Source organism: Tamandua tetradactyla, chromosome 4 (genome assembly GCF_023851605.1).
Source record: "Tamandua tetradactyla isolate mTamTet1 chromosome 4, mTamTet1.pri, whole genome shotgun sequence".
Taxonomy (NCBI): domain Eukaryota; kingdom Metazoa; phylum Chordata; class Mammalia; order Pilosa; family Myrmecophagidae; genus Tamandua; species Tamandua tetradactyla.
Window position 1 is genome coordinate 116,390,814 of NC_135330.1, and position 132,772 is coordinate 116,523,585.

The 132,772-nt window shown below is 39.7% G+C and overlaps 1 pseudogene; it reads right to left on the minus strand.

Annotated features, from left to right (window-relative positions):
• Window positions 1-15,289: 15,289 nt before the first annotated feature.
• Window positions 15,290-87,036, minus strand: LOC143680478 (cAMP-dependent protein kinase catalytic subunit PRKX pseudogene; annotated as a pseudogene).
• Window positions 87,037-132,772: the final 45,736 nt, after the last annotated feature.

The window sequence follows — 132,772 nt, forward strand, 5'->3', positions numbered from 1 at the left end:
AGCATCTCCAAATATCCATGTCTCTATTCTCTGCCTGTCAGCTCTCCTCTAAAGTTTCTGTTGGCTCTGAAGTTTCTCTCCAAAATGTTTCCTCTTTTAAAAGATTCCAGTAAGCTAATCAAAACCCACCTGGAATGGGTGGAATCACATCTCCCTCTAATCAAAATTCGCACCCACAGTTGGGCATGTCATATCTCTGAGATATAATCTGATGAAAAGTTTCCAACCTATAGTGTTGAATCAAGGTTAAAAGAAATGGCTGTCCCCATAAGGTTGAATCAGGAATAAAACATGGCTTTTCTGGGATACACAATATCTTCAAAGTAGTACAGGTGGGAAATAAAATCCAATATAAAGCTACTTCTTTAACCAGAGGATTTAATAGCCTTTATTAACTCATAGAGCCAGAAGCCCTTTCTGAGTGGGCTTCTGCCCTTTGGGATGATTGCCATGCTGGGTTGGCTCTTTGATATTCCTTTGCAAGCTAAACAGTGCCATTGATTCCCTAAATACCATTAAATGATTGCAAAAAACCAAGAAAACCAAAACATTCCATTTACCTTTCTTTTCCATCTTTCTTTTTTTTTTTCATTTCCATACTTGCTATTCATCCATCCGTAGGGCGTTTGATGCATAACTCACTCATGCCTCTGGTACAACCTGTGTGATCAACTTCTGCACATTTAACATTGATAAATACAGGGTCATGTGGCTCTTGTACCATTACTTATATGTTATCTAATTGGTAGATTTAAGATACCTATAAGTTAAAGTTGCATTGATGCCAGTAGGATTAAATGACTTTTCAAAAGTCGTAGTTCATAAAAAATCAGATTCTGATTATTGTAATTATTTCTTTCAAAATGTAAGATATGTGAATAATTCACATAAATGAGCAAAAAAAAAAACAGGAAGCAGGAGGAAATGAATCTTATTTGTCATCTTGTCTTTGTCTTCAACTCTTAGGCTAAATCGCTATTATTCCATTTGGTTAAATTCAGATCATTTCTATCAATATGTTAGAGATGGGGATGGAATGAAGAAAGCAGCACTGTTCCCAAATTCAATTTGAGACTTCTTTTTTTTTTTTTGCATGGGCAGGCACGGGGAATCAAACCCAGGTCTCCAGCATGACAGGCAAGGAATTTGCCTGCTGAGCCACTGTGGCCCACCAATTTGAAACTTCTTAAAGAGACATGTGGAGTTCTAAAAGAGCTAGTACCTGTCATTTTGTGTTTGGGCATCTTGAATGCTTTATTCTGAACACTTCTCATTGTGTACATTGTCCTTCACTCCTGAATAATCATTAAAAGGAACAAAAAAACAGAGAAGCCTGCCTTATCATCACAGCATCCACCATCCTACTGCATTTGCAGAGGGATTTTTATTTGCATAACACTTTCCACAAGTTTTTCTCCATTGAGTTTCACAGCTACACTGCCAAGGTGAGGAGGCAGGTTATTGCTAAGTCTCCACAGATAAAGAAACTGAGCTCTTTGAGGACTCTAACGAGGTGGATTTCTAGGAAATCAGAGAGCTGAGAGGTCAGCCCATGTCTTCACACTTCGAGCCAATTGCTCTTTTTATCTGACAGTCTCTATTGTCCTTAAAAAAAGATTAAATTAGAATAAATATTTGTGATGGCCAACAGCATTCTCTAGCCTTGGGCTTAAGAGCATTCTCTAGCCTTGAGCTTTATGATAGCTTCAGGAATCAGTACTTCCTTGCCCTCTTCTCACCTTGGCAAACAGTAGAGTTGTTGTATCCCCAAAACTTAATGAAGCATACCAAAAATGGAATTATTCCTAATGAAGGAGACATCCTGCCCCACTTGGGATAGATAAGCAATTAATTTCCATAGAAGAATGGAATTTGTTCCAAATTTAGTTAAATAAATGCAAATAGAAGTCCTTTAAATGCGAAAGGGAACTCAACTAAGCAAGACAATGTAGCAATGTTTTTTGTCTGTGAAGAAATGAGCCTGATTCAAAGATGACAAAGACATAAAGTGGAACGCAAAATGTGTGCTTACATTCTTCAAATAATAGAACTATTATATGCTGGATTCAAAAGAGATGAAACCTTAGCATATTAGGAAGGCAGACATAACTATTTTCTCTTCCCTGTCACATCCGAGGTAATAGGAAATGCTGATCATAAGCATCAAACTGACAATCAGGCACAAATTGCTCTTGACTACCCAGCAGGGACAAAGCGATATAAATTTTATAATGCAAGATGGAAAGATTTCCATTAGGACACAAAGTAAGGTTGCTGGGGCAACCCTCTCCTGTTGCTTTCACTTTTAAAGATGATGCTCCTGTTTATCTTAAAGGTCCCTGCGGTAGCTTGGAGCGATGTACTCCAGGGGGAAAAAATGCTTTTAAATTTAATCCATTCCCATGGTTATGACCCATTGTAAATAGAACCTTCTGATGGGATTACTTCAGTTAATGTGGCCCAGCTGAATCAGAATAAATTTAATCCTGTAACCAGAGGCCTTATAGGGGAAGTCAGAGAGAGAGAGAGAGAGAGTGAGAGAGGAACAGAGGGAGCAGTTACAAGTTGAACATCAATAGAACTTGGAAGTGAAGGGAGAAGCCGGGAGAACCACCATGTGTATCGGCATGTGACAAATGAGTCAAGGACCAAGGCAGCTGGCAGCCAGCCCTAGAACGCCATAATCTTCTGGGAGAAAGCATCACCTTGATGGCATCTTGAGTTTGGACTTCTCCTAGCCTCAAAACCACAAGCCAGTAAATTTCTGTTACTTACGCCAACCCATTGCATGGTATTTGTTTTGGCAGCCAGGAAACAAAAACAGTCCCTGGACAAACAACCTAATTACCTTCCAGGTAGTGCAGCTCCAAGAGGAACCATGTGTGAATCAAACTCAGATCAAAACAGAGGCATTCTGGCTTTCAGACCTGCCTTTTCCAGAGTATGCCCTTTGCCAATATACTGAACACTAAGCATCTTGCCTGGCCTATGATGCTTGAATGAAAAGAATGTTAAATGAATATGTTTCAATGTCAAAATTAAGCCTTCATATTTTAATTTTAGCTTTGCTCTATTCTTTGCTTCATCCTAAGAATATTGTGTTTCGTAGGCTCTTTAAGGTGCCAAGAACAGAGACATCTTCAGGTTACCTTAAGTAGTGGGAATTGTAGTAAGGATACATGGAGCATATGAAAATCTGATGCTGTATCAAAAGCACACAGCTGGGGTCATACAGATTGGGACACCATTCATAGCATGCAGTAGACAACTGTAGCTCTAATGGTATGACAATAGCTTAAAGGCAGGAACAGAAATTTCATTTCTGGGTCAAGTTTATGTTTCATTTCCTCCATCTGTCTCTCCCTTCAAATACTTTTTTTGGCTGCTCTGATCTCAACTAACTTCTTCCCTCCCCTTCCTCTTCTTCATGCTTTCTACTTACTTGTGCCTTTTTCTTGCTTCTGGCTTCTCTGTTCATAGCTTCTGCTCACTGCTTTCACACATTGTCTCTCTTTGCCTGTATCATTCTACTCCACGCTGATTTGGTGAATCTTTCACTCTAGGAGGACCTACCTACGTGCTAAACTTTTTGAATATGGTGGACCCTTTGGGCACTTAGAGGGCCCCCAACCCACTCACAGATGGCAGAGAATTCCTGGTTCAGTCCACTGTGGCCAAAATGGCAGGAACATATAATACAAACATGGCAGCTGACATGAAAGGATACACGGAATAGAAAGGCCACTTGGTTGTCTCATCACTCAGACATCTGAGAAGAGACCAGTGAGAGCTGCAGTCATGAAATAACAAGTCCTCTTGAAAATCTTCAAGGCAAAATTCTTCTGCTTCATGAATTTAAAGAAGACAGAGATGAACTCAAATCCATGATATGCTACCACTTTGCCTAAACATGAACTAGACACTGGAGGAGGAACAAGTCTGTGGACTGTTGGTGAAGCAGGATTCCCTGCAATAAAGAGATGATGCACTAGGAAAAAGCAAAGTGGGATGTTGACTATTTCCTTTTGTGCTGCAAGATGAAGTCAGCATTCAAATATTTAATTCAACTAGCAAATAATTAGATTGCCCACAATCTGTAGCACCCCTTGATGTCAGCATGATATACCACAGAATATGGCTTGACTTTTAAAAACAGACCACAGTAGCCAAGGCAAGAATTCATCACATGCCCTGAAAAATCCCACAGTGATTTGAACAGTGAATAAAGAAGTATTTTGCTAAGTCCCCTTGGGAAAAATTCAACTACCCCATTTGGAGAATTCCCGATATTCTTGCAAGCAGTAGGAACAACCAAATCAATAGGCCAAGCCCTCCATCTTGGGGTTTGTTCATATGAAACTTATTCCTGCAAAGGATAGGCTAAGCCTACTTAAAATTAGGCCTAAGAGTCACCCCCAAAGAACCTCTTTTGTTGCTCAGATATGGCCTCTCAGCCAACATGCAACTCAGCCAACATCCAACTCACTACCTTTCCCCTCTCTGTGTGGGACATGACTCCCAAGGGTGTGGACCTTCCTCACAGAGTGGGACAGAAATCCTAGATTGAGCTAAGACTCAGCATCAAGGGATTAGAAAACCTTCTTGACTAAAAAGATATTCCTTTTTTAGTTTAAGGTATATTAAAGAGGCTAGACAGAAGTGCCTGAAACTGTGTTCCAGTAGCCGTGTTTATTGAAGACGAATGTATAATGACATAGCTTTTGCAATGTGACTGTGTGAATGTGAAAACCTTGTGCCTGATGCTCCCTTTATCTATGGTATGGACAGATGAGTAAAAAATATTGATTAAAAATAAATAGATAATGGAGGAACAAATGTTAAAATAGAGTAGATTGAAATACTAGTGGTTGATGAAAGGGAGTTGTAAGGGGTATAGAAAAAAAATAGGGGGACCGAAGGTTAAAATATAGTGGGCAGATGGAAATACTAGTGGTCAATGACAGGAAAAGTAAGGGGTATGGTATGTATGAGTTTTTTCTGTTTTTTTTTTTTATTTCTTTTTCTGGAGTGACACAAATGTTCTAAAAAATGATCACGGTGATAAATACAGTACTATGTGATGATATTGTGAGCCATTGATTGCACACCATGTATGGCATGTTTGTATGTTAAGAAAGTTCATGTTTGTATGTTGATTTGTTTTGTCAATAAAAATTTTTTTGAATTCTTGAAAAAAAAAGAATTCATCACAGCTACAGACTTCCAAGCATTTATTTGAGCCTTCTCTCATATTCACTATGGTTACTAGACAGTTTCAACAAACATGGATCTATTAATAAAATGTGGATGACCAATAATGTACATAGATGATATGGAACATTTACCAATCACCACAGTCAAATCTCATCTTAGATGTTACATAAGCTACAGCACATCATATCCCTTAACATTTTTTCTCCAAAACTGTATTTTGCTTCTAAACAAGAAAACTACATATATATATATATTTTTTTTTAACGAAAGTCACATATTGTAGAATCCACACAGTTCATTGTATTCATTACTCATGGTACTAACTTTGTTTTCCCCATACAGACTTTTAACATTGGAGTTGCAACAAAACATTGCACTGGCTTTTTTTTTTTAGGCAAATGGTTATTATTTCAAGCTACTTAGTTTAGAGGTAGCCTGTTACACAGCAAACTCTGATACTTATTCCTGGAACTCTTCCTGGATTCTTTCATAAATTCCTCTGTTTATTTTCCTTGGGCTACCTAAGGGATTTTTCTTTGGCTTGCAGCCCATGTGTTTTAAGGAACACAGATTGCTGTGTCCCCTAAAGCACCTCCTGAGAATTGGTGAATTGGGCAGACTGGGTGTTGGAACCTAGCAAGAGGAGAGGAAGCAGTCTCTTGGCTTTCAACAAGATGAGGGCATCCCAAAGACAAATGCTGAGGAAACTGGGATGGGGAGAAATTCTCCTGTGGAGTCCCCAGCCAGGCTTCCTTTCCCACTCCTTGTGGCATCTCCTCTTGGGCTTGGAGGACAAGGGGCTACACTTCAGCTGCATATCCGTATTCTCTGACTGTCAGTCCTCTGGCTCTGGACGATGGCAAAGCCTATGCCTCCGATCAGCATCACGGCCCCTGTCATGCCAGCAATGAGGAGGCCAATGGCAGCTCCTCCTGACAGGATGAGGACGGGGTCCAGCTCGATGGGCTCAGCGACTGTGGGTTCCACGTTGGCTTCTCCAGATCTTTGTCCCTTTATGCCAATTTTCTCTCCAGTGGCCTGGATAATTCCTATGGATCCTAGTTCCAGCTCAGATGTCACCTCCTCCAGGAAGCACTCCCTGCGGACTAGATACAAAAACTCAAAAATGGACAGCACAATAATACCTAATTGTAAAGTAATCATGTTAAAACATTGCACTGGTTTTTAAAGTTTTGATGTAGAAGATTCGGTTTTGAAAAATATATATTTCTACCCCACAAGAGGTATTGTTCCCTCCTGGGGAGTAAAACATGTACAAGGCCCTGATTTCTTTACAAAAAACAAATGGAAGGAATTTCACATTCTGGTAATAGTTTTCAGAAATGAATTATTTCAATCCAAACAGGGTGCTTTCTCCATGCACTCAGAGCTCATTATGTAGACGTGTAAAAGGAAATGACTTCACCATATATTTATGCATGCAATAGCATTGCATGTCCCATGCAATGCTATTAGAAGTAATTATGTTGAATATCAGACATTTTTTAAAACATTTCAAAATTTAAATCTAACACACATTAAAAAAAAAAACTCATCATCAGTCTTCCCCAAGAATTTGGAACCAAATTATATTCTAAATTCTTAACCAAAAAATAGATTTTTAAAGTGCACTGGAAGATACTAGGAAGATGAGAATTAGACAAAATGCTGCTTTGAATAGGGAGCCCATGAAACGATGGCCAGCTCTACTGAGTACTTCCACCTGGCCGGACTGGAAGCATGGCACTGGGAAACCAGACCTAACCTTGCCAATCGTAGTGGGCTGAACATTGGCTTCCATAAGATCTGTCCATGTCCTAATCCTGTGAATATTACTATATTTGCAAAAAGGATCTTTGCTGATGTAATTGTCAAGGATCTTAAAATTAGGAGGTCAACCTAGATTTTCAGGGTAGATCTTAAATCCAATGATAAATGTCCTTATAAGAGTGAGGCAGAAGGAGATTTCACAGAAAGAAGAGAAGCCAATGTGTTTTAGTTTGCAAGCTGCCAGAATGCAATATACCTGAATTGGAGTGGCTTTTATAAAGGGAATTTAACAAGTTACAAGTTTACAGTTCTAAGCCTATGAAAATGTCCAAACTAAGGCATCTATGGAAATGTACCTTAATTCATGAAAGGTTGATGGGTCTGGAACAGCTCTGTCAGCTGGGAAGTCACATGGCTGGCATCTGTTTATCCCTTGCTCCTGTGTTCTATTGCTTTCAGCCTCTATTCCTGTGGGGGTTCCTCACTTTGCTTCTCCAGGGCTGGCTTTTATCTCTTGATTTCTCTTGGTTTTCTCCAGGTTCTGGCTTGCTTAAAATCTTGTGGTGACGTCTGCTGAGCTCCAAGCATCTCCAAACATCCATGTCTCTGTTCTCTGACTGTCAGCTGTGCTCTGAAGTTTCCATTGGCTCTGTCATTTCTACCATTTCTCCAAACTGCTTTCTCTTGTAAAGGATTCCAGTAAACTAATCAAAACCCACATGGAATGGGTGGAACCACATCTCCATCTAATCAAAGATCCCACCCACAATTGGGCATGTCACATCTCCATGGAAACAATTTAATCAAAAGATCCCAACCTACATTACTGAATCAAGATTAAAAGAAACAGTTGCTCCCACAAGATTGGATCAGGATTAAAACATAGATTTTCTGCGGTACATAACACTTTTAAACCAGTACACCATGTGATCATGGAGACAGATTGGAATGATGCAGGCACAAGCTATGGAATGCCGGCAGCTTCCAGAAGCTGGAAAAGGCAAAGAACAGAGTTTCCTATAAAACCTCTGGAGGGAGGATGTGCCTGCCAACACCTTGATTTTAAGCTTCTGATATCCAGAACTGTGTGAGAATGAATTTCTCCTGTTTTAAGCCCCCAGTTTGTCATGATTTATTACAGCAGCCACAGGAAATGAATGCACTAACCCTACTTCACCCTACTGAGATAGCTGCTTGAGTCACTGGCAACACTAGAATGTAGTATCCAGGAAGTAAATTTTTGGACTAATCCAGTGCAAAGGACTGGAGTGAATGAAAACATCCATGCACAACTTTATCACAGCAGCAAATAAAATCTACATGATCAGAAATAATTCTTGCTGGGGTCAGAGGCCTAGCCAGTGGACAGAAAGAAGTCATGCAAGGGAAACTCTGAGAGACAAAGAAGGGGCACTTTTAATTAGCGGCTATACAGGATTCCTTGTAATAAAAAAAGTTGATACTCCAGGGAAAAAAAAGGCAAACTTGGACTTGCAGCTAGACCACGTGTTTTTCAAATCTGGCTCCACCTCTCTTATCTGTGTGATTTTGAGTGATTTGCTTAGCTTCTCTGTGCCTCCTTTTCTTCAACAGAAGTAATGGAAATAATAGAACATTGCATTTTTGGGTGACTATTAAGTGAGTTAATATATGTAAAGTGCTGGGAATAGTGCCTCTGGCATAGGCTCCCTGAAAGCTCCATGTAAAGGTTGGCAGAGCTCATTCACCTGATTTTTCTTCTCTCCATGCCCCAGCAACTGACATGTGGGTCTCTGCCTTCACCCCACTCTCAGTACAACTTTATCTATCTATCTATCTACCTACCTACCTATCTATTTACTTATTAATTTTTATTTATTTAAACATTTTTGGGTGTGAAATATAACATCTGTAGAAGGTGACAAATTTCAAAGTACATTTTAAAAAGTAGTTATGGAACAAATTTCAAAGTATGATATGGGTTTCACAGTTTCAGGTATTTCCTTCTAGTTGCTCTAAGATACTGGAGACCAAAAATGCATCAATATAATGGTTCCGCAGTCATACTCATTTAGTTCAATCTTATCTTCTCTGTTACAACTCCTCCTTCTCCTAGATCCTTCTCCCAATCTTCAGGGATATTTGGGCAATGACCATTCTAATTTCTTCATATTGAAAAGAGATGTCGACATTATGGGGCATGGGATGCAACTGGTTGATGCTCTTGGAGAGACAGGTAACTCTGGGTTTCAGGACTTATCTGGCCTAGGAACCATCTGGAGATTTTCAGTTTCTGAAAAATGAACTTAGTGAGTGAGACTTTATTGTGGCATTTCAGATACAGCCCGAATATTCTTTAGGGTTTACAGGTATACTGTTTGTTGGGGTTTGGCATACTACAGCAATTAGCAATATCTAGCTGAAGCTTGCATAAGATTAGCCTCCAGAATAGCTTCTCGACCCTGTCTGAACTTTCTTGGCCACTGACACCTTATTTGTTACAATTTCCCTCCCCCTTTTGGTCATGAAGGCATTGCTGATCCCACAATGCCAGGGCCAGGCTTATCCGTGGGAATCATGTCCCACTTTGCCAAGTCTTGGTATGACTTTTTGTCAGCAACAGCCCTTTCAACATCCATCTGGATCTTTGTCTCTGTTCATTCTTGCCCCAAAGTAACTGCTAGGTGGATTCTGCTCCTGGAATCCAGTCACACTGCTATTCTGGAGCATATCAAGAGAATGGTTGGAAAAGTGTTTGCCAGGCACAGGGAGTAGAGACAGCATGGATGAGGATGTGTAGCATCAAAGAATTCACAGTCTAAAGAGGAACATTAGAACACACACAGCTGGAAACAGTCCCATGTAGTGTTTGAGAAGAATGAGCTAATTTTTATAATATGCTTTTTTATAATTAAAACTATAAATGTTCATTATGAAAAACTGTGAGCGTACCAAGCATCCCTGCCAATCCCATCATACTGAAATAACTATCATCAATATTAAATAAACTTAGTTCCTGTCATCATTCTTTCTATAAATAGATAGACAGATAGATAGATTGATTGATTGATAGATGATAACAGATACAGATAGGTATATAATAAGGTAGGCAGGTAGATAGAAATAATTTTATTAAATTGGGGTTATCCTATACATATGACTAGTTTTATTTGATTTTAATAGGAGAAAAATAAACCTAGGTGAAGCTAAAATGTTTCAAACAAAGGTTTTGTTCATAAAGAGCTGTTTGTTCTCCCAGTGAGCCTTCTAAAACACTGAAATTAAAATAATCACTTTAGCTTCACATTTCAGTTTTGGACATTTTTATTGACTCTTCTCGTATGAATGAGGAAATAGGCATTCCCAGCTTTCTACCTCTTCTCACCTTTTGATAGTCTTAAATTTATATTTTACTTCTGTAGGTTTATGGTGTCATATTCCATTCTAGAACCATACCTCCACTGTTTTTTTAGTTTTATTTCCACATCTAAATTAATTTAAGTCTCACATTTAAATTTCCATATCCGATGCTTGCCATCAGTCCTTTCACCAAATTTTCTCTCTCTTTCCTATTTTGATTCATTTCGGGCTACTAATTTTTACTGTCAACTATTTGGCTTTTTTTAAATCACTTTTTTTCCCTTAAGGAGAACTTTTAGGTGATGTATTCTCTGAGATCTTTTGTGTTGGCAACGTGCTTTTTTTTCCTTTAAACTTGAACTTGGCTAATGATCCTTTGCCTCATTTTTTAAATCTCAATGCATGGTTAGTGTTATTCCATTGTCTCTTGGCAGTGATTATTGGGGTGAAGGAGTATGACGCCAGCTCGATTTTTTTTCTCTTTGTGGGAAACTTTTTTGACATCTCCCTACACTCCTAAAAAAAGTCTCCCTTTACTCTTTAAATTCAGTAACTTTAACAGGAAAACCTTAGTGAAGTCATTTTGTAACAAATTTTCATAGAATGTACTACATTACTTTCATAAATTCGTCTTTTATTTCAGGGACATTTTCTTATACCTTTGAAGGAATTTTCTATTTGACTTAATGTTTTCTTTATCTTTTTTTCTCTGTCCTCCATATCTATTTAATTTTCTTTCTAATTCCTTTGATTTCTTTTCTCACTGCTTACATCCGTTGTCATTACCTTAAGTCTTTTGTCTTCTTTAGCTTAATAATAATTTCATTTTAAGCAATTTTCATCCATTGCTATTTTAAACTTATTACTCAGTTTTTTTATGGCATTTTCTATTTGTTTTCTTGCCCCTATCATTTCCCTTTTAATCTCCATCTGCCAATTTATCTCAGTTCTTGAGCTATTTTTCTATTTTATTAATTTTCTTATTAAATTCTACTCTAACATACCTTATTTATAGGCTTTTTCTTTTCCTTGGATTATGTTGTTTTCATCTGAATCAGTTTATTCAGATGTTTCTGCTTGCTCCCTTGCTTTTTTTCTTCCTTTTCAGTTTCACACAACATAATTCCTATGATGTTTCTTTGCTCATTGCTTTTGCTAAACGTGAACTGCTCCCTCTCGAACTTTGTGAGAGCTTTCCTCCTGTCCTTCTTCTCCCAGAGTTGCTGCTTTTCTTTCCCTCCCAGCTGTAGATTGAGACCGACCTATCCTACCAGCTTCTCTGCAGCCTTGGTATGAATCAAGAGAGTTTGGTTAAGGCTGTGCCAACTTGCACTAAAAACCTGGCTTCTGCTTTCTGTACTATGCTTTCTACAAACCATTTTGTGGGAGATGCATGCTATTCTGGAGACAGGATTCCTTTGGGCTTCAGAGTTTTCCCATTTTGGTGGGAAATTATGAGCTTTTGAAAATTTTCCAAACTTTGCTGAAATGCTGACATCCAGGTAATGGTAAACAAGAATTTCTTTGCTTTAGGGTGTTTTTTTGTTTTGTTTTGTTTCTGTAGGTCGATATATTTTAATGCAGTTTTATTGAGATATATTCACACACCATACGAGCCATCTGAACTATACAATAACTGGCTCACAGTATCATCACACAGTTGTGCATACATTCCCATGATCAATTTTAGAACATTTTCATTACTCCAGAAAAGAAAGAAAAAGAAAAAAGAAAACCCAAATGTTCCCATACTCCTTATCCCTCTCCCTCTATTATTGAACCTTAGCATTGGTGTGGTACATTTTTTACTTTGATGAAAGAGTAGTAAAATATTACTATTAAGTATAGTCCATAGTTTGCAATAGGTATATTTTTCCCACATACCCCTCTATTAATGACTTCTTGTAATAGTGTCATACATTTGCTCTAGTTCATTAAAGAACTTTTTAATATTTGTACAATTAATCATGAACATTGTCCATGAACCAAAAGATTCACTGTGTTTGACATTCCCGTGTTTTAACCTCCAGCTTTCGTTCTGGTGACACACATAACTCTAAACCCCCCCTTTCCACCACATTCACATGCCATTCAGCACTGTTAATTATTCTCACGTTAATGTTCTACTCTCACCTCTGTCCATTTCCAAACTTTTAACTTCAACCTAGTTAAGCATTCTGTACATATTAAGCAATCACTCCCCATTCTTTAGCCTCATTCTATGTCTTGGTAACCTATATGCTATATTTTATGTCTATGAGTTCACATTTGCTTTGGGATTTTACCTTGGCTTTTCTCCGACAGCTTTTGTTGTTGAACAGTTTTCCTGGTAATTCCAGAGAATTTTCTTGATTTACCTTTATTTTCCAGCAGGCATCCAGGAGCTGGAGATAGGATTAGGAATTTACAAGGACCGCAGTAGAACATTCTCTTTCTTTCTTTGGCTGCCTCTTTTTGAAATATATACCACAGGGCTTGCTAGTGAATTTTTCAGGAAATTTTCCTAAATTTCTTTTGTTCATTTTATTAGGTTTTGAAGGGAGAATCTTTATTCCATTAACTTTACCTTAACATTCTATGCGATTTTTTTTGAGATATCAAAAGTTTCAAAGGCTCTGTTGTAAATTACAAAACAATAAATTTAAATGTAAAGTTATAAACAGAGGTTAAAAACTACCAACAACCAAAGAGCTCTTGTCTTCACAATACTTCACATGAATAAAGATAGGAATCTTAATTGGCAAAGTTGAATTTGCATCAGTAGTGTCATATGATTATTCTAAGCCTCATCGTAAAGGTATAGTGCTGCAGAAATGGAAGTAGTCCTTATATCAGATTCACTTATCATTTCACAGTTAAGGTATTGTGTCCATATCTGAGTTTCATATACCAAAAAGGACATAGATGAAAGTAAGAGATGTCCAAATGGTACAAGTCTTGATGGTGAAGAATCCGGAAAGTAAGTTATATGATAAATGGCTTAAGGAATACATCATGCTGATCTTGGAAACAGAAGGAAACAAAATAGCTTCTGCAAGCACTCAGACCTCTCTGAAGTCTCTCCTTGGACTGTTTTCCTCTCACTTCTTTATTTGGCTACCTCCTACCTTTCCTGCAAGACTCAACTCAAGTGTCACTTTCTTTGTGCAACCTCGCACACTCAAGGCTGAGTTAGATGTCCTGCCTTGTACTTCTATAACAAACTGTAACAGCTGCTTACCATGTTGTTTTGTAATTACATTGTACTGTAATTTACTTTCCTGTCTATGCCACTGGACTATATGTTCTTAGGGGAACTGCACTCTTTGTGTCATTAGCTTTGTATTTCTAGCATCCTGCATTGTACATGGGACAAAGGAGCCACGCAATAAATGTTCCTTGAATTATAGTATAACCGCATTTGGAAATTTGTTGTTCTGAAAAGTTCTGGATTCATTCTTCTTGGTAGTGTAGTTTCAGAAAGCAGCATTATGACAAAAGGATTGATTACGTCATCCCAACACAAATAAATCTACAGATAGACTGTGTATAAAATTTAGACCAAGCATAAAATGTGTCCTCTGAGATATTAGGAACCCATCATTGGAAGTAGCTATAAACATCCTCGACATCAGAGATAACGTAGACATGATTCTCTACAATGTACAGATAATAGAATAAAGTATCCTCTAGGGACTGTTCCTATTCTAAGATTGTGTGACTTCCAACCGCCCAGGATTCCTGTAAGAGTCAGGGTTTCATTTTAGTCATTTAATTCCAATGAAATCATTGATGACTTATCAACTAAAGTTTTAACCATTATTGACTCTAGATTGATAGGCGCCTGTCCGTCTCCTCAAGGAGCTTATGATGTCATCAGCATGAAAATGAGAATGTTGCATACAACTGATACGGTAATCATAAAACGCTCTGGGTATTAGGAGGAGAAGGTCATAACTACCAGAACAAAAAGAGAATAAAGTAAGTGACGTTTGAGAAGGACCTAAAACACTGGTAGGATTTCGAAAGACCTTAAAAGTATAGTCTTTTTAGGGCATGATGTTTCACATTTAGTTGCTTTATGTTTGCTGATTCTTTATTAAGATAAGATTCACCTTGACTTCGTAAGCTTTTTTTTTTGGAGAGTTAACTCTACATACTTCTAAGTTTGAGTGATTTTAATCTAATGACATGTGTCTTACAAATAGGTACTCATTCAAAGTTCAGAAAGTGGGGCATGGAGCAAGAACTTCTAGCCAGACAGAAATCTTCACCCTGTGTGTAAAGATTCAAGCCAATTAAAGACCCACTTTGTGGCTTAAATTAGTAGAGTATGTCTCCGTTTCTATTCCCATTGGTTATACTATTTGTGATGGCTCTGATTTTTTCCTTCATTAATCTTACCAGAAATTATCTATTACATTAATCTTTTTATTTCAGAGAACTTATTTTGCTTTGTTGATCTTTTCTGTTGGTTTTCTCTTTTATTCATTTCGGCTCTTATTTTAAAATAATTTTTCTTTCTTTTTTTTCTTTATTCTTTTTTTTCCCAGAGGCCCTGAAAAGTATATTTTATATCACTGCACAAATTCAGTGCATCAGAGTGTAGACATTATATTCCAGACACACATGTACACACACAATCTGTGGTTATAACTGAACAAGTTTAGTTCAAATTTATAAAGTTAAGTCTATGAGAAAAATTGAGCTATCACATTAAGAATTCAACACTAAAGCATAACATAAAATTGAAAACCAAATCGAGTTTTCAAAACTTCCTAGTGTGTAGATTTTCAGTTGCTTAAGAATGCAAAGTCCATTGCATGCCAATTGCTCTCCAATCTCATTATACACAAACGGATTTACATAAATGAGGAAATGTGCTTATCCACACCAAGAAGACATTTTCTTCATGTCCCATATGTGCTTTCCCACCCAGGCAGGCTGAAGTCAACCTGTTTTTGTTTCCAGATGTGGATTACTGTTCTCAGAAGTTCTTGAAGATTTCCAAACCTTTTGGAGGCATAGGAGAAGTCTCATTCCACTCATCCTCGGGGTAAGATTCAAAATTTGAGGTATCATAACCGTTGGAGATTTGGGGCACGATGAGTGGCTTCCATTTTCTCAGTGGGACGGCACCCTAGTCCATGGATCGGTGCCACGAATGGCGTTTCAGGTCATCTGCTCCATCCTTCATATTTCCTAATTGCCTTGTTCTGTTGACAGCCAGCAGTTTCTTAAGGAGGTCTTTCACATGGAAATCCAAGTGTTTGGGGAAATCTATGTTGGCTGCAAGAATTTTTTGATAGATACCAAAAATTTGATAGATTCAAATTAAAAAAAAAAAATGGAGGGAATCCCGAGAGCATCTCGAAAGTGAGGATGCCCAGGGCCCACTCGTCCACAGCTCTCCCGTGACCCTTACTTCGCATAACTTTGGAGCGAGGTATTCCGGCGTTGCGCAGAGAAGTCCAAGTCCTGCCTACCAGCTTCTTCGCAAATCCAAAGTTGGTGAGCTAGACGTGGCCTTTTTTATGCAGCAATGTGTTTTCGGGCTCCAAGTCCCTGTGACTGATGTCCTTAGTGGGCAGGTTCTAATCGCACAGATGATCTCCACAGAGTGGAAGGGACCGGTGTTGCTGCGGGAGCGGCCGCAGTTGCGCAGGCAAGTGGAAAGCTCGCTCTGGGGCACGGCTCGTCAACATGCACAGGATGCGCTGGTCAGGACACGTGGAGAACAGCCCGGCCAGGAGCGGGAGGTTGACTTCCTTCGGCACTGACTTCTCATTGTATTTGTGCTGCTTCTGCTTCAGCCGGATCACTTCCGGGATACTCATCACCGACACCGCGAACAACTGCTGGCCACCTTCTCCTTGACCAGGTGCACGGGCCTGAACGTCCCTGGGTCCACGACGTGCAGGATTTTGACGTCCTCCGGCCGGTATGCGGGAGGCTCCGGCTCCGCGCCTTTGGACTGAGGTGCGGCGCGGGTTCCCCATCGCGGGTCCCCTCTGGGCTGTCTTCACCGCGCTCCACTCGCGCTGCCCGGCCGGGGCGCCTCGGTGGGGATGCGGCTTTCCGAGAAGCAACACTGGAGGGCGGCACGGTGGTGGCATCCGCGGTGGCCGCCCGACACTCGCTTTATTCTTTTTTTGTGTGTACCTTCTTCTTTTGAGCACTTAGCTCATGTTTTCTGTTTATCTTTTCTGATATAAGCATCGGCTACATGTAATTCCTTTTAAAATTACTTTCGCTTTATTCCAAAATACCTTATTATTTAATTGTATTTTCGAATTGCCTTACCTAAAATGCATGCTATTTATAAGCACGTGTGAAGAACTATGAGGGCGCTGAGATTTTATCCAACTTGCAAGCTGATGAGTCAGCCTCCCACACTTTCCTGGATGCTGGCAGAAATCATGAGACTTCTGGGACAGAAACAAAGGACAATTTATTGCTCACAGCAGTCATCTCAGCCAGAGTATCAGTATTTGCACCAGTTCCCTGAGCTCCAGTTCACAAAGGCCAATGTGAAAAGGGCCAGGTGATGCCTGTATATATAGTAAGTTGCATTACAGAAAAGGAACTCTGAACTTAAAGACCGTGAATACTTTATAACACACAGTAATCCTGCCCAAACTTTGCCCCAGACAGAGACATTATCTTTATTATATTGGCTATTAAAAAACCTGCCTTTGCCTTGGAGGGAGAAACTCTCTCTTCCAATGCTCTTAGCTATACAAACATCTGTAAAAGAAAAAGATATTCCAGAAGGAAATCAGTCTAAAAAAAAACATATTCTGGAAAGAAGGCAGTCTGTGCCTGAGTTTACATGATGTAAAGCAGCACAAGAGACCCATGGAGAATTGTTTTCCAAGGTCATGTTTTAAAGTTTCCAAGTTATACACTTAAATTTTTGTTATTTTTCTTTAATTTTTAAACCTAATCTAAAGTTTTTGCAATTGTTCATAATGTCACCATGACATTGATGTGAAAGTATCTGAGTCCCTGTTTTCAATTATTTGGGATATATACCTAGAAGTGGGATTGTGGGGTCATATGGTAATTCTATATTTAATTTTTTGAGGAGCTGCCAAACTGTTTCCTAGAGTAGCTGCACTATTTTGCATTCCCAGGCATCAGGGTTCCTATTCCTTTGCATCCTTATCAACTATTACTTTCCTTCTAAAAAAATATATATATGTGTATATATATATATATATATATATATATGAAATAAACTAGCCACAAAAGGACAAATACTTTATGATCTACTTACATGAAATATATATAAATATATATATATATATATATATATATATATATATATTTGTCCATTGAGTGGACATATCTATTGGCCATAGATATGTGGGTTTATTTCTGAACTTTCTGTTTTATTCCATTGTTCTATTTGACTATCCTTATGCTAAAACACGCTGTTTTGGTTACTATAGCTTTGTAATGTCTTGAAATCCAGAACTGTGAGTCCTCCAGTTTTGTTCTTTTTGCAAGATGGTGTTGGCTATTTGGGGATCCCGTTGCCAAAACTTTTCCCAAATAAAAACTCCATACCAATTAAGTGTTAAATCCTCTTTCCTTAACCCCACCCAGCCTCTGGTACCCTGTATTCTAGTATCTGACTTTATAAATTTGCATATTCTGCTCATTTCATGTAAGTAGATCATAAAGTATTTGTCCTTTTGTGGCTAGTTTATTTCATGCAGCCTGATGTCTTCCGAATTCATCCATGTTGTTGCATGTCTCAGAGCGTCCTTTATTGGCTGAATAATATTCTATCGTATGTAAACACCACATTTTGTTTATCCATTCATACATCAATGGATGCTTGGGTTGCTTCTTTAGTTTTAACAATAATAATGGAAACAGTAGAGCAGCAAAATCTTTTTCCCAGTTTGAAAACAGACACTACTAAGTGATATAAAGAATATATAGATGTAGGTCGAATAGCGACTTTGCAATCTTGTTTAGTTTCCCTTCACTTAGGAAATTGAACTAATCCTTGAAATTTCAAGGACTTTTCAAAGCCTTTATTCACATTTGAAAAACAATAATTTTAATTGCTTAACCCAATGTGATGAAATTTTATTACTTATGAAATTTTCTGCTTCCTTGTGTATGTGTGACTTTTTTCCTATTTTTTCTCCTTCCATATCCATTCCCCCACCCAATTCCTTCTTGCCACCTCCTCAGATTAAGAGGAGCCACTTCTTCAATTCTAATGGCAACATTTCCTGTTAAATAACTACACACTCTGACACTGCCTCTCACATGTCTGGGTGATTAGCAGCGACACATTTAGAAGATTGGAAACAGCTAAAAGTGACATTCAAGGATTCAAAAGAAAGTTGTTTCGGAAATAAATTTTTGATGCTGGAAAATGCGTCTCTCTCTCTCTCCTCTAGGCAATAGCCTTATAATTTATCATTTACTGGAAAAGAAGAATGCATTTTGTGAATCACATCAGACTAAAACTGATTACAGATATTAAGCAATGTCTCGATGAGCCATTACTCATTGTGCATGTGAAAGCTGAAGCCTCTGGAAGGCGGGAGCTGATGAGTCATTGAGTATGCTACTGCACTGTCGTAATTGTTAGTATAATAAACGATGGTATATGATGGGGGATAGAGCAGATTAAAGAGAATGAAGTATTTGGTGCTGTCTCCTCTAGAAAGAAGAAACAAGGCGTTATTCCACTGTGACATTTACTATTGATTTGGGTTTTTGTTTGCTTATAGTTCCTAATGGTCATGATAGCTCGGGAGAAGGTTGTATATCTTATTTACGTAAAAGATACCATAAGTGATAGCTTCAGCTGCTCCACTTTGTGCTATTGCTTCTGAAATAAACTAAAGGTCCTCCCCACTTTGTCTTCATGCCTCCCACCCAGGGACAGTGATAAGAAAAAGAAGAAATTCAAGAGAGTCAAACTAAGTGCTATGTACTAAGGCCCCAAAGACTTTAGCCACTGGATAAAAATTATAATAAAAATAAAATGCGTTGGAATCACAGGGACAGGTCAACTCAGCAGTGACCTCACAGAGGACTTATCCTTATTCCTCTTTCCAATTGTTACTTTTTATCTACATTATATTTATTTTAGACCATTACTCTTCTGAACTATAAATATATCAAAACAGAGATAGTATCTTATAAATTGTGCTATGTCTGTAGGACCTAGCTAGGTAATGTGCTACATTCTGAATAAAAACATTCATTTATTGATAAAAGAATGACATGAGTCACTATATTTAATACAGCTCATCTCCATATTCTCAAATCTGTGAAAACACAAAAGCTAGATTAAGCAATTCTACATGATAGTAAACTGGAATGATCAATCACACAAAATTGGTTCTATGAAAAAATCAATACAATGACAAACCTTTTAAAAAAGAAAGAGAGAATAGTCATATAACTAAAATTAGGAATGACAGGGGGTACATTACTATCGACATAGCAGAAATAGAAAGGATGTGAAGAGAATGCTATGAACAGTTGTATGCCAACAGATTGGATAACCTAGATGAAATGAACAAATTTCTTGAAATACCCAAACGACTTACACTGACTCAGAAGAAATAAAAGATATCGACAGACCAATAACAAGTAAAGAGATTGAATCAGCAACCAAAATCCTTTCAACAAAGAAAAGCCCAAGACAAGATGTCTTCACTGGTAAATTTTACCAAGCATTCCAAGATGAATTAACATCAAGTCTGCTCAAACTCATGCAAAAAACTGAAGAATAGGGAACACTTCCTAACACATTCCATAAGGCACACACCACTGTAATACTAAAACCAGATAAAGATAACACCAGAAAATAAAATTAAAGACCAATATCCTTCATGAATATAGAAGCAAAAATAAAAACATTAACTTTCTAGCTCACTGAATGCAACAGCGCTTTAAAATAATTATATATCATGATCAAGTGGGATTTATCCCAGGAATTTAAGGGTGGTTCAACATAAAAAATCAATTAATGTAATATACCACATTAATAGAATGAAGGACAAAACCCACATGATTATTTCAATTGATGATCTGATAAATACACTTAGGAAACTAGGAATAGGAGGAAACATCCTTAACATGATAAAGGGCATCTATGAAAAATCCATACCTAATATCATATTCTATGGTATATGGCTAGAAGCTTTCCCCTTCAGCTCACTGTTATTCAATATTATTCAATTCAATGGATGTTCTAACCAAAGCAATTAGGCAAAAAAACAAACAAACAAACAAACAAAACTGCAGTAATTAAAACAGTGTGGTCATGGTGAAAGGACAGGCATGTCCTTTAGAGCAGTGGAATGAAATTCAGAGTTCAGAAACAAACCATCACTCCTTTGGCCAGCTGAATTTCTTTTAAATTTAAATTTCTGGCACTTTAGTAATCACACTATCATGAGACAACACCCAAGCCATCCTCTACCTAAGCATTTTGCTATGCTATACATAGTTGCTAGTTGGTTTTTTTTCCTTAATTTTATTGAGAGATATTCAGACAGCACACAAACCATCCAAAGTATACATTCATGGCTCACAGTATCATCACATAGTTGTGCATAAATTCCCATGATTTATTTTAGAACATTTTCATTACTTCAAAACAGAAAGAAGAATAAAAAAGAAAACCCAAATCCTCCCATACCCCTTATCTCTTCCTATTGTTGATCCACAGTATTAGTGTAGTAAATTTGTTGCTATTGATGAAAAACTATAAAAATATTACTGCTAATTATAGTCCGTACTTTGCAATATCTATGTTCTTTCCCATATACCCTTCTATCATTGTTTACATTTGTATGGTCACCTGATTTTTGACAAGGGTTCCAAGACCACTCCATGAAAAAAGGATAGTCTCTTCAACAAATGGTATTAGGAGGACCAGACAATCAAATGCAAAAGAATAGATTTTAATATACAAAAATTGAATTAAAATGGATTCAAAGGCCTAAGTATAAGAACTAAGACTGTAAAACTGCTAGAAGAAAACATAGGGAAGCATCTTCAGGACCTTGTGTTAGGCAATGGTTTCTTAGACTGCACACCAAGCAACAAAAGAAAAAATTGATAATTGAGACCATTAAAATTACAAACTTCTTTGTAATGTAAAGTGCATCAAAAGACTTTATCAAGAAAGTAAAAGACAAACTATAAAATGGGAGAGAATATTTAGAAACCACATATCTAATAAGGGTTTAATATCCAAAATATGTGAAGAACTCCAACAACTCAGTAACAAAAAGACAACCCAATAAAAAAGGGCAAGACTTGAAAAAACATTTCCCCAAAGAAGACATACAAATGGTAAGTCAATACAGGAAAAAATGCTCAACATCATGAGCCATTAGGTAAAAGGAAATCAAACCACAATAAGATAGCATCTCACACCCACTAGAAGGCTACTATATACTTTTTTAAGACAGTATCAGGAATTGGAGAGGTAATGGAGAAACAGGAACACTCATACATTGTTAGTGGGAGTGTAAAATAGTATCAACACTGTGGGAAACAATTTGGTGATTGCTCAGAAAAGTAAGGTATAAAATTACCAAATGACCTAGAATCCCACTTCTAAGTGTATACCCAAAAGAACTGAAAGCAGACAGATATCTGCACACTTATATTCATAGTGGTATTATTTACAATAGCCAAAATATGGAAGCAACCCAAATGCCCATCATCAGATGAATGGATAAAAAAAGGTGGCATCTTATTATAATTAATATGATAATGAACTATTATTCCACCATAAAATGGAATGAAGTTCAGATACATACTACAATATGGATGAACCTTGAAGACATCATGTTGAGTAAAATAAGCCAGACACAAAGCGGCAAATATCTTATCATCTCATTTATATGAAATACCTAGAATGAATCATTTCATAAAGACAGAAAGTAGATTACAGGTCACCAGGGGCCAAGGGGGGTTGGGCAAAGGGGAATTGTTCCTTAGTGGATGCAGAGTTTCTGTCTGAGGTGACGAACGAGTTTGAATGATGGATGGTGTGATGTCAGCACAATATTGTGAATGTGGTTAATACCACTGAATTAATAATAATTAATAATCACACTTGAAGTTTGTTAAATGGGAACTTCTGAGTTGTATATGTATTACTACAATAAAAGGATTTTTTAAAAACCCAAATCATTGAGAATGTAACAAAATAGACAAATTTATGTATTTACCAAAATGCCTCTCAGGGAGAGTTACCAGTGTGTGTTCAGGTAAAACAGTGGTGGTTACAGAGACTAGGATAGGGGAATGAGAGGCATGGCCCCCTAAATCACACCTTTGCTTAACAATAGGTGTTTGCTACATCATCTCCTAGGACGTGTATGTCAGATTATTTGTAAAACCATGCAAACTGTGCCCAAAGTCAAACTGCTTCAGACTAGTGGGTGCAAACTTCAGTATGCATTAGAATCTCCGGAGGGCTTGTCAGAACAGATTGCTAGAGCCCACTCCCAGGGTTTCTGACTCAGTAGATATGGAATAAGGCCTGAGAATCTGAATTTCTAATAGGTTCTCAGGTAAGGCTGATGCTGGTGATCTGGGAATCACTCTTTGAAAGTCACTGCTCAAAGCAGAGAACAGATGCTCATTGCAGTAATCAGGGTCCTATTTATCTACTCCTTCTCCGTCCTAAAAATAAACAGTGAAGATATTTTTAAAGACAATAGTTTGAAGGAGTCCAGGTAATTAGTATTCTTGTTTTACCTAGTTATAAATTTGCTCTGAGCACCTGCATCCCAAAGTAATAAATAATCAATCTATTCCTTCCCTTCCTTCTCCCTCTCTCTTGTATTTTTCCTATGATATTAATTATTGGATTCCTTCACATCAGACCCAGGAAAAGAGGCAGAGATATAAGCACAAACTTGAGAATATTTGATAAAGATAAAATTACTTTTTAATATCACAATGTAGCAACATATAAAAACAGTTTATCTGTTTCAATGACCAAATTTTATCAACATCTGGAATATGCTTCATTATACTGGTTAGTAATGTCTATTGCAAACCAGATTCCCAAATGCCATGCTGGCTTGCATAATGCTGAGAAAAAGTTCCAAAGATATCCTATTGCACTTCCCAATAAAATACCTTTGATTTAGAGTGAATCTTTAAGGATGATGGACAGTCCTTACTATTTTGTAAGGACTATACTATAGTCCTTACAAAATCAATTTCATACTATTTCAGTGATGATTTCATTCTGATATTCTTCAGGTTTCTCATTTTCAATAAACATGGAGTTGCTTGACTGCTTCAACTGTATTTTACTTAAACTTTGATGTTCAGATTCCAACAAGGGCAGGTATATAGTAGGTGCTCAATTCATTTTTGACAGATGAATGAAATATGCATAAAATGATTGCATTTGAATTATAAACAACTGCAGGAACTCTACACATGTGTTCACTGTTTCCTGGCCAGCTGTTTAACTACCAGACCCCAAACCTCCAATAAGAAGTCTCCTGGGAACAAGCCACCCAACCAGGGCATGAAACCAAAACAAAACAAAAAAAACCTGCGGGCAGTATTGTGATTAGGGTGAGTGGTCAGGTAGATAGGATTCTTTTCTCACAATAAGGGAAAGAGATTTAACAATTCTCATGATGTTCCATATTTTATTGATTATATTCACAGCCATGTTTTCATAGGCTAGGAACATGGGCCATTTAGAATGAACATTTCCCTTAGGAAAAAAAACCCAAATACTATCTTTCCACATGATAATCTTCTTTGTTCTTCCAGATTTTAAGGTATATATTTAAAAGTAGGCAAAACCCATGTGTTTGATACCTCCTTTACATTAAATAATGAGTTGATTTTTTTGATATTGAAAACAGATTTCTCATATCAGATAAAGGTCTTGCATAATAAAGAATCTGACTGCACTTTTCATGTCTGACTATTGACAGTTTTCAATCCCCTTGACTTCCCCTTCTTCTGTCCACTCTGTGCAACATGATAATAAGCTCAGGTGCTCTCTTTTGGTGTTGGTATGAAGTTCAAACCATGCAAATCCCAGTGTGGGCACTGGACCCCTCACGCCACTGCAAACAACATAGACTCCAAGCCAGTGTCCTCTTGGGCTCTCTTAAGCCATTTTTGGACCCACTTGGGGGTCTGCCCTGCCCTTCCCCAAAAGCCTTATCATGTGAGTAGCTCACATTTCCATAACTGATATGTGGCAACATCGGTTGTAATGTCTGAACCAAATTTTGAGAAGGTGTCTATCATTTTTCATGGTGATCATGACTGTATGCAGATACATAAAGATCTCTCAGCACCCAATAATAAGAAACCAACAGCTCAATGAAAAATGGACAATTTCAACAATTACTTCTCAAAGTAAGATATACGGAGTTGCATAAAATCACACAAAAAATGTGCTCAATATCATTAACCATTAGGGAAATACAAATTAAAACCACAGTACAGTGGCTGCACCATATTATAGGTCTCAATTTTTTTTTTTAATAACACCAAGTGCTAGCAAGAATGCAGAGAAACTGGCACTTTCATGGATTGTTGGTAGGGTGCATATTGGTACATCTACACTGGGAGACAGTTTAGCAGTTTCTTACAAAGTTAAACATTTACCATATAGGTCCAGCCATCTCCTTGCTAGGTAAGAGAAATGAAAACATTGGTGCAGAAAGTCTTGGACACACACGTTTATAGTGGCTTTATTCATAATTTGTAAAAACTGGAAATAAACCAAATGCCATCAAATGGTGAATGAACAAAGTCTGATATACTTGAAGTGAAATACTCCTCAGCAATAAATTGGGATGAACTATTGATAAATGCAACAGCATAGATAAATCTTAAATGAATATGGTGGCTGAAAGAAGCCACATTTAAAGCTACCTTGAATATGATTCCATTTCCATGATATTCTAGAAAATGTGCAGCCGCAGAAAAAGAAAACACATCAGTGGTTGTCAGGGTCTAGGGGTAAAGGAAGGGCATTGACTACAAAGAGACAACTTTGGGGGGTGATAGAACTATTCTATCTTTATTGTGGTGGTGGTGACATGACTTTGGCATTGTTACTGTATGTAAATTATACCTGACAAATTATAGCTTGTTGGTCTAAAAAAAATGTGATTCAATAACTAATAGTTAATGTCTTCAATACCATTTTAACCAAATTGTATGGAATATATAGCACTGCTATTTCCATATGTATTGGGATGATTCCCTTCACCTCAACTAGGAAACACAGGAACCAAATAAAGTCATAGCATTTTGTGCAGTGAAGACATCAAAGACCAAAAAGGGTTTACCCTGTTTGTTTGCCACCTCTTCTTCAATCTGTTTCCCTCTGCTCTTTCAGACTAGTCATAGTAAAGATTAAATCCTGCTTTAAGACTACTCACTGGAGATTAAGTTAACCAAGGGTCAGCATGAAAACACTCTAAATGGTTTGGATTCATTTAACATTTTGCCTGATAGAATTTTTGCTCATATATCTTATCAATTAAGGAGTAATTTTAGGTAAGTGAATACCATTAGAAGGAGAAGAAATAAGTATGGATATTTAAGCATTTATATTGGCCAGAGCAAGAATAATTTGATTAAATAATTTGGATGAAGTCCCTCTCTATATAATTCTATGAGGAATAAAGGGGAAGAGCATCAGCTCCCTGGGGGATAGAATGGAATAGATAATCCTGTGGTCAGACAAGCAAACAGAAACACTTCACTAAAGATGGGGCTTTCTGTCTTCATTAGAAAAGCTGAAGATGCTTTAAAGAACACCATTAAGGATAATGGTGTCTCGTAGAAGAACTGTGTGTTTCATGCCTTAGGTACTTGATTAAATGGCTAATTGACCCTCTGCTTATCTAATTGATCTTGTTTTCTCCTCCTTCCATCCTGCCCTTGAAATAACCAGAAGTAAATTACAGGTAATCATTAGCAACTTCTTTCCTCTTACTCATCAGAGAATGTCAAATGGTGTCTCATCTCTATATCTGAAAACGACAAACTGTATTCTGAGGGTGACTGGACTTTCTTTGGGAATACTGCTCCAACCTACCCTGTGGGTGGGAATCCCCTCTTAAGATGCATTTGGCTTGGTGCACGGGTGGTTCAATGATAGAATGCTCACCTACCATGCGGGAGACCCGGGTTCGATTCTCGGACCCTGTACCTAAAGGAAAAAAAATGTGTAAAATGCAATTGGCTATCACGGAAGAAAGAAAGAATTCCTCTGACATGCTCACTTCCTTTCTTTTCAAAGAAAAACCTTTACTGCTGTGTAATTCAAAACATGAATCGCTGCTTAGCCCACTTCCACAGGCTCCCCACAGACCCAACAGGGAAATCTTATCTCAGGAGAGGAGTCAAGTAGTAACCAGTTTTAAAGTAAATCAGTGGCCATTCCTCCTGTATGAAATGTGATGCAGGAGTGGTTTTCGACAACTCTTGTATTGCTGCACATGTGATTGATGATATTTACATGTGTGGCATTACTGTTCATTCACTCCTCACAAGGCCTCTGAACACCTACTATGTGCAGGCTCTCTTCCAGGCACTAATGATGCCACAGTGGAGAAACACACAGTGACTTCTGCCCTGTGGGAGTCTGCATCTGAGTGAGACAGACAGGTAATAAACAAGACAAATAAGTACAGATGTTGACCTTAGACAGTAACGAGTGCTATGAATATAAATTAAGCAGGACAGAATGATTTGAACTGTCAGAGAGGGAATGAAAAGAGTCATCGTTTTGCATGGTGACCAAGAAAGTCGCATAGACCAATGCTGCTTCAGATAAAGATCTGAAGGAAGTAAGGGAGTGAAAACGGCAAGGGGTAAAGTCAGAGAGGTAGCTGGAAGCCGAATCATGTACAGCCTTGCGTGTTTAAAGCATAGTAAAAACTTTCGCCTTTACTCTGGGAGAGGTGGAAAGCCATTGGAGGGTTTTCTCAAAGTGAGGTTTGGTGTATCTTTTCATTTCACTGCACTGAGGGTACATTGGCCGGGAGCATGGAGCTTGATTAGGGGGCTCTTCATGGGGGTAGCAGTGAGGATGGTAGGAAGAGTGTAAATTCTGAATATCTTATGAACCCAGAGTCAGCAGAGCTGTTTAGGGATCACTGAGGAGAGAGAGGAAAAGAGGAGTAAAAAATGCACCAAAATTTTAGCGTGCAGCAAGAAGAAGAATGGAGTTTAGGAACAATATCTGGAGTTCCGTTTTGGACATTGCACAGTTTGAAGCTGTTAATGACCCCAGAATAAAAAGCATCTTCCTTTAATCTATTCCTGAGGGTGCAGACTTATTGTGGCGGGACCTCTTGATTAGGTTATTTCAACTGAGATATGATCCTCCCCATTCAAGGTGGGCCTTAATCTGCTTATTGGAGTCCTTTAAAAGAGGATAAAACACATGCAGAAGCTAAGAGGTAGAATTAAGAGAAGCTGAGAGACAAAGACACACAGAAGCTGAGAAAGGAAGCCACTGAAGCCAGAAACTGGAGGCAGTGACACGTGGAAAAAAAGGATCAGCAGACATTGCCATGTGCCTCTTGTCTGAAAGATGAGCCCAAGCTTGCGGTGACCAGCCTTCAGAGCAGGTAGCCTCCTGTTGATGCCTTAATGTGGGCATTTTCACAATCCTAGAATTGTAAATTTATAAGCTAATAAATCCCCTGGTCTATTGCATCCTGGCAGCTTTAGCAAACTGAGACATGTTTCCTTGAGACGTCCCTGTATCTAGCCCAGCTGTACAATACTTAAGCTATTTACTAAATCCCAAAAGGAAGTAAGTGAATGGCAAACTATAGGTTTTCCCAGTTGGAAATAAGGACCATATATTTAACAAAGTACAGGCTTTAATAGATTACTTATTGTATTAGTTAGGGTTCTCTAGAGAAACAGAATCAACAGGGAACACTTGCAGATATAAAATTTATGAAAGTGTCTCACATGACCGTAGGAGCGCAGAGTCCAAAATCCACAGGGCAGGCTCCAAAGCCGATGACTCCAATGGATGGCTTGGACGAACTCCACAGGAGAGGCTCACCAGCCAAAGCAGGAATGCAACCTGTCTCCTCTGAGTCCTCCTTAAAAGGCTTCCCATGATTGGATTTAGCATCACTAATTGCAGAAGACACTCCCCTTTGGCTGATTACAAATGGAATCAGCTGTGGATGTAGCTGACGTGATCATGACCTAATCCTATGAAATGTCCTCATTGCAACAGACAGGCCAGCGCTTGCCCAATCAGATGAACAGGTACCACAACTTGGCCAAGTTGACACCTGTCCCTAACCATGACAGTCCACCCCTTGTCAACTTGGCACATATATATATATATATATCACCTTAGACCATACTTAATTTCCAAATGAAAACAAGCACACATTTTTTCTTTTACCTGACAATACTCAACTGTCCTGCATATAACTGGAAACACATTAAATCTCTCCAGAATAGTGTGCAAATCCTTGGGCAACATTCATTCTTAAACTTGATATCTTACAACTTAAATAGTATAACACAAACAAAACAGCATTACAGTCCTCGTTTCTGTAACTGATCACGTGGTCGAAGTTCATATTTATCACTACCTTCTTCCACTACCCATTCCATGTTCCCTTTTCCCTCAGCAAGCACTTCAGCTGGACGTGGTTCTTTGCCTGGTGGGGTGACCCAAACCTTCATTCCTGAAGTCTCAGAACCATTAGTGGTCCTGCCTGGATTGTGTTGTTGCAGTTTTCCATTGATTTTAATCACAGGGCATGGTAGTACTAATAGACGCCCCAGGGGATCTCCTATATTCCAAGAAAACTCTTCTTTACCTCCATTATGTAGTTGCAGTCCTACTTCCTTCTGATAGTCAGGGTCAATTACCCCAGACAATAATGTAACCCCCTTCTTGGTGTGTTGATCCAGAGGCATAAGTAGCCCAAAGTGGCCAGGTGGCAATCTTAACTTCCAGTTCAGTGGTATCACTGTTGTTTCTCCTGGAGAAAGCACACCCCATTTTGGAACTAAAACCTGTAGACCAGCAGAACTCAGGGTAGCAGGGACAGGAAGCAAAAATTTTCCCAGTGAATCACTAGGAGTAATAGTGAGTGGCACCACACCCATTTCCACCCCTTGGTTCCTGGACCCATGGATCCTGGCTATGGGAGAAACAGCACCATACAGTGGACGCTGATTCAGAGCATACACAGCTTCCTGGAGAACATTACCCCAGCCTTTCAAGTTTTTGCCACCTAGTTGGCACCGTAATTGAGTTTTCAAAAGGCCATTCCACCGTTCTATCAATCCAGCAGCTTCTGGATGATGGGGAACATGGTAAGACCAGAGAATTCCATGAGCATGTGCCCATTCCCGCACTTCATTTGCTGTGAAGTGTGTTCCTTGATCCAAAGCAATGCTATGTGGAATACCATGACAATGGATAAGGCATTCTGTAAGCCCACGGATAGTAGTTTTGGCAGAAGCGTTGTGTGCAGGGAAAGCAAACCCATATCCAGAGTATGTGTCTATTCCAGTTAGAACAAATCGCTGCCCCTTCCATGAAGGGAGTGGTCCAATGTAATCAACCTGCCACCGTGTAGCTGGCTGGTCACCTCGGGGAATGGTGCCATATCAGGGGCTGAGTGTGGGTCTCTGCTGCTGGCAGATTGGGCACTCAGCAGTGGCTGTAGCCAGGTCAGCCTTGGTGAGTGGAAGTCCATGTTGCTGAGCCCATGCATAACCTCCATCCCTACCACCATGACCACTTTGTTCATGAGCCCATTGGGCAATAACAGGAGTTGCTGGGGAAAGAGGCTGACTGGTATCCATAGAACGGGTCATCTTATCCACTTGATTATTAAAATCTTCCTCTGCTGAAGTCACCTTTTGGTGTGCATTCACATGGGACACAAATATCTTCATGTTTTTAGCCCACTCAGAAAGGTCTATCCACATACTTCTTCCCCAGACCTCTTTGTCACCAATTTTCCAATTATGGTCTTTCCAAGTCCCTGACCATCCAGCCAAACCATTAGCAACAGCCCATGAGTCAGTATACAAACGCACCTCTGGCCAGTTTTCCTTCCAAGCAAAATGAACAACCAGATGCACTGCTCGAAGTTCTGCCCACTGGGAGGATTTCCCCTCACCATTGTCCTTCAAGGACACCCCAGAAAGGGGTTGTAATGCTGCAGCTGTCCACTTTCGGGTGGTACCTGAATATCGTGCTGAACCATCTGTAAACCAGGCCCGAGTTTTCTCTTCCTCAGTCAGTTCACTGTAAGGAACACCCCAAGAGGCCATAGCTCTGGTCTGGGAAAGAGAAGGTAATGTGGCAGCAGGAGTGGAAACCATGGGCATTTGGGCCACTTCTTCATGTAACTTACTTGTGCCTTCAGGACCTGCTCTGGCTCTATCTCGTATATACCATTTCCACTTTACAATAGAGTGCTGCTGTGCACGCCCAACTTTATGGCTTGGTGGATCAGACAACACCCAACTCATGATAGGCAACTCAGGTCTCATGGTAACTTGGTGGCCCATGGTTAAGCGTTCAGTCTCTACTAAGGCCCAGTAGCAGGCCAAAAGCTGTTTCTCAAAAGGAGAGTAGTTATCTGCAGCAGATGGTAAGGCTTTGCTCCAAAATCCTAAGGGTCTGCGTTGCGATTCTCCTATAGGGGCCTGCCAAAGGCTCCAGACAGCATCTCTATTTGCCACTGACACTTCCAGCACCATTGGATCTGCTGGATCATATGGCCCAAGTGGCAGAGCAGCTTGCACAGCAGCCTGGACCTGTCGCAGAGCCTCCTCTTGTTCAGGTCCCCACTCAAAATTAGCAGCTTTTCTGGTCACTCGATAAATGGGCCGGAGTAGCACACCCAAATGAGGAATATGTTGTCGCCAAAATCCAAAAAGACCAACTAGGCGTTGTGCCTCTTTTTTGGTTGTGGGAGGGGCCAGATGCAGCAATTTATCCTTCACCTTAGAAGGGATATCTCGACATGCCCCACACCACTGGACACCTAGAAATTTTACTGAGGTGGAAGGCCCCTGTATTTTTGTTGGATTTATCTCCCATCCTCTGACACGCAAATGCCTTACCAGTAAATCTAGAGTAGTTGCTACTTCTTGCTCACTAGGTCCAATCAACATGATATCATCAATATAATGGACCAGTGTGATGTCTTGTGGGAGGGAGAAACGATCAAGGTCTCTGCGAACAAGATTATGACATAGGGCTGGAGAGTTGATATACCCCTGAGGTAGGACAGTGAAAGGATATTGCTGACCTTGCCAGCTGAAAGCAAACTGTTTCTGGTGGTCCTTACTAATAGCTATTGAGAAAAAAGCATTTGCCAGATCAATAGCTGCATACCAGGTACCAGGGGATGTACTGATTTGCTCAAGCAATGATACTACATCTGGAACAGCAGCTGCAATTGGAGTTACCACCTGGTTGAGTTTACGATAATCCACTGTCATTCTCCAAGACCCATCTGTTTTCTGCACAGGCCAAGTATGAGAGTTGAATGGGGATGTGGTGGGAATCACCACCCCTGCATCTTTCAAGTCCTTAAGAGTGGCAGTAATCTCTGCAATCCCTCCAGGAATACGGTATTGCTTTTGATTTACTATTTTGCTTGGTAGGAGCAGTTCTAGTGGCTTCCACTTGGCCTTTCCCACCATAATAGCCCTCACTGCACGAGTTAGAGAACCAACGTGGGGATTCTGCCAGTTGCTCAGTATGTCTATGCCAATTATACATTCCGGAACTGGGGAAATAACTACAGGATGGGTCCGGGGGCCCACTGGACCCACTGTGAGACGGACCTGAGCTAAAACTCCATTGATCACCTGGCCTCCATAAGCCCCCACTCTGACTGGTGGTCCAGAGTGACGTTTTGGGTCCCCTGGAATTAATGTCACTTCTGAACCAGTGTCTAATAATCCCCGAAATATCTGATCATTTCCTTTTCCCCAATGCACAGTTACCCTGGTAAAAGGCCCTCGGTCTCCTTGGGGAAGACTTAGAGGAAGATTAACAGTATAAATTTGTGGCAGTGTAACAGGTTTCTCCCCCATAGGGACCTGGCCTCCCCTTCATTCAAGGGGCTCAGGGTCTGTAAACTGTTTCAAGTCTGGAAATTGGTTAAGGGGCCGTGACTCTGTGTTTTTGTAATTCAGGTTAGACTTCTGTTCCCTTGACCTAGAACTCTTTTGTTTATACAGCTCCAACAAGAATTTAGTAGACTGCCCTTCTATTGTATTTCTAGGCACCCCATGATTTACTAGCCAATGCCACAAATCTCTGCGTGTCATATAATTTTGATGCCTCCTTTGAGTTTGTTGTCTATTATAATAGCCGCGTCTACCCTGTCTTTGGTGATTAAGTGCTGCCACCTGGCTTCTGCCAACTCGGGATCCTGTCATCCCCATTGTGTTTAAGGATTCCAGCTCAGTGACAGCAGTTCCTACAGTAATATCTGACCTACAGAGAAGTGCAACCACAGAGCTCTTGAGGGATGATGGTGCTAGTCTCACAAATTTATTTCTCACTGTTCTGGTAAAAGGTGCATCCTCTGGACATTCCTGGGGTGTAAGAGCAGGCTTTGCATGATAAATCCACTCTAACATCCCAATCTCTCTAAGCCTCTGGATCCCCTCATCTACATTATACCAGGGCAGTTCTGGCATTTCAACCTCAGGTAATGTTGGCCACCTTTTGATCCATGTTTCAACCAACCACCCAAACAAGCTGTTAACACCTTTTCTAACTGCTCTAGCTATAACATTGAATGCAGAATCTCTGCTTAGTGGGCCCATATCAATAAATTCAGCCTGATCCAGCCTTATATTCCTCCCACCATTATCCCACACTCTTAAAATCCATTGCCACACATATTCCCCTGATTTCTGTCTATATAAATTGGAAAACTCACACAGTTCTTTTGGAGTATAACGTACCTCCTCATGTGTGATACTTTGTACCTCACCTTTAGGGGCCTGTTGGGACTTTAGTCTAGTTATAGGTCTAGAAGAAATGAGGGGTGGTGGGGGTGGGTCATGAAAAGAATTAGAAATATCTTCCAAGCCATTTGCTTCAGGGCTTTCATTTGCAGTTTCATCTGGTGAAACAGGATTAATAACTCTAGGGCTAATCCCTTCAGGAGGAGGTTGGGTGGCCAATTCCTCAAGGCAGGCTGGAGGTGGGGCAGCTATGTCCTCAGGGCAGACTATTACAGGGTTATCTAAAGAAGGCTCAGCATGGTCTAGGGTTTCAACCTCACCCCCAACATCATTATCAATCCATATGTCACCATCCCATTTTTCAGGGTCCCACTCCTTTCCAATCAATGCCCTCACTTTAACGGCAGACACCATGCAAGACTGAGATTTCAGTTTACATTGTAAAGTTGCTACTCTAACAATAAGATTCTGAGTCTGATTTTCAGAGATCTCAAGTCTACGGCTACAGGAAATAAAATTTTCCTTCAGGATACTCATAGAAACCTCTACATCTTTCAGATGGTGCTTAAGCTTCTTGTTTGAAGCCTTAAGCCCATCCCTTTCACCCTTTAATGTAGACAGTGTATCTAACAACAACCAACCAACATCTCTATAACTCTTATTTCTACAAAACTCTGTAAAGGTGTCAAAAACACTATCCCCCAGAGTCTGGCTTCGTACAAGCGAAGCATTAGGAGAATCGAATGATGATATTTTGACTATCTCCTTTGCCAACTCAGTCCATGGATTGGGAGTGTCATTCTGATTACGGGAATCAGAGTCCTTAGTGTCTCTGAGCCCAGTCAGAGTAGAAAACCATTCATAAAAACCCATTTTTAAGATTCTGTTCCTTAAGAACCACTCCTGGTACCAAGATGTATTAGTTAGGGTTCTCTAGAGAAACAGAATCAACAGGGAACACTTGCAAATATAAAATTTATGAGTGTCTCATGTGACCGTAGGAACGCAGAGTCCAAAATCCACAGGGCAGGCTCCAAAGCCGATGACTCCAATGGATGGCCTGGATGAACTCCACAGGAGAGGCTCACCAGCCAAAGCAGGAATGCAACCTGTCTCCTCTGAGTCCTCCTTAAAAGGCTTCCCATGATTGGATTTAGCATCACTAATTGCAGAAGACACTCCCCTTTGGCTGATTACAAATGGAATCAGCTGTGGATGTAGCTGACGTGATCATGACCTAATCCTATGAAATGTCCTCATTGCAACAGACAGGCCAGCGCTTGCCCAATCAGATGAACAGGTACCACAACTTGGCCAAGTTGACACCTGTCCCTAACCATGACACTTATATAAGCATTTAAATAATTATCAAGAAAACAACTTGCATTTAAATAATTATCAAGAAAACAACTTGAGTGATGAAGCAATTACAGTAGATATCATTCTGCATTTATTTAGTGTGTGGATCTCTTTCCCATAATGGCAACCAATGGAAGTCACATGGAGTAAGGGACACATAGAGTACTGGGGTTAAGTATTAAGTAAGTCACCCATAGTGTTATGGCCTGAAACAAGAGGAACTTCATTTACTAAACAGAAACATTGGTCATATTTTAATTCAGCATTAGGATAGTCTTCCAAGAGACACCTCAGGGGATTTATGCAATGAGACTACCCCATGAAATACATTTGCAGATTTCCAGTTGGAAATGATGGAACATTTTCACTTCTTCTTCTCCATGAAAAAAAGCACAGTCAAATCACCATTTCCGTGAAACTTAAAAAAAAAAATGGCTATGACAACAAACCACAAACCATAATTAATATTTGTCAAATGCAATGAAATTTGGACCAAGATTAGGAAGGGTATAGAAAATTGACATAAACTTCAGACTTCTGGCATGGCAAAGATTTTTCCAAAAGTAAGTGTAACCTAATATCAAAATAGAAACTCTGCGACTCAGTTTTGGCAGAGGCTTCAAACAGCCAAGGACCCCACTTATCTCAAAATGGTAAAACAGAATTTGCAGAGGATATGGATGATAATTGGATTTGCCTTCACTCATCCAACACCCTCCTCAAAGTGACAAGCGAGTTGAAATTAAAGTGAGAGGAGTAGAAAGCTGAGGGGCCTATATGGTGTTTCCCTCCTTCCTCCCCAACCTAACCCAATCTCATCTTCACTCTACCATGGTGGAGAAGGGAAGTCAGCTTTTCTCATATCAAGGATGCTTCAAGGTGATCATTGAGACAACTTGTCTTGTGCCCCCAGCAGTTTTGGGGGTACAAATGGATGTGCCCCACCACTATTTATGGTAAGGCCTAAAGGTGAGAGATTGTGCAGCAAGGAGAGGTGGCTGCCCTGGGAACATTCTGCTATTTGCCAAGGGAGGGAATGCATGAGTGAAGGACAGCAGGAACGGCGAAGCAAGGGCCTCCCCAGTTATCTGCTTCATAAAAACAATGAGAATGCTGGCAAAAAATTGTCCACACCAATTTTTTCCTGATCTCTTGAAATTAACCAAGATATGCAACAATCTCAGAAGCACTTATTTAAGAGAATGGCCTTGGTAGTAAGAGTGAGCTTCATATGTTTTTTCAATTTTTTATTCCATCAACATATATATACAACCTAAAACTTCCCTCTTTAACCCATTCGAATACAGAATTCAGGGCTGTTAATTACATTCACTGTGTTTTGCTACCATCATCACCATATATTAGCAAAATTTTCCTTCACCCAGAACAGAAATTCTGTACCAATTAAGAATTAACTCCCCATTTCCTGCCCAGGCCCCTGGTAACCCTTTATTCCATTTTTTTCACTCCATGAATTTGCCTATTCTAATTATTTCATATCAGTGAATTCAGATAATATTTGCCCATTTGTGTCTTGTTTATTTCACTCAATGTGATGTTGTCAAGGTTCAGTCATGATGTCACATGTATCAGAATTTCATTCCTTGTCACTGCTGAATAATATTCCATTGTATGTCTATATGACTTTTGTTTAGCCATTTATCTGCTGATGGACACTTGGTGCTTCCATCCTTTGGCAAATATGAACAATACCTCTATGAACATGAATGTGAAAATATCTGTTACAGTACCTGCTTTCAATTTTTGGGGGTGTAGACCTAGAAGTGGGAATGCTGGGTCACATAGTAAGTCTATTCTTAACTTTCTGAGAAACTGCCAAACTGTCTTCCACAGCAGCTGCACCATGACACATTCCCACCAACAATGAATGAATATTCTTATTTCTCCACATCCTCTCCAACATTTGTAATTTTCCATCAAAAAAAATAGTAGCTGCTGTAGTGGGTGTGAAATAGTTTCTCACTGTGCTTTTGACTTGCATTTCCCTAATGCTTAAGGATGTTGAGCATCTTTTCATGTACTTTTTGACCATTTGTATTTCTTCTTCAGAGGTGTTCTCTTCTCTTCAGTTATCTAGAAGAGTTTGAGAAGAATTGCTGTTAATTCTTCTTGGAATGTTTGGTAAAATTCACCAGGAAGTCATCTCATCCTGGCCTTTTCTTTGTTGGGAGGTTCTGATTACTGATTCAATCTCTTTACTGGATACTGGTTTGCTGAGTTCCTCTATCTCTTCATGAGTCAGTGTAGATAGTATGTGTGTTTCTAGGAATTTGGCCATTTCATCTGGGTTATCTAATTTGTTGGTGTACAGTTGCTCATCGTATCATCTTATAATCCTTTTTATTTCTGTGGAATTAGTGGTAATGTACCTCTACCCTTTTTTGTATTTTACAAATAATGTCTTTGTACATTGAGATGTATCATTATTTTTTATGCATTTTTGCACCTGTAAGAAGTAAGAACAGACAGTTACCTTTACTGAAAGTCTTTATTTCTTTATGCTGCTTCAATCCACTGTCTATGTCCTTTCCTTACAGTCTGAAAAACTCTCTTTAGCATCGCTTAGATAGGCCTAGTGGTGATAAACTCCCTCTGCTTTTGTTTATCTGGGAATATCTCAAAATCTTTCCCTCATTTTTGAAAGACAGTCTTTCCTGATATAAAATTTTGTTTGGTAATTGCTTCTTTCTGTACATTAAATATTTTGTACCACTGCCTTCTTACCTCCATGGTTTCTAATGAGAAATTGGCGCTTAGTCTTACTGAGATTCCCTTGTACATAATTCGTTGGTGTTCGCTGAGCTTCTCGAACGTTCATGTTCATGTCTTCCATTAAATTCTGGAATTTTTCTGCTATTACTACTTTGAATTTTCCTTCTGTCCCTTTCCTTCTTTTTCCTCTTCTGAGACTCCCATAGTGTGCATATTGGTATACTTCATGTTACCATACAGGTCTCTTAGGCTCTGTTTGTTCTTTTTTATTCTTTGTTCTTTCTGTCCCTTTACCAGAATCATTTCAGTTGTCTTGTCTTTTAAGAACACGGATTCTTTCTTCTCTCACCTCCAATCTGCTGTTGAAACCCTCTAGGGAATTTTTCATTACAGTTATTGTAATCTTCATCTCCAGTATTTCTGTTTGGTTCTTACTGATAATGTCAAAGAGATGTCCATATTATAATTTCATTGTTTTCCTCATATCCTTTAGTTCTTTTTCCATGTTTTCCTTTACCTCTTTGAGCATATTCAGGATAAATTTGAAAGTCTATCTACTGAGTCCAAAGTCTGGTTCTCTCTGTTTATGGATTCTGGATGTTTATCTGATTACTTTGCATGAGCCATTATTTCCTGTTGCTTTATTTGTCTTTTAGTGTTTTGTTCACACTGTATATTTTAATATTTTATAGCGTTAACTCTGGGATTTAGTCTCTGAACTACCTGTTCCTTAAGTTTGTATTCAGCTAGTCATTTTTTTAATTCATTTATTTATTTACTTATGAAACATAACCACATACAAACACAAGCTTTCTGACCATAGGATCATTCCATTCTTGTTATATAATCAATAACTCACAATATCATCACATAGTTGCATATTCATCATCATGATCATTTCTTAGAACATTTGCATCAATTCAGAAAAAGAAAACAGAAAAAAAATCATACTTACCATATCCCTTGCCCCTCCCTCTCATTGATCACTAGCATTTCAATGTACTAAAATTATTTTAACATTTGTTCCCCCATTATTTATTTATTTTTAATCCATACGCTTTACTCATCTGTCAATAAAGTAGATAAAAGGAGCATCAGACACAAGGTTTTCACAATCACACAGTCACATTTCAGCTAGTCATTTGACAAAGATTTTCTTGAATACCGGAATTGGTATTTATTGCAATTTACTAGTCTCTTTCTTCTATTCCTCCCTGGAATTTGCACAGTGTTGTAGTTGGCTCTGTAATTTCAAAATAGTTGTTTCACAGTATCTGCCAGTTCAATAGTTGTTTTGATGGAGGGATTGATTCTTAGACCTTCTACTCTACCATCTTTCCATATTCCTCTCTCTTTTCAAATGATTTTGTTGCAAACCAGCATGACTTTTTCTCTTTTCAGACATCATTGGATTTTTGATTTGTGGACTAGTAAGTTTAATCTTAACATCCACAAAATGTAAGCAATTTAAATGTTTGCCATCAAAATTATCCTTATGTGTTTTGTTTACATATCCTGCATAGTTTTTATAATTCTTGATCCTCCACGTTTTCCAAGCTTCACTTGATGACTACAACTTACACGGAAATTGCCCAAGTAATACCTCTTGTGCCATTCAAACTTTTCCCCGCTGTTATCACTCACTTTCCTGAGTTTCATCAGTACAGCAAGGCATCATGGTAGGGTGAGAAAAACACCACACTGAGAATGGAGAGACTTTATTTTACTCTGCCATCAGACAAGACAGTTTAAGACTCTTTCAACCCAACCCCAGACATTTATTGCACATTTTAAATCTAATTATATGAACTCAACATGCAGTCTTTAATGGGAAAAGAAAGGAGGGTCTTATTAAACATCAACAGCAATGAGTGCAATAGAAAGTAGTAACCAGGCAGCCAGGCTCAGTAGTTAATTGTGTCTGGGTCTCAGATCCATTTTTGCGTCGACAGGCAGACGTTTTAGCAACCCAATCAAAGTGACATCTCTCTTCTTTAAAAATATCAGGTCTTTCTATTCATCCAATTGCTTTGATGTAAAGATGCTCTAGTCTGTCCTAGCAACACACTCCTTTTCTCCACGTTAGGTAACTGGATTCTTGTGTCAAACTAAATCAGCATTTAACCTGATGTTTTATTAGATACAGTCTATTTCTAAAACCAAATCCTGCAGATCTATAAATGTACATATCACCTAGTGTAGAAAAACAAGTACTGCAGAAATCTTTAGTCTTTAATTTCTATGAATCATTCAATCAAATTTAGAAATAATGAAAACATCACTTGCCCAGCTAAAATGCCTATATAATGGGCATGTAATATATATTCATCAGACTGGGTTTGGGTAAAATGTCTTCACTCCAAACAGCTTTGGGCTATGAAAACAATGAAGCTGTGCTTAAAAGATCACTTAAAGTCATAAAAGACAATTGGATTGCTAAAGTTCTATCAGCAGAAGCTTTGGAAAGACTAAAGGGAGAAAATTTCCAATTTAACAAGATTTTGGCCTGCTAATAAGTTGCAACGGAAACTCAGTCACTTCCGTTGCTGACCCACAGGGAAAAACCTTTCAAACCACATGTCCTGTGGGTGTTTACTTTTCACAAAGCGCAAATCTGCCATGGATAATTGGTGGCATTGCCTCCAACAACTGGGGTTGACTATGTAAGGGATATAGGACCCCATGTGGCACCATAGTTTTCATGCATCAAGGGAAAAAATGAAATAAGAAGAAGCCACTAGCTGTTTTCTCTGACTGGTGTCCAAATTACTGAGAGAGGTTCTATCCTTGAAATGTCTTAAGTACTGTGAGTACTGGCTTAGTACCAACAGGGTGTGTTGCTGGGCTTGTGATCAAACCAGTAGACCCCCCTATTTCTCAGGCTACTAAGCATATGTTGAGGGGCCCTGACAGTACAGGTCTGGGAATTGGACTGGGGAACTCTGACTTGCTGACCGCATTCAGGCATCGAGTCCAACCATCTCCCTCTTTTTGAAATCTCAGCTGGAATTAATTATAACCATACTCAGAAAAAAGGCTCACACACACACGCATGCACATAGAGTCTCAACAGACTGCGATTTCCTTTTTGAGCAAAATCAAATCTGTATTTCTTATGAACACTACGCCACGTCAGCACCTCTCTCAGTCTGTAGAGTAGTTATCTGGATCCCAATAACATGAAAGCTTTTTCTGTTTTTTTTTTTTTTACTTAACTACTTGAAGAATCACTTTCCTCTTCTGTAAAATTAGATTCTTATCCTTAAATACATCTCAGATAAACTGTGATAGTTAGATGGGAGTCTAGAGGAGAGTGCTTTTTTACCTTTAAACCCTACAGCAGCTTTCCAGATGAGACCCATAGGAGATAAGTCCTCTGAGAAGTTAATAGGTTTTTTTTTTCAAAAATGGGTAAAATTAAGTTGGGGGATCCTAAGGTAAGCCAAGTGTGTTTACTTCAGGATTTTCCAGAGCCTGTGAGTCTCTAATGTGCACTAAGAATATCTAAAAGGAGGGTATGCTATGCAGTGCTGCCCAACATACTTCACCATGGGATTATTTCTCAGTAGGCATCTCAGGGGATAGTTCCTAGGGCATGTGGTACCTTAAAAATACAAGTCATGTGACAGTGGGTGTAAATGAGCTGAGCAGCCAGTACAGACCACTAATAGAATTAACCAGAAAGAATAATGATATTCGTGTTTCCACTCAAAGGGAAACTTATTTTCAGTTTGGAGCCAAAGTCATAAGAATATTTCTCATGCTAGAAAGGAGGTAAAAGCACTCACCACTTCATTACAGTTTAGAAAGGACCCAAAGGGGCCAAAGGCTGATCACACAGAGCCACTCAGGGAGGAACACAGGGCTGAGACATTCGCGGGCTGATTGACAAGTGACTAGTGGGATCCATTTGCAGGCATGTTGGAAAATGCAGCCCTTCTTAGTTGTAACATCGAAAACAAGTTCTTAATGAAGAATTTGACTATTTTAGCCTTGAAAAAGCCCAACACATTTACCAGAAAAGAGTCACTGAACATGATCGACTCAAGAAAAAAAGAAATCCAACAAATTTAGAGAAGTTAAAAATCTCTTAAATGCAGGGCAATGGTAGCTCAGTGGCAGACTTCTTGCCTGCCAAGTTGGAGACCTGGGTTCGATTCCCGGTGCCTGCCCATGTTAAAAAAGAAAAAAAAAATCTCTTGAATATATATGGATTCCAAATTCTAGAAATGGGAAATTGAAAATTAATGCCAGGTTTTACAATAAAAATATTAAAAAAAAAATTAATGTCAGAACTTTATTATATTCTGGTTCATTGTATAAATTATTCTTATGTTAACTACATTTTAGAATGCATTTGTGGTATTTAGGTTCAAGTGTCAACTTGACCAGGTGAAGGCATCTAGTTCTGTTGCTATGGACATGAGCCAATGGTATGTGAACCTCATCTGCTGCTGCTCATTACATCTGCAGTCAGCTAGGAGGCGTGCCTACTGCAGATGTAATGAGCAGTTAGATTTAGTTGGCTGGTGCTTAAATGAGAGAGATCAACATAGCACAGCCCAAGCAGCTCAGCATACCTCATCTCAGCACTCACAGCACAGCTCAGGCCTTTGGAGATGCAGAAAGGAATCACCCTGGGGAAAGTTGTTGGAACCCAGAGGTTTCTGGAACCTGGAGAGAAGGCCAGCAGAGATCGCCCTGGGCCTTCCCACATACAAAAGAACCTCAGTTGAAAGTAAGCTGCCTTTCCTCTGAAGAACTGTACATTAACTAAATAAATCCCCCTTTATTGAAAGTCAATCTGTCTCTGGTGTGTTGCATTCTGGCAGCTAGCAAACTAGAACAGCATTTTATAGGGTGAATTCTTTCTTTAATGAGTCTATTTTACATTATTTTCATAATGCTCCAATCTTTCCAGATGGTATGGAATGCACATTTCTGTGTAAGATGGATTCCCCTGCCCAGGCATATAGATTCCAGGTGGGCAGCCTCCCTTACAGCGTTTAGCTCTAACTAGGTGGGCTGTCTCTAGGGATGGTGTTATCATTATTAGTTATTTGTACAAGCCCATGGGCTTCAGAATAGGCCTGGAATCATAAAAAAAGCACTAATAGGCTAAACCCTAAGGATGACAAGTATAGTACTGACTTTCTGATGAATATTAGAACGAGAAAAGTTGAAATTCCTAAGCCAAATTATCATTATTATACAGACTATTCTAGACTTTATATATATATTTAGGGTAGAAAAATAAAAATGATAATGGCTACCATGATGAAGTACCTAAAATACGATTTGCATGCGGTGAAGCAAATCTGTTCACCCCAAAATCGTTCCATTTACCATGTTGACTCAGCAAATTTTGAGTCAAGTTAATAACAAATTGTGCAATTATTGACCGAAACTTACAGCCGTCACTACAAATGGTCTCAATGCCAATGATTGTGGCTTGTCAGTGAAAGAAACATGCTCATGTAACAAATTACAGATGGGACACTGGGATTTATTGAGTCCAAAGTAATGTTCTATTTCTATACTGACAAACTGGTAGACTAGTAGTACAGTGTAGGACTACTGAGAGTAGTGTTCTACATGGTTTCTAGAAGGGGAATATAAATGTGACTAATTCTTTGGTTTTATAAAAGGATATACAAGGAAAGACATTGATATAACCAGTGGTAAAACTACTTAGCAGTTTTGTTTTGAAAACAAAAGTTGAGAAGTTTCTACCACAAAAGCAATTCAGAAACAACCATCATTGATTAGAAGAAATGTTTTGTCTGGGATAAGGATTGACTTTGAGAAAAGGCCAGAGAGTAGAAAAAACTGGATGTGATAATGTAAGGAAAGAACTTTCTAAGGCACAGGAATTAGTACTCATTTAACATATATGGGCTGCTATTTCCATAGCCCATACCTCCAAAATGGTAGACATCATCAGAAAGATCAATGGAAAGAAAACAGAAAATGTTTCTTTAGCCTTTAACTCTAATCTGCCTTCCCCCAACCAGGCCCAAACTTGAAGAGTAGAGGAATGTCCTCTAGCCAACTGGAAAGAGGTGAAATAAAGAAATGAGAAGAAAATCCCCATACCTGCTTTCCATGGTGAGTTTCCAAGCCTAAATCAGCTGGAGAAGGGGAAAAGCCTTCCTGTATGAGAAATTAAAGCTGTGATACTAAGCTGCTCTGAGATTTTAATATCTTAAACTGACTAGAAATCTCCAGAATCTGCCCCAAATTGTATCCATTGAATATGAAATGTAATCAAGTCTTAAACCATGGATCTGTGAGTGTGAACTCATGTGTAAATAGGACCTTTGAAGTCATGTGTAAATAGGACCTTGGACTCATGTAAATAGGACCTTTGAACTCATGTGTAAATAGGACCTATGAAGATGTTATTATTAGTTAAGGTATGGACTCATTTGTGAATAAGATCTTTGGAAATCCTGTTTAGATGAGGCTAGATTGAGTCAAGGACAGCCTCAATGTTGAGATGCGGTTGATCAGAAGAAGCCAGAAGTCAGCAGAAATCAGAGAAGCAGAGATATAACCATGTGACAGAGGATTGAGGAGCACTGCAGACCCCAGGGCGAAAAGCAAGCCCTGCTAATACCTTGAGGTTGGACTTCTAGCCTCCAAAACCTTGAGACAACAAATTCCTGTTATTAAAGCCAACCCATTGTATGACATTTGCCATAGCAGTTATGGCAATCTAAGACTCAGGGGCAAAGAACTATCCAACAAAGCAAGTTTAAAGGGATATTGATGAGAAAGGGAAATAGTTAACCTCTGCTTTCACTCTATTGCGTTCAGTCTGTTGGATACATTTGTAAGAAGGACAAAACTCCAGCTATTCTATTGTCTCATAGCAGTCTGCACTTTTCCTTCACAGCTTTTATTACAATTTTAAATTAAGTACTTATGTTATCTAACTCATGCATTTTTCCCAACTAGATTATCAACTTCATGAGGCCAGAGAGCATGTCAAACAGAGTTTGACTGTTCATACAGTGTATTCCTAACACTGGCATATAGCTGTCAATCAATAAATATGTTAAAGAATTGAATGAGGCTAGACCCTAAAAAATTCTAGTCATCAGACCTTAAGAAAAACCTGAAAGAGGTAGAAGGGTTCAGATTGGATGCCTAATTTAATGAGAAGGGTTATACAACAACCGTTTGTGGACAGATTAACTGATTAGGTCTTTAGAAATGGGAGATACAAGTAGGCAGGGCCATAGATGGTCAGCCACAAGACCTATGTAGAACTGGTGAACCAAATCCCAAAGCGTTATAACCAGTGAGTGAGTGCATAAAGCACAAATTTGTCCTTTTGGAAGTTATTACTCTAAGAAGTGATTCAGGCTGAAAGTATAATTCATTTTTAAAGAGTATATGATGCATTCTCCGATAAGAAGTTGACAGCAAAACTAAAATGTTTTTAGTTTCAAGTTGCTTGAAAAAAAATCTTGTCCTTTCTGAACAAATGATCTGCTTATCAATGTTAGAAACGAAATCCTGAGCTGCATAATCTTTTGATGCTGATCCCATACAGCAATCCCTATTTTCTTATGAATTCTAATGGGAGGTGGGGAAGTACCAAATGCTAAATACTTGGCTTCCTTTGTGTTTAGAAGAAAAGTGATTTGGCCTTCATGCAATTAACTTGAAGAAGCTTCCTGGGGCATACAACACTATTGTAACAGTTGTTATGGTTGTGTAACAAAACCACACCAAAATGTACTGGCTTAGGAAAATCCTAACATTGATTTTGCTTGTGGAGCTGCAGTCTGGCAAGGCTCAATGAGGACAGTTCATTTCGAAAACTTCTCCACCGCCCACTCTTCAAAGGCTGCTGGAATCATAAAAAGGCTTGCCTACTTGACTCTCTGGTAGTTGATGGTCTGAGGGCCTCAGTTCCTTCTTTTTGTTGTTTGTGTCTGCTGTATGGTGGGAGTTCTAGTTTGCTAGCTGCCAGAATGCAATATACCAGAAACAAAGAATGGCTTTTAACAGGGGAAATTTATTAGGTTGCAAGTTTACAGTTCTAAGGCTGTGAAATGTCCCAATTAAAGCAAATCTATAAAAATGTCCAAGTTAAGGCACCAACAAGAGGTTACCTGAAAGGGCGATGATATTCAAGGTTCCTCTCCCAACTTGAAAGGCACATGGTGAACGTGGTGGTGTCTGCTAGATTTCTCTCCAGGCTCCTTGTTTCATGAAGCTCCCCCAGGGGCACATTCCTTCTTCATCTCCAAAGGTCTCAGGCTGCGTGGGCTGTCGTGGTTCTCATGACTCTCTCCCTCTTTTAAAGGATTCCAGTAAACTAATTGAGACCTACTTGGAACGGATGGAGCCATACATCCCTCTAATCAAAGGCTAATATCCACAAATGGGTGTGTCACATCTCCATGCGGATAATCTAACCAAGTTTCCAACCTAAAGTACTGAATAAAGATTGGAAGAAGTGGCTACCTCCACAAGATGTATCAGGATTAAAATATGGCTTTTCTAGGGTACATAATCCTTTCAAACTGGCACAGCAAAGGTCATGTTTCATTCTTTTTCCATTTGAGTATTCCCCTATTGCAGCACCATTCGCTAAATTTTTGTTGGCTGATTGGTTGGTTTGCTTGTTAGTTTGTCTGTCTAACGGTATGAAGTGCATGGCCCGGGAATCGAACCTGGGTCCTCCACATGGCAAGCAAGAATTCTACCACTGAACTACACTTGCACCCCCCTTTCAGCTCCTCTTTATGTGGGCCTCTTCCTATGACCTCTTCGGATGGGCTAGTCTGGGTTTGATCCCAACAAAGTGGCTGGGTTTCAAGGGTAACCTCCTCTGAATGACCAGTGCAGAAGCTGTGCCCTTCTAACAACCTAGACTCAGAAGGCAAATAGTATCAGTTTTGATACCTAGACTCAGAAGGCAAATAGTATCAGTTTTGAAGTATTGATCAGAGCTGTCATAAACCTCTGTCCACATTCAAGTCAAGGAGACATAGTCCCCACTCCCCAAGAGAGGAAAAAAGGGTGTTTATTATTGGTGCAACTATCTTCAGAAAAACATAATCTGCTACAGCAGATTCTGCAGAATCTTTTCTTAAGATGCCCTACTTTTCTGTATGGAGAAGTATAAACCAAATGAAATGGTAAGTAGCAATGAAGAGAGCTGAAATGCATTATCTGAAATGGTACAACACTTGCTACTCAGACAACCTTATTTCAAATGTTTGGTTACCTAGAAATCATTAAGTGACTTGCTAGTTAAAGATTATGTGAGAATTATTTTAAGTCAGTAAAGGCAGACTTTTTTTTTTTTTTTTTTTTAAGACAGAGAGAAGGAAGGAAGGAAGGAAGGAAGGAAGGGAAACATAGACAGATAGAAGGAAGGAAGGATAGAAGGAAGGAAGGAAGGAAGAAAGGGAAACATCTTTTAAACATTTTCTTGTTTTATTGTATTTTGTTTTTCCGTTTTTTTGTTACATGGGCTGGGGCCGGGAATCGAACCGAGGTCCTCCGGCATAGCAGGCAAGCACTTTGCCCGCTGAGCCACCGCGGCCCGCCAGGCAGACTTTTTTTTTGAAACTCACTCTCTCACTAGCATCAGCTAATAAATCAAATAAATAAAGTATTCTCAAATCTTGGTACTTACACTATGTGTGATTTCAGGGCAAGACACTAGGCCAACATTTACTCTTAAGTTTTGAAAATAATAAGTTATTTTATGCTTACAATACAAGAGAATAATGATGTTGAGAAAATTCTCTGATGTCCGCATTAGACGGTCGTATCAGACATTTCAAAAGAGAGGAAAATAGAGCGATAACGTTATTAATAATTAATGTTCTATAATGGGGATGATTTAGATTGGAATGGAAAGGATAATAAGGAAATCCTAATGACCCAGCATCTTTTTTTCTTCTGAATTCATATTAGTATGCTAACTATGCAAGGTATTAGCTCTAATCATTCCAGGCATACATGCCATATGCATCTTAATTTGCATTTTTTCATCTACCACATATTAGATGTATGTTCGCTCCTAGCTCCAGGCATGTCTGATACATGTTGAAAAAAAAGGTAATGACAGTGAGATAAGGTAACTACTTTGTATATTGTTTATGTTATTACATAAAATTTAAGAACTTTGGATAGTTGATTGATGTGAAGGGATCTCTTTTTGGACAGAGCAAAGAGCTTTTCATTGTGGGGTTTTTGCTCCTCTAGCAATTGCAAGAAAGAAGATGTGGTATGTGTGCAGTTCCTGAGGACAGAGACGAGTATTCACCTCATTTATGGCTCACAAATTCTCACAAGGCATCCACCTCAATTAACAGCCAATCTTTTATTCATCTACTTGAAAAAAAACTATTAATAATTCTGTTAGAAAAATAGCTTTACACAAATATCATGCATAAAATCTATGCAATATACAAAATAACACCACCCTATTACTAGCACCTTGCATAAATAAAGTACATTTGTTTTCATCCATGAAAGCACATTTTTATAATTGTACTAGTAACTATACTATAGTCCATCATTTACAATAGGGTTCATGTGTTGTACAGACCTATATTCTTTCTTTTCCTTTTTATTCAGGTAATAAATATACAATCTGAAATTCCCCTGGTAAAGCATGTTCACATATATAATTCACGGCTGTTAATTATATTCACAGTGCTGACCACCGTCACCACCACCCATCAACAAAATATTACAATCAACCCCAATAGGAATTCTGTACAGTTTAAGCATGGACTCCCCCATTCTCTACCCCCAGCCTAGCCCTGGTGACCTATATTCTACATTCTGACTCGGTCTACTTTTGCTTTCAAGGATGAGCATCTTTTAAGCATGCTTGTTATTTTTCTTCCATAAACAAAGCATTTTGCTAAATTACCATTCACAAAAGCCACTTTAAAGATAGATAGATAGATAGATATAGATAGATAGATAGATAGATAGATAGATAGATAGATAGATAGATAGATATAGGATATTATACTTTAGGATAAAGGACAGTCTAAACTGGAAGGAGGTACATAGTACCCTGCATGTTTTCCACACAATGCTCAGGGCACTCCAGAGTTAATGAGAGGAGCTCAAGTTTTCAATTCATGCCAACTGGATTTAAATACTGTTCATGACCTAACCTATATTGATGAGCCACTTAATATCTCTGAAACTCCATTAATTACATAAAAAATGGGAATAATACTACCTGCCTTGCAGAACTGTTCAATGGATGAAGTGAAATAACATGCAAGGGTGCACGGTACTAAGTAAATGATCAGTAAATATTATTTATCATCTCCCCCTAACTTGGTTACAGTATTTTTATGCTTTTTAACTTTTTGAAACCATTTATGTTTTGGCTTTAGCGTGAGAGGTGACATGTTTGAAAACACACACTCAGACGCACATCTTTTTCTTTTTAAAAAGAACTTTCTTTCTCCTTCCTTTCTTCCCTCCTCCCTTCCTTCCTTCCTTCCTTTTTTCCTTCCTTCCCCTCCCTCCTTCCTCTTCCTCCTTCCACAGATATCTCAGTGCCTGCCATGTGCCAGGCACCTGAATCAGGCAACAATCATCCAGTAATGAAGAATGCAGACGGGTCCCTAAAATGCTTACCATTGATTAGGGGGGAGGAGCATTTGAACAAATAAATAGTCTGATGAATCTGTAGGTACAGCTGAGAAAGAAAAGAGGTGAAAGTTCTAGAAGGAACTGCTATAGACAGAATGGTCAAGGAAGATCTCTGGGAGGAGGTGCTAATTGAAGAGAGAACTGAAGGACAGTGCGCCGGTTAATCACCATCTCCCTCCCACCCCTGCACTCTCCCAAACGTTTTCTGCCATTCTCAACCACACCCAAGGCCCAGGGAGGCCGGGCTTGAGGATGGTAAAACCTGAGCTCCTTTGTCTTCTGGCTTCCCGCTGGGGTATGCCAAAGTGAGACACCAGCTGAGATACATGAAGCTCAGGATGATAGAGAGGTCAAGGAACCCCTCTATCACCCTCCATCCTTTGATGCCATGTCTCTGGCCCTAGCTGCATCCTTCCACAACTACAGCTCCCAACTAAAACCTCCTTCCCCACGCTTCTAGCTCACTTACAGCTCACCCATGCTTCCAGCTCACATATGCTTCTAGCTCAGAGAATGCTACTTCTTCCCCTTGCTTCTTCAGCTCGGGATGTGGAAATAGCTTCCTGATGGTGCTAGGGTCTGAGTGCCTCTCCCTTTCTGTTTGCCCCTAACTCACTCCTCACCTCTAGAGTTATCTTTACTTAGAGCACCTGGTGTGAATTCTGTTTCTAGCCAGGAACTTGACCCTTACAAAAAGGAGTTGGAGGAAGAGTTATCAGCGTGTGTGAAGGCTCCAACATGGACAAGAGCTTGGCGTGTTAGAGGAATGAGGAGGAGGGCTATGTGGAATAAAGACCTGTGAAGGAGGGGGAATTGGGGTGAGATGACATCGGAGAGGTGAGAGGGGACAGGAGAGACGCCAGGCGGACCTTTGGGACATCTTAAAGTTTGGAATTTATGAGTGAACTCACAAGTTCTCACATTTGCAACATCAGTAAGACAAAGTCACTTGCTATTTCAAAGTGTTCTCTCTTTAACCAGCAGGACAGAGAGCCAGAAATGGATTAGGAACGTTTATATTTCCCTTGAGAAGCATTTGCTTTATTTTTTACATTTTTTGTGTTCTTTTGTTATCGACATTGTTATTCTTTTCATAAAAGGGTTAGTTTAGAATGCATACATAGAATAAAATGTGGTTTGCACTATAAAAATACACTTCAGTGCTTTCAAATCTTCCAACACAGTTTTATTTCTACCAGGTAGCACTTAACGTGGGAAAGGAATTATCTTTATCACTGCTCTGATAAGGTCAAAGCATATAATCTTTATCAGTAGATCTGCTAAATTTATGTCTTTATTGCTCAGCTTAGCCCATTTATTTCATGCTTACTCTATTATAAAACAGTGAATCTGTGTATCCTTCTGTTCCTCTACTTGCTATTGGAACATTATCCAAATTAAAGCAGCATGAAGCCAAAGAGGAGAGTGAAGCTCTACAGTGGTTCTACATGTTGTTTTTTTTTATCTCACTTCCAAGAGATCTTTTGCATCATCTGCTTGTAGAAAGAGCAAAGTTGACCCCTCCTGGTCCCGTCAAGAGGACTGTGCTGATGCTTTTCATCACTGCAAAGCAAACTTTAACTCCAACAGGATGTACCCCGCTTTGCCACATACCAGCCTGGGCACTGGAAATAGAGCAGTGAATCAAGCCCCGTATCATCGAGAATTTACATTATAGAATGCAAAGAATTCTTAGTTGATGAAGAATGAAGGCTTACGGTTGGTTTTTATAAAAAATGAAATATGATGCTGTATAACTGCAAAAGCTTTGCAGAAGAGAGCATTCAAAGCATCGAGATCATTTTATTTATGCTATATTTTAGTTTCTTCATGGAGAGATTGTGCAGCATTTTCCCTGGAATTTTTGTCTCTTTTCCATATTAACAAAAGAGACATATGCTTCCCCTGATTATTTCAGACATCTGTTTTTGTGCAAGAGATTCTATTTTCTTCTTATTTTAACTTGGACTTATTTCTTTCTGTGGCTTCTTCTCAACTTTCTCATTGGAATTTCTTTTTCATTTACTTCTTGGTTAGCTCCACTGTTTCTATGAGCCACATCTCTTGTTTCTTGCTTCTCTTTCTTGTTTGGCTGGACTATATCCTCAAGTAATTTTTTCATATCCTTGCAAAGCCCTTTACTGTTCCTCAGGCACTATATCAAACAGATAATAAAGTTCCCTTTTGCATTGTACCTTCCTTAAATGCAACAAAGTTTCTGATTTTTGCTGATGGAACCATTTTCTTCTGTTTAGCACCATTACGGTTTGAGGAAGGGGGAGATAAAACGTGCTTACTCTCCATCGTTCAATCAGAGATTAATTTCCTAAATTGCTTTGAAAATCACACATTTAAACTGTCTGTCTACTGTTCTCCATTCCATTTTTACAATTTGATATCAGTTTAATAAATGTAAATGAAGAATTAGTGAAGACTGTAGATAGTTCTGGACTTATTCGTAAACTCTTGGGCTTAAATGGATTTTGGGAAGTCATGTGATAATATTGTTTTTAAAACACACAGTATAAAATAAAGCCTGCTAAAAAGTGCCTCATGTCATTTCTTTGACATTAGGGAATCATATAGTCCAAAAATCCTGTCTCTATCTAGGAATTAAAGAATTTTATTCTCTAGCTTTGTCTATATGTGTGTGACTGTGGTTGTACTATATATATTTATATATATGTAAATATATATATATATATGTAAATGCTCATTTTGCAGCAATCCTCATTTGAATGCATTCTGACATTTCTGCATTAACTTCAAACTTACTAGACATATTAAACCATAAAACTGCACTTTAACTTTTAGAAAAGAATAGTTTGGTTTGGTTTTTTTTGATGAAACTGAGGGCTAGACCATTTTCTATCAGATGATAAAGGGTGGATTTTCTATCTTATATCACATGCTTGGGCAGTTCAAATTTCCAACTGAACTCTACTTTCTCAACAGTGCATCACTGAAACTTTGGCCTCTGGTATTAAATTTCCTTTAGATATCAGAGAACATTCCACAGAGGCAGCATTAATCTCCTCCACTGAGACAAGATGTTCCCATTATTCTTCAAGATAACTAGCTCCCAGATTCTGCTGACAAGGTCCTTTTTCTTTCAAATGTTCAGACCAAAGATGTTGGCAAGAACCTACTTAGGGCAAGATGACAGAAGGTTTGAAGCTTAGTCTTCCTAATATCTAGAATATGAGTTACTTCAATCTCTACCCTGAGAGGTGTGGGAATAACTCCAAGGTGTATGATCAAGGGTTAAGGAGGAAAATAGTATGGTTTTCCCACATAAATGGAATCGTATCTTATAAATATAAATTTTTTAATAGGTGAAAAAATTAATTTTGACATCACATTTTTGCTTTGGTTTCACATTTGAAATATGAATTTTTGAGACTCTATGTATTATCCAGACTCTTTGGTCATTTGCAAATGACTAAGTCCCAAGAACAGTGACCATATTACATAAATTTGGATGACCGATCATACTTATTGAAGTTAAAATATTGATATGAATGGACATTTATAAGAGAAGGGGGAATAACTTACGTCAAAAGCTGTTTCTTATAAAGTTATGTCTTTCAAATAAATGTGAGTTCTCTTCTCCATTAGTCCTTTGTATTTCTAACACATTTCAGAAGTGGGGTTTTTTGTAAAAGGAATTTCTCTTTTATTAGAAGAATTAATCACCAAAAGAGCAGGAATCCCAGGTTTGAACTCTACTAACAAGATGTACAAGTTCAATTTGCTGGACTGTTTCTTCCTCTGCAAAAATTTTCTTTAAAAAGCTTGGGCTTTGATCATGTAAATAATCCACTCCAGCTCACAAAGCATCTGATTTTAGATTATTGTTTTCCTATAAAATTTCCAAGCAGTTGGATAAATAGTAAGCTAAGATCAGTGGGTGTATTCACTGCTTCTTCATCCAAATATATTCTATAGTTCTAAACTAGAAATTGGGCATTATGGAATGGAAATAAGATTATGAGCTCATATGACTGGTTAGATGAAGTTTCCCATGTCAGAGAAACTGTACTAGGCAACCGTTGATAAACTGGAGTCATCATACACACATGACAGTGTGTGTGTGTGTGTGTGTGTGTGTGTGTGTGTGTGCACGTACAAATGCCCATGTGTGTGAGTGTAGACATTTGCGGGTAATTGTGCTTGTGATTTTCGAAGCAGGTGATAATATTGGTGAAGGCATGATAAGAAAAGGTAGAGCTTTCCTGAAAGGCACCCTGCTTTCAGGTTCTTTGGCAAGGTTGATAGAATGTGACAGTTTCATAAAAGGTCATGATTTGGTTCAAACCTACCAATTTTAGATTACTCTCCTCCCTCTTTCAGGGCAAAGACGGAAGCAAGGTGCCTATTGACCTGTCACATATTCCTGTGAAAATGTCTGAATTAATGAACTGTTCAGACTCAAAGAGATTTAGAAGTTGCATGGCTTGGCATTTTAAGAATTTCTTTTCATTTTTAAAGAAGACAATACATGGAGTAGATCATTCCCACCGTCAAATGAAATTGATACCAGTGATATTTTCAAGTGAAGGTTCACAGAAAAAAAACAATTTCAGTGGGAAGCACTTATCAAGGATAACGTTATACATTTTTCAGGGTTAGAGAATGTTAGCATTGAAAGTACTTCAAGGATCATTATCTAGGCGACGGACCAGTAAAGTATATCCCATGGGCCAAATCCGTCCTACTATCTATTTTTGTAAATAATTTTTTATTGGAACACAGTCACGTTCATTCATTTATGCATTAGCTCAGTCTGCTTATCTGCTAGAGAAGCATTAAGTGAGTAGTTGTGACAAAGACCACATAGCCTATAAAGTTTTAAATATATACTATATAGCTCTTTACAGAAATGGTTTGCTGGCTTCTGATCTAGACCACTGACTCTCAATATTTATTAGTAGTAACAGTAGTAGTTGTAGGAATAGTAATGGCCCTTTTTTCTAGCCAATTCTTCTCCCCAACCCTCTTTCCTATCCAAGCACTGACTTCGCACCTAGAGTTCTCAGTGCAAATGAGTTTTTTCCAGGTAGGTGTACTCATGCAAGCTTTTGAAGGTGTGGGAAATGTGGGAAGCTTCTGCTGTAAGAGTCCAATGTTCATTTTCTGGCTGGAAATTGAGGACATGAAGACAGCGGCTTCCTGATGGCTGTGCATTCTGGAACTCAGTATTCCAGTAGTGGCCTCATGATTCCCTTTCTGATTGAGACTGAGAGAGTAGAGCTCCTGGCAGTTCAAGCCAGTACATTCTGGAAGTCGTTCCAGGACCCCGACCTTGAGCTTCCTCCTTTAGCTTTTTCAAGGACTTTGTAAGCACATGCTTGAGTTATGTCCTTTTACATTTAAAATATCTCAAATGACTTTAATTTTCTCTACAAAACCTGATTGTTCTATCTTGATCCCAGGCTAAATTTTCAGTCTGGTTTTGGGTCCTTTCTCCTCTTCCATTCGTCCAAAGCCTCTTTCAGGTGCAGTTTCACACATTGTGGGATTCCTGTAACGTTTTCCTTAGTTTTGCTATTTGGAAGGACAGGAATCCTCCTACTATAATTTGGGTGATTGGGTGTATTTGAACATTAACTCTTGCAAATAAATGTTAGAAACATTTTGTCAAGTCTCCTGGTATCTGCCCATCACCAAAATTGTCAAGGTTTTTACTGGAACTGCACTCAATTTAGAAATTGCTTTGGAGGAAAAAAAACTGGCATCTTTGTGATATTAAATCTTCCTATGGAAAAATATGGTTTACTTCTCTGTGTCTTCAAAAATTATTCTATGAAAGAACACATTTGTAAGAAAAACAAAGAGAGAGAGTGAAGGGAAGAAAAGAAGAACAGAAGGAAGGAGAGAGGGAGAGGGGTGGGGAGAGGTGGGAGAGAGGGAGGGAGGGAAATAAACAAAACGAAGTAAATGAAAGAAAGACAAAGCAGATAACATGCAGGATTTTATTTGTGCTTTTTTTTTTTTTTTTTGCATGGGCAGGCACCGGGAATTGTACCCGGGTCTCCAGCGTGGCAGGTGAGAACTCTGCCACTGAGCCCCACCCTATATTTGTGTTTTTAAGGTTAGTGTTCTAGTTTGCTAGCTGCCAGAATGCAACACACCAGAGACAGATTGGCTTTTAATAAAAGGGGGTTTATTTTGTTAGTTCTTCAGAGAAAAGGCAGGTTACTTTCATCTGAGGTTCTTTCTTAGGTGGGAAGGCTCAGGGTGATCTCTGCTGGCCTTCTCTCCAGGCCTCTGGGTTCCAACAACTTTCCCCAGGGTGATTTCTTTCTGCATCTCCAAAGGCCTGGGCTGAGCTGTGAGTGCTGAGATGAGGTATGCTGAGCTGCTTGGGCTGTGCTATGTTGTGCTCTCTCGTTTAAGCACCAGCCAAATTAAGTCAAACGTCTTTCGTTGCAGCAGGCACACCTCCTAGCCAACTGCAGATGTAATTAACAACAGATGAGGTTCACATACCATTGGCTCATGTCCACAGCAACAGAACGAGGTGCCTTCACCTGGCCAAGTTGACAACCGAATCTAACTACCACAGTTAGTACTGAAACAATATGTAGCAGCAGAAGGGTACTATAAAATCAGAAAGGGTTTTAGATGGAATTGTTTATTTATTAATCAAATAACATCTATATATATTTGGATTAAAGACATTTTATTGAATCTAGAGATTATATTTGGAGTACATGTGAATTTGAGCATCCTTTGAAATCATCTGAAGAATTTCCAAGGTTATTTAGCCAGCAGACTGGGCATTACCAATTTAGACTAACTATTCCTCCCGTAGTGGGCATTCTTTGGACAACATTTTCCTGATCAATTATTGTAGAGACTAACCTTTCAGTAAGAACTCACTACTTTGTAAGGTAGCCCTTTCTTTCACAGAAAAAAATCTAATAAAAAAAGATTACTTCTTCATTTGAAACCAAATCTACCTATGGTCATGCCGCCTAGAGCTAAAGCGAATAATACATCTAATTCTCTGGAACATTCCAATCTTTCATTGATCTCATAATAGTTGACAGCTCTACTACCCCCACTTCAGCTTTTTTTTGCCAGTTCCCTCAATTTCCTTTTACAATTTCTTCACAAACCCTTTGATGGTTCAGTCACTCTTGTATGAACTTCAGTTTATTAGAATCTCATTTAACCAACAAAACTCAGCAGGAAGGGGTGCAAGGGTAGTTCAGTTGTAGAATTCTCACCTGCCATGAGGGAGACCTGAGTTCAATTCCTGGCCCATGTGCTTCCCAAAGCAAGCAAGCAAGCAAACAAATAAAAGTTTAACAAATGGTGCTGTAGTAATGGGATACTCACATGGAAAAAGATTGAAATGTGACCCCCACCGCATAGCATACAAAAAAAAAAAACCCAACTCAGCAGGAGTGAACTTCAACACTCTAGATGTATACCAATATTTGAATAGAATATTTTAACTTATATTGCATATTTTCTCACCTAGGTTTACGCTTTTTCCTACCTGAACACTTAAGCTAGATGGCTCTGAATCCATATATAAACATTAAAAAAAAACACACACATTTTTTCTTGGGAAATAATTTCAAATGTACAAAATCAAGATAGGGGGTGGCCACAATGGCTCAGCAGGCAGAGCTCCCACCTGCCAAGCCGGAGACCCTGGTTCGATTCCCGATGCCTGCACGGGTAAAAAAAAGAAAAAAAATCAGGATAGCATTAGCCCAAAGAACATCTATATATCCTATACCCAGATTCACTCCTGTTAACATTTTACCCCATTTTTCTTATTTGTGCCTTCTTTCTCTTAAACTCTCTCTTTCTCCCTCTCTCATTATTTATTGCCAAATTTAGGTATTTTGGTGTTCAGTCATCTCAGATGTAACCAGAGAGAGCACTTTCAGCCAGCTCTTGCATCCTTGTGTCAAGTCCCCCAGCATTTTTTTGAGCTCTTCCTTACTTTCTGGCCTGGTGAAATGTTCCAGGTTCATTTATGCTACACAGACCTGGAATCAGCCACTTCTCCAAAGAATGCTAGTTCCTTTTATTGGTGAATTACATCTAAACCCTACACCCACTTGATACTTTAAGCACCTGAAGGTATCTTAGAGCTCATATACCAGATCTTTCTTTTGTTGAGTGAGGTAACTGAAATTCAGAGAGCTCAGGTCGATGGCTCAAAGTCAAGCAGCTATTTAAAAACAGAGCCAAGGCTAAAGTCAGGTCTTCTCACTGCCAAATATTTGTTCATTCTGTTTTATAGCCTTTCAACTTTCATATAAAACTCAACAATAATCTATGTTAAGTTTCATTCTGTTGATTTGGGCCCACCACTTCAACAGCCTGAGACATTTATTAACCAAGATCCCATTAGATACTCAATCCCAGCTGAATGCTTTAAAAGTAAGTTTCTAAACTGAGATTGGATTTCTTTTCAACTTCAGAGGAGATTTCTTGGACCGAGTCATAAATCTTGGAATAATGAGGTTTTTAATGAAACCACGGCTAACACATCGTTAACTGCGGCGAGAGAATGGTGCTCCTACGGTTATTTTTTTGGAGCTTAATGGAAAAATACAGAATATTGAAAATGTTTTCTTATCATTACTTAATTTGTCAAAACCCCATCATTTATGCCACGCTTTAAATGAGGTGGAATGGTTTTTAAAGATGGTACAAAAATCATTACAAAAAGCACTGAGATACCAAATATAGTGTGTGGGGGCAGGGGTATGGAAAGCACAACGGAGGAAAAGAATTGCTGAGCTCAGAATGGAATTCAGACGCTGGCAGCACACATCAGCTTAGTTCATTGCCAAGAGTCCACAGGGGGACATAATGTGAAAGTTAAAATGAGATTGACATAGGTGTGTTGACAGTTCTGCATCCATAACACACATCCATCCCAAGGCGCCATCTGCTACATCTTCAGTCTTTCTGTGAGTATCAGCAATAGAGGTAATTAAGCAAATGAGCAGCTAAAATTGAAGTTCCCAGAAAGGAGGAAGAGTTAGCCAAGGTATGACAATGGGGTGTCACTGTGGGAGCAGAGGCTGAGGGCCTGGAGCTGCCTCGATGGGTAAGGCAGAGTGAACCAGCAGTGGACTAGAGGGCTGAAACCAGGAGAACACACAGCTTGGTTTCGTGATGTCTCCTAGTTCCAGAAATTGCTCATGGCAGGGGAAGATGTCTCTGACTTCCTTATCAAGGAGAAAGAAAAAATCACAGAGAAGCTTGGACGCATCCTAAAGGGAAAAGAGGCCAATTTGGTATACCAGCAGCTCAATGACAAAGTTGCCTCCATTTGCAATTTCTCTATTGTCAGAGCTCCTTTCAACAAAGTCACCCAAAGAGCTAGTGGAAGCTCTGGCTTCTGCATTGGCAACTGAGGAGGCAACAAGGGGCCTATTGTGGGTCTGGGACCCAAGGAAATCCAGTGTAGCCCAGCCAAGAGGAGGTTCGAATGGCCTAAACAACTACAGCTGAGTTAGCTGGAGAAGTAGGTGGATATGCCATGGGGTGGTGCAGCCTCCAATACTCCTTAAGCAGGAGGCCAACCCTGCACATGCTCAGAAGGCTGGAAAGCCAGGAGAAGGGAAGCCCACACACTGGATGATATTGCAACATTTTGATCATTTCAGGGATGTGTTAGTGGAATCATAGAGGCAATGGGGGCTCCTTTTTTCCCAGATTTTGATCAGTTTTACTTTTCCTATAATGTTTTGCTTATGTTGCAATCTCTTGAGCATTCTCAATCTTAGCCCCTTCCTTCCTCTAGGAAATCTGACCTCTCCCAGACCCTGAAATCAGACACAGACCCTCTCCCTCACCTGGATGGTAGGAAGCTTCTCACTGTGGCAGCTTTACCACTGCTCCTACTTTGATCTTTGATCTTACACATCCTGTTATGTCTCTTGGTTCTAAGAGGCTTCCTGGTTTTTCTGGCCCTGCCTGTGGCTCTGTTGTGCTGCCCTGCCCAAGATCTGTATCCCTCCTTTGAAGGGAGGGCAACCACCAGACCTACAGACAGGCCATTCTTGCTCTGACCACTGCTATCCTTGCAATTCTGCCTGTTTGTTGCCACCAGATCCCTTCCAAAGGCTTTGCCCACTGGTTGAGCCTTGATACTGCCCTGTTGTCAACTGCCTGTGCCAGGGGGCCCTAGAACATCACTTGAATGCTTATTCTGTCCCCTCTCCCCCTCAGGTGGGGGTTTCAGTGTTGCTGGCATCCCTTCCCTACTGAGCCCTGGTTGTGACTCATATCTAGAAACTGGTAAAGAGTGCTACTTGAGTGTAAGTGCACTGTAAGGAATGTTCTAGTAGCAAAGACATATTAAAAAGACTAGTGTCCTTGCTGAGACTGGATAGCATCAAAACTGTCCTACATTCATGGGCTCTTAAAATAATTTCAATTAGTTTCAGTTCCTTGAACAGACTTAGAGGTGCAATAATAAGCTCAACAATGTTTTCACATTGATTCAGCTGATAGATATCAAGCTATTTGCTCCTGGTGCCTTATTGATCAAGGTGCGAAAGGTAAACAACTGAGAATCTGTGTTAAAATGCAATTTAGTCAGTCAACGGGGAAGGCTCCTTGGTGGGAGGTATTTAGTTTAGGGAAAGGAACTGCTACCAATAAACATGCAGATCAGATCCTTTCAGCCGCCTAATTCACCACCTCAGGATCAGGGATTCTCCTCATGACATTCCTTTATGTCTGGGAAAATCTTATGATAAAAATGGATGCTGCAAGTTATGAACAATTCCCTCCTAAACTGCAACCAAGTTCCCCAAGAAAGAGAAAGAACATCATCACTTATGGACCATGGAAATTTGTGGCAGAATGAGTACTGTGATTGCAATATAATAGAGGTGTCATTACTACTTGGGACCTATAATGGGTAAAGCCATTCGCCGTGAGGAAAAGTGTCTTACCCTGTCAATCACTACATTCTCAACCAATTGTCTATGAAGAGGTCCAGGTCCTCTAAGAAGCAGATGCCAAAATGGGATTAAATGTGTAAGAAGTTTGTTACAGAAAATGCCAGTGAGAGAAGCTGCAGAGTTTTCCAGGACAGACTGAGAGAGCCATCGGACTCAAGTGAAAGAACAGGGGGGAAGGAAGCAGGGACAGGTTGAAGCATCTCAGAGGACAGTGCAATATTGAGAAAAGCTTGGCAAGGCCATTGGACCAAAATTGTTTATCAGAGGGTATATATGTTTTCTGGGGCTGTTACCACAAGCTGGGTGGCTCAAAACAACCGAACTTTATTCTCTCAGAATTGGAGGTCAGAACTCCAAAATGAGGGTGTCAGCAGGACCAGGCTTCCTCCTGAAATAGGACAGAATAGGACAGTCATTCCAGCTTCTGATGGTTGCCAGTGTTCTTGGCCTTTCCTTGGCTTGTAAACTCCAAGCATCACTCCAAGCTCTGCCTCTGCCATCACTTCCTGTGTCTCTGTGTATCCAAATTCCTCTTTTCTTACAAGGACACCAGTCTTTGATTTAGGGTCCACCCTAATGCAGTGTTACCTCATAGGAACTTGATTACAGCTGCAAAGGCCTGATTTCCATATAAGTCATATCCACAGGCCCTGGAGTTGGGTCTTGACCATATCTTTTTGGGAAACACAATTCAAGCCATGACAGAGGTGCACTCCATCTCCCAGGAGTGGACCTGCCTTAGTATTCCTACCGTGACACTCAGCCAGGCTAGCCATGGGAAGGTGACCTCAGAGCAAACGCAGCCACAGTTTCAGAGCACAGCAGCTGGAGCTGGCAGAGCATTATGCAACCTGCAACCAGAGGCTGGGAGGTCAAATCTCATGCCAGACTCCAAAAGTTTTGTATGTTTCTATCTTCTCATCTTGACAGCTTTTAAAAGATATTTGAGGTTGGGCGGGCCGCGGTGGCTCAGCGGGAAAAGTGCTTGCCTGCTATGCCGGAGGACCTCGGTTCGATTCCCGGCCCCAGCCCATGTAACAAAAACGGAGAAACAGAATACAATAAAACAAGAAAATGTTTAAAGATGTTTCCCTTTCTTCCTTCCTTCCTTCCTTCTATCCTTCCTTCCTTCTCTCTGTCTTTCCTTTAAAAAAAAAAAAAAAAAAAAAAAAAGATATTTGAGGTTTACATTAAAAAAAAAAACAGACAAAAACTCATGCTAATAAATAAAAATAAACCAGTAATGTAGGAAGAAAAAAAAGATAAGATAAGAAGACTAGCTACTCCTTGATGGGAAATTTGGGTAACGGATGGTATTGATGGTAACACAACATTATGAATGTATTTAATACCATTGAATGGTCATACCTGAGGGTAGTAAATGAGAAATTTAGGTTGCATATAGATTATCAGAATAAAAATTAAAAATATAGCCAGTAGAACTATACAATACAAAGAATGAACTCTAATGCAAGCTATGGACTATAGTTGATAATATAATTATAATTATATTGTTTCATCAACTGTAAATAGCAAAGGAACCATGCTAATGCAAAATGTTAGTGTGCTGGTTTGAGGCTATTATGTAACCCAGAAAAGACATGTTGTTTTAATCCTGATCCAATATGGTGGGGTGGGACTCCATGGAGATGTGGCACATCCAATTGTGGGTGTGAACTTTTGCTTAGATGGAGATGTGACTCTGACCATAGAGATGACTCTGACCATATCTGGAACTTGGACTCCAGTTCTTTGCATGCTCAAGGAGGGGGTTGATTAGTTTACTGGAATCTTTTGAAAGAGGAAACATTTTGGAGAAAGCGTAGATACAGACATTTGGAGATGCTGGGAGTGCCAACAGTGATGCTTGGAGAGTTGTTAGAAACCACAGCCCGACACACTTTGCTATGTACCTTTCCATGAGATGCTAAGCAAGCCAGACCCTGAAGAGAACCGATATAGAGAAGCTGAGTGAAGGCCCACAGATGCTTGGAGAGAAGCCACTGGAATCAGAAGCGCAAAGCAACAAACTGGGAGCCAGGCTCTCAGACGCCAGCCAGGTGCCTTCCCAGCTGACAGAGAAATCCTGGAAGCCATTTGGGCTTTCTTTGGAATCAAGGTATCTTTCTCTGTATGCCTTAGTCTGGACATTTTCACAGCCTTAGAACTGTAAACCTATAATTTAATAAATCCCTTTCATAAAAGCCAGTTAATTTCTAGTATATTGCATCCCAGCAGCATTCGCAAACTAAAACAGTTAGTAATAGGGAAAATTGTGGGATGGGATGTGGATTATATGAAAACTCTATACTTTCTGCATGATTTTTCTTTTCTGTAAACCTACAATTACCCTAAAAAAAGAGTTAAAAAAAAAAGAGTTTGCCTTTTATTTAGCACCTACCAAGTACCAAGCATTTTATATCCTTATCTTAAATCCTTTTAGCAACCTTGAAAAGTCATTTAACCAATGAAGGCACGTGACTGAGAGGGTTAAGTAACTTGTGTAAGGCCACAAAGCTAGCACAGGGAATAGCCAGAATCTGAATCCATATCTTTGAACACTGAAACCATACTCTTTCTACTCCATCACACTGAAGAAGGGAAGAGAAGAGAGCCATCAGTTTCAGAAACTGGGTTGAGAAAGCTGATAACAATGAGCAGAAAACTCACCTTTGAACATCCTGGCAGCAAATGAAAAGGCAAGATGCTGGGCTTCCATAGCTATCCTTCCTTGGCTTTTCAAAGAATCACAGTGGTTGAATAGGAGAAGGTGGGCATTTTCCTTGCCTTGAATCCTGAAAGAAATTTGAACTGAGATTGAAAATAAAGAACATTGGAATATCTTTGAAACAGAGGAGCAGTAACAGATGAACTGTGTGACTGCAGTGACTCACCTTGTGTAGGACCATTGGGTGCAGCCTGGCAGCACCTCTAACACCGCCCTGCCCTCAAAGTGGGTGAACACATGGAACTTGGACTCCAGTTCTTTGCATGCTCTTACTTTTTCTCCTCCCCATCATCTTCCTCCAATCAACTGACAGCTTTCTCCTTTCTAACTTCCTTTTCTACCCCCATCGCTCTTGTCCGTCTCTTTAAAAGATGTAGACAGTGAGTTTCCACCTCAAACCCTGCTAACAACTGTAAATTGGCAGAGTGTGGTGAGCTTGTGTTTATACTTCTACTCTTGGGTCTCAAATCACTTGGAAGATAGCATCTAGTCCTCAAAATAGTAAAGAACCGGGCAGCTTGATTCTTCCCACTGAGCAATTGAGGAAACTGAGGCTCAGGCATGACAGATTGTGTCTTACAGGGCTGACCTTCTGGCCACATCTGACAGTGACAGAACCGGCCTTATGGGTTATTACTTCAAGTCCCCAACTCCTCAGCTCTTAAGCCCCTCTGTTTAAATCATGGCTGTGTTGAAAAAAATTAACTTTGAAAGCAAGCCAACTTCAGTGCTTTCTGCTTCTCCCTGTTCCCTCAGGGATAGGTTTTCAGTTGGATGGTATTCCTACCAATTTCATTAACATTGAGTTATAAGGCTAAAAAAATATACCACCTCTGTCACTGACAAGTTACCTTCTGCACTGAACTTACCGAGCTATCTTTCCTCCGGGAAAGTTGTCAGTGACATGTTTGCTGTTGTCAGCAGGGCCAAGCCAGCGCAACTGATTCAGGGTGACCTGGCCTCCGTTCCACTCTGAGCATCAATAAAATTGCCAGGTCTGCTTTGATTTGGGGATTTGTATTGTAGGTAATGATGATAGATGAGCTCACGGAACAGATTTGATTCTCGTGGTAAGAATGGTTCTGGCAGCTAAGGAGGGGAAAAAATCATCTTGATCTGCAGTAGAGACGGTGTCTTCTGACATGGATGTCACCAATGAGAAGCTCAGAGGAGCTCCAAGATGCCATTTCTACCTGGATAATTGGCCTATGTGGCAAAGGAGGGGAAGCCACAATGAAGTAAGAGAAGGAGAGAAGGGAGGGTCAGGTGGTGGGGTGGGGAGAAAGCCAACTGGGGAAGCCAGATCTGAAATTGACTGAATTCCATTCACGCTGCATCCTGCCTAGCAGCCAGTGTCATGCTGAGGACACAATCAGGTTCAAGCAAGTGATTACTGCCCTTGCAGGGAGAAAAATCTGGAAAGCCAATTGCAGCCCAGGAAGGCATCTTCTGCAGGGTAATCAGGCCCTGACAGGGGCCGACCACCGACACAGCCCTTAGTTGAGGTTGTGTAAAAGCAGTCAGATGCTAGTGGCGATGAAAAAAGTTCAGGCAGCCCTGGGGAGGGGAACTGGATTGGTGTTTCTGTGCCGTGGCTCCCTCCCTGCCCCTGTCCAAGTAAGCAGAGCTGGATTCTTGTGCCATTTTGAGTTGTCCTAACTAAGACTGCTGAAGTTAAGAAAACCTCATAGGTGTTTCGGCGAAGTCCTTTTGCAGCTGGCTGAGCAACTTGCATATGCTATATGGAAGAAGTTCTGTGGGAAGACGCTGCTGCTTGCACAGTAATCCTGAATCCAAAATATGGTCCTCATTCATCAAACATTTGTACAGCTCCATTTATGTGCCAGACAAAGTGCTGGGGGTACAGTGGTGAACCAGAGAGGAGCCATCCTGGCCATGGAGCACAGAAGGGCTAAGTCAATGTGGGGGGGTCGGGGAGGGAGAAGCAGCCAGGAACCCCCAGGCTAAGCTGAGAACTGAGAAGGGAAAGCTAACCCTGCTGACTTTACAGATGTCAGGTGCTAGATATCTTTTAACACAACATATGTGGGCAGTATTTGTATCCCCATTTTACAGATGAGAAACTGCTAAGCTCAAAGAAGTAGCAAACCTCCAGTACTTGACGTGACATCTACTTCTTCACCATCTGAGTGGTGCTAAAGAGAGTCACATGGGCAGCCAGTGAGCTAAAGGCTTCAGGGAGCTGCTCAAAGCACGGAAAATGGATTCTCTGACTTCCTTTCAGATCGCGGCTCTAAAATTTACTCGTCCTGTCCATTTATTGGACGAAATGTGAAAGCATACCACGTGCTGAAATTTCCAGTCACCGACTCATTTCCAGCAATGAGAAAATGGGAAATGGGTTAAGAGGAGGAACAAAATAGAATGCCGAGTTCTTTAAAAACTTTGTCTTTATTAAACCATAAATTCCTGAACGATAGGTACACCTAGGATCTAAAATATCATTTTGCGTACCATATTCAATAACAGCTCAATAAATCCAACAGGTATTTGTTGAGCAATTACATGCTCAATGCTGAAGTGTCAACACTGTTCTCCTGATTTTAAGAAGCCTGCAGTTTGGCCCATAGAGCACTAGGAGAAAAACTATCAGACTATAGGCAATAAGGTGGCAGTTTACACAAAATTAGCAGAAGTATCTGGATCCCACAGGATTGTGATGAGGGTTTGTCGTGAGCCACGCACTGAGTGACATGGAATTAATTCTATCCCTTCCAGCCTCCCACCAGAGGCAGGAAATAGTTGCATTTCCAGGGTGAAACATGAGGCATGGGTAGGTTAAGCAATCTGGGGTTTTTTAGGTTCACCTTCCAGAAACTTCCAGGCATAAGAAGACAAACAGCAACTATCGCAGGACAGGAGTGGCCCATGTCAGGGAATGACTATGGAGAAAAGTCAAACCATGCAGCATCCCCATACCAGGCCTTCTACGATCATGTAAACCCAAAGTGCAAGGTAACCTGGAGTTCCAAGCAGCCCCATCACCAAAGCCAGGATTTTTGCTTTAACACAGCAGCAATTGTCAACCTTCTAAAAGTGGGAGTTAAATAGGAAGTTGTCCTTGGAGGACACCACCCCTTCCTACAACCTTGCAGCTGGCAGCTGACAGCCCAAGCTGAGAACCTGGGCTGGAGACCCAGTAAGGCAGGGCTTTTCCAAAGGATTTGACTGACCCCATTTCGGCAATTCGATTCTCAGAAAGCTGGGCTCCATCAATAAAATTGGCTGCGGAAACCACTAGTGGTAACCTATGCCATGAATACTGTTGGAATCAGCTTGAACAAGCTGAGCAAGAGGTGGAGAATGAATAAAGGTTATGGATTCAAAACAGACTTGATTTTTAATCCTAACATTTTCTAGCTAGTATAGCTGTGGGCATGGCCTGTGCTTCAGTTTCCTGGTCTATTCAATAAGAAGACCTGCAATGGTTTCACTGGTTTGTGACACAACAGTGCAGTTGTTTATACATGGAGGTTATCACTTTCATCATTTTTGTCACGAATGAAGTTTTTAGTTCAGGAAGGTGGGATAACTGATAGGATGTGGCTTTCCAGGGGATGGAGAGGGATGAGACCCAAAGAACCAGCGAAGGTGCATTCCTGGAACCGCAGAAGGACCCCTCTTCCTCTCAGATTTGATGCCCCAAGGAACGGATGGGAACAAACATAAGAAATGCCCACGCAAGAAAAGGAAGAGACATCCCTACTGTCTCTTGGCTTGGAAAAACATTCTAAGATGACTTTCCATCTGGTTTTCCTGATCATGTTTCGTTTTGGTGATACTGAACACCATTTTTGTTTTCTGAGCCTTCACCCTACAATTGCAGGGATTGGGATGGAAGAGAATTTCATGTGTCATGTGGGGATGAGGGTGGAGGGTCATCTCAACACAGAAACTCTACGTTCAATGCCTATCATCTTCTCACAGATATTAAGGTACTAGTGGGTGTACACATTTGTGGCTCTGTAATGTCATTTAACTCCATGCCATGTTTCTGAACCAGCAACACAAAATCCTAACTGGAAAGCAGTCTGACACAGGGCAGCTAATTGGAGGAGGAAGCTATTCTGTAGGTAAGCTCTGTGCCCTGCAACAACCTTATACAATTAGAGGTTCAGGGTAATTGGGTGTGCCTACAATCAGGGTCAGCCTTGCCCATAGCAAGAGCATTCTAGGGAGTTTGTTTTATGCATGAACATGGCTTATGGATAAGAGTGCTTATTAGTTTAATTATTTCCACAGTGATGGTATGGAAATTTCATTGCACTGGACTTGAACACTGCACTGCCCACCTAGGTGACCTGAAAGTATATCCTTTAAATTCTGTGAGCTTCAGTTTTCTTCTGTTGGGCAAAATAATATCTTTCCTGCCTACCTATTACAAGGCTTAAAGAGATAAAGCATGTCAAGGATTTTGAAAAGAAAGAAAACTATTGCATTCTAATGTTTAATGTTTATTGGTACTTACATCTTCAAGTGTTGTGCCACGTCCTTTATATAAATTAAATTATGTAATTCTCAAAACAATCCTTTGAGGCTGGTACCTTTTTATCGGTGAGAAAACAACGGCTCAGAGAGGGGAAGTAAGTTAGGAGGTCACACAGGAAATGATAGCAACTAGGATTCAAAATGAGCCATGTCTGACTCCAAAGCCTATGATTTTAACCTCTTTACTGTATTCAAATATAAAGATTCATTATGCTCTTTTGTTATCATGTAGCTAGAGGCAGATGATCTACTTGACTAAATTCTCTTTTTAAATGATCACCTAAAATGCATTCTAACAAGCATCAAATAGTTTTCATTCTATATAGAGCACCAGAGAGCCCAGCTCCTCCACCATATATATTAATGCACGTAAACCCAGAACCTAAGAGGGGTCAGATCTATTGCAGTCAGTCTGTTGGGTTTTTTTCGGTGCTTATTATGCATCTAGGTAGCTTCCCTGCATCAGTGAGTCCTACTCTTATCTCCTTTACACTGGGTTCTTTAAGGAACATAAATTGTGAACAGATAACTTCAATACAAGTCATCAATTGAAGCCAGTGAAAGAAATGCACATTCAGTGTTATTTCCCCATGATCATTCTTTGCTCAGTCAGGAAAGGTTTGTGTCAGGAATTTTATTTATTCCCATCTCTAATATCCTTCTCCTTCACTGGCACTGGGTGAAACCATTCATTGGCTTCTGCCTCCAAGCTTTTTGCAGACCACACGGGATGTAAGCGAATATGCTCCTGATCTATTTGTTTTTTCTCTAAGCAAATATGCTCCTGATCTATTTGTTTTTTCTCCCCTTCCCAGCAGCAGGACAGCCCTGTACTTCCCTGCCCCATTGAACTTAATATTACCATTTCATTTGCTTTGGTGAATGAACTGTGAATCTAAGTGACTTAAGAATGAGGAAGGTGATTTCCTAAAGACATGCTGGGAAGGCAATATCATATATATATATGTATATATATATACCATAAAGTTAGAAGCACTCTGAAAAAGCCATCTGTCTCCATGTTCCACTTGTACACACAAATGTCCCCTAGGATATATTGGGATTTAACTGATATTATCAGTATTGGTTTCCTATTTGCTACAATAAGTTATTTTGGAGTTTTCACCTGTTGCTTCACAAGTAATTTCAAGAACAATGCTTTTTAATACCCTATGAACTGCAACTACCAGCTATGTGCTTTCCATATAGTCACATTTAAAAGATCACCAAGTAGTACTTAAATTTGAAAATCTAGCCTTTCAAGATTGAAGAGTTAAATGTGCCTCCATCACCCATATTCCATGGTGCATTTTGTCATGCCTTAAAAAGTGGATTCCCAAATCCCCTTTAAGAAATTTTTTTTTAATATTTAATAAGTAAAAGATATGCTGACATTGCAGTTACGACATTAACAGTTTGGGCATATTCATTAAAGGAATGCAATAAAGATTTTGAAAAGGCCTATTATAAAGTGGCACTTTGATTTGTGTGAAGGATGGTATCCGTCTTAATTTACTTCATTAATGTTCCTGCATAGAATGAAGCTTGCAATTAAGCACGATAGAAACAAATAAACAGTGCCATCTTTTGGACAATGCTTAAACTCTATTCGTGTATACAGACATACACATTTGTGTCAAGCTATGCACTCCCTACCCCCAAGCATCCATCACACTTGTCAGTTAGATCTTATTTTTATCGTTGGTAAATCTCCAGGGAATGAGAGCTTTTATTGGCACCATAGGAAAGCAAGCCACAATGCCTAAAAATAGCGTGTAACTTGCACCTGTCTAACTTACCTGAAATAGCATGCTCAGAGTGGCTTTTTAGCATCTCTCTGGAAATGCCACTGTGGTCGCGGGTTTATTTGCTTCTTGGAGCACCTAAGGATATTTTTTTCCAACTGAAGCTTCTTTCTAAATCTGGGATGAAATGTATGGCCCAGCTGTCAGGTTTTGAGAAGCAGGTAGATGGATGCCGTGTATAAAAATAGAAATGCTGTTGTTTATAATGCTCATAAACTCCTCCTGTTATTTATAACTGATATAGGGGGAAAAGACAAGAAAAACCTGGTTTACCAGAACTCATTTTCTGTTGAATAGAGCAGGTCAGTTCAGTATTGGGCAGTCTGAAAAGATGACCTATACATAAAGATAAAAATATTTTAAAAGGGGAATCCAAAAATTCTCATTCTAGTTAGACATTTAATAGCCACATGGAATTATGCATGAAACAGCACCACGGTCCCTAAACTTATTGAGACAGTTGCTGCTGGGAGCCTTTGTAGGGGAAAAAATGTTTCGAAGGGTGATTTTAAAGTGTTGGTGTATAGAAAATGAAAATGGAGGTAATTTTGATAATAATAATATGATAAAAGGTAACATTTAATGGACATTTTTATGTGTGGAGCACTATTTAAATGTTGTATACGTATATACTCACTTGACCTTCGTGAAAATTTAATGAGGTGGGTTCTATTATAATCATCATTTTACAAATGGCGACACTGAGACAGAGAGAGGACTAGAAAACTTCCCCAATGTCACATGCTAAGTAACAGTTTACTAGAAAATCTCATCTCAAAGAAAATTGAATAAGCAATGGCTTGCTAGGATAAAGAAGGAACGAGCCAACGCTGGGAAAAGATGATAAATGTCAAAATTCATTCATTTGTTCATCAAATACACGATTATTTGAGTACCTATTCTATGCCAGTTACCATTGTTGGAGCTGAAGATTGGATAGGGAAATTTTCTTGACATCATCAAGCCTGCCTTTTAGTGGGACAGACAATACGCAGAAACATAATACAATGTCTTGTGATGATTATGAGAAGAAGGAGAGAGTTAGAGAGAGAGTACTTGGGTCCCTGTTAGGCTCAATTGAATACAAAATGAAATAATCGATAGTTGGCCCCCTAAGCACTTCAAGCCTGATGAAGCAAGCAGGCCGATTCAGTATAAAAATACAGTGCAGCTTGTACAGATGCTCAGAAGCACATGGGTGCCTCCACTCAGCCAGGAAAGGGGATTGCAACGAAGCCTTTCCAAGAAGGTGATGTTTCAAATGAGATTTAGAAAAAGAGTAGAATTAGGAAGACAGGAGGTGGGACCACCTTGGGAAAGAATAAGCAGGCACAGTACAGAAAGCTTGAGAGCTGGTCAACATTCGGTAATGGAAACAGCTCCATGTAGTGAGATCTTGGGACACATATAGAAGAGTGACCAGACCTCGAATGCCCAGTAATGGAGCAGGAGCTGATCCTGGGGGCCAGGAAGAGGCAGTGAGACTTTTGATGGGAAATGCTGCAATAAATTCCATGTTCTGGGGAATGCACTCACTAGCCATTGAAATCATGGCCTGGAGGTGGACAAGGCAGAAAGATGTACACAGAGTCTGTCGTGGAAATCTTGGTGAGTGGTGAGGGGCTTAGAGAAGAGGGGACTCATTTGCAAGAATCTTATAAGAAAGGCATTTGTTTAGTGGATTTGAGGGAGGACTGGAAAGGGAGGAAATCAGGGAGATTGTGCAGGCTGCCCACCTGGGTGATGTAGAAAAGGGTGGCTTCCTCATTCACAAGAACAGAGAATACAAAAGGAGGGGTAGGTTTGGATTCTGTAGTGCCTGAAGAATGCTAAATGGTCCAGTCCAGTGGAACCCTCATTCATCACTTCAAGTAGACCATCATCTCTTGACCTCCAGGTATGTGACCCCCATCTGTATCCCCTGTACCTTTCCCTGGAGAAACCCTCCTCATACTTCAGGTCTTAACTACAAAGCTATTTCCTCTGTGGCCTCCCTGAACTCCAAGTGAGGCTCCTCTGAGTGCACCCAGCTCTCCCTCTTTCCGTTTTTACTTGTCTGTCTCCCCAGCTGTTTCAGTTTGCTAAAGCTGCAAAATGCAATACACCAGAAATGGGTTGGCTTTTAACAATGGGGACTTATTAAGTTACAATTCTAAAGCCATGAAAATGTCCAAGTTAAGACATCAACAAGAGGATACCTTCTCTAAGGAAAGGCTGCTGGCATCTGGGGTTCTTCTGCCACATGGAAAGGCACATGGCCGGAGTCTGCCAATCCTTGTCTCCTATGTTTAGCTTCTGCTTGCAGAGGATTTCTCTCTTAGCTCCTGTGGGTCCTTTCTTTGCATCTCCAGGGAAATTCTCTCTAAGCTCTCTGGGCTTTTACTTTCTTTTATCCTTTTCATAAAGGGACTCCAGTAAATAACTAAGACCCACCTGAATGGGTTGGGTCACATCTCAATTGAACCAAAAGGTCTCAGCCACAATAGGTCTGCCCCCACAGGGACAGATTAAAAGAACATGGCCTTTGGTGGGGTACATAACAGCTTCAAACCAGCACACCAGTTAGACAATAAACTCTATCTAGATTCTTCCCTACACGGTTCCTGCCATATGGTGCAGCCTCAAGAAATACTTGTGGGATGCCTACATGAACATGTGTCTTGTAAACCTCTAGATATATGATTGCAAAGCCCCAACAAGGGGACTGGAATTAGAGATATGGATTTGTGTGTCATCAACTGGCAGATGCAATTTCCCTTAAATTGATGGCCACACAGCCCTAGAAGAGGAAACTGTTTTTTCAACATCATCCTCAAGGGCAGTGCTAAAAAGAAACCATATCATGTATTTATTATGCCCAAAGCACCTTACATGTATTTTCTCTTGGAACTTTTTATCTTCCCAGGAAGACAGATGGTGTTGAGCATCCATTTTCCCTCTTTCAATCTCTCTCTCTCTCTCTCTCTCTCTCTCTCTCTTCCCCCCACTGGTTCTGTTAACTTCAAATAAAAGGCTTTTCCCAATAAACAGCAAAAACAACAGGGACACACTAAATGATACATAAACAAGAATGGTCACCCTTTCCCACGCCAGTGTGATATCCCAGAAAAGATCTTACGTACCCTAGAAACGATCATGTCCTTTTATTCCATTCCTGTGGGTGTAGACCTATTATGGGTGATTAAGTTATTTCAGTTGAGATATGACCCAGCTCATTCAAGATGGGTCTTAATCCTCTTACTGGAGTCCTGTATAAGAAGACAAAGGACATAAAGTAGAGAGAAACTAAGAGAACCAAAGAAGCTGAGACAAGGACAAACCCAGAAGCTAAGAGAGAAACCCACAGAAGCCAGGAGCTGAAGGCAAGGAAAGCCTGGAGAGAAGGACGAACGGACATTGCCACGTGCCCGGTCATGTGACAGAGTTGCTGAGAATTGCTGGTAGCCGGACTTCAGAGAGAAAGTATCACCTTGTTAATGGTTTAATTTGGACATTTTTCACAGCCTCAGAACTGTAAACTTGTAAACTATTTAATCCCTGTTACAAAAGCCAACCTATTTCTAGTATATTGCATTTCACTTGTTTTAGCCATCCAGAACAACCAGGGAATGACTTCTCTTCAAGGACAAATGTGCAGTCTTATTTGCCTACCTATGCTTCTAGGTCCTCTCCCATTTCTAGGGACCTCATATTCCTCACTGTCCCACTATAGCTTAAATTTCTCCTGAGGCATTGTCACCTCTCTCCACGTTGGCTCAGCGTGAATCTGGGGTGGTTTCTACTTATGGAATTGGCATTGAATATCATGGTCCCTTTATCCTCCCTCATTTCCCCACGAAGGTGAAGTGATGCATTTTTCCTGGATGAGGTTAATGGAGATGCTGTTTGTGTGCACACCTTGTGTTCAGGTCCTCGACCCAGATACAACCTGTTATACTAATGAATGTTAATTAGGGCGGGTTGTGGTGTGGCCATCTGTCACATCAGTTTATTTCATTGTGCCCCTCTGCTGGAAGAAATTACACTTTCCTACTCCTGCAGAGATTATTTAAATTGAATACCGGGTAAGGAGATTTTGTCCTCAGTTTGTACCTCTATAATCATCAGCATCATCATTATTCATATTTATTTCATGCCTCTTTTTATACTTCTCTAGATGGCTGAATGCCACAGCCTTGGAGAACTGGTGGAATGACTTTGAGACAAATTAACACACATGCGTAAAGAAAGTGTACCTTCTTGTGCATATTTAGAAGTATGTGGGAGATCTTTCAGAAATGCACTGCTATGGACACTCTGAACAGAGAGAGGTGGTATTTCAATGCCCTTGGAACACACATCCCCTTCCCTCCCAGCTTTGGTATTGAAAGGATATAACAGGTAGAGAACTTTTGGGAACAATCTTCTTAAAGTATTGAACTACTACTCTGCTGCTTGCCCAACATTCCACCTTCACCCCAACTCCCCAGTGAGGATCTGGGAGGATGCTAGTTCCCTTCTCTCAAGCCTAGTAAGGGAGACTTCCCTGAACCTACTTGAAGAGCATTAAATACCAAGACCAGTGCTTGTCCCATCTCTGGGAAAGCTAAATAAATTGCCTGGGCAAAAAGATAGTGGGGGCTGCATTGCCACTGACCTGTATCACCAGAGCTTTTAGGGGCAAGGGATTTGGGAGTGTTTCCTATGGAGGAGATTGGGACTAGGCAGGAGATGGAGTCATTGCCAGGTTAATATTTCCATGCAGTGGTCATGGCTAAAGAAAACTTAGTCCATATACAATTTTGCTAAGGCTTAGTTTACCAGAGCTGCTGTAAAAAGATAATAGAAATTTTTGTTTTATAGTTCTGGGGACTAGGAGTCCAAAATCATGATGTCAGCAGGCCATGTTTCCCATGAAGGCTGCAGGGTGCTGGTGGTGGCTTACCTCCTAGCAATCCATAACTCAGCCTCTGCCTCTGTCAAATGGTGGCTTCTCTCTCTCTCTTTGCCTCAGCGTCAGTTGTCTGTTTCTCTGTTCAAATGTCCTCTCCTTACAAGGTGTGCTGGTTTGAAACTTTGTGTTCCTCAGAAAAGCCATGTTCTTCAATCCTGATTTAATGTTTTAGGGTGGGATCTTTTTTATTGGATTATTTCCATGGAGATGTGACATACCCAATTGTGGGTATGACCTTTTGATTAGATGGAGATGTGACTCTGTCCTTTGAAGATATGTCTTGATTAGTTTACTGGAGTCCTTTAAAAGGGGCAACATTTTGGAGAGAGTTCAGAGTCAACATGAGTTCCAGACATTTGGAAGGAAAACACCCCTGGGGAAGCTGTTTGAAGCCAGATGCCAAAGTACTGCCACATGGCTTCTCATGTGACAGACATCAGTCTTTCTTTAGTCAAAGTATCTTTTTCTGGATGTCTTAGTTCAGACAGTTTTTATGGCCTTAGAACTGTAAACTTACGACCTAATAAATTCCCTTTTAAAAAACTGTTCCATTCTGGTATATTGTGTTCCGACAGCTTTAACAAACTAATACACAAAGACTAGTCATATTGGATTAAGACTCAGCCTAATCCGGTTTGGCTGCATTTTAAGAAATAACATGTTTAAAGATCTTATTTACATATTCACAGGATGAGGGGTTAGGATGTGAACATGTCTTTTGGGGGTCACAATTCAATCCATAACAACTCCTTATCATAAAATCTAAATTTTGGAAGTCTGTAGTCTTCCTTTTATAGATGTGGGAACTAAGACCCAGTAAATCATCTTCCCAAGGCCACAGGTAGTGAGATTTGTCAAACACAGCATCCAGCAGAGCTGCAACTAGAATCTCTGGGTGAGCTACAGCCTACAAATGCAAACCAAATCTAGATCAACGCTGTGCCTACAACTTTGCAACAATCACCTCTTTGCATGCACAGCTATGCTTAGATATCCTGGAGCAAAAGACAGACCCTGGGCACATTCTAACAGAATTGAATCTATAAAGGTGGTACTAACTAACCAATGGTTTGTGATGTATATAATATCATTTTGGTAATAGAGGTGAGGGACTCTCTTGATTTTATATTTGCCATGAATGAAGAAGGAGCACTGGCTGTTGGCTCTGACTTTTAAACCTGTATTCCTGAGCAATTTCATGAAGTAGACATGAAATGTAAGATAAGGAATTAGGAGTCCTGGTTATATGTAAGAGTATTTCAAGTCCTTCCATTGCTGCCAAAGCAAAATTAAAATGACATCCCAGAAGATGATACATGTCATGATTGCTGAGTCAATGAGAAGAAGGAGCTGAAAATGCAAAGACACCAAAGCTGCCTTGACTACTTTAAATACCTAGATTCATGAAATAATAAGTTTCCAAGAGAAAGACAAATCATGTCTGAACATCCACAGTCACACACACTGTCTGGGTAAATCTTGCAGAGACATCCAAAGACTTGAAATCCATAGATTAATTCTTTTACTCATTTATTTTCCACATTCCTGTACTTTTTCCTTTTGCATCAAAATCTGCAGATGTGAAACACAGGTGCCCTGATCCTTCAATTCACCCTCTGTCTCCCAGGGGCACTGGCAGAAAAGGGTGAGAGAAATATAATTTTCCAGGAAAAATACCACCTTATTCATAGGCAACAGACTTCCCTGGAAATAGCTTGACATGGTAAAAAATTATGAATATTTCATGTGAAGCGATCTCAAGAGTAATTAATTAATTGATTAATTAATTGATTAATTGCATTTTTATAAATGAGCTCTTCTTCATCATGCAACCAGTCTGCTTCACTTTGTCACACAGACTTTCCCTTTGGAAGCATGAGTTTTTCCAATGTGAAAACTCTGTATCTTCCTTATTGAAAATTCTACCTCCTCCACCTATTCCCCTTGATTTTCTTTTACACTGACTCTTGCTTTATTTTTCCTGCATATAATGAGAACATTTTCTTTCTCCTTCCCTTAGTACCTCCACTCCAAGTTACTACTTTGGGGGAGCGGGGCAGGATTTCTCCACATCCTCTTCCATCCAGGAACTTGTTAGGAGCCTGTTCTCCTCTCCCAGAGACAGTCAGATTAATCGTGAACAGGGAGGCGCTGGGACCTGCTTCCCATCAAGCTGTTCTCTAGGCAGTGACCCCATTAACCTGTATTTAAATTTTTGCCAGACCAACCCAGGTTCCACGTTATCATGAACAGTCATAGACACCCTGAGTTGGCTTTTGTATTGTGCCAGCCCCTAGTTTGCTTCTTTTTTCTTTCAACTCAACAGAAATTCATGCAAATGGAAGGTGCTTGTCTGCTATGTGATTTATTACTCAGTCTTTCCAGGATCCCTACATTTCATTTGAATATTTGCAATCACATGCACGTTGTGCCTGGTGCTCCTTTTCTCAAATGCAGGAATCTGTATTGGACTAAGTAAGACATATTATTCACTACTCTGGAGGTAGCAGAAGGATTGATTTATCCAGGAACATGCTGCTCACCCAGCAGCTGTTGGATTCAGAATCATTTGCTTAGAAAATCCATCAGAATTAAAGAGCAAATTTCAAAATAAATTGTTATCGTTTTCATCTGCAGCCTGGCTGCTTACACCCTGTGAAGTAGAAAGAGCCTCTTGCCTAAACATTTCTTTGAACCTCTCTTAGTAATGACAGATATGAAAGCAAGTGCCTCAGGAGTTTTTCCAGCAACCACTGACATGGTGATGTTGAGGTGGGAATTCATCTTCAACAGATTTATGTTAACAACAAGCTAGGTCATCAAAATGAGTCAGAACTCTTGAATCATCTCAGCTCTCGAGCTCTGAAGGAGCAAACAATCTAGAAAGGGACAATGGCTGCTCACTCATCCTGCGGGATTTTGATAGGCTCCTGGCCCAGTATCCTCTCATACACAGTGAGACAGACTTCTTGTGAGTCGTTCCCTGAAGCTTGGACTTCCCTTGCTAGAAAACACAAGTAGCCTGTCTCATGATCCATTCCCAAAGCATTCCTCCCAAATTATATAGGCCTTCCACAGCATCCTTCAATATGACCAGGGTTATCATATCCTTTTAACAGAAGGCTATAAAATTCAGACAGGAAGTCACATTCAGCAATTTGTTGGCAAATACAAAACTGAATAGACATCAGAGAGCTGCTTAATCCAAATCTGTGAATGCAAACAACTTTCTGAATCCTTAATCCAGACTCCTAATCTTCATATAAATTTTTTAACTGTTGTTATAGATCAAATCCTGTCCCCCACAAAGACCTGGTGAAGTTCAGTGGATGTGAACCCATTTCTAAATTGGACCTTTGAAGATGTTCTTAGTTAAAGCATAGCCAAACTGAATCAAGGTGGCCCTTAATCCAATAAGACTGGAGTTCTTAAAAGCAGAGGAAGTTTGGATACAGTCAGAACTAGGATACAGAAGGCAGATAGTCATTTGATGGAGGCAGATTGAGTTACACGTTATAAGCAAACCACCATCAGGACCCTACAGACTCCGGAGAAGTATGGCCCTGCAGACACCTTGATTTTGGACTTCTAACCTCCAAAATTGCAAGACAATATACTCTTGTTGGCTAAGCCAAATGATCTATCATACTTTGTTACAGGAGCTCTGGCAAACTAAGACAACTGTCCTGATGTGATTGCCTTCAGTGGTTTATCAAATGGCTAAGAATCTTGATCCCCAGGTTCACCCACCCTCATCTTTTAGCCAATGCAGGCAGAATGGCCTAGGATTTGGCATAAGATGACTTGGATAATTTCTGCTCCACCTCTTTCCTACCCTGTGACTTTGGGCAAGTTATCAGGTTGAACCACATGAAAGTGCTATAACTGAGAACAAAAAGAGCTGAATATTAAAATTCATATGGCTCAACCTTAACTTCTCTACATTTCAGTTTCCTTGTCTTGAAAAAGGGGCAAAACAATAATGAACCTACTTTGTGGAGCTACTATGAAAATTAAATGAGGTAATACTTATCAAGATTTAGTATTGTCTTGGCACAACCTGAATGTTGTCCAGCCTTATCACAGACAGCAGCGATGTCAATTAGGATTCATTATTTTAGGCATGCTTGATGCTTAGCCAAGTCTATTGAAGCATTTATCACAGTCAGGTTTTGCTAATCCAGTACACTATGCTATCTTAAGTATGGAAATATTTATTTGAAATTTTTGTAGTATGTTAAGAATGTGAAATCTGAATTTTGAGCCATACAAAGAGACTTAAATTGTTTGTTTCAAGCCAAATAATGGTGCCATCATTTAGAAATCACTCTCACTACATTGATACCATCTAAAATTAACTCAAGGTCATTTTAATTCCCATTTATTGGGTCCTTGGTGAGAATGAGCAACTTTCCATATTTTTATTGATCATTTGTTCTTCAATCAGAACTACCTGGGGACCAAATCTACAACCAGGGGTCTTTGACATAATCCTTAGATTGAGATGGGAAGGTAAGAAATTGAGAGAAGGAGATATGGTCTCACAGAACTTCTCTCCCTTCCTCCTGGGCTACATCCTCTCTGATCTTCTCTATCTTACCCTCTCCCCAAAAAGTCTGATTTGAGGTTTAAAAGGCCTGACCCTCTTCCTTAGAATAATTTCTTTTAACCAAGACCTTCTTCTTCAATCAACATCACTGGTGAGACTCAAGCTAAGAGACAAAAGGACGTTGTTCTTGAACCCTGACTCTTCTCAGACTGCACAGCATTAGAGAACTAGTGCAGAAAAAAAGAAAAAGCAGCCGCCCTATCTCACTTGAAAGAATGCTAATGTTAAGTATAATAAATAGCAAAATATCAGTATTGGCATTGTTCTCCGGTATGCACGTTAATGAAAGCCTTGTTCCTCTGAAGCTTACATTCTAAACCAAAGTAAGAAGTTAATTAAAGTGCTCATTCATTTCTTTCCTTACCTTAAAAAAATCATTGCATAGGTACGTAATTCCTCTAGAAAAAAAAATGTCCTTGCTGGAAGAAATCATTATTGAGCTGCATGACATTTGTGTCAGTCAAAGTCCTCACCATTGATTTCATATATCATGAACAGGCTTAGTAAGGGAATGACCAAGTGCTAAATTATGTAGTATAACTTTTCAATACCATAAATATTCCAGAGCAAGGATCAGGCAAGCAAGGCTTCACGGAAGAGCCTGTATTCAAATTCTCCTCACTGAGTGATCAAGAAGGTGTTTCTTTTATGCTCTGCTTCTATTCTTGGCCCTATTCTATGAAGTCAGGCACTTTCTCAGAAACTTTTGAAAGTGTCAAAACACTTCTAAATGATCTCAAAACAGATTAAGCCTCTCGATCTTGAATTTCAAAATGCTGTACTCCGCAGTTTACCTCCCCATGACACCAAATTGTCCTCACCTCGTTTTGGGTTCATAGACATAATCCAAGCAACCCTCGTTCGTCTCACCCATATCTCAACTCCTGTTCCTATCCCTCTCCACTAACTATTGCTCCTTTTGTGAATGCTTCTACTTCTTTTTTCTTTAAAGTCTCCATATTTCCATCAAACTCCATTTTTAGCCCCATCTCTCACTAGTCACCCAATCACTCAAAACAATCTGACAAAGATAGCTACATCAGGAAAATGGCAGTCTGGGGAGTGGTGTTTGTGGTGTTTGCTGTTTGTGGAGTGGTGACTTTGCTCATTTACTTTCGTACACATTTAAAGCCCCTGAATGCCCCAGTAAATTTAAAGCTCTACAAGAGCAGGAGCTGTGCCTCTTTGCTCTGATGTTCCCCACTGTGCTCAGTGCTCTGCACACAGCAGGCGCCCCAGAGTTGTCACTGACTGATGTATGCAATGAGAACTTTAACAGCCTCATGAACGAATGGACCAACAGAGTGGTGTAATCACAAAGCTGATTGTCTCCAACCTCAAGCTCCAGGGAGAAAGCCAAAGCCCACCCAAGATGCTGTAATGGCCTTATAATGACATCCTATTTGTTTGCAAGCCTTCTTAAGAGAAAGTCAATTTGTCGCATCTAAAGCATTTTAGACATATTGTCTTATTAGCCTCCCTATCGAAGCTTGGAAGCGAAATAATCCTTTCTGGAAAGAAGCACCCACAGAAGGCACAGAGCAGGCTTTATATAGGTTCCCTAGTGACATTCATAAGATTATTGATAGAGAAACCTCTGGTTCTCCTACTTCTGGAAGACTTCTTTGATATCTTTGATCAATGGTGGTCATTCTGATTTTTTAAACTCCTGTGGTGCCTCTAGTGTAGGACACATAAATTGACCTTTGGTATTTATAGCAATGAGAAAATAATGCTGACCAATAATAATGACTGAGGATAACCAACAAGTAAGTAGGAAATTCCTGTTAATTATCCCCAGAAACGGAGTTCACAGACACCTTTTCTTTTCTGGCTTTGCCTTAAATTGGATGGCAATTAGAAAGCAATGATCCCCGTTCTTGGCCTGCATAGACTGCTGAGATGAAATAAGTTCATTTCCCTTCGAGTCTGTGATGTTAGTCTCCTTTCTTTGCCCTGGATGTGGTTATTGGCTAGACTGAAACATGGGAAATTTCAGCCATTGGGTGGTGATGATGTTAAGGCACTTAACTTGTTTTTGCGGATCTGACATGTTTCCATGGAAATATCAGCGGGAAGCCAGCAACTGAGAAGTAAGAATTCTGGATTTTCCTTAGCTTCTGGCTGCTGACAGAGAATCAGATTTTCAAACAAGTTAAAGAATCTCACAATCTTTGATCTGGCACTCTGTTGAAATAAAAAATCTCATAGTCCCTTTCTTGACATCTTCTATTAATCTTCGGGACTGTCAACAAATATCTAGGCCGCCCCTATGGATCTAGAAGTTGGTCCAGGGCAGTAAAGGAAAGGATTCTGGACCTATAGTCAGAATACCTGGGGAATGAATCTTGCAAATTCCAGCTGTGGAAAGTCAGACAAGTGATCTCAGCTCTCAGGATTTTCATTTCTTCTTATGTAAAAAATAAATAATTATTCCCATTGTGATTATGAACATGAAATGAGAGAAAGTATAAGAAACATTTAGTATTGGGCCTAGTACACTTAGGAGACAGAAAAGTGGAAAAATATCCATTTGCTTCCTAGTCTACCTCCACACTCATAGGTGTCATCATCAACCTGAGAGCTAAGTCTGCTTTAGCATTAGGTTGTAATCACTGACTCCAAGTGAATGTCATGATGTGTATTCGTTTCCTGTTGATGCAGTAACAAATTAGCACAAACTTAGTGATTTTAACTATACTAATCTATTCTCTCGCAGTTTCTGTAGGTGGGTAGTTCAGTACAGTATGGCTGGATTCTCTGCTCAGGGTCTCACAAAGCCTAAATCAAAGTATTAGATGGGCTTGTTTTTCTTATCTGGTACTCCAGGTCCTCTTCCGAGCATACTGGTTGCTGAAAGAGTTCAATTTCTTCTCACACCTTCCCTGTGGCCCCCTACATCTTCAAACCAGCAGTTGTGCATCAAATTCTTCTCATGATTTGAACCTCTCTGACTTCTTCTTCTGCAACCAGCTGGGAGAAAAATCGCTTTTATGGACTTATGTGATTACATTGGACACATCAGATAATTTAGGATAATTTATTATTTTCAGGTTATCTGATTAATAAGCTTAATCTCATCTGCAAAGTTTCTTTTGCACATAGCATAACATATTCAAGGTCATAACTCCAGGGGTAAAGGTCATGGGAGCCAAAATTCTGCTAAGCATGTGATAAGCCATGTTCAATGAGAATATAGGCCATTCCTCTTTATCTGTTACAAATGGGGAATTGGAAAACGGTGTGAACTAAAGAACTATTGACATGCAACTCTCCAGGAGCAGAACCAGAATAACCCAATTTCCCTTTAAATATATCTGATGTACTTGTTATCTCCATACCAAGCATCCTACATCCTTGCCCCTATTTTCTCTTCAAACATATATACAACCTTAGCATCAGTCAAGCACCGTTTAACTTGATTCAATGGCAAGAAAAGTAAAATTTGAAAAATAAAAAAATGGTTATTTTCTTAAATCTGTGCAACAACAAGAAAAAATTCAGAAAATAAATAAGTACAGCTATTTCCCCTTTGGAAAAACTCACAATGGAGACAGATACCAGGGTTGTGATTGGGTCCATGGCAGACAGACTTCCCAAACACCTCTTCATGAAATACCTTCATAGAACCCCACATTCTTTGGAATATTTTCCAGAAGCCACAGGACCAAGGAACCATCATTCCTGATTCTCCCATCCACTAACCAATCAGCCAATAAAGAGGCTGAGCATGATGAAAATTCACAAACAGGTAAAAAGGGAAAAGGGAAAGATCTGGGATAAATGTATAAAATCAAAAGTCCCAGTACCTGGCCAAAACCATAGACATATGTGAGGTATGAGGTTTCCTGATCTGTGGTCACCTTTCTCATCTACGAGAAAGAGAGGAATGACACTTTTCAGTGCTATGTTTCTTGAGGATGACTGGGAGATGATTCTTGGATAGGTTATGAATAGGTTATAAGTCAATGGAAACTCCCATAAATGTTTACCTGATGTTGAGTGTACTGGTTTGACTCTGTTATGTACCCCAGAAAAAGCCTATGTTCTTTTAGTCCATCCCTGTGGGTGCAGATCTATTGTGGGTGGGACCTGTTGCTTAGATAGTTTCCATGGAGATGTGATCCAGCCCATTCAAGGTGGGTCTTAATCACCTTGCTGAAGTTCTCTATGAAGGGATGAAAGACAGAGACATCTTGGAGAGCACTCAGAGAAGCTAAGAGAGAAAAACTCCTAAGAAGCTCAGGGATATTTTGGAGAGAGGGACCATCAGATGTCACTATGTGCCTTCCCATGACAGAGGAATCATGGATGCCAGCAGCCTTCCCCGGGAGATAGTACCTTCATTTTGATGCCTTAACTTGAACATTTTCATAGCTTTAGAACTGTACATTTGTAGCCTAATAAATCCCCATTGAAGAAGCCAACACATTTCTGGTATATTGCATTCTGGCAACTTTCACAAGCCAAAACATCAATCAACTGTCCTCTCTAGGTAGGTCAGATATCAGGGCCTAGATTGAAAATGTGTCCTACTTCAGTGGAAAAGGCCCCTAAGGCTCCAACATTGAGTCCTGACCACCAGCTTTGATCACTGTTGCTATCCCAGCCAGCTGGGTTGTTCTTTCAAGGAAAGGGTCTTGAACTATAAATCCGCCTAATTGCAACTTCCCGTGACGTTTCATTTCACAGTTCTCTTCTCAGATGGCATCTCGATGCTAATGGATGAATGGCCAGACCAACTCTATCCTGTTTATTTTTGAAGAATACATTATTCTCTTGGAAAAGAAACGAACCCAAAGTCCCAGGAACATTGTCTTTTGATTGATAATGTGGTCACTTGAAAATACTCCTGCTTATTTTACAAACATTACATTGACTCAGCAATGCCTATCTCTAGAGAAAGAGTCCCTTACCCAGCCATTCTTCAAGGTGTTCAGGTAAACCAGGTCACCCAGTCTAGAGAGTGACTAGTCCAATGTCACCCCCCAAGGGAGAGAGCCATCCAATCTGAAGCAAGGATTTACAAAAGTAGCCCTAATGGTATTTCATGAATTTGGAGATTACATTTGTCAAGGTTGATCAACTGCTATTTTAAACAATCCCCACCCCCAAATCAGTGGCATAACAAAAGAACAATTTATTTCTCATCCTTGCCACTGGTAAAAACAAGAATTTCTTGTTAGGATCCTTCTCCTTCAGTGGACACTCAGGGACCCAGCCTCCCTCTTGTGTCTTACCACACTCTAAATCCTCAAAGTTCTCTCCATTCAACTGATAACCTAGAGAAAAAGAAGAGAGCCATGGTTCTGAAACACCAAGGTGCCCTGCTGTGTTGCAGTGAATGCACAGGGGTGCCATGAGACATTTTAAATTATTTAGAGAAATGCGGCAATCACTCAGCATCTGCTGGATACTGAAAAAGTTACTAGTTCAAGGTAGCTCCCAGTTTCATTATCAGATCATGTTGAGTTCATTTGGATAATACTATATCATTTTGAATTTGGGTTTGTAGCCATTGATGTAATAAAAAGCAAGTACCTGCCAGAGACCCGGGTTCGATTCCTGATGCCTGCCCGTGGGGAAAAAAATCAAGTACTGCATGGAAGTCAGTGTACAACAGGAGATGAGGATAGAGCTATCCAACCTGACTCCAAGGTTTGAGGAGTAAGGCAGTGAGTGTCCCAAACAGGCATGCATGTCCCATTAGTAAGTAATTGTGATTGTTCAAAAAAATGAAATAAAAATGTTATGTGTCTCTTAATTCATGTGCACTACTTTTTTCTAATAGCACTCAGTTGTCAGGAAACAAATGCCTAAGTTGCTTGGTCCTAAGCCCTTTATAAGTAGAACTTTTATGGATGTCCCTGACCATGAAACACCAAGAGAACACCATGAACTGATAAGGGAGAAACGTGCTGAGAAAGATGTAAGGGTCAGGCCCATCAATTCCACCCACATCCCACTGGCTAGAATTTACTCAAAGGGCCACACATAAAAGCAGGGGACGGTGGGAAATGTAGTCAAGCCATGTGCCCAGAAAGGAAAGGATGAAAATTTGATGAAAATGTAGTCATTCTCTACTGCATAAATGAAAAAAGAGGGGCACAAAACACGGCCCCACACCCACAGTCCAGCCTGCAATGAAAGTCTCTTGGACATGAATTCTCAATACTAGACGGTAGCAGTCTAGTCATCCCTTTCATTCTACGGCCATTGAAAGCCACAAAGCACTTCAAATTCCCTTGCTTCATTTCCTTTTCACAATCTCATGAGCTGGGCAGAGCAAAGTTTTTCCCACATTTTGCAGATGAAAGAAATCAATAACAGAGTGCTGGATTATTTTAGGTCACCCAGATAGAGATTAGCAGAAGTCAGACTCAAGTTCAAGTTTTATGCCACCTTAAATGTTCTGTCTGCTATAGTCAACTGCCAGGCCGACGAGGGACTTGCTAGAGAGGTGTGGGGTTTGTGTTCAATGACTAGGGCGATATGATTTCTTTGGCAGGTGGCTAGCATAAGTAAGAATGTGCAAGGGGACATTCAGATAAGCAGGCTGTGCTCTACAAAAAGCAGACAGTCATGCTCAAGAATTGAGGGTTCCTGGGACAGGAATACTATTTCCTGGGGCATGTTCTTCAACTCCTTCAGTCCTGGGCAAGCACACAGAAGCTGCCTGGCCTCCCCATCTCCCCAGCCATTAGCATACACAAGCTTTGAAGCCAACTCTCAACCCCAGTGACAATGGAGCATGGGGGAAGGAACAGATAGAGAGAGGAAACTGCCACTGGGTTTTATCCATCAGTTGAATTGCCCTAAGATGTCAGCAAATTTATCTTCAGGACTGTTTTTTAACATAGAGTGATATTAGAAATCGTCTCTCTCTCCTTTAAGCTCATAATGATTACTGGAAAGCGAGGGCACTGGGCAAGAGTGGCAAAAAGGCTTTCTGGGGTTAGGAATATACCAGTAATAATCCACAATATGAATTACCCTTGTGTAGTCTGGATAAACATTTATCTAACAGAGGCAGCTACTCAGTCTCTTATATTCCCCTTCTAGCTGAGTAAATAAGAGGTAAGAAGCTGGAAACCTTAAGAAACTGCAATCTCAGGTTTCCCACCCTAAATGGTGAGCAGGTGGCGAGAGGACTAACCTACTGAAGACAGTTGAGAAGAAATTATCTCGCATGGCCCATCTTTATGTTATTGTACTCTCTGTTCACATTTATTCTCCAAGCTTCAAATGAAAGTAGTTAGAGGCATAGACTTCATCACTGGGTACACACAAGTCAAAGGTCAATTGACTCTGATATCGCCCTCTTTTTCAGCAGTCAGCTAAAATATGCCAGTTTGGGGACATGTGTTAATGGATGAATTGAAACCAGGCTCTGGAAAGAAAACTGAGTTCCCTTGCACCCATCAATGATTTATTGCTCCTTGAACCAGAACTAGCTTGCCTGCAAAGCTACACTTACAACCAGGCCAATTGAGTCTGACAGGGCAGAAGCTAAAATTATTGATGAAAGGATTAAAGGCCAGGTTTAAGAAGTTTATTCTTTTGGTGTAATTTCTCGATGTGCATACAGGGGACTCACACAGAACATTTGCACCCTGCAGCTTTCTCTAGTTCAAAACATAAATGCTCTGAGCCGCCTACTGGAGTACAGTACAAAGAATTTCCAGTTTTCTTTTCTAAAATCCAAGTTGCATCACTAAGGAAGAATCTTGTAGACATTTTCATTCTCATAAGGGATCTTCACAGGAGCTCAATATGTGTCTAGAAATCTATTCCATTCACACAAATTCCCCAAGAAATAGCATGATCCTCGTTACTAAATGTTGAAAAGAAAAATCCTGAGGTTTGTGTTGATTTGCTCGAATGCTTATAGCTGGGAAGAGAAGGTAACAAAGAGAGAACTACCTAACACACTAGAGATTTGACTGCTGAAACAGACCCAGTAGGATATGTAGAGATATATAGGTATATACAGTAAGATATATGTGGATACCTGTGTATCTATTTATGTAATTTAGCTGATTTACTCTCAGTAATTGGCCCACTCAGTTGTAAGGATTGGCAAGTCAAAAATCTGTGAGAGCAGGCCAGCAGGCTAGAAATTCCAGCAGGTGTTGATGTTGTCGTGCTGAGTTAGAATTTCTTCTTCTCTGGGAATCCTCAGTCTTTGTTCTTAGGGCCTTCAACTGATTGGACAACGTTCACCCACATTACAAAGGATAATCTCCTTTACTTTGAGCCAACTGATTACAGATATTAATCACACCTGCAAAATAACTCCACAGCAACCTCTAAGCTGGTGTTTGACTACACAACAGAACGCCATAACCTGGACAAGTTGACACATCAGATGAACCATCATATCATACTACTTTGTTGACTCACTTGCTCAGAATCAATAGTTTTTGAGAACTACTTCCATTGACGGTCATTGTAGTTATAGGACATATACTTAATTGTAACAAAGCCGAACTTTATGCATTGATGAAATCCGGCATCCTACCTGAGAACTAGTGAGCTGCCACAGAGAAAATGAGAACAACTGGACTAAGGTAGAACTGGAAGGGATTTGGCTAAGCCCTACTCCTTGGTTTGTAATGCAAATAAGTCCATGGAATGCTGATTTCAAAATCTGCTTTCCAAATATCACTCATCAAGAAAATAGCCTTACCCAAGCACATAGTAAAAGCACAAGCTCAATGCCTGAATTTTCTAAGTGGACAGCATAGGCATATTTATGTATGATTTATGTCATCTCTTCAAGTATATGCTTATATCATGAGTCTGTGAAGCTACACTTATGGTATTTATACACTCTGCTGACATGAATTCTAGTGTGTTCTTCACATGTAACTACTATCTATGCAACGATCTTGTCAACTTAGTAAGTGCAAGAGGTGCCTTCTTTTCTTTGGCATTCTCCTATTCACCTCTATATCCAGCTATGATTTATAATTCATTGATCTCTCAATGAGTTTCACCATTTTGCTGAAGACTGAATAATCTTTTACGTCAACACAGCACAGTGGAGAGATGAAAGCTTTGGAGAAATAGATTCCTTTAAATTATAGGACCACTTCTTGACCTGGGTGATCTTACACAAGTTTCTAATCTCTCTCTGCATCAGTCTCCTTATCTTAAAAAAAGGGGAGGAGGGGAGAGTATCTACACTGTGATTTCTTTAGGGGAATTAGAGTTATTGAATAGTAAACTGTTAGCAGAATGCCTGTTCATAGTACTCTTAATAAATGATGGCAATTCTATTATTGTTATCACGGAGTAAGGCTATACTTAGGAGAGAGCATTTCTTGGCTTAGTCTCAGGAACAATGAGACTATCCACTGGATGAAATATTCTGGATGAGAAGGAGCAAACACCAGGGATATTTTTATATAAGAAAATGAGAAAGGACATAGAACACTTGGTTAGTTGGCAACATGACCAAATACCTGATGGATGACAAAGCTCCAGATTTTGAATGGAAGAAATACAAAATTAAAAAAATGACATGGACATTAGAACAGTTACCAAACCACATAAAATACTCCTAAATGGAGATTAGGTAATGTAAGACTCCAATGGCCATTTATTCAGTAATATTTGCTCAATAAATATTGAGCACCTACTATGCATGAGAGGCTATGATATAATGGTGGCAAAGAGACAATGGTGACAAGGTACCTGATCGCTGACCTCACTGAGCCCAGAGATCTATTGGAGGATACAAAGAAATAAACACTTTCAACGTACAACTATGAATTCTATGCTGGGGTGAAATAGAACATTACAAAAGCACATTGGAGATGAACCTAGCCTACAAAGCAGGGAGGGGGAAGGAGGAAGGAGCAATTAGGAAAGAATTCCTCATGGAAGTAACCTGATGAGCAGATAAGAGTTACTCAGGCAAGAAGAGATGGAAGCACGTCCTGTGATGTTGAGACAGCATGTGTGAAGGGCCAGAGACAAGACACATCAACTAAGGAGCATTCAAGGAATTGAAGACATTTCAGTGTAGCTGAATAGTTGCATACCAGACAAGGCTGTATTTGTGAGGTAGGGGTGGAGGAATGGCTAATGCTTGGGAGAAGCCTGAGATACAAGCACTGGCTGGATCCCAAAGGATCTTGTAAGTCATTAGGCTCCAACTTAACCACAATAGAAAACCATGAAGGAGAGCAGCGACCAAATCAGATATGCCTCTTCAAAGGAGGACAGAGTGGAGATGGCATTAAAGGCTGAGAGGCAGGGAAGCTGACTGTTGCCATCATCAGTGAAAACAGCATGGCCCATACTAGAATTGCTGCAGTAAGGATGAGGGTGGGGTGGAGTGGGAGGGGAAGGAAGTCAAGAGATTACTTAATCAGGAGCAGAGTTATCTATTGAATCTTTGGAAGAGAAAGAGGGTTTTGAGTGGATCATAAAAACACTTCTTATAATCAATCACAGCATCCCCATTAGAAGGATGTTTTCCCAACCGACATCTCAAGAATAAGAAATGGTAGGCAAGCCCTTCAATAGGTCATTTGTCCTCTCTGTAAACATCCACTCTTTGGGTTGGTCTTGGCAGCTGTGTAAGAGCCTTTCTAAAACTGTTGTAATCAGGTGGTAATTATTCCTCTAGTTTTTCCCTGAAATCTGAAGTATTCTGATAGAAGTCAACCAAGTGCTAAACAGGTCGAATGGCATTAAAAGATAAGAAAAACTCTTCAAACGTCTTCAATGCATTTATTTGCTCCAACGCTCCTAACTTTGAAAAAATTGTGGCAGTTGATGAAAATAGAAGTAGTTAAGAGTGAGGGAGAGAAATGAGGGGTCAGGAGTTATTTCTTTTTAAAATGGCATTTATTGGTGCCTGGGGTGGCTATTAAAATAATCTATAAACAGAGTAAAATATGGAAAATATATCAAAAGAGAAGAGAATGTTATTCGGGATAGGACTATCCAAAAATAAATGCTTGATATGTAACTTTTTTTTCTGCTGCATACGTACCTTTTTTTTATAATTTTGAGATCATAATGCACATCTTGGCTCTTTTAATGAACAGTAGAGTTTTTTACGGTAGAGTAAAACTACAATTACAAAAAAGACAGAAAAATAGAGTGGTTCTGACAAGATCCAGGATAGATCTAAGTTCTTCTCTCTCATGTCTAGAGGCAGAGGTGGACAGGTGTCCCAGAGGTTTCGCTGTTCTCCTCCTGTGTTTGTCCAGGAACCCAAGGTCAGGCTATTTCATTTCTCCATGTCCCTGGGCACTGTTCTAGTCTGCTTGGCAGAGGAAGATCCAGCAGCATCGCATCATGTTCCAGCTACAGGGAAAGGAGACCTAGAGGAAATGGTAGGCAAGCAGCCTTCTCTTTTAAAGATGTGACCTGGTATGTCACTTGCCTAAATCCAATCATGTGGCTACACTTATTTGTAAGGGAGACTAGGACATGTGGTCACCCATCACACAACCATATGTCGGGCAAAACCCCAGTGTGGGAAAGCTTTATCACTAAATGTAAGGGGAAAAGGGAAACTGGGAGACAATTGGCAGGCTCTGCCAACTGCCCTCCTAACCACACATTGAATATACTTTTGCTTTACCAAGAGAGATGACCCCGAGAATGGTGCAGTTACTGCATTCAAGTCAAAGCCCAAGATTCCTGGAGATGTGTTGTCTTCTCCATTAGGGCCAGATATGGTTTCTCTTGATCTGGGGACTCATAAACTAATTAACATGTCTTCTGTCATTTTCACCACTTATGGTTCAATCTGGAGTCATTTAAGATTGCTGCCAAGAAAACTTCCATTTGCAAAAAGGCAAAGGGATAGAATCGTTATGGTCCTCAAGAATGATGAGCTGTTACTGAGCAGGGATTGTGACAACCTCTGCTGCCACCAACAAAAGAAATTCCTTGGACAGACATTCATTCTCTCTCAGAGAAATCCTTTGTCTGCTGACCTCTGGGAGACTCTCTTGGTCCATTAACTTCTGCGGCCACAACTAAAGTGAGTCTTGGAAAGTCTGCCTTCCCTTGGGGATGTACAACTTTCTGGGGGTCACTTAAGGACTGGACAATCACAGCTTTTGCAGGCTGGGGTTGTGGTTTCTTTGATAATATTATCCTTTCAAAATTCTTAGCAGTTTTCTAGACTATTTGCTTGCAGTCATTTCCATGAACATGTAAGGATGGCCAAAGGTCTTGTCTGCATAAATCTCAAGTTTGTGGACTCTCATTTGTTTACATGTCTCTGCACTTGGCCTACTGTCCCCTCTCTAACTCTTTGAGGCTATCTGAAATAATAGGCTTGGGTGAGACAACACCACCCTTAATTTGATCTTTGCCATTGGATTGGCTCCCAGAGTCCTTTTAATGACAAACCCTGGAGAAAAACTAATGGGCACAGAATTAATCTCTTGCTGTTCAGGGTACTGAAACAGTTCAACTTTCCAGCTTCATGAGACCTAAATGACCTGACCCCTAGTCAATTTAGAATCCAGAGCAACCTTGTATTTACTTCCATCCCTCCTTCACACTGACAAAGCTCACCAAGCTTCATTTATCTTCATCAGTCCTTACTAAAAGCAGCAAGTAACAGCAAAAAGAAGCTAACATCCTTTGTCTCCCTGTTTTCCTAGTGCTACAGTCTTGTTGTGTATGTAACTTGCTTTCAAAGTTATCTCAGGAACCAGTTTTACCAAATGCTTTGCCACGGTTTAATAAACATCACCAGCTTTCCCGCCCACAGTGTCTATTTCTTTGTCGCCCATCACCCAGTTCTTAAACAAGAGAAATGTATTTTATATTATTATTACTCCTGCTATTTTTGGTGCCAGCTTAAGTTTTTTAAAGACCCAGGCTAAGGTACTACTTACAAAAAATCCCAAAAGACAGTATTCGAAACGGATGGATTTTTCTCCTACAGTATAAAGGGCTCAGGACAGGAAATTGCCTCTGCTTCTGAGGTCATCAGGAGACCCAGGTCTCTCCCATTTTTTGCTCCTTTATCTGCCAGGCACTGTCCCCTTCTGCACACTCAGAGCTTGCTCACAAAGATCACATCTGTATTCCAACGAGGGAGGAGGGGGGAGTGGAAGGCAAGCCCTTCCCTTCTATTTAGGGATGCAGCTCTAAAGTTTCTCAGGTCATTTCTGCTCACATCCCAATTGCAAGGGAGGTTGGTAGCAGGCCATGTGCTCCGCTAAAACTTAGGGGTAGAGGTCCTGTATAAAATGCAGGAAGGGAGAATGGATGGATGCTAGGGTGGAAGTGCCCTTCCACCAGAGCAAATAATGAATAGTCTCCAATATCCTGAAACATTGGTTGCAAACAAAACTTTCAATGGCTGTAGAATATCTTATCATTTGGCTCTATCATTGGACATTGTTTCCAGATTTTGGCTGTAGTGTATAATTCTTTATCAAATATCTTTCTTTAGAAGTTGTTATGCCTATCTCCGGATGATTTCCTTACTAGAGATAGATCCTTATAGATGGCAATGTTACGTATGAACACCCCCAAAGGATTGCCTAACTGACTTCCACAAAGGCTGTAGCAACTTGTAATGCCAGCAACCATGTGTAAATCACTCTCTCCCCATGTAATTTCCAATACTAAATAAATTTCATATTGTAAAACATCTTCCCCATTTAATCCATTTTGATTTTAGAAATGCTCTTTACTATAAGAAGTAAAATCATCAACCATAAATATTTACTGACCACCTATGATAATATTTTCTTTGAAGGCTCAAGGTAAATCGAATGATTTTTATGTGCTTTTCTTGTTTAAAGGAAGTATTTGGGGTAGAGGGAGAAAAGAGTCAGGCTGGAGTACCATAAAAAAACTTAAGATGTGTATATGAGTGCATAACTTGTTTTCTATTGAAAAAAAAAGAATATAGTCTGGAAATTTAATAATATAAAGAAAATAAGAACACCCCTAATTACACCTCAAGAGAAAATCACCTTTTAACATTTTAGTATGCATCTTCCTGTCCTTCTTTCTAAACATCAATATTTACATCTATATTTTTACAAATTTGTTTTCTTGGTGTACATTTCATTTTCATATCCTTCCTTCTCCACTTAAATCCATACGTAGCACATTTTCCCTCACACATTGCCCGCATTTAGAAATCCTTCAGAAATTGAATTTTTAATGACTGCATTATAGGTATCTAGCATAATCAAAGCTAGCATTTATTAAATACTTATTAAAATAGCAAATGAATTTAATCCTCTGGAAAACAATATAAAATTATAATCAATAATATTATAATCCCACAGCAGCAGACTTCACTATTGTACCTAATTCTTCATTCCTCCCTATAAAGCAGTGGTTCCAAATTGGGGGTAATTTTGTCTCCCATAGTTCATTCAGCAATTTCTGGAGAACGATCTGTTTGTCACCTGTGGGGGAGCTACTGCCATCTAGTGGGGAGAAGCCAGAGGTGCAGTCAAACAGCCTACAACGTACAGGACAGCTACCCCATGCACCCAACAAAACATCAATGGAGCCAAGGTTGAGAAACCCGGCTATAGTGTCATATCCTTTCCTGTGTGGTTTGTAGTTCCTTCCAGTAAAAGAACAGAGCATGTGTTTTCACTCCTTGACTTGGGATTTGGCCAGTAGGATGGGATGGAAACGACAACATGACATTATGGTATATGGTTTCACTCTTGTGGCTCGTCCATCTCATGAAACTGTGGCTCATCCATCCATTGCCCTGTCCATCCATTAGTTCAAGGAGAAGAAGAAGCTTGTGGAGTGAAGCCGCACCAGCAGACCCACAGACCTGCAGTGAGACGCACAGCTGCCCAGACAAACCCAAGTTACATCCGTATCCCAGGCAACCTGCACATATGTGAGCTGTGGTAATTAACGATTCTTGTTTTAAGCATCTGAGTTTTGAGATTGTTATGAAGCAATAGCTAACTAATATTCAAGGAGAAAACTAACTCAAAGGAGGGGTATTAGTCAGGGTTTTCCAGCTAAACAGGATGTGCGTATGCGATTATAAGAACTAGCAAACCCAAATTCCCTACAGCAGGCCAAAGACTATAAATTCTAGTGAGAGTTGATGTTGAAATCTTGAGGCAGAAATTATTCTGATCTCTGGAGCCCTCAGTTCTCCCTCTGAAGTCCTCCAACTCAGTGGAAAAGGCCCACCTACATCATCCTGGGTAGTCTCTTTTACTTAAACTCCACTGACTGTAGGTGCTTATCTCGTTTATGAAATGCCAACACAAGAACAACTAGGCTAGAGTTTGACCAAACACCTAGATGCCACAACATGGCCAAGTTGACGTGTAAAAGTAACCATCGTAGAAAGAAACCCAGAGAAGAACTTGCCCCAAGTCACAAAATTAGGAAATGAAAAAGCTTGGTTTCAAACTCAGATCTGAATGCCTCCCGAGGCCATTCTTACCTTTTACTATATTTTACCTTACTATATTGCCTTTCTAATACGAAAGCGTATTTAACCACCCTTCTGTTGGAAACCTCAGCTGTTTTCTGTATATTGCAGTTACTATGCTATCTTTTTACCCAGATGTTTATCTTCTATTCTGGTTTTTCTAGGATAGGACTTCTCAAAGGCTTCTTAGGGAACTCCATGCATTTTGACTGCATAATTTTTCACAGACTGAATCATGCAAATAGTTCTATTAATTAACAAAATTTATATTAATTAATAAAGAGTTTAATGAATGTGTCCCGTGGCCAAGATTATAATTTTTGATAAAACATATTATGCATCAAAAATGTCCTCTTAGGCAGTATTTATAAAATTTAAAATGCACCAAGAACCCTTCTATTACAGACTTCTGTGGGATTTTATACAAGACAATGTAGCTGTGCTTTTAAAATGTTCTATTTCACAAGCTGTGTTTATGGTCATGAACTTGATCCTTATACCTGGAAAAATATAACCCACTTCTAAAGCAAGTCATTTTGAAGGGTCATTCTGAAAAATTAATCAGGCCCAAAAAAAAGGTGGGCCGATCTAACCAAGGTACTTCTGAAGTGAACTGAGCAACAATTGTGAAGCAACAGAGGAGGTAAGCTGGCTGGAGGGTAATGTTTTTCAGAGGGCCTGTGTCTAATAAAATGCATTCACAATGATAGAAACGATGTCAGCTCACCACTGTAAGCCTTACTAAAAAACACAGAGAGATGCAAATGGCTCTCTAAGCCAGCATGTGACTTCGGTGCATAAGGCTGGATTTATTTGTGCTTACTTCCATTTAGCATAACCACTTCAGCCAGCAGAATTTCTGTCAGACCCCTCCTCCCAATGGATGAAGGTCGGCAAAAATCAATATGGAGAAGGACCATCAGAGTCTCCCTAAAGGAAAAGCAAAGGAGACCGAACCCATAGGTATGAGGCAGGGAAACTAATGAATGTTCCTTTTGACACTGGAGCTTTAAGTTTGGTTTTGCTTTGTTTTAATGAGAGAAATTGTGGGTTTACAGAACAATCGTGCCTAAAATACAGGATTCCTAAATAGCACCCGTGCAGGTTTGAAACTGTGGTGGACCCCAGAGAAGCTATGTCCTTTACTCCTCATTCAATATTGCTGGCTGGGAGCTTTCTGATTGTTCCCATGGAGATGTGACTCACCCGATTGTGGGTATTAACTTTTGATTAGAGGGAGGTGTGACTCCACCTATTCCAGGTGGGTCTTGATTAGTTTAATGGAATCCTTTAAAGGAGGAAGCATTTTGGAAAGAGTTCCTTGTTTTAAGAGCAACAAGAACTAAGAGAGCCCATACAGCCAGAGACCCTTGGAGATGAAGCAGGAAAACGCCCCTGGGGGAGCTTCATGAAACAAGAAGCCTGGAGAGAAAGCTAGCAGACATCACCATGTTCACCATGTGCCTTTTCAGTTGAGAGAAAATCTGAACTTCATCGGCCTTACTTGAGTGAAGGTAACCTCTTGTTGGTGACTTAATTTGGATATTTTTATAGACTTGCTTTAATTTTCATGGCCTTAAAACAGTAAACTAGCAATGTATTAAATTCCCCTTTTTAAAAAGCTATTCTATTTCTGGTATATTGCATTCCAGCTGCTAGCAAACTAGAACACTACCCTATTAGTTACACCTTGCATTGGTATGGAACATGTGCTACAATTGATGAAAGCAGATTTTTATAATTGTACTATTAACTATAGTCCGTGATTTAATCTAGGGTTCAGTACTTGTGCTGTACAGTTCCATGGATTTTTTTTTTTAACTTTTAGTGTAGGAACAGGTCTACAACCTAAAATTTCCCCCTTTTAATCACATTAAATACCTAATTCACTGCTGTTAACTTTTGTTCCCAATGCTGTGCTACCATTACCACTATCCATTACCACACCTTTTCCGACATCCCAAATAGAAACTCAATACGCATTAAGCCTTAATGCCCTATTCCCTGCACCCACCCCATCCACTGGTAGCTTCCAATTCTGAATTCTGAGTCTCTGAGCTTGCTTATTCTAAATATTTCATATCAATGAGATCATACAATAATATTTGTATGATGTGTCTGGTGTATTCATCCCACAAAATGTCTTCAAGTTTCATCCATGTTGTCATCTGTATCAGAAGCTCACCCCCAGAAAAAAAAAAAAAAGCCCATTCCTTTTTATGATAGAATAATATTCCATTGTGTGTATGTACCACATTTTGCTTATCTTTTCATCTGCTGATGGACACTTGGGTTGCTTCTCCTTTTGGCTATTGTGAATAATGTTGCTATGAACATCAGGTTCAAAAATCTGTTCAGGTCCCTTCTTTCAATACTTTTGGATATATACCTAGAAGTAGGATTGATGGGTCACATGGTAATTTTAGATTTAGCTCTCTGAGGAACTGCCAAACTGTCTTCTACAGTGGCTGCACCATTTTTTATCCTTACCAGCAATGAATGAGTGTTCCTACTTCTCCACATCTCTCCCAACATGTATAATTTTCTATTTTTTTCAAGAGTAGCTATTCTAATAGATGTAAAATGATATCTCATCGTGATTTTGATTTACATTTTCCTAATAGCTGATACTGTTGAACTTTTTTTGTATGCTTTTTGATCATTTGTATATCTTCGATGGAGAAATTTCTACTCAAGTCTTTGTCCATTTTTTTAATTGGGTTGCTTATCTTTTTGTTGTTGTGTTATATATTCTGAATATTAAATCCTCATTGGATATGTTGTTTCCAAATATTTTCTCCCACTGTGAAGGTGGTTGTTTTATTTTCAAGACAAAGTTCTTTGATGCACAAAAATTTTTGAATTTTGAAGAGATCCCCTTTATCTATTTTTTCTTTTGTGTTTGTTGTGGTAGTTTGAAGCTGTTATATACCCCAGAAAAGGTCATGGTTTTTTAATCCATTCCCATAGGCACAGACCTATTATGGGTGGGACCTTTTAATTAGACTATTTCAATTGAGATGTGACCCACCCATTCAAGGTGGGTTTTAATCTGCTTACTGGAGTACTTTATAAGAGGAAAGCAGACATACAGAAGCTAAGAGATGAAATGAGGAGACGCTCATGGAAAAAGGCCCAGAGAAGCTAAGAGACAAGGACACACTCACAGAAGCTGAGAAAGGAAGCCACTGAAGGCAGAAACTGAAAGGAACGAAACCTGGAGAGAAAGACCAGTAGACATCACCATGTGACTTGACATGTTGACAGAGGAGCTCTGGTTGCTGGCAGCCTGTTATCAGAGTCCAAGTATCATCCTGATGATGCCTTGAGTAGGACATTTTCATGGCCTAAGAATTATAACTTGTAAGTTAATATATTCCCATTGTGAAAACCAACCCATTGGTATATTGCATTTCAGCAGCTTTAGCAAACTAAAATATTTGTGCTTTGGATGTAAAGTATAAGAAACAATTGTCTAATAAAGGTCTTAAAGATGCTTCCTTATGTTTTTCCTTTAGCAGTTTTACATCTCTGGTTCTTATATTTAGACCTTTGATCCATTTTCAGTTGATTTTTGAATATGCTATGAGGTATAAGTCCGCTTTCATTCTTTTGCATATGGACACCCAATTCTTCTAGCAACATTTGTTAAAGAGATTATTCTTTCCCCAATGACTCGACTTGGCATCCTTGTCAAAATTCATTTGTCTGTAAATGTAAGGATTGATTTCTGAACTCTCAATTCGACCCATTGGTCTGTATTTATGATGTCTTACCAGTACCATGCAGCTTTGTTTACTGTGGCTTTATAATAAGTTTTAAGATTGGCAAGTGTGAGTCCTCCAATTTCATTCTATTTCAAGATGACTGTTGCTATTGGGACCCTTTACTCTTCCATATCCATCTGATGTTTGGCTTTTAAATTTCTGCAAAGTAAGCTGTTGAAATTTTGATTAGGAATGCACTGAATCTGTAAATTGCATTGGTTATAATTGACATCTTAACAATAATCAGTCTTCCAATCCATGAACACAGAATGTCCTTCCATTTATTTAGGTCTTTTTTTATTTCTTTTAACAATGTTTTGTAGCTTTCTGTGTACTAGTCCTTTATATCCTTGGGGTTTGAAAGATGTAATTTAAAGTTGCTTCTAATGAACTGCAAGGTCTGAACCAACAGCTCCTCTGGCAAACCCACCTTGCCACTGAGCATCCAACTCTGGGAACTGCTGGAATAAGACCACTTCAGGAGTGGGGCCCTTAGCTCAGAAGGTCTCAGTACTTGGGGTTCATCTTCTGTATGACCCGCTTGAAGTACTTAATATTTTTTTCTTTGAACTTATGTTTTACATCTAAGTGTGAAACAATGGAGCAAGCTTCATGGGCTTTGAGTGTCATGCCACCTGCAATCCTGCCTTCCACTGCCTTCCTGGCCCCTCCCCATGAATGGTGAAGAGCGCACACTGGATGATCAGGTACGGGTGGAGGAGGCATGTTCCACCCTTGACCCCTACCTTCAGCAGATGCAGGGAGCAGAGAAAAGGGGACTGACCGCCAGCACTTTTCACTGGGTCCAGCAAATTATTTTGCCACCTTTGTGTTGGAGGTTCACATCCCCTCACATGCTGGCTTCTCAAGCAGGCTGCCCCATTATTTTCTAATTGCTATAGCTTGAACTATGCCCCCTCCCTAAAAACTCTGTCCCCTTGAACATGTTAGGACATGCTCAAGTCCTAACTCCCAATCCTGTGAAATGTGAAATTATTTGTAAAAACAATCTTTGAAGAGAACTAAGGTCAAACAGGATTAAGGTGGGTCCCAATCCAATATGAGTGGTGTCTTTATAAGCAGATGAAATTTGGATACAGTAAGACAGAACCCAACAGAGAAAGAGAAAGACAGCCAAGTGATGGAGGCAGAGATTGATTTATGTTGCCGCAAGCCCACCACCCACCAGTAGTCAGGGGAGAGGCATGGAAAGGATTGTCCCCTTTAAGAGGGAGCAGGGCCCTGCCAACCCCTTGAGTTCGGACTTCTAGCCTCCAGAACCGTGAGTCAATAAATTCCTGTCATTTAGGCCAATCAGTCTGTTGTACTTTGTTACAGAAGTCCTGGCAGACTAAGACACTAATTTAATATTGTCAGCCATCAAGGGTGAGCTCTCATTTGAAGGGCATCTTTCTCTTGCTGGTAGCTGCCACTTCTTCCTGTCTGTCCCAGCAGTAAAGAGTGTGCTATTTACTCATTCTCTGTCCTATCCAACTCCATGTGACATGAAGATAACAGTCTTGCATTTACTGCTATTATTATTTGGCTTTACTGATGGGAAAACTTCACACCAAGAAAGGGTAAATGGCTTGATTGGTTTCACAGAGATAGCAAATGGAAGAGCCTAAGCCTGACCCAGAGCCCCTGACTAAATCCAATCCTAAATCCAGCAATCTTTCCACCATCATTACTGATACCCCTAATCAGGGTAACTTAAGGAATGATGTTGAAGTCCCCTTCCTGCTTAGACTCTTCTATCTAAACTTAATGGCTGCAACAAGCTCTCTTTAACCTCTGCTGACATGCCCTAATTTGGACAATATGTATCTGTCCTACACTTCGTATTTAATACAGAGCGGAGTTAAGGTTAACTCTGGGGTGTAACTTCTGGGTTTGAACTCTGAATCTGCCACTTACTGTGTGCACTTGGTCAAGTTGCTGAGCTTCTCTTGCCTCAGTTTCCCCATCTAAGAAATGGGGATAATAATAGAAATTATTTCATAGAATTAAAGAAGTTAACAGATACAAAACATTTAACAACCAATACATATAATATTTCAACAGATCTTTATTATTATTATTATTATATATTCCCTCATTGCTTTTGCACCCTTTTGGCCTGGATTATATGTGCCCTCATCACATTTAAACACTGGTGTGTATTTCAGAGGCTGAAATCCAGCCTGATCGTAAGAGCCTTCTAACTGTCCATGGCACTCTTACTGCTCTTCACACACCCTCCCCACATGCATCTATTCTCTACACAGCCTCTGGATTAGTTAGGGTTCTCTAGAGAAACAGAATAAACAGGGAACACTCGCAAATATAAAATGTATAAAAGTGTCTCATGTGACCGCTGGAACGCAGAGTCCAAAATCCACAGGACAGGCTATGAAGCCGATGATTCCGATGGACGGTCTGGACGAACTCCACAGGAGAGGCTCACCAGCCAAGGCAGGAAGAGCCTGTCTCTTCTGAATCCTCCTTAAAAGGCTTCCAGTGGTCAGATTAAGCATCATTCATTGCAGAAGACACTCCCCTTTGGCTGATTACAAATGGAATCAGCTGTGGATGCAGCTGACACGATCATGATTTAATTCTATGAAATGTCCTCATCACAACAGACAGGCCAGCACTTGCCCAACCAGACAAACAGGTACCACCACTTGGCCAAGTTGACACATGAACCTGATCAGGACAGCCTCCAAAGTGATCTTTCTAAAATGGAGAACTGCTCATTCTAAACCCTCCAACAGATTTCCATAGAGCCATGTCCTTTTTCATGGCCCACTAAATTCTGTACAACCTGGCCTTTGCCTACATCTCTGCCGTCACGCCCTGTTTCAGCTACCTATTGCTGCATAACAAAATACTCCAGACTTAGCAATACAGCACAGTGGGGACGGTCTGTCTCTGCTTCCCTGGGGCTGGAATCATCTCAAGACTCATTCACTCATATGTCTGGAGGTAGTGGCTGGCTGTCTGCCGGGACTGCAGCTGGGGCTGTTGGCTGAATATTTCTCTTCACAGACTCTGGACTTCTTCACAGCATGGTTTCCATAATTCCGAAAGTGAGCTTTCCAAGATATAGCAAGAGAATGCTCACCATTCTTAGGGTCTGGTCCAGGACACAAGAACTGAGTCACTTCCACTGCCTTTCAAAGGGGTGGGGGTAGAGTGACACAGACCTGACCTCACAACAGGAGGGATAACAAAGAATTCTAGAGCCATAATTTAAAACCGCTACACCTCACTTTTCTCCCTACTTGTTTACCCTCCTTGGGGGTTTCCAAACACATCAAACTCTTTCTCACCGTGGAGCCTTATGATTGCTGTTTTCCTTGTCTGGGATGTTCTCTCCGGATCCTGACTTGCATAGTAAAACGTACATTTCAAACACTCACTAGCCCCCCACCGTTCTTTACTTTCTTCATAGCTCTAAGCACGAAGCTATGAAGCCTTCAAAAAGAGCCTTATTTACTTGTTTCTTTTCTTTATCGCCGCTCCCATTAGAAAGTCAGCTCCATCAGGACATTATCTCTCTTGTTCTGATTCCCCCTCTTTGCCTGCTGTGTGGGACCCATGGTGTGCTGGGGGCAATCCTGTAACCCCCCCCCCACATCAGCATCTAAGGGGAACTTCCGTCACAGAAGAAGACGTGCTGTGAGTGCGAGCTCTCCACTGCATCTGGCTTCTTGTGAAATGAGCCTTAACGACAGTGGGAAAAGTCACAGTCCACACATAATCCTCATTTTATTCAGGTCCACATGTTTTATAGCAGTGCTACCCAGAAGGTTAAATTTCATGAACCGATAAAATGACCAAAAATGTGTGTGGTGGTTTGAAGCTGGATGTACCCCAGAAAAAAACATGTTCTTAAATTTAATCCATGCCTGTGGGTGTGAACCCTCTTGTGTTAGTTTATAAGTTGCTAGAATGTAATATTGCAGACCTGGAATGACTTTCGAAAAGGAGAATTTAATAAGTTACAAGTTTACAGTTCTAAGGAAGTGAAAGTGTCCAAATTAAGGCACCAAGAAGAGGTTACCTTCACTCAAGAAAGGCGGATGGGTCAGGAACCCCTCTGTCAGCTGGGTGGTCACGTGGCTGACATCTGCTGGTCCCTTGCTCCTGGGCTCTGTTCGTTTCAGCCTCTGTCCCTGTGGGGGTTCCTCACTTTGCTTCTCTGGGGCTGGTCTTCATCTCTTGGCTTCCCTTGGCTCTCTCCAGGTTCTGGCTTGGATAACATCTCGTGACAACATCTGCTGGACTCCAAGCATCTCCATACATCAGTGTCTCTGTTCTCCATGCGTCCACATGTGTGTCAGCTCTGCTCTGAAGTTTCTGTTGGCTTTGAGGTGTATGTTGTTTCTCTAGGCGTTGTCATTTCTGACTCTCTCCAGAATGTTTCCTCTTTTAAAGGATATTAGTAATCTACTCAAGACCCACGTAGGATGGGTGGAGTCACATCTCCATCTGATAAAAAATAAAAATTAGAGCAAACAAAAAACAAACCAAATATGCATCACTAGTGCAAGGTGTAATCACAGGATGGTATAGGAAAAACATACCTAATGTAAACTATGGACTGTGGTTAGCAATAATATTTTAGTGTTCTTTAAATATAAATCAATCTATAGTGATAGAGTTAGATTAGTGGCTGTGTAAGACTGGGGAAGGATAGAGGGATTGAGAGGTAATTATTAAGGGGTATGCAGTTTCCCTTTTTGGAGAAATGAAAATGTTCAAAAATTGATTGTGATGGTGAACGCACAACTCTGTGATTATACTAAAAGCCACTGGCTGTGCACCGTGGATGGATTGAATGGTATGTGAACAAAACTGTTTAAAACCACAGACACACAGAAAGATCACACCCACACTTGGGTGTGTCATGACTCCTTGGAGATCATCTAATCGGAAGATTCCACCCTAAAGTATTGAATCAGGATTAAAAGTAGTTATTGCTCTCACAAGATTGGATCAGGTTTAAAACGTGACTTTTCTAGGATACATAATACTTTCAAACCATCACATTCTACCCTCTGGATCCTAAAAAGGACATGTTCTCCCATATTACAAAATAAATTCACTCCACCACAATATCACAAAACCCAAAACATTTCAATAGCAACACAAATACAGTACAAAATTTCAACAAAGACAGCTACAGGCATGATCTGTTCTAAAGCAAAATTCTTTTCTGGCTCTGGACCTGTCAAACTCAGAACAAATTATCTGCAATCCATACACAAAGGAGGGGCAGTCACAGGATGCATGTTTCCATTTCCAGGGAGAAATTGGAAGGAACACAGGGGTCACTGGTCCCATACAATTCCTGAAACCTGCAGGGCAAAATCCATTAAATTTCAAAGTCTGAGAGTCATTTATCCTTGGAGCTTTAGAAAGTGGCAGTCCCACCTTTTCCAAGGGTTTATGCAGCGGGCCACCTCTCTCCAAATGCTGGGTGAATTACAACATTGGAGCATATTTGGGGGACCACCTTCTTCTTGGCTCCTTCCTCTCCTTACATCAGGGCCACACCTGGGCTCTCTGCCATCTCCGGGGCACATAGTCATCCCCTTCAGAGCAATGGGGTGGCAGCAGGTTCTCCCCAATCCCTGGTTTAAGCGTCCCACCTTCTCAGAGGACTGAGGTGGCACTATTCTTCCTGAACAATGAAGTGGAAGGTCCATTCTCTACTTTTGGAGGAAAATCACTCTTTCTACACATATGGGCTGGTCCACTTTCCCGGCCCAAGGTTTCAGAACTTAGCTTCCATGGTTCTGCTTCTGAAGTGATTTTTCTTTCACTTTCTCCCATTTCTGTCCCTTTTTGTCCAGGCTGGCACTGTTTCCATTTATACAAATCCCACGACACTCTTGTTAGCTTTCTATGCAATACATAGGGAATATGCCCATCAGATAATAGGACTTTCCATAAATCCTTTCTGGATAACTCCATCTCAAATCCTCGCTTGACCTGTAATGGCTACATCCATATTGGATAAATCCTCACGTGGGTCCTGTCCACTAAGGACTCACTTTCTGGAAGCCCAGAATTTTCCCGACCATTAATTTCTGTTTTCTTTGTACCCAAGACTTTAATTCTCAACTTATCATGTTCCTCTCACATTTTACTATAAGGTACAAGGAGAAACCAGACTGCACTTTCCACATTTAGTTGGGAAATTTCTTCTGCTAAATATCCAAGTTTATCACTCTCATATTCTATTCTCCATCTACAAAGAATGCCATCCTTCCAGTTTAGAATGACATGTTCATCATTTCTGTCGAAAGCCTCATCAGAGGAATCTTTCGAGTCCACGAACAGTCTCTTCAAAGCATTTAGACCTGCTCTGTCAACTATATCACAGTTCTTCCAGAATCTTCCCCTTACCCATTTAAAAAGCTGTTCCAACATTTTGATATTGCAAACCGCAGCAGCACCCCAATTCTCTGGTACCAAATCTGTGTTAGTTTGCAAGCTGCTGGAATGTGATATACCAGAACTGGAATGGCTTTTATAAAGAAGAATTTAATAAGTTACAGGTTTACAGTTCTAAGGAAGTGGAAGTGTAGAAATTAAGGCACCAACAAGAGGTTACCTTCACTCAAGAAAGGCCGATGGATCAGGAACACTTCTGTCAACTGGGTATTCATGTGGCTGGCATTTGCTGATTCCTTGCTCCTGGGCTCCGTTGCTTTCAGTCTCTGTCCTGTGGGGGTTCCTCACTTTGCTTCTCCTGGGATGGCTTTCATCTCTTGGCTCCCTTTGGCTCTCTCCAGATCCTGGCTTGCTTAACACTTCATGGCAATGTCTACTGGGCTCCAAACATCTCCAAACATCCATGTCTCTGTTCTCCATGAGTCTTCATCTGCGTCAGCTCTGCTCTGAAGTTTCTGTTGGCTATGAGGTATCTGTCATTTCTCTAGGCTCTGTCATCTTTTAAATCTTTCCTCTTTTAAAAGATTCTAGTAATCTAATCAAGACCTACCTGGAATGGGTGGAGTCACATCACGGTCTAATCAAAAGATCACACCCATGATTGGATGTGTCACATCTCCATGGAGACAATCTAATCAAAAGATTCCAACCTACAATGTTGTATCAGAATTAAAAGAAACAGCTGTTCCCATAAGATTGGATCAGGATTAAACATGGCTTCTCTAGGGTATATAACACTTTCAAACCAGCACATCATTGTAATAGGACATTCTGATGAGGCTACTTCAGTGAAGGTGTGACCCACTTCAATCAGATGGATCTAAATCTTAGTACTGGAGTTCTTTGTGAGAGGATTGAAATTCAGACAGACAAAGAAAGCCACAGAAACAAGAAGCTGCAATTCAACAGAACTGGAAAGAGAATGAAAAAGCCAGAAGTGGTACCACGTGCCTTGCCATGTGACAGAGGAGCCAAGGATCACAGACTGCCAGTCTCAAAATGCCAGCCTTCAATAAGAAAGCATCACCTTGGTGGCATCTTGATTTGTACTTCCTTTTAACCTCAAAACTGTGAGCAAATAACGTCCTATTTTGAACCCAACCCACTTCATTGTATTTGCCTGAGCAGCCTAAGAAACTGAAACAATTGTGGGTACTCTCATGGGGTTACCAATATTTTAGTTCACTAGTAAGGAAAATAAATCTAAAATAACAATTACCATCTGCAGTTGCTATTATGCCCTAAAACACAAAAACAAAAGAAAAAAAACATACTCCTTTAAACAGCAAAAAAAAAAAAAAAAGAACGAAATAAACAAAATCTTAAAAGAAAGGCAACTGCAATATATTTGACTTTAATAAAAAGTCATATTCTGCCATAGACCCTCAAAAACTTCATCACAGGTCAGTTTTGGGGTGTATCTCTAATGTAGGATGTAGATAGACCAGAACTGGTTGAAAGCATACCAAAGGAGGCAGAAACTTATATTCACTAGAATTTCTTTCTGTGTGTATTTGCAGAAAATTTCATTATAAGCTCCTTGGACTGGGGTGCTAGACTACACACTCTAAGCATAAAAATATGAAAGCTAAATCTTTCTGCAAAGAAATAAGTTTCTAATTTACAACTGGGTGGGAGAAGGGGATAAAATATTTGTGTGAAGGGCAGAAGTATTTTTTAAATTTCTAGTTACTACATGCCTAAAAGGAGCAATGGGAAAAAGATTCATGCCTGGTTGAGATTTTCAAATTTTTGCTATGAAGTATGCAAAGTAAACCCTTTTCACCATCCCTCCTATAAAATCTCCAGTAAAATCTACATGGTGAGAACTTCCACTTTTTAATATGTTAGAATAACTTGTAGCAGACTGATGCTTCTACCAAGAAATCAGATAAAATACAGAATAAATATCTTTGACCACAAGGATGATATAGAGGCACCCAGGGATCAAAGAGTCAGATGCAGGACAGAAAAAAGTCTGCTGCCACAAGCCCTCCATGACGCCCACTTCTTTCACACTTGGAGCAATTGCCAGTTCTTGGAGTGGGGTGAAGGAGTGTATGTGTCATCTCTTACAGAGCAGCTGCCAAGAGGTAGAGAAGACACTGGAGCTTTGGGCATTCTCACTGGTCTATGCATTGTAGACCAAGCCTACTTAAGAATCCATCATGTGAGAGGCCAAAATTCCAGAGAGAAGAAAGTAGAGAGAAGTAAAACACACTCAGCCATGCCTTTCCCCTTAGGCATTTGACCATTTAGATGTGCACAGTGAGAAGTTAAAACCCCAACAGAAATCAGCTGAAGAGAAGCACAGTTTTTGGCATTAGAAAAATTGTAGTTCAAAGGCGGCGTGACTGGTGCTCAGTGGCAGAGTTCTCACCTGCCAGGCCAGAGACCCAGGTTCAATTTCTGGTGCCTGCCCATGCATAAAAGAAAAAAGAAAAAAAAATTGTAGTTCAAGACTTACCATAGGAGGAAGGGGAGAAAAATACCCAATTTGGTCACCAGAAACTCTTGGAGGACCCCAAATCAGAAGTAAATCAATCTTTTCAAGTACTGCAAACTAACCTTGATTCAGTGCTAGTGTTTTCTGATAGTGGGGTGTACACTCTCCAAAGAAAGATAATATTTTCCAGAATGCATATATGTATCTTTGTTTTTATACACAATGCAGTCATTCAGTCAAAAACTACCACACACCGCCACTGCTACCACCTTGGCTTAGGACCCAGGCATCTGTTGTGTCCTAACCTCAGAATAAAGGAACTTTGCCTGCAAGGAGCCTGGGCAGTGCTGCTCCTGGAAGGTCTGCAGATGCTAGTGCTGTTAGGAACCGCCATGGGCAGCACAGCAGACCTGGAGGGATCTACCAACCCAGAAACTTCTACGCGTCCACAAAATTCCAGAGTCAACAGGGAATGTCCTACAAGTATTTCCACCTCTACTAGTGAATCTTCCAATGGCACTTTGAAACAGTCAACAGCACCACTCTCCTCCGTCTCAAGCACTGTGACAGTCACCCTTGAATTCACAGCAGCATTGCAATGACCACACCAAGGGTGTCCACAAATGTGGCTTCCACCACCCTAAAGCCAGCACTCGTAATAAGTGTCTAACGAAACACATGCCAGATGGTGACATCCACAACAGGCACAATGCACAATAGTGTGGTGACATCTGTTTCCTCATCAGTAACAATCAAATCAACTATTAATTCTAAAAAAATAAAAGGTCAAAATTTGATACTGGCAGTTTTGTTGGTGGCATTTTATTAAAGCAGGGAGTTTGATCTTTTCTTAACACGTGATATAAACCACATTATTCAAGAAGAGGCATTCGGTATAAAGTCACCAATGGACATGTTGATGGCATCATTTAAGGAAATCCAAAGACCAGGGAAAGAAGAATGATTGACACAACCCTGCCAATTATTTTTTATTTATTATTAGTTAAAAAAAATTTTTTTCTTGAAAATAGTGTAAACCAGTCATGCATATAATGTATAACACATTATACGATTATGTACAGGTGCCTTATGATTACCAAAGGAAGAGGATTTGGTTGGTGTTCTTTTGATGAACATTTGGAGCTTACAAACAATTAAAGCAATAGTTATATTCACTTTTAGCAAATACATAATGAGACAAGCAAGTCCTCTCCCAGTTTTTTGTGGCATTGTTACATAGGAACAGTAATTGGAAGACATCATCACAGAAAATAAGGAGCTTGTGACCACACTTGAGATTTTGAGTGTCTTTGTTGCTCGCACAAAGAATGTCAGTGCTTTTCAGAGTTGGACTTATCTTAATTATCAAGGCTACATAGCAGAAATTATGCATTGAATAAACGAGTCCTATGCATAATTTTAGTTTAAAAAAAATCAACAGAGGTTTCTGGGTAAGATAGTGGAGTCAGGAGCTTCCAGACTCAGTTTGTCCTCCAGGGTAGCTACTAAACAGCCAGAAACTGTCTGAAGCAACTGTATGTGGGCTCCAGAGACCAGAAGAGCACTGTACACCACTCAGGAAAGAGCAGAATAAAGAAACTGATGACCTGTGGTGAAGAGCTGTGAGCATAGTTCTCTGTGCTGTGGAGGCTGGTGCCATCCCCACCACCCCTCACAGGAAGCCGCCCCAAGGTCTGGTCCCAGATTGGAGATGACAGCACTCTTCCCCAAGGGTGAGCACAGCTAAACACCAACCGTGGCTTCTGATCAGCAGATACAAAATGTTGGGTCCTGGCTCCGAGGGCAGCTACAGGACAAATGTAACCAGCAACTTCTATTTCAAACCTTCCCCCAGCAGACATGAAATAAGGGTGGTTTAGAGACACAGCGCCTTCTTGGGGGTCTGAAGAACATTTTGCTGAAGGGTCATCTTCCCCCAGGAAAGCAGGGCATGGCCTACACTGTTTCTGGCTTTTGGATAGCAAATTCAGATTCTGGGTCCTGCTCTGTGTTAGGGTTTCAACCCACCTTAGACAAAAACATTTCACAGCCACTATTTCAATCACAGCCCTGACAGAGGTAGAGTTGATTGGGACTTAAAGGCACAGATTCACCCTAGGACTGCAGGGAATAGTTTGCAGAAGAGTGTCATCTGATGGGCAGGACAGGAAAGCAATTGCCTTAATTGTTTGTAAGTTTCAAATGTTCATTAAAAGAATACAAAGCAAATCCTTTTCCTTTAGTAATCATGAGGCATCTTTACATAATCATGTAAAATCTGGGGAACTATCAAAGAGGAGTTTGGCATACTTCCAGGTCATCTCCTCAGAGCATGTTTGAACCAATCTATATCCCCTTCATGGGTGCCTGGCCCTACTTTGACTGGGAAATATTGACTTGAGAAAGTCCTATCCAGGTGACCCTCCTCCCAGAATTTGCCTTCGAGACAAAAGCAGCTAGGGGCAATGAAAGGAGTGTTAAAAAAAACTATCAAGGCAAATAAAAAAACAAATAGAACAGATCAACATTCCTAGAGAAGGAACTGGAGAAAGGAATCTTTCTCCTGGGGTTGAATCAATTGCACAAATAATAGCAATCTCAAAAATTGTACCATATACCTAGGGCAAAAATCAGCTGATAAAACCTGAAAAAAATCTGGGCAGTTAAATATGAGCTATTCTAAAAATCCAGAATAAATTGAACCATGTGTCAAAGAAGTGCCTTAGCACAAAGCCAATTAACAAGAGACCTTAGTCAAGAGAAAGAAACTGACCTACAGAGTAAACTCATTGAGGTAATGAGATGCCTAGACACCAGCAAAAAGTTACAAGTCATACTAAGAAACATGAAGATATGGCCCAGTCAAAGGAACAAATTAAAACTTCAGAGGAGACAGAATTTGGAACTAATCAAAGATGTTCAAACAAATCTCCTAAATCAATTCAAGGAGATGAATGAAAATGTGGCTAAAAAGATAAAGGATATTAAGAAGGCACTGCATGAGAACAAAGAAGAATTTGAAAACATAAAAGAAACATAGCAGAAATGTGGGGAATGAAGGACACAATAAAAGAGATTTAAAATACACTAGAAGAATACAGTGGCAGATTTGAGCAGGCAGAAAAAAAAATCAATGAACTAGAAGACAGGACAGAAATCTTGCATCAGGAGAACAGCTAGAGAAAAGAATAAGAAAATTGAGCAGTATCTCAGGGATCTAAATGAGAACACAAAGCACACAAATATGCACATCATGAGAATCCCAGAAGAAAAAGAGAAGGGAAAAGGGGCAGAAAGAATATTTAATAAAATAACGACCAAAAATTTCTTAACCCTTACAATACACATTTTCAAGAAGCATAATATATTCCAAGTAGAACAAATCCCAATGGACCAAATCTAAGACACGTCCTAACCAGAATGTCAAGTGCCAAAGACGAGGAGAGACTCTACAAACAAGGAAACACAATAAGGCTGGTAAGAATGTAAAACAGTGCAGTTGCTGTGGAAGACAGTGGTGTTTCCTCAGAAAGGTAAGTATAGAATTGCCATATGATTCAACAATACAGCTACTAGGTATATACCCAGAATAAGTGATAGCAGGAAAACAAATGGACATTTACACACTGATGTTCATAGTGGCATTATTCACAGTTGTCAAAAGATTGAAGCAACCTACGTGTCCATCAACCAATGAATGGATAAACAAAATTTTATATATATATATATAATGGAATATCATTCAATATTAAAAAAGAATGAAGTTCTAGGTCATGTAACAGCATGGATGAGGACATTATGATGAGTGAAATAAACCAGAAACAAAAGGACAAATATTGTATGATCTCACTAAAATGATCTAATTATAATAAGCACACACACAGAGTTAAAATCTAGACTATGCATTACCAGGAGATAGAATGAGGTTAAACAACAAGGAACTGATGCTTATTTCTTGCAGAATTTTTAATTTGGTTGATTGCAAATGTTTGGAAATAGATTGAGATGATGGTAGCATATTATTAGGAGTGTAATTAACGGCATCCAATTATGTGTTTGACTGTGGTTGAAAGGGGATATTCAAGGTCATGTATATCACTAAAAGGAAAGTTGAGGATAAAATATGGAACCGTATAACATAGTAAACCTTGTGGTGGACGATGACTGGGGTTAATAGTACAAACATAAGGATGTTCTTTCATGAACTGGAACAAATGTACATCATCATTACAAGAGGTTAGCAATAGGGGGTATATGGGAAAATATACCTAATGCACCCATGCCCATGGACTATAGTTAACAGCACTATTTTAATATTTTTTCATCAGTAGTTACAAAGGTACACAAGTATCAATAATAAGGGTATATTATATTACCCAATAATAAGGGGTAGCAGGTTTTCTTTTGCAGTAATGAAAATGTTCTAAAATTTATTGTGGTGATGAAAACACAACACTGTGAATATACAGCAAGCCATAGATTGTAGACTTTGGATGCTTTGGATACATTGTGTGGTGTGTGAATATATCTCAGTAAAACTTCTTTTAAAAAAAAACCCAACATTTAACATGTTTTAAAGTACAGTTGTTAGTTTTGAAACTCACACACGCACACACACACACAATCGTCTAATAAGACCAGAAACAATATCTGGACCCAGACCTGTTAGAGATCCATGGAGCACTCGAGAGCCTGTATTATTAGTAATAATTTCTTTTGAGTTTTCAATGGTAGTTGATATAAAATTGTCTGATTTTTCTCTGTATAATTTCAGGAAATTGAAATGTTTAACATGATAGTGTTTTAAAGACTTAGTTGTTGGTATTAAATAATTCTGACGTAATAGGAAAGAACTCCTAAAAGTAGATTATTTGCTACCGTGAAGATATTGGCACCACTAGAAATTGTTTTTATTTAACAGTCACTTAATTTTGGTTGCATATTTAGTGAATATTTTAGGAGATGTAAAGCTGCTTTCAATATTTGGAAATGTCTAATGGCGTGTTTGACATCTAACTTTTAAAAATAAAAAAAGGTGCTTTACCAGATTTCCAAAATAGGATTTAGAACTCCTTATTGCTGAAATGTCAGGGGCATTTTATTTCTGCATCTCCAAACGCCTTTGTCTGTGTCAGCTCTGAAGCTTTCCCAAAATGGTTCCCTCTTAAAGGACTCCAGTGAATGGATTAACACCCACATTGAATAAGTAGAGCCATATCTCCATGAAACCACCTAATTCAAAGGGCCCAGTCACAATTGGATGGATCACATCTCTATGGAAACAGCCTAATTAAAAAAATTCACCCAAAAATATTGAATCAGGATTAAAGAACATGAATTTTCTGGGCTATGCAACAGTTTCAAACTGACACCTTGCCTCTAAGTGATTCCATACTTCATGGCTCCTCGACTGAGGCCCTAGACGTAGTGGAATAGAGAAAAGCTATACCCCTGACTAAGTTTCTAACAGAATCCACAAGCATAAAAATGGATTGTTTTTTGCCACTAAGCTTTAGGGTGGCTGTGCAGTTGTAATAACCAAAACAGCAAAACATAGGTTGACATTTTCAAGCACAGACTGATTAGTTCAAAAAAATAGATGAAAAGTGGGAGAAGTTCAGCAGAAAACCAGAATTTGTGGAAAAGACTGAAAAAGAAATTCTGGAACTGAAAAATACAATAACTGTCATTTACTCATTAATGGAATAGTAGCAGATAAGACACAGCAGAAGGTAAGATTAGTGAGCTGGAATATGGGTCATTAGGAATTATCCAGAAACAGAGTGTGGGATTCACATGGGACATGTTAAAGAGAGCTAATTACGTGCAATTGTAATCTCAGAGGGGGAGGTGGGAGATAAAACTGTGTAAAGTGGATTTGGGAAGAAAAACTAAAAGAAAAAAATGAGAGGCTGATCATTTGGCTTCCACATTAAGGTTCAGTGTGACATGAAAATGGATATTCTCTAGCATGTAGGAGCCAAAGGATAATTTGACAAAGGTAGTTCTTGAGCAGGGGCATTCTGAAACAATAAAGAAATGAAGGAAAGGGGAAAGTTTCATGAGGTGAGTAATGAATATGAAATCTCAAGTGTCCAGAAAAGAAGATAATATTAAATTTTAGATAATTGAGGACCACATCTAATTCATCTTATTTATTTATTTATTTAGAATTTGTAGATTTTGTTGACATATATTCACATAAAACATATTCTAACCAAAATAAATAAAGTCTCACAGTATCCTCACCTAGTTGTACAATCATCACTCATCATTGATTTTAATCAATTTTAGACTATTTTCGTTGCTCCAAAGGGAAAAAATAACAAATAGAAACATACACATCAAAGAGAAAACTCAAAACTCCCCTTAACACTTATCCCCCACCAATTATTTACCCCTAGTATTGTCCTGATACTAGTTAGGTATTCTTATTAAATATAGTCCATAGCATGCAGTAGGAACATTTCCCCATTTACCCCTCTATCATTAATTCTTTGTACAAGTGTCATATCTTGAAGTTAGCTTATGCAAGAACTTATTTATATTTATAGTGCTAATCAGTGAAATACATGGCTTTAAACAACCCCCTTCAATCATATTTACCTTCAATACAGCACCATTACTTTTAGTCCCACTAACAAACTACCCATCACCTCTATCCATTCCCACACAGAAGTTAATCTCGTTAACAAATATATACATACTAGATGTCCACTCCCCCCTTCTCCATCCTCTGTTTATCTCCAGGTCCCCTGTATTCTACATTTTAAGGCTCTAAGTTTACATTTTCTAAAGAATTTATATTAGTGAAATCATACCCTATCTATCCTTTTGTGTCTGGCTTATTTTACTCAGCATTATGTCCTCAAGGCTCATCCAGGTTTCATATGCTTCAGGACCTCATTTCTTCTTACTGCAGCATAATATTCCATCATATGTCTATCCCACACTTTGTTTATCCACTCTTCTATTGATGGACACTTGGATTATTTCCATCTTTTAGTGTTTGTGAATAATGCTGCTATGAACATTGGTGTGCAAACATCTGTTCGTGTCACTGCTTTCAGCTATTCTGAGTATATACAGAGAAGTGATATTGCCAGGTCATCAGGCAATTCGATATGTCATTTTCTGAGGAACCGCCAAACTGTCTTCCACAATGGCTGTGCCATAATGCGTGCCTATCAGCAGTGAATAAGTGTCCCAATTTCTCCACATCCTCTCCAAAATTTGTAGTTTCCTGTTTGTTTAATGGCAGCCATTCTTATAGGTGTGAGGTGATATCTCATTGTGGTTTTGATTTGCATTTCCCATATAGCTAATGAAGATGAACATCTTTTCGTATGCTTTTTAGCCATTTGTATTTCCTCTTCAGTGAAATGTTTATCCACATCTTTTCTTCACGTTATAATTGAGTTGTTTGTCCTTTCATTGTTGAGTTGTAGGATTTCTTTGTATATACTAGATCTCAAACTCTTATTGAATATATGGTTTCCGAATATTTTCTCCCATTGAATTGGCTGTCTCTTCACCTTTTTGACAAAATCCTTTGAGGCACAGAAGCATTTGATTTTGAGGAGTCCCCTTTTATCTATTTTTCTTTTGTTTCTTGTATTTTGGGCATAAGATCTAAAAGCTATCTCTTACGACTAGGTTTTGAAGATGTTTCCCTATATTTTCTTCTAAGAATTTTATGGTACCGGTTCTTATTTAGGTCTTTGATCCATTTTGAGTTAATTTTTGTATAGGATGTGAAGCAGGGACCCACTTTCATTCCTTTGACTATGGATATCCAGTTCTCCCAGCCCCATTTATTGAAAAGACTACTCTGTCCCAGTTTAGTGGATTTGGAGGCCTTGTCAAAAATCAATTGGCCATAGATCTGGGGGTCTATCTCCAAACTCTTAATTCAATTCCATTGATCAATTTATCTATCTTTGTGCCAGTATCATGCTGTTTTGACCACTGTGGATTTTTAATAAGATTTTAAGTCAGAAAGTATAAGTCCTCCCATTTCATCTTTTTTGGGTATGTTTTTGACTATTTGAGGATTCCTTCCCTTCTAAGTAAACTTAATAACTAGCTTTTTCAAGTCTTCAAAGTAAGTGGTTGTAATTTTGATAGGTATTGTGTTGAATCTAAAGATCAATTTGGGTAGAACTAACATCTTAATGACATTTAAACTTCCTATACATGAACACAGAATGTCTTTCCAACTATTTAAATCTTATTTGATTTCTTTTAGCAATGTATCGCAGTTTTTTGTGAGCAGGTCCTCTACAACCCTGGTTAAGTTTATTCCTAGATACTTGATTCTTTTAGCCGCTATTGTAAATAGATTTTCTTCTTAATTGTCTCCTCAGTTAGGCCATTACTTGCGTATGGAAACATTACTAATTTTTGCACATTAATCTTGGGTCTTGCCACTTTGCTAAATTTATTAGCTCAAATAGCTTTGTCATGGATTTCTTGGGATTTCCAAATACAGGATCATGTCATCTGCAAGTAATGAAAGTTTTACTACTTCCTTTCTGATTTGGATGGGTTTTATTTATTTTTCTTGCCTTATTGCTCCAGCTAGAACTTTTAGCACAATGTTGAATAGCAGTTAGTGGGAATCCTTGTCACATTCCTGATCTTATGGGGAAGGTATCCAGTCTCTCACCATTGAGTATGATATTGACTGTGGGTTTCTTATATATGCCTTTATCATATTGAGGAAGTTTCCTCCAATTCCTACTTTTGTAGTGTTTTTATCAGAAAATGATGCTGAATTTTGTCAAATACTTTTACAGCATCAATCAAGATGATCATGTTATTTTCCCCTTTCAATTTGTTAATGTGTTATATTATAATTGATAGAGTTTCTTGTGTTCATTAACCCTTGCATGCCTGAAATAAACCTACTTGGTTGCAGTGTATAATTTTTTAATGTGCAAATATTTTTTTGAGAATTTTCACATTTATATTCATTAGGGAGATTGGCCTGTAGTTTTCCTTTCTCATAGTATCTTTACCCAGTTTTGTTATTAGAGTGATGTTAGCTTCGTAAAATGCATTAGGTGCTGTTCCTTTTTTCTCAATATTTTGGAAGAGTTTGACTAGGAATGGTGCTAGTTCTTTTTAGAATATTTGGTAAAATTCCCGTGTGAAGACATTTGACCCTGGGTTTTTCTTTGTAGAAAGGTTTTTGATGATGGAGTGAATATCTCACTGTGTTTATTCTGTTGATGTCTTCTATTTCTTCTCAAGTCAGTATAGGTTGTTCATTTGTTTATAGGAAATTATCCATTTCATGCAAATTATCTGGTTTGTTGGCATATAGTTGCTCATAGTGTCCTCTTATGATCTTTTTTTAATTCTTTCAGAACCCATCATAATGACCCCCTCTCCTTTCTGATTTTATTTGCATCCTTTCTCTTTTTTTCTTTGCCAACCTAGCTCGGTCCATCCATTTCATTCATTTTCTTGAAGAACCAATTTTTAGTTTTATTGATTCCCTCTCTTTTTTATTCTCCAATTCATTTATTTTTGCTTTAATTGCTGTTATTTCTCTTCTTCTATTTGCTTGGGGCTAGTTTTCTGATCTTTCCCTAGTTCCTCCTGGTGATCAGGAAAGTCCTTGATTTTTGCTCTTTTTTTTTCTCTTTTAATATAGGCAGTTAGGGTCATAAATCTCCTTCTCAGTACTGCTTTTGCCACATCCCATAAGTTTTGATATGTTGTATTCTCATTTCCATTCGTCTCCAAATATTTACCAATTTCTCTTGCAATTTCTTCTTTGACTCACTTATTGTTTAAGAGTGTGTTATTTAACCTCCTAATATTTGTGAAATTTCTGGTTCTTTCTTGGCTACTGATTTCCAGCTTCAGTCCACTGTGATCAGAGAAAATGCTTTGAATAATTTCAATCATTTTAAATTTATAAAGACCTGTTCTGTGCCACGGCATATCTATCCTGGAGAACATTCCATGAGCACTAGAGAGGAATGTATATCCTGATATTTTGGGGTACAAAGATCTATATATGTCTGTTCAGTCTAATTTATTATTACAATGTTTAAGTTCTCTATTTCCTTATTGATCCTCTGTCTGGTTGTTCTATCTATAGAAGAGAGTGATGTATTAAAATCTCCCATTATTATTGTTGAAACACCTATTTCTCCCTTCAGTTTTGCCAATGTTTTCCTCCTATACTTCAGAACTCCTTGATTGGGTGCATAAATATTTATGGTTGTTACTTTCCTTGGTGAATTGTCCCTTTTATTAATATGCAGTGTCCTTCTTGGTCTCTTATGACATCTTTGCATTGAACTCTATTTTGTCTGATATTAATATAGCTTTGCCTGCCTTTTTGCTTAAAGATTGTGTGGAATATCTTTTTCCATCCTTTCACTTTCAATCTATTAGTGTCCTTGAGTCTTTAACCAAGTCTAAAAATTGGTTCTTCAAGAAAATGAATGAAATGGATGGACCGAGCTAGGTTGGCAAAGAAAAAAAGAGAAAGGATGCAAGTAAAATCAGAAAGGATTTTATTATAGCATATAGCATATAGATCTATCATACTAATAAATCCATTTTGCCAACCTGTATCTTTTAATGGAGTAGTTTAGTCTGTTAACATTCAAAGCTATTACTGTAAAGGCCGTTCTTGAATCTACCATCTTATCCTTTGGTTTTTGTTTGTCAGATCTATTTTTTTTCCTCTCTCTCTTTTTATCCCTTAACTTACCCTTACCAATACTCTTCAGTTCTGTGCAGTCCTCCAGACCTCTCTCTCCTGTCTTTTTTTTCAGCCAATAGAACTCCTTTTAGCATTTCTTGTGGGACAGATTTCTTATTAACAAATTCTGTCAGCATTTACCTGCCTATGAAAATTCTCTCATAATTCGTTTGTCTGTGAAAATTTTAGTTTCTCCCTCACTTGTGAAGGACACCTTTGTTGGGTAAAAAATTCTTGCCTGGCAATTTTTCTCTTTCCGAATCTTAAACATATCATACCATTGCCTTCTCACCTCCATGGTGCCCATTGAGTAGTCTGAATTTAGTCCTATGTGGCTTCCTTTTCATGTGGTGAATTGGTTTTCCCCTCCTGCTTTGAATGACTTTCTGCTTCTCTCCAACAAGTGACAGTTTGATTTGTATGTGTTTTGGAGTGGGGTGTTTTTAGATTTATTCTATTTGGAGTTTGCTGAGATTCCCTGAGGTGCATATTTATGTTGCTTATAAGGGTTACGAAAATCCCCCCAGTTTTCTCCTCAAATAATCTTCCCAGCCCTTTATTCTTCTCTTCTTCTTCTAGAACACAGATGAGTCTTATATTTGTGTGTTTTATGTGGACTATCATTTCCCTAATATCCAATTCAAAATTTGCCATCTTTTTAACTACTTGTTCTTTTGTGCATTTGCATCCAATTGCACCATTCTTTAATTCACTTATTCTTTCTTCTGCCTCTTCAGATCTGCTGTTGTGTGTCTCTAGTATTTTTTTTTTTTTTTTTGCATGCGCAGGCATCGGGAGTCGAACCCAAGTCTCCAGCACGGTAGGTGAGAACTTTGCCACTGAGCCACCATCGCACCACCCTCTACTATATTTTTTATTTGCTCTACAGTATCGTTCATTTCCATAAGACCTGCTATTTTTCTTTTTATTCTTTCAAATTCTTCTTTATGCTCTTCTTATGTCTTCTTAATATCCTTTATGTTCTTAGCCAACCTACTGAAGTTATTTAGGAACTATGTATGAACATCTTTGATTAGTTGTTCCAAATTCTGTGTCTCCTCCAGTATCTTAATTTGGTCATTTGACTTAGTCAGATTTTCTTGCATCTTCAGTAGCTTGGTGATTTTTGCTGTTGTTGTATTCTCAGTATTTGATCATCTTGATAAGGTTATTTTGAAAACTGATTTCCCTTGCTCATCTAAGATTTTGAAGTTGCTTAGGTTTGCACTGAAAGTCTCCTACTATACTTCATTTGTCAGTAATTCCTGGCCAAATCAAGGCTTGTACTCATGCAGGAGATGCAACTCTAATTGAAAATCTGATAAAAGTTAGAGAGAAAGGCAATTTGCTAGACTGCACTTTTCTGCTTTCCCAGCAGATGGTCTCTTGGACCACCTTGTCCCCAAGGCCTATCTCTGTCCACTGTATCAGCTGGATGGGCAGGATTGAAACCAGGTGCAAATCCTGAAAGCAGCCAACCCTGGACATGGGGGTGGGGTAGGCAATGTGCACCTCAGCAGAGAATCCACTTGTGGGCACTGTGGATCTAGTGATTGCCAGGCTTCCATGTGGAATGATCTCAGGCTGTAGGGCTGAGAGTCACCTGCCCTGGGAGTGCCTGACAGTGTGGTACAGTTCACTCCCTTGTCCTTGATGCCCCCACCAGTGTGTGCTGCAAATGCTCTGGGCATCAGTGGAGAAAGACTAGAAGTAGTGGGAGCCAGAGTACCTTTTTCACTGGCTAATTGTCAGATAAGTTCTGTTCTGCATACCCTCCCTCCTCCTGAGGGGAGAGCCCCTCAGTCTCCACCAAAACCAGGTGCCCCAATACTACCTAACTGTAATACAATTATGTTAAAACACTGAATGAAGCTGCATGTGAGAATGATAGAGGGAGGAGGGCTGGGGACGTAAATGAAATCAGAAAGAAAGATAGATGTTAAAGATCTAGATGGTATAATCTAGGAATGCCTAGAGTGTATAATAATAGTGAAATGTACAATGTACAAACTTTAACAATGTTTTTGCATGAGGAAGAACAAAGAAATGTCATTATTGCAGGGTGCTGAAAATAGATGATAATTAATACTTTAAAATGTCACCTTATGTGTGGGATTAAAGCAAAAATGTTTATTTGTTACAAAATTTATATTTTGACTAGAGCATTTCCTAATATAACTCATGTACATAGTTTGATTGAATGTCATAAGAACTTGGAATCTCAGGTAGGACATGAGATTTTGTTGGTTTGTCCAGAGTGATGCCCCAGTGAACCGCAGAGTGATTTGATCAGTGACTGGAAAAGTATTTGCAAGCCCCCTTCAGGGAGTGGTGAGAGTAGGGAGAAATTCAAGTTCCCCAAGTCGAATTCTTGATATTCTCACAAGCAGGGTGGACTACCAAAGCTATAGGCAGAGCCCCCAGTCTTGGGGTTTGTTCATATGAAATTTAATCCCACAAAGGATAGGTCAAGTCTATTTAAAATTTAGGCTTAAGAGTCACCCCCAAGAGAGCCTCTTTTGTTGCTCAGATGTGGCCTCTCTCTCCAGCCAACATGACGAGCAGTCTCACCACCCTCCCCCTCTCTGTGTGGAACATGACTCCCAGGGGTGTGGACCTCCTTGGCAACGTGGGACAGAGATCCTGGAATGAGCTGAGACTCAGCATCAAGGGTCTGAGAAAAACCCTAGAATGAGCTGAGAATTAACATCAAGGGATTAAGAGAACCTTCTCGACCAAAGGGGGAAGAGTGAAATGAGACTAAGTGTCAATGGCCGAGAGATTCCAAACAGAGTTGAGAGGTTATCCTGGAGGTTATTCTTATGCATTAAGTAGATATCACCTTGTTGTTCAAGATGCAGCAGAGAGACTGGAGGGAACTGCCTGAAAATGTAGAGCGTGTTCCAGTAGCCATGTTTCTTGATGATGATTGAACAATGATATAGCTTTCACAATGAGACTCTGTGAATGTGAAAACCTTGTGTCTGATGCTCCTTTTAGCTACTGTATCAACAGAAGAGTAGAACATATGGAATAAAGATAAATAATAGGGGGAACAAATGTTAAAATAAATTTAGTTTGAAATGCTAGTGGTAAATGAAAGCGAGGGGTAAGGGGTATGATATGTATAATCTTTTTTTTCTCTATTATCCTTTTATTTCTTTTTCTGTTGTCTTTTTATTTCTTTTTCTAAATTGATGCAAATGTTCTAAGAAATGATGAATATGCAACTATGAGATGATATTAAGAATTACTGATTGTATATGTAGCATGGAATGATATCTTAATGTTTTGTTTGTTGATTTTTTTTAATTAATAAAAAAAGTTAAAAAAAAAAAAAAAAAAAAACAGGTGCCCACAGCAGCCTGCTAGGGGGTGGGGGGCAGGACCTTTGTCCTGGCAATAAGATCTCTGTATGAATGCAAACCAAGATTGCTGGCTTCTGGGTTCCCACAGGTGAGCTCCCGACTCTGGAGCTGAGAGAGAAGATCGCCCAAGCAATATGGAGGTGCGAGTGCGGGAGTGCACCACTCCTTCAGCCCCGCTCCAAATTTGCAACCCATGCCAAATGTAGCCATGACTAAATAAACTCACCCTGTCCTCTCAGTCATAATTTCTCAGCTTTGTCATCCAGGTTCTCCTTATAAAATGTAAAAGTCCCTTTCTGGTCACTCATATCATGGAACTGCTTAACCAGTCATTATCTTGTCCTTTCTCCAGTCATTCCACTGAGCAGGTGAACTCAGCCTAAACTATTCCACCATCTTCCCAAAAGTCCCACAATTTAAAATACATGTTCAGCCCCCACTTCCAAAACCCCAGAGTACCTAGAGGAAAATAAATACAGTTCAGGTACAAAGGTGAAATGATAACCACCTTTCTAACGCTTCCTTTTAGGACCTGGCGGGGATAGCTCTTGGCCCTCTTACCAGTCTCCCCTAATTGATTTTTTCTTTTTACATCAGCAGATTCTGGGAAATGAACCTGGGTCTCTGGCATGGCAGGTGAGAATTCTGCCTCTGAGCCACCATGGCACCGCCCTCCCATAATCAATTTTTTAAATATTAATGGCACTTGGCACATAACCTGGCACAGAATAGAGTCTCGATAAACATTTTCCAAGTGTGGAGTGACTGTTCCAGAGCAGGAGGAAGGACGTTGCTTATGTTTTTCAGGAAGGTTATTGAAGAATTACCCGGGTTAGCTAGAGGCCCTCCCAGAAGTTATCCTTCAGGTTTTCATGTCACCTTCAGTCTTAATTTGTATCCTTAGCAAAACATAAGATGTGATAGAACTGAGACGTTGTTCTACTTTGCTAGCTGCCAGAATGCAATATACTAGAAATGGAATGGCTTTTAAAAAGGGGAATTTAATAAGTCGCTAGTTTCCAGTTCTAAAATTGTGAAAATGTCCAATTTAAGCAAGGCTTTAAAAATGTCTAATCTAAGGCATCCAGGGAAAGATACCTTGGTTCAAGAAGGCCAGTAATGTTCAGGGTTTCTCTCTCGACTGGAAAGGCACATGGTGGACATGGTGACATCTGCTAACTTTCTCTCGAGGCTTCTTGTTCCAAGCCCCTCTAGGGACACATTCCTTCATCTCCAAAGGTCTCTGGCAGCATGGGCTCTATGTTTCTTGTAACTATCTCATTGTTCTCTCATGTTGCTCTCTCATTCTCTCCAAAAAACGTTTCCTCTTTTAAAGGATTCCAGTAAACTAATCAAGATCCACCTGGAATGGGTGGAGTCATGTCTCTATCTAATCAAGTTCATACCCACATTTGGGTGTGTCACATCGTCATGGAGATAATTTAATCAAGAGATTCCAACCTACATTATTGAATAGGGATTAAAGAAATGGTTGCTCCCACAAGATTGGATTAAAACATGGCTTTTCTAGGGTACATAAATACTTTTAAACCAGCACAGATGTGAAAAGCACTAAGATTTAGTATAGCATGTTGACCAGCTTTCTTCCCTCTTCCTCCCTCTCTCCCTTCCTCTCTTTCTCCTTTCTCTCCTTTCCTTCTTTCCTTCTTTCTCATGTTAAGTATTTTGGGGGCAATTCCTAGTTGCTGGTACCATGCACCCAAAATGAATAAGATGCAGTACCTGCATGGATAGATTTATAAATAACTTCAATATCACCTGAGAGTGCTGAACTAAAGGAAAGAACAAGGTGCCTTGGTGCCTCCAAGAATGAACAGACTAATGGTTCTGGGAATAAAGAAAGCTTCCAAGAGGAGATGATCTTTGAGCTGTGTCTGCAAGGATGAGGTGTAGACAATGAGACAGAAAAAGGGAAAAGCCTTCTCAGATCAGTATGTGCAATTACAATGAGGGGGATATGCATGATTGGCGATGCAGTGGGAGTATTTTGGTATGACAAGGGCATAGAGTATGAAAACCATAGCAGGAAAGAACTTGCTAGAAGAAGTTGAGGCTGGTAGATATTTTATACTCAGTCTTTTGGTTTTAGGAGATGACATGAGATTTTGGTACAAGTGAGTGACATAACTAGAACTGTGTTGTAGAAAATTATCCTGCTGAAAACCATGAAGGAGGATTGAGAACAGTACAGAAGTAGAGGTTGGAAAGGAAGAGCAGACTCTGACTTTGTCACATCAATGTGCTGATACCAAATTGAATATTGTTCAATTGAAACATTTCTCAGCTGTCTCAATGATCAATTTGGAACAGTTATGAAGTTGATCTAAAGCAGTCATTATGTCATCTAGGAACCCAAAATGGTTATTGATCTCATGGTTTGAGCAGCCAAAACATGTTTGGGAGTAATAAGCCTTGAATAGGCTCCTTCAGTCTGGAGTGTTTAAGGAACAGAAAGCTTTTATCCCACATCTTCAGTGTATTGACCAGAGAAGGTAGTTTAAGAGGAATTTCTGATTTGGGAAAAATATGTGCAGGCTGGTAATTCAGCCCCCAAATCATTACTTTAAGCCAAGTAAGCATGGTGGGAAGTGTTTAGGTGAAGGTCACACAACTTTGAGTAGATGGGTGCTTAGTGGGGTTTTGATGCATAGAAATCTTCCAGTTTTGTTCCTTACACAGAAAGCACAATAAATACCCTTCTCAATATGGTTCTCCATGCCAGGGAAAGCTACTCATATTGGTCCCTCTGCTGCCATTAGGCTTCCAACTTGAGGTTGATTTGCAGGAATTGTAAAACTTATTGTCTTCATGCCTGAAGCCCTCAAAGGCACTGGGCAGATCTGGGCCAATTATGCTAATTATAATTGGACAGTCATAATGGGCTACAATTTTTAAAATTCAAAAGAAGAGTCAACCCTTCTCTAGTTGTCAGCCTAGTGTCAGGGTAGGCTAGGTTATACCACAGTAACAATCAAGCCCCAAATCTTTAAAACAAAATTAAAGATTCTTTATTTCTTGCTCTTGCTACATGTTCATCTCGTATCCCTAGAAGGCTCTGTCCCATATCACGCTCACTCTGGGACACAAGATGATGGAAACTGCTATCTGAAGTGCTACACTGGAAAGAGAGCTGTCCCCCATGAAGGATTTAATCAGTCCCCCACTTGTCAAAGTTCCGTAGATTCTTTAGCTAAGGCAGCCAGCACTGAGTTATATATAAATCAGCAATAGGCCAGCTGAGTATTGCCAGCCTGTCAAAAATGACACTAATTGAAAGAAGATGGGGGGGGCATGAAGAAAAGGAGTGAATTCCTCTGCTTTGCAAAATAGAACAGATGTCAACCGTTATGAGAGCCACTACATTTCTTATCCCACTGTGAGAGAAGCAGGCTTACAAATTATGTGAACAGCTCACAATATGTCTTTCTTCTTCAAAACGGTTTCTACTACATAAGCCTGATAATTTGTTTGTCCTTGGGACACAGACATTGTGTCTGTGTGTGTTATTTAATGGTTACTCACTGGACATGTAGTAGACTAAAGAGGGTTGCCTGCAACTCACTGTGAAGAGAGCTTGGAGGGGGCTGGACATGGTATCCCACACTTACTCTGGATCTCTCTGTGAAACTCATAATTCAAAATAGCACCTCCCCACATATGTGTTGGCACAAACAACCCTAGACTATTCTGAAGGATTTGCAGGGTCAGAAACTAAGAATCGTCCTGCTGGTGTTTGCCAAACTTGGGGAAACGTACTTCTTGCAAACATGATGTTAGGACCTGGGGTTGGCATTTCCTGTAGGTGGGTGTTGTTTGCCATATAGAGACTAGATTAAAGAGACACTGATCCTGAGACATGCAAAACCCAGGGCAGAGAAAGAACATTAGGAGTTGAGGCTTTTCATGATGGAAACATTAAGAAGGACTTAACTTTTGAATGCTTTTGCTTTGAAACATGGCATATTAGTTAGGGTAATAATGATAGCTGTAATAACAAACCCTCAAATATCAGTGACAACACAAAAGAATTCATACCTCATTTACATAATAGGTGTTCTCCCGACAAGCAGATAGCTTTCCTCCAGATGAGAATTTGGGGATGAAGTCACCTTCTACCACAGAAGGCTATTCCTTAGTGTCCTCTGCTTCCAGCAGGCATTTATGAAAAAGAGTGCTTCTTATCTACTTCTGCTTCAAGTGACATTTAACTGCTGCCCACACCCCATTGATGAGAACTTGTTAGGTGGCTTCATGGCAATGGGGGCTGAAGACTACAGTCCTTGGCTGGGCAACAACTTCCCATAAACAACTCCAGAAAGGGGAGGCCTGCATTTTTGATGGCCAAATAGGTATCTCTGCAGCCTGAATCAACTGGAGAAACTCTTCTTAATCTAATCCTCATTCAAAGCTGTCAGCCTTTCAAGTCACTTGATAAAAGGACTCAAGAGCTACCAAAAAGGGAATACATTGTTGTGTTCGAAATCCAGTGTGATCACTAAGCACTGGGACCCTTAAGAATAGGGGTGTTAAGGTGGCGACTTGTCTTACACTTTGAAAAGGGTGTCTTAATAGCCCCCAGACTCCTAAGGTTCCAAGAAACTACCAGGGAGTTTAAGAATGGACCCTTGGAGGAACATACTTCCAGGATGCTTTGGGGAAAGATTTCCCTGTTCTTTGTGCATTATGGATAGTCCCTTTCTTCCTCTGAGCATCACCGTATCTGGACTGGATGCCTGTAGCAGCTGTGATCATCTGACTACCATCAGGGGATGAAGCCAACACACGAAAGAGAGCAGAGCAAACAGAATCATAAGAAGCAAACGGAACCCTGACATGCTACAGCTGTGGCCTGATCTATCTCTGGATCCCTTAATATGTGAGAAAACAAATGTCCTTACTGTTTAAGCCTATTTGAACTGGAGTTGTCTGTTACTTACAGATAAATACCACCTAAGATAAACCTCCTGTTTTGTCAAATGACAAATACCACAAAATGGGTTGGCTTGAATAGGAATTTATTGTCCCATGGGGTTTTGGAGGCTAGAAGTCCAAAATCAATGTCTCGACAGGTATGCTTTCTCCTATTACATCTGATTCTCCCACTGTTGTAGTAGCCTGATACTTAATGTCCCTGGTTTGCATCTCTGCCTGACATCTACCTGTCACATGTCATCTGTCTCCTCGGTCTTCTCCTGTGGCCTTCTCTGACCGCCTTTTAAGGACCCCAGTCATATGGATTATGACCCACACTATGATTCAATTTGACTCATCCAAATAGTATCTTTGAAGATCAGTTTCACAATGAGTTTACACCTTAACTAGTAATAACATCTTAAAAGGTCCTGTTGGGTTCAGACAAAGGTTAGGACTTGAAAATGTCTTTATGGGGGCACATGATCCAAACCCCAACACCTCCCAAACACACACACACACACCACCCCAAAATATATCTTCTTTAACAGTCCTTATCTGAAGTGCTACTCCTTGGTGAGTCATTCCTTTTATGGGGGAGGTTTCTTCCTATTATAAGCCATATATCTCTGGGAGAAGATCCTCTTTAAGTCATTTCAATTATCTAGAACTTGGTTTCAATTTTGTTCAATATTTTATTGAGTCCTTTCCAAGTTTTGACACTCTAGACAGTGAAGATTATACGTTAAGGGAAAGAGTCAATATATGGGGTGGTCTCAAAGATTTTTTTCTGAAAATGAATGAGAAGAATTCCATAGGTGACCATCTCCTTGGACTCCCCTCACTTTTACCATGATGCTCACCTCAGACGGATCAAACCTACCAACAAGAGAGGAAAGTACGGAGGTGCTCAGGGTAAAGGGAGAAAAGATGGATTTGGCCTTGAGTTTCTAATTCATTGCTACTTCCAAAGCACTTTGACTTGGCTTGCAGGAAGGAGAAAGTGATTCTTTGCAACTGTAATTTCTCACTTCCCTTTGCCTTTCCCTTGTCTCTTTTTATTTTGGAAAAAGGCACAGCTGAAAGTGATAACCTCAGATTCTAGAATGTGAGACCAGAACTCAACAGAGAGAAGCAACCATTTGGCATGTCAAGTCAATAGAATAAGTTGAAGCCCTAGGTCATCATTAAGATCAGAAAATGAATTAACCCCATTGCCCCCTCAAGTAATCTCCAGAAATCCTTGTTGGTTGGAGGAGGTGGCACAAAAGGTGATATTAATGAAGTGGAGTAAGAAAGGAACATCAGGAAAGATGGTAGACAAAGATCAGGTCAAAATATATACTGGTTTACCTGACTTCAAGCATAAAAACATCATTTAAGTCATTACATCTGATTCTCTGTTGACGTGTTTGCATATTTATTATTTTAGTTGAATTCTCAACAATACTACAAAATGGGTGATGTGGCTATTATTATTTCAGTTTTATGAATGAAAAAGCATAGTTACAGCAAGATTAAATCTCTTATCCAAAGTCACAAAACGATCATCAAAAAGATCTCTGTATCTTTGAATATCTAACTCACTCTTTCTACTCTGTCATACTTCCATGGCATGGAATCATAAGAAAAGGTGCTATACCTTAAAAAAGTCACAATGTAAAAATAGCCCTTTTGCTACACCCCCACTTCCACCACTCACCCAATTCTATAACCTTAGCAAGAAAGTGGGGTGAAAATTTGGGTAAAAATAGCCCTTTTGCTACACCCCCACTTCCACCACTCACCCAATTCTATAACCTTAGCCAGAAAGTGGGGTGAAGATTTGGGAGGTCCTTATGAGCCACACAACAAAAGCTGGGCTGTGGATGCTAACCATTGACAGAATACAGGTTAATCCATCAACTATTTCATCAACAAGTTTGTATTGAGTTCTTCTCTGCCCCCATTACGTATTTAGCATCTTTGGGAATACCAGAGAAGCATCTAGAACAGACATTCCCTATACTTAACACAGCTCACAGTCCCCTAGGAAGAGAACAGTAAAACTCAGGAGATAGTTATTTGGTAGTAGGAAATAGCATGAAATAATTCTTAGGTTGTGTTGAATACAGAGACCAACAGGAGTTCACTGAAGGAAAAGGTATCTGATGGATTCATGGGAGATGTGTGATGTGCTGGTTTGAACTGTAAAGTACCCCAGAAAGGCCACGTTCCTCTAATCCATTTTGTGTGCATGTGTATGAGACGGAGACCTATTGTGGGTGGGACGTTTTGATTAGGTTGTTTCCGTGGAGATGTGACCCACCCAATTCAAGGTGGGTCTTAATCCTTTAACGTGTTCTTGTTGAGAGGATAAAAGACCCAAAGACTTTGGAGAAGGTAGAGAAAGAAAAGCCCTAGAGACGCTACCAGAGGACCCACAGACACTCAAAGAGAAATACCCAGAGACATTTTGGAGAGAGAGACACTGAAATCAGAATCCAGAAGAGAAGAACAAGCACATAATGTCATGTGCCTTCTTATATGACAGAGGAACCCTAGATGCCAGCAGACTTTTTTCAGAGAAGATATCTCCCTCTTGATGCTTTAATTTTGATGTTTTCTTGGACTTAGAACTATAAATTTGTAACCTAATAAAACTACACTGATAAAGCCAACCCAGTTCAGCATATTGTATTCCAGCAGCTTTAGCAAATTAAAAAATGGGGCTTAAAGAAGGATGTAAAGGACAGTGAGAATATGACCGGATCTCAAGTGGGAAGAACATTTCAGATAACTATGAAAGTCACATTGCCTGTGACAGTAAGAATGCAAGAGAAAGCCTGTACATGACTATTCAAATTCCAGACGTCTCAACACTTCTGAGTCACATTTATTCATCTGTAAAATGGGATAAGGATAGTCACCACATAGAATTGTACTGAAGGTTAAAATCAATTATTTATCAACAACCACCTAGCATAATGCTCAGTAAATAAGAGGTTCTCAGTAATTTTTAGCTAAACCTAAAGAAAAGGGTAATATGCCTTGTTGCTGTTCAATCCACAATTTTTAATCATGCAAGAAATGCTGGCATGGGTCTCCTAAAAGACAATAAGCAAATCCAGGGATTTTTAAATCAGATCCAGGCAAAGAAAATGCATTAATGGACTATTGATAATTTTTGACAATTGGATGTAGTACAGTCCATAAACCCTTTTTCAGTTGAGGGAAGAGAAATTTCTCTGGAAGGACTCACCACTGCAATGCTCTCTTTTAAAGGGCCAAGTTAGGGATGAGCCAGAGATGCTTGTGCCTGGGCATTTGAAATATAAGAAGATAGAGATGGAGAAATTATATTTACTTTTCTATATGTGGGAGAAGAAATCCACTTTTGGCCCCTGAGGACACCTGTAAGGACCAGAGTCCCGGAGAGCATGATCTTCTAACAAAAAGGAGCTGTTCAACTGTCTAGAGTGAGGTTGATGAACTTTAGAAATTTCCTCTTATTGAGTGGAAAATGCAAGTCTGGGCCTGAACAGAACTGTTCGGGACAGCTGAAAGGACGCTTAATACTGCCACAGATAACCCCCTCCTCTAGCTTTTCATTTACAAAACTCTGCTCTCCTAAATAAATTTTGAACATGTATTTAAAAAAAAAAAATTCATTTAAAGTGGACTAAATGTGTTTATTCTGGAAGATCTAAGGCATTGAAACACATGTCTTTTCAGGTCATCAAGGCCACAAAAGTCCCACTGAGTTTCCCTGCAAAAGCAAGATTGAGTCACATATGGCTGGTTTTAATAACATAAAAAGCTTTAGCCCTAATATTAACAGTGCACAATGAGTTCCAAAGGATCTTATTGTAAAAGCATAAATAAGAATGATTTTCCAAATCTTATTTGCTCTGTTCCTTCTTCTCTTTAGCCAGTTTTTACTGATAGAAAATCATAATTCTTACAATGGAGGTGTGCCAGAAGCCTGACCCTCTTTTCAGCCCTCACTTCCAGGGCTCTGCAGACATTGTAGCTTACTGGGTTGGATCTATAGGTGACTATCTCAGGCTTAATAAGAGTTCCTAGGTTTCAAAACACCAAAGATTCTGTTTTAAAAGAAAGTCTTTCTCATCAACCCTTACTACATCACAAACAAAAATGAACAGCAGAATTTACAAGTTACTTTCCCCAACAATTCATTTTTTTAAATCCCACTCTTTATTAAGTACCTACAGCAGAGGGATACCATATTTACCTGGGTAGCTCGCACAGGAAGCGGACATTTCAATTTGTCTCCGTCCTTTTCATATACTCTCTTGCTGATGGCAGAAAACAAGATGAACAAGTTGTCAACACGTCTTTAAAAATTAAGTCTGAGGCTCCTGAGTTTGTTTAAAGTGTTCAGGAAAACATTACTGTGTTGTTTTTGAAGCTGCTAGGTACCCGAGAAAACACTGTTTTCTTTGAATCCATTCCTGTGACAGCAGACCTGTTGTGTGTGTGTGTGTGTGTGTGTGGGGCTTTTGATTAGGTTATTTCAATTGAGAAGTGACCTACCTCATTCAAGGTGGGTCTTAATCCTCTTACTGGAGTCCTTTATAAGAGGATAAAGGACACATAGAAAACCCATAGAAGCTCAGGAAAAATCCTGGAGAAACTGAGAGAAGGTGCACAGAAAACAGAAAGGAAGCCACTGAAGCCAGAAGCTGAAAGCAATTGGAACCTGGGAGCAGAGGACCAGCAGATGCTGGTCATGTGCTTTCCACGTGACAAAAGTGTCCCAGATGCCAGCAACCTATCTTCAGAGTACAGTATTGTCCTGTTGATGCCTTGAGTTGAACATTTTCATAGCCTAAGAGCTGTAAGTTGTAAGTTGATAAATCCCCATTGTAAAAGCAAACCTATTTCTGGTATATTGCATTTTGGCAACTTTAGCAAACCGAAACAATTACCCTTCTTTCAAACTGTCCCGATTCCTCATCTTGCCTTCTAGAAACAGGAAGAATGGGTGGGAAAAGACAAGCCTTTTAGACTTTTCAGAAGGGCATGTTGATGTCAAGCTTGGGTCACACAGGGTTTTTTAGCCCCTAATTCCAAACACAATCCAAATCAAAGGCTATAAGTAGTAGAAGGCAGCACACTGCAGAGAAGTCACTTCTTTACATTCTAGAAAGTCACTTGTCTCTATTCCCCAGCCTCTAGGGTATTCTATTTCAAAAATACACAGACCTATATTGTGAGGCCTTAGATTATTTAGTGCCAAAAACCGCAATTTCCCTTCTCTGTTGAATCAGTTTTAATGCTTTTTATTATGGATTTCGATGGCAGTATAACAATAGTCAGGGAAATTTTGAAAAGAAGAAAGCATTCATAATCCCACCTTCCTAACACAGCAACATTCTCGTGTTTGTCTGTTTCCCTCTGGGATTCATCTGCGTGCAGTCACACTTTCAGAAAGATCTAAGGATTTGTATCATTCTGTATTTTACTGAGTAATTGTTTTCTCATCTCAGCTTCTTTCCATAAGGCTACCCTGCCCTTCCCTGGAAGTCACAGTTCAGAAGGAAAGGTATCTGGAGCTGATGGCTCCCATAAATTGTAGGGATTTCAAAAAAGTTCCCTAGAGGATAACAGGTTTTTATAGTTCTGTGCGGCAGCTTCCTGAGTCTGCCCCACAGAGAAGCCAGTCTCATACTTCCTGGGACCTCACGGACACTGGGGTTTCTCTCCAACCCCAGCACCCCAGGGCTTGGGTAGGAGCCACTACCTATACCCCTAGGCAGCTGGGAGCTAATGCCCTTCTTTCAGGGCTACATTTCTTCTTCTGAGCCCCTGGTCACACATCAAAATCCATGACTCTCAGGCCAGAACAGAGAGGGAGTCTCCTCTCCAAGTTTCACTCCTACCTCATCCTCATGGGTGAGACACACCTTACTGCTCTGAAATTCAAATGGTGATCACCTATCCAAATTCACAGGATACCAAGCGGCAGAGGTGGGATTCCATGACTGACATCCAAAAGCAAGATCTTTCTTTCAGTAGATGTTCACATCTCACAAGGAGCTTTAGTTTCACCAACGTGACATCGTTGAAATCAGACGTTTGAGGAAACAAAGCTTCTTCGGTACCCATAGCAAAAGGGAGAGAATTGTTTTCTTCCTAGTGATTCTAGAGCCCTCATAAGGAAGATTGAAAGATCTATTCACTCTTCCAGGAGAATTTATCTCTGAAGTCAGATTCTAATCCTCAGGTTCTTAGCCTTGAGTGGGACTAATGGTGTAAGCAATTTTAGCTCTTCTCGTGGCTAACAAAAATGGACAACTCTTCTGAGGCTTTTCAAAGCAGAAGACTACAAATTTTCTCTACAGACATTTAAAGTCAATGGCAGTATGAATAATGTTATAATGAGGCCATATTTCATAAATCAGAGATTATCACTGCAAATAGCCAGAGTGCTGATCAAGATGGAATAATGCCACACCCCTGTCAAGGAAATCAGTCAAAAAAAAGTAGGGGGGAGGCAGATAGTAGATGAGAAAGGAAAAATAAAATTTAATTATAAGACTAGGAGGGTAGAAGTATCATAAAAGTGTTATTAATCAAGAGAATAGATTTCTTTTTATAGCTAAAGTCTACCACTCACTGTGTACACATTTTTTATTGCAAAAAGTGATACTAGACTAAATCATAATAATGTGAGTCAATAATTAATTAGCTTTTATAAATGCAACTCCTGGGAAACATATTTCAATTTCATGGCAAAGAATCGATGACCAAAGCCAAAAGTGAGGTGAGGACATGCTTGACATGCTCTGCATGCAGGCTGAATGGGGAACTACAAGTTGAGTCAAAGATGTGCCTCCAAAAATGTTCAAGTATAAACCGATGCCACTGTCTCGATCCAAACCAATAATCAGACACAGGAAGAAAGATTGCAGCCTAAGGTGCCATAGGTCCCCCCAAAGTCACCGGGGAAGTAAGGTCATCTTCTCCAGAAGTTTTCTAGGGGGTATTATGGAGAAGATTGAGACAAAAGGAAACAGGAGAGAATGGAAAATGGCCAAAGCAACCTCATTATACAAGAATTGCTACACGTGTAG